Source organism: Triticum aestivum, chromosome 4A, assembly GCF_018294505.1.
Source record: "Triticum aestivum cultivar Chinese Spring chromosome 4A, IWGSC CS RefSeq v2.1, whole genome shotgun sequence".
NCBI classification, from domain to species: Eukaryota; Viridiplantae; Streptophyta; class Magnoliopsida; order Poales; family Poaceae; genus Triticum; species Triticum aestivum.
Genome location: NC_057803.1, coordinates 611,290,630 through 611,434,808, shown reverse-complemented (window position 1 = coordinate 611,434,808; position 144,179 = coordinate 611,290,630). Strand labels below are relative to the sequence as shown.

The 144,179-nt window shown below is 46.5% G+C and overlaps 3 protein-coding genes and 1 pseudogene across 5 annotated transcripts; 1 reads left to right on the top strand and 3 right to left on the bottom strand.

Moving 5' to 3' along the window:
* Positions 1-48,163: 48,163 nt before the first annotated feature.
* On the bottom strand, positions 48,164-50,288 carry LOC123082590 (MEIOTIC F-BOX protein MOF). 3 transcript variants are annotated; one of them, XM_044504889.1, is made up of 3 exons: positions 49,147-50,288; positions 48,868-49,056; positions 48,164-48,486 (listed from the first exon to the last, which is right to left on the bottom strand). In XM_044504889.1, the coding sequence occupies exons 1-3, from the start codon at positions 50,125-50,127 to the stop codon at positions 48,319-48,321; spliced, it is 1,338 nt and encodes a 445-aa protein (XP_044360824.1). In that variant the 5' UTR covers positions 50,128-50,288; the 3' UTR covers positions 48,164-48,318. The 3 variants fall into 3 exon arrangements, with proteins under 3 accessions (XP_044360824.1, XP_044360825.1, XP_044360826.1); XM_044504890.1 differs by having other exon boundaries at positions 48,889-49,056; XM_044504891.1 differs by lacking the exon at positions 48,868-49,056.
* Positions 50,289-64,527: 14,239 nt separating this feature from the next.
* Positions 64,528-124,622, bottom strand: LOC123084058 (uncharacterized; annotated as a pseudogene).
* Positions 67,014-71,343, top strand: LOC123087536 (zinc finger BED domain-containing protein RICESLEEPER 2). The gene is made up of 7 exons (XM_044509569.1): positions 67,014-67,302; positions 67,792-68,127; positions 68,293-69,349; positions 69,677-70,699; positions 70,786-70,880; positions 70,951-71,030; positions 71,110-71,343. Exons 2-4 carry the CDS (start codon positions 67,810-67,812, stop codon positions 70,474-70,476), a joined length of 2,175 nt encoding a protein of 724 aa, XP_044365504.1. The 5' UTR covers positions 67,014-67,302; positions 67,792-67,809; the 3' UTR covers positions 70,477-70,699; positions 70,786-70,880; positions 70,951-71,030; positions 71,110-71,343.
* Positions 124,623-136,478: 11,856 nt separating the features above from the next.
* On the bottom strand, positions 136,479-137,807 carry LOC123087537 (uncharacterized). Its single transcript, XM_044509571.1, has 3 exons — positions 137,416-137,807; positions 137,118-137,341; positions 136,479-136,963 (listed from the first exon to the last, which is right to left on the bottom strand). The coding sequence occupies exons 1-3, from the start codon at positions 137,738-137,740 to the stop codon at positions 136,655-136,657; spliced, it is 858 nt and encodes a 285-aa protein (XP_044365506.1). The 5' UTR covers positions 137,741-137,807; the 3' UTR covers positions 136,479-136,654.
* Positions 137,808-144,179: the final 6,372 nt, after the last annotated feature.

The window sequence follows — 144,179 nt, the reverse complement described above, 5'->3', positions numbered from 1 at the left end:
TTACCAAATTCCACCTACCAAAGGCGCTTCACTCCCCGGCAACGGCGCCAGAAAAGAGTCTTGATGACCCACAAGTATAAGGGATCTATCGTAGTCCTTTCGATAAGTAAGAGTGTCGAGCCCAACGAGGAGCAGAAGGAAATGATAAACGGTTTTCAGCAAGGTATTCTCCACAAGTACTGAAATAAGTCGTAACAGATAGTTTTGTGGTGAGATAATTTGTAACGAGCAACAAGTAACAAAAGTAAATAAAGTGCAGCAAGGTGGCCCAATCCTTTTTGTAGCAAAGGACAAGCCTGGACAAACTCTTATATAAGGAAAAGCGCTCCCGAGGACACATGGGAATATCGTCAAGCTAGTTTTCATCACGTTCATATGATTCACGTTCGGTACTTTGATAATTTGATATGTGGGTGGACCGGTGCTTGGGTGCTGTTCTTACTTGAACAAGCATCCCACTTATGATTAACCTCTATTGCAAGCATCCGCAACTACAACAAAAGTATTAAGGTAAACCTAACCATAGCATGAACATATGGATCCAAATCAGCCCCTTACGAAGCAACGCACAAACTAGGGTTTAAGCTTCTGTCACTCTAGCAACCCATCATCTACTTATTACTTCCCAATGCCTTCCTCTAGGCCCACATAATGGTGAAGTGTTATGTAGTCGACGTTCACATAACACCACTAGAGGCTAGACAACATACATCTCATCAAAATATCGAACGAATACCAAATTCACATGACTACTAATAGCAAGACTTCTCCCTTGTCCTCAGGAACAAATGCAACTACTCACAAAGCATATTCATGTTCATAATCAGAGGGGTAATAATACGCATAAAGGATATGAACATATGATCTTCCACCAATTAAACCAACTAGCATCAACTACAAGGAGTAATTAACACTACTAGCAACCTGCTAGCGCCATTCCCGGACTTGGAGACAAGAATTGGATACAAGAGATGAACTAGGGTTTTGAGATGAGATGGTGTTGATGAAGATGTTGATGGAGATTGCTCTCTCCCGATGAGAGGAGCGTTGGTGATGACAATGACGATGATTTCCCCCTCCGGGAGGGAAGTTTCGCCAACAGAACAGCTCTGCCGGAGCTCTAGATTGGATCTGCCAAGGTTTCGCCTCGTGGCGGCAGAGTTTCATCCCAAAAGGTTGCTTCCTATTTTTTTCTTGACGAAAGACTTCATATAGGAGAAGATGCTCATCAGAGAGTCACCAGGGGGCCCACGAGGTAGGGGCGCGCCCTAGGGGGGGCGCCCCCCACCCTCGTGAGCAGGGTGTGGGCCCCTGGTCTTCATCTTTGGCGAGGATTTTTCATTATTTACTATAAGGTGTTCCGTGGAGTTTCAGGACTTTTGGAGTTGTGCAGAATAGGTCTCTAATATTTGCTCCTTTTCCAGCCCAGAATTCCAGTTGCCGGCATTCTCCCTCCTTATGTAAACCTTGTAAAATAAGAGAGAATAGCCATAAGTATTATGACATAATGTGAAATAACAGCCCATAATGCAATAAATATCGATATAAAAGCATGATGCAAAATGGACGTATCATAGCTCTGCCGTTGATGATCTCAATTGCCACACACAACCATCCCAGGTGCTTGCTTTAACTTCGCGTTGTCAAATGTGGTTGCATGTTGCATATGGTGTCTAGCTTGTATTGCTTCCAATTTGGTTAAATTGCATCTGCTTACTTTACACATTATACCTTTGATAATGACATGTCTTCCTGTTTTTGATACATACTCCCTCCGTTCGGAACTACTCGTCCAAGAAATGAATGTATCTAGATGTATTTTAGTTGTAGATACATCCATTTTTGTGACAAGTAATTCCGAACGGAGGGAGTACAACATATGTCTATTAACCATGTTCCTACATCAAACTAATGCTCTTTTGTATCCCTCGTCAATCACTTATGATGAGACAGTCACCCGGGTGGGTTACTGTGAGACGCCATACTCGTTTAAAGAGTGCAGTGTCATCCTCCCCACATGATTCTCAAGAAACAGCAAGGCTAAATGAAGATAGTCAATGTAGCTCTCTAGTTTATGACTGCAATCCCTCCACACCACCATCACAGGTGCTTGCTCTAACTTCGCAGTGTGATATGTGGTTGCATGTTGCATACGGTGTCTAGCTTGTAATGCTTCTAATTAGGCTAAATTGCATCTGCTTAGCTTACACATTATACCTGTGAATATGACATGCCTTCCTATTTTTGGTGCACACTACATCTATGTGTTAACCTTGTTCTTACATGAAACTACCTCTCTTATGTATCCGGCATCAATCACTTACGATGAGTCACCTTTATTCGTTGCATATTACATATTATTTCTAGCATGTTGCCATGTATTGCTTCTAATTTGGTCAAATACATTTGTTAGGGCACCCTTTTAATTTGGCAGAGTGATATTTCTTTCATCTTTCATATGGTTTCTAGCTTGCATTGATTCTAACAAGTTCAAGCACCTTGTGCTTAGTTTACACTTTATACATCATACATGTCAATATGTCACGCCATCCTGTTTTTCATACATATTCCATCCTCCTATCATGCGGCTGCCTTACATGAAAGTAGTGTTCGTCAGTATCATGCATCAATGAGTTTTGAAGAGCAAATTTTATTCCTTTTTCTTGTGGGTTTGACTTGACAAGGCAAAATCAAGAAAGAGGAAGGAAAGAGTAAGGAAGGCAATGATGGTGGTCCACTGCAGCAACATAAACGGAGCATCTGTACCGATTCTCCTTGTACTGATAGTGCATTACAAGGTCCAAGTCTTCGCTCCCCTACTCCACCATCCAAGGTGCTTACTCTAACATGGCAGTGTGATATCTGGTTGCATGTTGCATATGGTGTCTAGCTTGTATTGCTCCTAATTAGTGTAAACTGCATCTGCTTATCTTACACATGATACGTGTGAATATGACACGCTTTCCTATTTTTGGTACATACTATATCTGTCTATCACACCATGTTCTTACATAAAACTACTCTTCTTGTGTATCCTGCATCAGTCACTTATGATGGAACACCTTTAAGTTGGCAGTGTGATATTGGTTTGTGTCTTGAATATGATTTCTAGCATGTATTGCTTCTAGTTTGATGAACGCCACCTATGACGAGACAGTTTTATCTTGGCAGAGTGATATTGATTGCACCTTTCATATGGTGTCTAGTTTGCAGTGCTTCTAATTTGTTGAAGTGCCTTCTGCTTAGTTACCACATCATAGGTGTGAATATGTTAAGCCATCCATTTTTTCATACATATTCCATCCTCGTATCATGACTTTGCCTTTCATCAGAGTAGTGTTCATCAGTATCATGCATGAATGAGTTCTGAAGAGCGAATTATATTCCTTTTTCTTGTCGGTTTGACCTCACAATGCAAAATCAATAAAGCTGAAGGAAATTGGCAAGGCATTGGATGATGGTGGTCCTTCCGACCAACTGAAATGGAGGTTTTCTACGGATTCTACTCCTCGATCCTCCCAACAAGATTCGCAAGGCAACACAAGGCTAGACAGCCAACGTAGCTGTGTAGATGATGAGCACATCTCCCCTACTCCACCATCACAGGTGCTTGCTCTAACTTGGAACGTGCAAGCATGAGTAAGATATAATCCACCATGAACATAAATATTGTGAAGGCTATGTTGATTTTGTTTCAACTACATGCGTGAACATGTGCCAAGTCAGGTCACTCGAATCATTCAAAGGAGGATACCACCCTACTATACCACATCACAACCATTTTAATAGCATGTTGGCACGCAAGATAGACCAATATAAACTCCTAGCTAATTAAGCATGGCATAAGCAACTATAATCTCTAGTTGTCATTGCAAACATGTTTATTCATAATAAGCTGAATCAGGAACGATGAACTAATCATATTTACAAAAACAAGAGAGGTCGAGTTCATACCAGCTTCTCTCATCTCAATCAGTCCATCATATATCGTCATTATTGCCTTTCACTTGCACGACCGAATGATGTGTACAATAATGATAGTGCACGTGCATTGGACTAAGCTGGAATCTACAAGCATTTAAGAAACAGGAGAATACAAGGTAATATGGGCTCTTGGTTAAATCAACAATAATGCATATAAGAGCCACTTCAACATTTTCATTATGGTCTTCTCCTATCAAACCCCAAAGAAAAGAAATAAAACTATGTACACAGGAAAGCTCCCAACAAGCAAAAGAAGAATAGGAAATAATTTTGGGTTTTCTTTTTAATTATTACTACTACGGCAAGAAAAGTAAACTAGCTAAAAGCTACAACTAATTTTTTTGGTTTTTCTTAAGGTTTTTCAAACACACAAGAAGAAAACATAAAGAGGAAAATAAACTAGCATGGATATTACAGTGAAAAAGTATGAGCACCGACAACTAGCAATGAGTGTGTGAACGTAAATGTAATGTCGGTGAGAAATACGTACTCCCACAAGCTTAGGCTTTTGGCCTAAGTTGGTGTATTGCCACGGCTGGCCTGGCGGATATCCGAAGTTGTAACTAGGGTCGTACTGAGATGCAGCGGCTATTGCATTGTGGGTTGCAGCTTGGAGGCGAGCTGCCATCATCCTCCTCTCGTACTCATTTTCCTCCTCCCTGGTTATAACATAAATCCCCTTTGCCTGAAAGTCAAAGAGAGTAGGACCAGGGAGGACAATATTGACGGTGTGACCCGTGTCAAAGATTAGTCGGTACTGGAGAGGCGGTTGATTCCTCTCAACAAACTGATGGTGAACCATGGCATTAAAATCTACATAAGAAGGAGGCAATTCCATATCATAATCACGAATAGGTATCCCAAGAAAATTAGCTAGACGGGTTGCATAAATTCCACCAAAGAAATCTCCATTAATTCTATTATTATACAACCTACGTGCAACAATGGCTCCCAAATTATAATGTTTGTCTCCTAACACAGCACTCCTGAGAACACTGAGGTCGGGGACACACATGTGACATGCTTCATCCTTACCATTTATGCACCTACCTACGAAGAGAGCAAAATAATGTATAGCAGGAAAATGAATGCTCCCCATGGTAGCTTGTGTTATATCTCTAGACTCCCCCACAGTTATAGTAGCAAGAAAATCTCTAAACACAGACTTGCGAGGCTCACTAGTGCTACCCCATTGTGGAAGTTTGCAAGCAGTATTAAAATCCTCTAAATCCGTAGTATAAGAATTTTCATAAAGATCAAACAGGACAGTTTGAGAATTGCATGAACATGAAAATTGAAACCATCTCAAAAAGGAATCAGTGAGATAGTGGTACTGGCGACACTTATCTGCCTCGAAGCTCACAAGATTAGCATTATGCACATATGTGTTAAATTCTTCCTTAATTCCTGCTCAATCAATGAAGTCCTCTGAAGGCCATTCACAAGCCCGCACTTGAGCTTCCCTTGGTGGTTCATCATCCGCATCGCGTATTGCAGGCCTGGGCCCTTGCTTCCTTGAAGGACCACCTTGGTACATTTTCCTAAACATATTTCTTCCTCTGAAAAATTTCTGATATTTTTTGTAACTCAAAATAGAAGTGAACCAAACTCAACAAAATTGATAGCAACTACTCCTACAAGTGCCTAGAGACTATATCATGAACTACTTGGGACCATATAAATTTGACATGCAAGCTCAAGAACATGGTCACCTAGGCAGCAAAAATTTGCAATGAATAAAGCACTAGAACAAAAACTAATTGGACCATTGGAGGAGACACATACCAAGGAACAATCACCCAAAGCAGTTTTGTGAGTGGAGCTTTGATCTAGGAGATCAAAAATCGCAGCAAAATGAGCTAGAACTCGTGCTTGAGCTTGTTGGTGATTTTTTGGGAGGAAGAAGGAGTGTGTGATGGCTGGAATAAGTGGAGGGGAGCCACCATGGGCCCATGAGGCAGCAGAGCGCGCCCTGTAGGGGTGGGCGTGCCCTGGACCCTCGTGACCAGGTGCTTGCTCCCCCTTCTGTGTTCTCAGTGCCAGATATTCTCAAATATTTTAGAAAAAATCATATTTCAATTTCAGAGCATTTGGAGAACTTTTATTTTTGGGGTATTTTTTATTGCACGGATAAATCAGAAAACAGACAGAAAATACTAATTTTACTCTAATTCAACTAAATAATAGAAACTAAAAGGAGGGTACAGAAGGTTGTGCTTTCTAACTTCACCCATCTCATGCTCATCAAAAGGAATCCACTAAAAAGGTTGATCAAGTCTTGTTGACAAACTCATTTCGAATCACGTGAAACCGGAGAATTTTCGAATAGCACTAGGTTACCTCAATGGGTGTATGCACATCCCCAATAATAAGAATATCATATTTCTTCTTGATAGTAGGAAGAGGAAATTCAAAACCTCCAAAAATAATCGATGGAACTTTTCCAATAGAGTTTATACTATGAACTTGAGGTTGTTTCCTCGGAAAATGGACCGTATGCTCATTGCCATTAACATGAAAAGTGACATTGCCCTTGTTGCAATCAATAACAGCCCCTGCAGTATTCAAAAAGGGTCTTCCAAGAATAATAGACATACTATCGTCCTCGGGAATATCAAGAATAACAAAGTCCGTTAAAATAGTAACGTTTGCAACCACAACAGGCACATCCTCACAAATACCGACAGGTATAGCAGTTGATTTATCAGCCATTTGCAAAGATATTTCAGTAGGTGTCAACTTATTCAAATCAAGTCTACGATATAAAGAGAGAGGCATAACACTAACACCGGCTCCGAGATCACATAAAGCAATTCTAACATAATTTCTTTTAATGGATCATGGTATAGTGGGTAGTCCTAGATCTCCAAGTTTCTTTGGTATTCCACCCTTGAAAGTATAATTAGCAAGCATGGTGGAAATTTCAGCTTCCGATATCTTTCTTTTATTTGTAACAATTTCTTTCATATACTTAGCATAAGGATACATTTTGAGCATATCAGTGAAACGCATACGCAAAAAGATAGGTCTAATCATTTCAGCAAAGCGCTCAAAATCCTCATCATCCTTTCTCTTGGATGGCTTAGGAGGGAAAGGCATGGGGTTCTGAACCCATGGCTCTCTTTCTTTACCGTGCTTCCTAGCAACAAAGTCTCTCTTATCATAACGTTGATTCTTTGATTGTGGGTTATCAAGATCAACAGCAGGTTCAATTTCTACATCATTATTATTGCTAGGTTGAGCATCTACATGAACATCATCATTAACATTATCACTAGGTTCATGTTCATTACCAGATTGTGTTTCAGCATCAGAAATAAAAATATCATTGGGATTCTTAGGTGTGTCAACAACAGGTTCACTAGAAGCATGCAAAGTCCTATCATTTTTCTTTTTCTTCCTCTTAGAAGGACTAGGTGCATCTAAATTATTTCTCTGAGAATCTTGTTCAATTCTCTTAGGGTGGCCGTCAGGATACAAAGGTTCCTGAGTCACTTTACCTCCTCTAGTTGCAACTCTAACTGCAAAGTCATTATTCGTACTATTCAACTCATTGAGCAAATCATTCTGAGCTTTAAGTACTTGTTCTACTTGAGTGGTAACCATAAAAGTATGTTTACTAATGAGTTGAAGTTCACCTTTAACTCTAGATATATAATCACTCAAGTGTTCAATCATATAAGCATTGCGTTTCAGTTGTCTACCAAAATAAGCATTAAAGTCTTCTTGCTTAGCCATAAAATTATCAAACTCATCTAAGCATTGGTTGCAAACTTAGTAGGAGGGATTTCAGCTTGATCATATCGATAGAGAGAATTTACCTTTACTACCTGTGTCGGGTTACCAAGACCATGTGTTTCTTCAACAGGCGGTAAATTAAGACCATGTATTTCTTCAACAGGAGGTAAATTCTTAACATCTTCAGCTTTAATACCTTTTTCCTTCATAGATTTCTTTGCCTCTTTCATATCTTCAGGACTTAGAAATAGAATACCCCTTTTCTTCAGAGTTGGCTTAGGAGTTGGTTCAGGAAGTGTCCAATTATTTTCATTAGTCAACATATTATTCAATAGAATTTCAGCTTGATCGACAGTTCTTTCCCTGAAAACACAACCAGCACAACTATCCACGTGGTCTCTGGAAGCATCAGTTAGTCCATTATAAAAGATATCAAGTATTTCATTTTTCTTGAGAGGATGATCAGGCAAAGCATTAAGTAATTGGAGAAGCCTCCCCCAAGCTTGTGGGAGACTCTCTTCTTCAATTTGCACAAAATTATATAATTCCCTTAAAGCAGCTTGTTTCTTATGAGCGGGGAAATATTTAGCAGAGAAGTAATAAATCATATCCTGGGGACTATGCACACAACCATGATCAAGAGAATTAAACCATATCTTAGCATCACCCTTTAATGAGAACGGAAATAACTTAAGGATATAATAGTAGCGAGTTTTCTCATCATTAGTGAACGGGGTGGCTATATCATTTAATTTAGTAAGATGTGCCACAACAGTTTCGGATTCATAGCCATAAAAAGGATCAGATTCAACCAAAGTAATTATATCAGGATCAACAAAGAATTCATAATCCTTATCAGTAACAAAGATAGGTGAAGTAGCATAAGCACGATCATATTTCATTCTAGCATTCAGAGATTTTTCTTCCAGCTTAACTAATAATTTCTTAAGATCACTTCTATCATTGCAAGCAATAAAGTCTCTAGCAGTTTCTTCATCCATAACATAACCCTCAGGCACAACAGGCAATTCATATCTAGGGGGAGAATCTTCATCGTCACTTTCATCAATATTACCAGTTTCAATAATCTCATTCTCTCTAGCCCTAGCAACTTGTTCATCAAGAAATTCACCAAGTGGCATAGTAGTATCAAGCATAGAAGTAGTTTCATCATAAGTATCATGCATAGCAGAAGTGCCATCATCAATAACATGCAACATATTAGAATTAATAGTAGAAGCAGGTTTAGGTGTCGCAAGCTTACTCAAAACAGAAGGTGAATCAAGTGCAGAGCTAGATGGCAGTTCCTTACCTCCCCTCGTAGTTGAGGGATAAATTTTAGTTTTCTCATCTTTCAAGTTCTTCATAATGACCAGCAGATATAAATCCCAAGTGACTCAAAGAATAGAGATATGCTCCTCGGCAATGGCGCCAGAAAATGGTCTTGATAACCCACAAGTATAGGGGATCGCAACAGTTTTCGAGGGTAGAGTATTCAACCCAAATTTATTGATTTGTCACCAAGGGGAGCCAAAGAATATTCTCAAGTATTAGCAGTTGAGTTGTCAATTCAACCACACCAGGATAACTTAATATCTGCAGCAAAGTATTTAGTAGCAAAGTAGTATGATAGTAGCGGTAACGGTAGCAAAAGTAATATTTTTGGGTTTTATAGTGATTGTAACAGTAGCAACGGAAAAGTAAATAAGCGAAGAATAATATGTAAAAAGCTCATAGGCATTGGATTAGTGATGGAGAATTATGCCGGATGCGGTTCATCATGTAACAGTCATAACATAGGGTGACACAGAACTAGCTCCAATTCATCAATGTAATGTAGGCATGTATTCCGAATATAGTCATACGTGCTTATGGAAAAGAACTTGCATGACATCTTTTGTCCTACCCTACCATGGCAGCGGGGTCCTAATGGAAACTAAGGGATATTAATGCCTCCTTTTAATAGAGTACCGGACCAAAGCATTAACACATAGTGAATACATGAAATCCTGAAACTACGGTCATCACAGGGAGTGGTCCCGATTATTGTCACTTCGGGGTTGCCGGATCATAACACATAGTAGGTGACTATAGACTTGCAAGATAGGATCAAGAACTCACATATATTCATGATAACATAATAGGTTCAGATCTGAAATCATGGCACTCGGGCCCTAGTGACAAGCATTAAGCATAGCAAAGTCATAGAAACATCAATCTCAGAACATAGTGGATACTAGGTATCAAACCCTAACAAAACTAACTCGATTACATGATAAATCTCATCCAATCCATCACCATCCAGCAAGCCTACGATGGAATTACTCACGCACGGCGGTGAGCATCATGAAATTGGTGATGGAGGATGGTTGATGATGACGATGGCGACGGATTCCCCTTTCCGGAGCCCCGAACGGACTCCAGATCAGCCCTCCCGAGAGAGATTAGTGCTTGGCGGCAGCACTGTATTGTAAAACGCGACGAATCCTTCTCTCTGGTTTTTTTTCTCCCTGAACATGAATATATAGAGTTGGAGTTGAGGTCCGTGGAGCTCCAGGGGGCCCACGAGGCAGGGGGCGCGCCCAGGGGGCAAGCGCGCCTCCCACCCTCGTGGACAGGGTGTGGACCTCCTGGCCTTGATTCTTTCGCCAGTATTTTTTATTATTTCCAAAAATAATCTCCATGAAGTTTCAGGTTATTCTGAGAACTTTTGTTTCTGCACAAAAATAACACCATGGCAATTCTACTAAAAACAGCGTCAGTCCGGGTTAGTTCCATTCAAATCATGCAAGTTAGAGTCCAAAACAAGGGCAAAAGTGTTTGGAAAAGTAGATACGACGGAGACGTATCAGCAAGTGACAGTAAATTTCAGCACACTATATAAATTTTTCCTTACCAAATTCCACTTACCAAAGGCGCTTCACTCCCCGGCAGCGGCGCTAGAAAAGAGTCTTGATGACCCACAAGTATAGGGGATCTGTCGTAGTCCTTTCGATAAGTAAGAGTGTCGAACCCAACGAGGAGCAGAAGGAAATGACAAGTAGTTTTCAGCAAGGTATTCTCTGCAAGCATTGAAATTATAGGTAATAGATAGTTTTGTGATAAGGTAATTTGTAACAGGTAGCAAATAACAAATGTAAATAAAGTGCAGCAAGATGGCCCAATCCTTTTTGTAGCAAAGGACAAGCCTGGACAAACTCTTATATAGAGAAAAGCGCTCCCGAGGACACATGGGAATTATTGTCAAGCTAGTTTTCATCACGCTCATATGATTCGCGTTCGGTACTTTGATAATTTGATATGTGGGTGGACCGGTGCTTGGGTGTTGTCCTTACTTGGACAAGCATCCCACTTATGATTAACTCCTATTGCAAGCATCCGCAACTACAAAAGAAGTATTAAGGTAAACCTAACCATAGCATGAAACATATGGATCCAAATCAGCCCCTTACGAAGCAACGCATAAATTAGGGTTTAAGCTTCTGTCACTCTAGCAACCCATCATCTACTTATTACTTCCCAATGCCTTCCTCTAGGCCCAAACAATGGAGAAGTGTCATGTAGTCGACGTTCACATAACACCACTAGAGGAGAGACGACATACATCTCATCAAAATATCAAACAAATACCAAATTCACATGACTACTTATAGCAAGACTTCTCCCATGTCCTCAGGAACAAACGTAACTACTCACAAAGCATATCATGTTCATAATCAGAGGGGTATTAATATGCATAAAGGATCTGAACATATGTTCTTCCACCAAATAAACCAACTAGCATCAACTACAAGGAGTGATCAATACTACTATCAACCCACAGGTACCAATATGAGGCTTTGGGACAAATATTGGATACAAGAGATGAACTAGGGTTTTAGAGGAGATGGTGCTGGTGAAGATGTTGATGAAGATTGGCCCCCTCCCGATGAGAGGATCGTTGGTGATGACGATGGCGATGATTTCCCCCTCTTGGAGGGAAGTTTCCCCGGCAGAACAGCTCCGCCGGAGCCCTAGATTGGTTCCGCCAAGGTTCCGCCTCATGGCGGCGGAGTTTCTTCCCAAAAGCTTGCTTCTGATTTGTTCTCGGGCGAAAGATTTCATATAGCAGAAGATGGGCATCGGAGGCCTGCCAGGGGGCCCACGAGGCAGGGGCGCGCCCAGGAGGGTAGGGCGCGCCTCGCACCCTCGTGGCCAGGGTGTGGCCCTCCTCTGGTAGTTTCTTCACTCAGTATTTTTTATTAATTAAAAAAATGACTTCCGTGAAGTTTCAGGACTTTTGGAGCTGTGCAGAATAGGTCTCTAATATTTGCTCATGTTCCATCCCAGAATCCCAGCTGCCGGCATTCTCCCTCTTCATGTATACCTTGTAAAATAAGAGAGAATAGGAATAAGTATTGTGACATAACATGTAATAATAGCCCATAATGCAATAAATATCAATGTAAAAGCATGATGCAAAATGGACGTATCACTGTCCGCTGCATAGGCGGATGACTTCTTGTAGTCCCCAGTTATGGTTAGGATTCCCTTGGTGCTTGGCATCTTCATCTTGAGGTAAGAATAGTGGCGGACCGCCATGAACTTGGCCAGAGCAGGCCAACCAAGTAGTGCATGAAAAGGGCTCTCAAGGTCCACCACCTCGAACCAGACTGGCTCTCGGCGAAAGTGATCTTTGTCTCCGAAGAGGACGTCAATCTGTGTCTTGCCGATTGGTGAGCAGGAAAGGCCAGGAACTATGCCATGGAATACAGTCCGACTGGGCTGAAGCTGCCTTTGCTTGATTCCCAACTTCTCCATAGTGTCTTGGTATAGGATGTTGATGCTGCTTCCGCCATCTATCAGAACTCGGGAGAAGCAAGCAGCCCGCCTCTCTATTGCAAAGGTAACATCCAAGACCAGGGCGTAAGAACCAGGAGAGGGCATCACCTCCGGGAGGTCAGCCCTGCGCCAGCTGATAGGCCTCTCAGACCAATGCATGAACTCGGGGGTCTCTGATGCTACTGCATGTACTTCTTGCTGCCGCTGTCGTCTGCTGTGCTTATCGTCGTCCACGCTGGTGAACACGACATAAGCTCCATGCTCTTCAGGATATTCATCTTGTATTGCGCCGACTGGACAAACAACCGGCTGCTGGGGAGGAGGAGGCGGCGGTCCGGCAGGCGGAGGAGGCAGGAGTTCGTCGCCCTTCGCGATCCTGGTGAGCCAGTGGCATTTCCGAGTGGTGTGGTTGGACGGCTTCGCGCCACTATGAAACTTGCAGGGTGCATCGAGAGTTTGCTTGTATGAGAAGGCGGGCAACCAGTTGGGCTTGCCGCCATTCTGACGCTTGGGAGGAGGCTGCCCTTCCGGCTGCTGATGTTCGATTGTCGCCACCTGCCGGCTGGTGGAAGCCGGCTGCATGGCCTTGCGCTTGTTGTCATTTTGCTGCTGCCGCCGAATGATGTCACCAGCCGGGGTCCGAGGAGCTTGTGAAGCCACTTTTCCGGATGCGTCAACTTGAATCTCCGCCTTCATGGAGGAGTCGGTTGTGGCGTACTTGTCTGCTATGATCAGCAGCTCGTCGAGGGTCGCTGGCTTGTCACAGAGAAGTCAGTGCTTAAGGAGGGTGCACTCTCGGCACCTGGCAGTGAAGTACTCGATGGTCTGCACCTCATGCACGCCCTCGCAAAAGTTGCACAGCTCGGCCCAGCGCGTGAGGTAGTCGCGAGTCGACTCGTTGAGGCCTTGGACGCATAAGGAGAGCTGGCAAGGCTTGGCAGGCAACTTGTACGTGCTGGTGAAGTTGCGGATGAAGGTTTCAGTGAAATCAACCCAGCTGTTGATGCTGCGGGGCTTCAGGCTGTTCAGCCATGTTTGGGTCGTGCCCTGGAGCATGAGCGGAACATACTTCATAGCAACACGCTTGTTGCCTTTTGCTATGCTGACGGCCGTGGAGTAGTCGACCAGCCAGTCCTCCGACTTCACGGAGCCGACGTATTTGGGTGTATCTCTTGGGAGCGTGAACCCTTTGGGAAAGGGCTCATCGTGGATGCGGGGGCCAAAGCAAGGCGGGCCCAACGCGTCTTCTTCTTCTAGCGCCAGGGATCGGTTGAGGCGATCGATCCGGTGGCGGGCAATTCTCTCCGATTCCTTCTCAGGGGCCAAGCCGGCCTCCAAGACTCGGATGATCAACAGGCGGTGGGGACACGTGCCTTTCTCTGCGATTGGGAGGCTGGTAGTCGCCTGGTCGTTCCACCGCTCGTGGGCGGCCATCTTGGTCACGCTCGATGGTGATGTGCGCCCGACTGCGGCTTGCAGCCGGCTCCTTATCTCGTCACCCCCGGTTGCTGCATGTCGGTGTCCGGGAGGTCGCGCCATGCTTTCGGCGAGGCGGCTGATTCTCAGCTTGCAGGCCGGGCTCCATCATGGAGCGACGCCCGTCGCCCTCCAAGTGCCCAGCTCTTCTGTCGCCGCCTGGGCGGCTTGTATGTTCTCCTAGGGCGTGGCGTAAGTCGTGCGGTCGGCCCCCAGCATGCTGGCGATGGCGGCTCCGCGCTGCCGGACGATACCCATGCGGCTGGGTTCGCCACCAGTCCGCGTGTCACCGATGGCATGATCAACTTCACGATGGTATGCCTCAGAAAGGCATCTCATCGCAGCCAGCTTCTGCGCGCTGTCGTAGAGCACCTTGCGATGCTCCTCCGGCCCCTCGCCGTCAGCGTCTTCGGGAATGGGCGCGGCTAGGTTTTGCAATGCCGCCTGCAGCGGATCCTGGCCACCTCCGCCAGAATGCTCGCCATGGCTGATGACGAGCACCTCCGTGACGGTGTTGCCGCCGCTGTCTGCGCGAGGAAGCGGTTCGTCGTAGACCACCACGTTGGCGGGGAATGCGTCGAGCGGCGCCGTGTCGGAGTCGACAAGCATCGGGTCGTTGGATCCAACCACAGGCTCGCTGACGACGTGGAGCTGGTCGAGGAGGCTGACGAGGCGGCTCTCGGGGCCATCTGTGCCCGCGTCGGATACGGGCTCGTCGGAGAGGCAAATCTCACCAACAAGATCGGCGAGGCAGCTTGCCGCGCAGACGACCTCCGCATCATGCAGCGCGTCGGCGCAGACGCCATCTGGCGTGCCGGGCTGGCTGCGCTCGCCGGGAAGGAATAGGGTTCCCGTACAGAACATGTCTCCAGAAGACGGTGGACCTCGCCCCACGGTGGGCGCCAAATGTCGGGGGTTGGGTGCGACATATGCCAAAGGATGGCTTATCATGGTGGGAGTGAGTAGAACGTCACTGGTGCCTGGAAGCGGGATGAGGCGTAGACACAAACGCCAGCGCAATTTACCCAGGTTCGGGGCTCTCCTAGGAGATAACACCCCAAGTCCTGCTCTGCGGGGTCTCCGCATGATCACTAAGGCACTAGTGAGTACAAAGGTGCTCCTCGAGCTGTATGCTAGAGGTAGAAGAAAGCAGGGCTAGCTCTCTCCTCTCTCTATGTATGAGTCTAGGGCTAACAGGTTGGGAACCCTTTGCATGGGTGCCCTGGGGGGTTTATATAGGCCTACCCCCCAGGGGTACAATGGTAATCAGGCCGGGTTGTAGGACCCGGCTGTCAGTGTCTCTGGTCACCGACTTCTCCACCGGCTGCTAGGGCCCGCCGCCTGGCAGGCCCCGCCGACTGGTCTGGTACGGAGCCGACAGGCCGCCTCCGCCGTTTGCGGGTCCGGCCGGCTGCTTGTTACTGTAGCTGCAATGCTAATGACGCGTGCTTGGTCGGGGGGCGTGGCTACAGTCCCGCCGTCTGGTGGGAGATCACTGTAGCCACACCGGTCTTATCTGGTTAATGGCGCGCGGACTCCGAGGGAAGAGGTAGGCCGTCCGCTAGAGGCCGGCCTTCCTCGAGTCCGACTGGCCAGGCTCTGCCGCCCTCCAGGATCTCGCTGCCTAGTAGGGCCCGCCGCCTGCAGGCCTTACTGATAGGTCGTCGTGGGAACAGGGTTCCACCTGACAAGGATAACGTCGAGGGTGGAGTGGCAACAATGCCACGCCGTGTGGAGATCTCCGCCTGTACGGGGCACTATGGCCGCGCCTTGCCCTGGATATGGGGGTGATGGGCTACACTGTAGCCACATCCTGTCTTGTCTTCTTAATGGAGGCGCGGGCTTTGAGGGTGTTGTGGGCCGCTTTCTAGGAGCCGGCCTCTCTAAAGGCCGCCCGCTAGGAGTCGGCCCGTCTTGGGGCCGTTTTCCGGTGCTTGGCCGTCTTCTGGCAGCCGGCCGCTTGAGCCAGCCGGTCTCCAGAAGGCGGCGCTTCATCCTTGATACCTAAGAGGCGCAGCCGGCCCAATGTCTTGAAATGCTCAGGAACTTGGGTTAGGCTAGCCGTAGCCCATTACTCCGACATATATTTTCTAGACGATCCTAGCTGCATTCAAAATTGTGAAAAAGGTATGTGTTCAAGATTTTGAAAGAAGCTGGACGAAGGCCCCATTCTTATGATTCGGGAGAATCGGTCAAAAAACAGGGCCGAGATGTAGGAACAAAGCCCAAGTCATAATCAAGCATGAGTCTATCCTAATGGAAACCCAAAGGCCGAAAAACCAGGCCAAAATATGTTTCAATCTACTGTTGAGGGCCATGCTAGGCCTAGTGTTTTTGGGCGGAGACGGGCAGCCCATGCCCAGTTTTAGTTTTATTAAATCGCGTTTAGTTCGAGGCGCATTTCCAGGTACAAACTATCAACCGAGGTGCATTTCTCGCCGAACCATCTGATGAGTAAGTGAAGGCACCGAAACCACCACGGGCCATTATGGTGAAGCAAAGAAGACGAAGGAAACACCATATTTCAGACGTAGGATAACTTCTTTTCATTTTTTTACTAAATCTCTTGCTCCATTGTACTCATCAGGGCGGAGATAAGACCTGGGCACACCGAGCCGTGGCCCGGGTCATGACAACGGAATCCTTTAGACTTGGTGTGTTCGATAACGAGGTAACGTCATGACCGTCATGCTCCATTGCGTCCATGCATCGGAGCCCCAAGTTAGCACATATACGTCTGACTATACAGAAACAATAATCACATCTTCATAAGACGCGCTTGCAACTCTTTGTACTTCACATGGCAAGAAATAAAAACTTAAATTTATGATGAAATGTAACTTGAAAATGTACATGTCTGGACAAAGTTGTCAATTCAAGCAAATTTCCTAATAGCAGTAACTAAAGTATGAGAATAGGAGGATGTTGAAGTGAAGATAATTGTCAAACAGGTTTGAGTTATAATAACAGTGAATGGTTTTCCACTACACGAGGATAACCTCAAGGCCCCTGATCGTCGTGAAGCTATGAAGAGGTACTTGATGGACTTCATGGTTGCCAACAAGGAGAATGAGTGCCTTCTGGTGCCCTACTATCCCACCCATGTAAGTCATTCGCTGGGCATATTATGCTTTCGTACAATTCCATTATGCATGCTTGCACATTCCGTCGTTAATTTGATGATAGTTGGTCTTTTGAACTGTTTGCGTAGAGATCATTGTGTCCTCATCGTTATTAACCCCGAAGTCTGCAATACTTATTTTTTGAATTCAACGAGGAAAGTGAAGAAAGACTATAGATGCATAAATAAGATTCTGGATGAAGCATTGTTTGAGTATACAATTAAGGGAGGAATTATCAAAGAGGGATGTGTGAAGTTTAACAAATTTAAAATGGTATGCTTCAGCCAAAAATGGTATGCTTCAGGGCCCGTTATCAACGAAGATACAGAAAACATAGGAATACGTACAATTAGAGGAATATGAAAGGAAGATAGCTGCAAAACTTTGGATCAAGAAACCTCAGGAAAGTCGCATGAAGAGGTGTTCGGTTGTATGTAGGAAACCACAGCAAGACTATTGAGTACAACCGCTGCTAGAATATTTATCTGATTTTTTATAAGGTGCACATGATTACTCTGGTCTTTCACCTCACGTACCCCACATGAATAGGTTTTTTTTTGCGGGGAATAAATAGATTTGTTTATTCGGTCTACGCACGGCAGAACCTGTGCTCCTCGGGCGTCCGGCCAAAAATTGAACCTGCGCTAATGAAAGTTCTCCTGTGTAATACTGTTCATATTTCCTACGTTCCGAAGGCCTACAATGGAAAGTTTCCCACATGAATAGCATTACTACAAAATTCCCGTAGAATTCCCGTGAAGCGAACAAACCCTTTGTATTTGGATTAGTGTTGGTGTGGGTTGTGCAACACCATCATTATATTTTATCAGTGGCGTCATATTGGTCGAATGGGGTCGACACGTCATCAAGGTTGTTTTTGCCACGTCACCACTAGTGTTTTCTGCACTAGTGAATACATGCGTTGGTCCTAGAAGCATGACTAGGGATCATATTTCCACATGCAATTGAGTTTTTTTTGAATCTCATATTCAGTAATCAATGCAATTTTAGCATAAAATTAATAACAAACATAAAAAGATAATAATATATTTATTGTTCTCTCTAGGACATATTTTATACATTTATTAATGTATCTAGGGCATACTTCTAGTATCAGGAATAAGAGACTTTGGCATACAACCTTTTAGGCAGTCTTTGATCATGCCACACACAACAGACTTTTTTTGTGTTGAGATTTGAGGGCACTTAATTGTAAATTATGGCCCTACAACTGATCGATATTCATAATTTTACGTGTTAAGCAAAAGCTACCTGATGGCGATCTGAACTCACACACACCGATATGTTGGATTGTGGTAGAATCTTTAATCTTGTGCTGATATCATATCATTTATAGAAGTCCTCTTGACTTAGGCTGGTCACAGTGAGAGTATCATATCATTTATAGAAGTTCTCCTGTGTACTTCACTGGTAGAAAAAGGGCATGTTGTCCCGGTTCGTAAGGACATTTTGTCCCGGTTCTGGAACCGAGACTAAAGGGTCGGTACTAATACCCTGTCCCTTTAGTCCCGGTTCAATCCAGAACCGGGACAGATGGGCCTGCACGTGGCCTGTGCGCGGAGCCCAGGCAGGAGACCCTTTGGTCCCGGTTGGTGGCACCAACCGGGACCAATAGGCATCCACGCGTCAGCATTTCTGTGACTGGGGTTTTTGTTTTTTTTAAAGAGGGGGGGGGGGTTGGTGGTTTTGGGGGGTTAATTTAGGTGTTTCATATATTGTGTTAGCTAGCTATAATTAATAGAGAGAAGTGTCCTCTCTTATGTCCGTGCTTGGTCGACGCTACGTACTATACATACGTATAGAGAGGACTAGACACACTAGCTAGCTAGTAAGAAAACGAAGGAAACAGAAGATCGTCATGAACATATATGCATACAGAGAGAAGTGATATCGACCACCTCTCCTTCTCCGAGAGATTGGTCGAACAACAAGTTCTCGTATATCTATCCGACACTACCGGCTACATATATACAATAATTATCTCTTACAAATATAATTATTCGGACTCAGGGTCCACATAGAATTCTTCGTCTTCAGGGATCACGTGGTCAAGAAAGAATGCCGCCAATTCCTCTTGAATTGCTCGCATGCGAGCTGGTGCTAGGAGTTCATCCCGCTTCCAAAACATCTAATTTAAAGAAGGGGGTCAATACATATATATATGAATGAATGAAACTCAACACAAATGATGGTAATAAAATAAAATTGTGAATGTTGTTATTTACGTACTTCATATTGTTCGTCAGTGTAGCCCCGCTCACAGGTCGTGTGGCGGATGGACTTGCAAACATAGTATCCACAGAAATCATTCCCTTGTTCCTGCCACAACCACTTTACAAGAAATAGAGGTCAATCAAACTGATAAGCAAGAATGCCAAATGGTATTGCTGAAACTAGCGCTTGAATGACTAGTAGATGCGCAGAACATGCTACTATAGTACTTACTTTCGGGTGTCTAAATTGCAGCTCCTTCGGCAGTCCCGGAGCTTTTCTGGTGAATGTTCTCCAAACCCTGCCGGACAAAGAAAACAATTACTTGATATATCAGGAAATGACCAAAGTTGCTGATATGGTGGATAATGATCGATTTAACTTACTTCTCGAGTATTTGAGTCATGTCTGCATAGTCCTGGGGTTCTTTTCGTCTTGAGTCTAAGACGGTTAATAGTCCCTGCTCAAGCTTAATCTCTAGGAGAATATAGTGGAAACTGCACACGCATGCATAACTCATCAATTACATTACTATAACCTTGACTAATATATAAGGGAAACCGAATACGCCACAAGACAGTAACACTCACTTGAAGTTGTAAGGAAAGAGTATTATATCTTTGTTTTCATTTATTACGAACGTTTGTAGCAAGTTGGCCTCGGTAGCTGTGGCATGAAATTTAACCTGAGTTGCATCTATGAGATATGTGTTAATGAACCCAATATCACCGACTTGTCTTTTCTTCAACTCGGCGATCTTCAATCTGCATAATATAGTGAGGATGATTATAAATACATGCAATGAAAGAGCTGAGCTATATAGAGAGACTTAATGACAGAAGTAGTACTACTTACAGATAGTAGCAGGCGACCGTTGTTTTATCGAGGGCCAATTGATTGAAAAACTGATAGAACTCCTCAAATGGAACAGGCAACAGTTCAATTCCAACGAGGTCATGCTCCTTTTTAACTTTCACATACAAAGTACTCCTCCCCAGAGTCTGTAGATTTTCAAGTACCAATCATGCAATCTTCGCATCATCGTTGATAGAGATCTTTCATCTTTGACGAGAGGCTTCCCGTACTCGTATCTTTATATCGGCACGTCCATGGGTTCATAATGTACATCGTCGGGCAGGTAATCTGCAAGATTGCTATAACCGGCCACCATCCTCGGATCATTAGCGACATTGTGGCTAGGCACCTTGAGCGGGGGGCATGATTGCTTCGCTTGTTCGCCGAGCTGGGCAATTTGTTTCCCAGCTCGTCGTTCTTTCAGCCTTTGATCACTGACAGTACTTCCCGACCGCTCCGCTTCGGCAAATTCCTTTCCAATAATGCGCTCATAGTTTCCTTTCGGCGGAGACTCCGGTGGTTTTGTCAGGGCAGCCAGAGTGTGCTTCGCTTTCGCCGGATCTACCTTCTCCTCCGAAAGTGGATGTCTCTTTGCTTTCAACCCTTGAAACCAGTCATCCACTTCGGTTCGTGCGATCTCGGCATTCTCCTCTGGGGTCCTCTCGTATGGTAACTTCTCTGGAGTCTTCAGAGAAGGACCGAATCTGTATGTCCTCCCGCCTCTGGTTGTACTGCTAGACGCCGACCGAGCAGATGGAGCGGTTGTCTTCTTTACTTGCTTACGAGGCGGAGGAGAAGGACTACGATGCACCAGAGCAGCCGGAGCGGCGGCAGGTCTCTTCCGCCCTTGCTGACGAGGCGGAGAAGGAGGAGGCTGGCTGCTCGGGCGCGTCGGCACAGGCGAAGAAGGAGGCGGAGTGCCGCCACGCGCTGGAGAAGGAGCTGGTCGAGTGCCCTGATCGTCACTCGCCGGAGGAGGAGGCGGTGGAGGAGGCGGAGTGCCCTGACTCGCTGGAGGAGGAGGCGGTGGAGGAGGCGGAGTGCCCTGACTTGCCAGAGGAGGGGAGGAGGCGGAGGCGTCCAGTTCAGAAGGTTGATGAGCTCCTTCCGCCATAGGCATGGAGTCTTCAGAGCAGACCCCAGCCTAGTCTCCCCTTCACCGGTAGGGTAGTCAAGCTGGAGGTCCTCAAATCCCTCCGTTATTTCATCCACCATCACCCTAGCATATCCTTCTAGAATCGGCTGGCAGTGAAAAGTTGCGCCAGGTTCAGTAGGATAAACAGAGCCAACAGCCGCCTTGACCTTCAAATTCATCCATTGCGTCATAAGGTGGCAATTTTGAGACTCCGTGATAGCATCCACGAGATAGCTGGCAGGAGCCGTCAAGGCATGCTCCGGCTGAAGCAGCTCGGTCGAAGCCACGCTGCTTCTGCGCTGAGATGGCGGGGTAGCTTCGGGGGAAGCTTCGGCAGTACGTTTGCTGCGATTTGCTTCTCGTTCCTCTATCGTGTCTACCCTTGCTTGCAGTGCCTGCATTTGGGTCTTGCACCGGCATTAGGTCACCATAGCCAGCTTCTTCACCCTCTCCTTCCAGACCATCGGTGTCGTTGAGAAACAACGAGACGGCATCACTTCCTTCTGCGATTATCACTACTAGGAAAAGGCATGCTAGTGGCGCACCGAATTTGCCTTCTAATGGCGCACTACCAGTGCGCCACTGGCATCACGCCATTAGAATTAAATTCTAATGGCGCACCACCGGTGCGCCATTAGTTCTGGTGTTCTAATGGCGCACCAGGTAGTGCGCCATTAGTATAGCCTGCAGTGCGCCATTAGAATGCCTCCCAGGGGGCCATATGTACCTATGTGCTTTGGCATTCTAATGGCGCACCAGCAGTTAATGCGCCATTAGTGTGATGATCACAGTGCGCCATTAGTGTCTTGTGTGGTGCGCCATTAGTATGAATATTAGGTTTTATTTTATTTTTGCTTTTCTAATTTTTGCACAGGTTACAAAATATATTATTGGACAGAATATAGACAGCAGCACACAGCAACATCAGATTCATCGAATACAATAGAAGATTAGTCTCCGAATACAATTCATCATATTAGTCTCCGAATTCAAAAGACCGAACAAAGATAAAACATTACAAGTCTCAAGATCGCGAGTATCGAGTTTGCCTTCACATTACAAGTCGATATCGATCATCTAAACTACCATCACATAGAAGAGAGCTGTGGTCATCACGATGAGCATCATCGCGATCAAACTGGTCTTCATCCGGTTCCTCCAACGCTCCCTCCTCTCTCCCTCTAGATAGCGGGCGTATCTACATTCGGCCTCCGCCCTAGTGGTGTACCCTTTGTAACTGTTACCGCTGAAACGATGAACCTGTCTCCGACACTCCTCCCAGTCGTCGTAGACTCCGGGAACCTTACCCTTGTACACGACATACGACGGCATCTCTATGCACAAGCCAAACAACAGACAATACATAAGCAATATGTAAGTATGCAACAAAAGGATTGGAAGAGAAAAGCAAGACATTAATAGCACGATTCATGGTCCTACTAATAAATAGCATCGATTACATCTAAGTTGAACGACTGTCCAAACCAAAGAGACATAGGAATTCATTAAAGTATAATTAAAACATGAGCCAATCAATGTTTCAGAACTACACATCACTACTTTCGACTCGACTCATCGGACAGGAACGTGGATGAAGCCGCCGTCTGTCGTGATGGTCATGAAATCGCGGTCGTTGTCACCCTGCATTTGTAGCATTTCATCTATCTCACTGTTGGACGGTTGATATCTGAGGAAGAACTGCCCCGAGGTATGAAGGACATCTTGATGGATGATGTCCGCAAACTCCGACTGGATGCGAAAGAATTCTTGTCTGAGGTCCGCGTCCTGGACTGCCGACAAGCTCGCGGCCCAATCTTTGAGATTATCTGGTAGCAGAAGTTGATGATGGTCCCTTACGATCGCCCGCATGTGATGGAGGGCGTAGTAGGCATCCTTCTGACCGCCAGGCGGCTGCTTGACGCAGCAGAACTTCGTATTGTGTGAGAACATGTGCTTGCCGTACTTACGAACTGCCCTGGTGAAGGTGCCTCCAGATTTGGCGTAGGCGGGGAGAACATCATCAAGAACTTTCTTGACATTTGTGTAGTCTATCTTGGAGTTACGGTTCGGGTCTAAATACGTGGCCATGGAATATTTCGGGCTTAAGAGGATGAGTGTGCAATGTGTGTCACTGCACAGAACACGGAATGTTAGAAAAAAAAGAACGATCGAAATCTAAGAAATCATATGTTACGGGGCGGTTAAGGGATGACTTACTCGGGAAAGTAAGCCACAAGGAAGTTATCCTTATCTGAGTTTGCCAGAATGACACCTTTGAGGTGTGAACTCGCAACTTGGCGGTCCCCAGAGCTGCTCAAGTGCTTGGCACGCATGTAGAAGGGGTCGACTATCACGATGTCCGGGGTCTTGTCTCTAATGATCCGCATCTCCATACTCAGCGAAAACAGCCGAACGAAGGTGTAGTGCAGCGGATGAAGGTTAAACATAGCAAAGATGTCATCAAACCGCATGACGATCGTACCCTCGATGTTGCCATCCACAAAGCCCTCGCCCTCTGGCACCTTGGCCATGAAAACCGGGTATGCCACATCCTTCTCTCTGAGAGCCGCTTCTCCAAAGAAAGAACACTGTCGTGCAGACTCCGCATAGCACCGGTTGCAGCATTCAGCATATTTGGCGGTAGCATCGCCCTACCCGCCACATGCACCCTCCTCGAGATATCCTTAGGTGAAGGTGGCCCGTCCTGAGCACGGATCGAACTCGGTGCCGGCTGGCTCGCACCGGCGCCCTTGTTAGTCTTTCGTTTCCGTCCCTTCTTCTTGATCTCCTGTAATGGGACCGAGTTCTGCTCACAGACCGCCTTCTTGAGCGTGTTGGGGCTGATAATATTTCACACCTCAGCTATCTGAGGCTCGGTGAAGGCGGGAGCTGGAGGCGTGTCCTGAGAACTGAACGCCAGACGACGCCTGTTGCAATTGGATTTCTCCGCCGTACCAGCTAGATCGCGGTCGTCTTGGTTGGGTTCTTGAGAAAGAGGCCCGCAGAACTCGTCAGCGTACCCATGTTCGGCAAAGTACTTATCAACTTTGGTAAATGTACCGTCGTCGTTGTCGTCGCTGTCCGGATCCTGTGCCATAGGGCTGTCCGGATCCTGTGCCATAGGGATGTCCGGCAGGTCCAGTAACATTGCGGCGTTCTTGCCATGGCTTGGCGCCGACACGACTGGCGGTCTTGTCTGTGGGGTGGTGTCCCCCACCCCCAAACGAATCTGGCTCTTCGGCCAAAGCAGGGGACAGTTTACGGAGGTGCTCAGGGTCATCTCATCTTCTTCGTCGGCCCCAGCGGGTCGAATCGGAGGTAACAGCTCATCGCAGCCTGGCAGCACCCGAACCACTTCAACCCTATACATTGTGGGTGGCATCGGATTACCGTGGAACATGGGGTTGCCCGGTTGAACGATTCTACCCTTGGCGACATCGACCAACTCGACGCCCACGAAGTGCAGAAGAGTGCAAGGAACGTCGGCGGTGCCCTGCGAAAACATGTACAGGGCGTCAGGGATGCCCAGTCAAAGGCAAGGAGATGAAGTCATCGCCCGAGAGGCTTAGTTACCGTGATGCCGTCGAGCTCGGCTAATGTCGAGGCACCGCCAACGGCGGGCGTGCAACTGACGGAGGGGGCGCTTGCTGGCAAGGTGCCGGCCGGCGTACACCCAGGTGCATTAAGCTCCAATGCCCGTGCCGGCGCCGGAGACACCAATGGCGCTGCCGCCGGAGACACCAATGGAGCCGCATGCACGCTGTGCGAGTTGCTGGCCGTGAAGCTGGGAACCGGGGGATGCCCCTGTTGGCCGCCCGCAATCCACGTCGTCAGCCCATGAATCAACGTAGGCACCATGGTGTTGAGCGTCGTTCCAAGTTGTTGTTGCACTTGCTCTTGGACAAGCTCCGGAATTCGCGCCACTTGTGCCTTGAGTTCTTCAACCTCGCGCGTCTGGCTTTCCGAGCTGGTCTTTTTCTCCTTCCGCACATTAGCGGTATAGTATGACCCCCATTTTGTGGACAAGCCTTTGTCGGCCACACGACCAGCTGACATCGGCTTAGTGAGCTTATCCTTGTTTTTCATTACGTTCAACGCCCTATTTAAAGGGGTGTCGAAAGGGGAGCTCTTAGACGACCCGGCGCTACTGCTTTCAGTGTCCTGCGAAAGGAACATGAACCATTTAGAAATATTGGGGATTAATTAGAGTGCAACCATATGGAGCTAATTACGCGGGGGTGTATTCCTTACCAGAAGAAGCTCAAGCGCCCTGGTCTTTGGATCCGTGGTAAGCTCCTTTGTTATCGGGTTCTCCTTGTACCGGGCCCTGACATAGTTCCTGGTCTGCTTGTCACCGCTGTATTTCTCGAAGCGGGGCGGTAGGCCTTGCTCGGCACGCTCCGCGTCCTCCTTGTCCCATATAGGCTCCGCCACTCTGTAACCGCCGGGACCGAGTTTGTGTTCCCCTAAGTTCAACTCCCGCATTTCTTTCCCCCACTGACTTGATTCGGAGGTTGCACTGCTCTCGCACTTGATCTTGAACTCCTTGTACTCATCTTCGCTCATCAAAGGATATTTCGCCTTGATCTTCTCATAACTATCACCTTTATCAATCATTCTCTTCACTGCGCTTTTCCAAGTAGACAGGGTCGTGCTCATCTTCGTGAGGGCGGCACTGTTCACTTTATTCCCTGAGAGGCGTGTGTTTTCAAATTCGGCGGGAACTTGTATCGTTCGTGCAGCTTCGTGAAGAGGAGGTTGCGCAAATTCCCTCAGTCCTTATGCCTAAGGTTCTCGGTGTTGATCGAGACGGTGCTCCGGAGAATGCACCCGAGCTGAACCGAGTACCCCTTGACTATATGTTTGGGCTCCGTTGGATTCCCGTCGGAGTCCACTTGAGTGAATTCCTCCTTGACGGTGCGGAGCGCATTCGGGCGCCGGTCCTTCCTTTGCTTCTTCGGTTGGCTGCCATCTGTGTGTGCGCCGCCATCATCAGTGGTGGCATCCTCGGTGGCACCATCAGTGGTGTCATCCCCGACGCCACTAGGGGTTGTGTAATCAGGATCGGTGTCTTCCGCGGCGTCCTCATAGCGGTGAGGTTGTTCCTCCATCTCCTGGGACAGCTCCCAGAATTGCTTGCCGCCCGAACCACCGGCCTCATCGTTGTGGGCCATGTTTCGCTCTAAATAGGAAAAAAGTTTGGTCAAAAAGTTGGTTATTGTCAAGGAACAAGATCATGGTCTCATCATTTAGGGTTTGTCGACACCGAGGCACCCTAAAAGCCTAAGCTTTCATCATTTAGGGTTTGTCGACGCCGAGGCACCCTAAAAGCCTAAGCGTACATCATTTAGGTTCTCATCGACACCGAGGCATCCGGGGCAGCCAAGTTAAGTTTTCATCATTTAGGGTTTATCGATGCCGAGGCACCCTAGGTTGGGCCTAATCACTTGGCACTAATCACTTGGCTCTATTGCCACCTATGGTTTAATACAGCAAGAATAAAGGGGCAGTTGATCCTACTTAATTAAGTACTAAGATACCCCGGCCCATGCATTAGTAGCAAGTACCTCATATGTCCGATTTTTAGCAAAGTCATGCTAAAATTCACGGAAAATTTCAGCATGACCTTTGCTGAAAATAGGACATATGGAGTACCCGAATTTGCCGGAACGGAAGTTAATCGACATTCCGGCAAACTCAAGGGCCTCTCGGGGTACCTGCAAAATCATCACGACACGAAGGGCCTCTCAAGGGCCTCAAGCAGCAGCGGCCCTTCACGAGCGAACTCAATGAGTGTGAACCAACAGAGTGTGGGTCACCACAGATTCTGTAGTCAAAAACCTTCAGGACAGAGTGAAAATAGTTACAATATGCTTGCAAGTAATTTTTCTGTAACTAAGGCACAATATGCTTGCAAGTAAATCACAATATGCTTGCAAGTAATTTTTCTGTAACAGTCTTGCCCCTATTTGAAGGACAAGCAAATAGATACAATGGGTAGCTTTGGCACAATCCTAAGGCACAATCCTCTGACTAATTCATCACTGTAGGCCGGCATGAAACACACTCCTCCAAAAAAGCCTAAAATTCCACTATTATTGCATGTAAAAAAGCCTAAAATCCACTAGTATTGCCTCTAAGAAAGCCTTAAAAGTCCACTATTATTGACAATCAAAATATGATCTGAACTGTAAGGAGTTAACTGAAAAATGAGTGTTAACTGAAGTTTTCCAGTACAGATCATAACTGAAGTTATTCATAGAATATAGTGACATCAAATGCAGTTAATTAGTCTTAATTGAATCTTAGTAAGGTTCATTCTGAAGTCAAAAGTCCCCAAACAGTGAAAGGGAACAAACAAAAAAATGTTCGGGAAATTCCAAAAGAGTCTAAAGGTATGGGTTGGTTTTTGGTTCCAATTTGAAAACCCAAAATTTCATCAACACATTAATTATAATTTGTTTGTGCAAATACTTCTCTCAGGCAGCCACACACATCTTTCTTCATCCAATTTTTTCCTACAGCATCATTGAACATCTGAAACTTACCAGCTCAACTTGAGAAAAAATGGATAGGCAGGGACATTTGTGCTTTTTGCCATCTAATCTAATCTACCTCTGCTTGATTAACTATTGTTTTGGTTTTCACTTTGTGCCAGCCCATTAGATTAGTTGGTAAAGTACATGCTTCATCTTACATTCCCTACCTGTGTGTACATGCATTTGCAGGCTTTCAGGCCCTGACTAATTAACTACATTGCTGATCAGAGACCCTGCTGTTTACTGGGAGGTGGCAGTACTACTGTGCTAGTGTGCTAGTACTGGTTTTTATTCTTTGGAACCTTCTACTTATGAAGCTCTCTCAAGTAAAGATTTTCAACTAGTAGTACATTTTTGTATGGTGCAAAAGTCCAGCAGCACTAGAACTGAACTGATTGATCTATACATGTTGTAGGAGGAGCTATATCATTTTCTCCATGGGGAATTTTGTGTAGGTACTTAGACAGCCACACACATCACCAAATTTCAACAGGAGGCGGATATAGACTTACTAACCAGAATTTAGCTAGCAGTGCAGTAACTTGCAAGTGTTAATAGTTATAAACACTGAAATATGCATTTCTATCCACAAGCTGTCAAATATCATCAGAAGATAACAGACACGGTCGAGGGGAGGGAGGGATGGAATGGGGAGGAAGGGTGGAGAGGGAGGAAGGAGGAAGGAGCAGAGGTACCTGGGCGGGCGCGGCTGGTCGCCGGAGGGGTTGGGGTCAGGGTTGTGGTTGTGGTTGGCGGTGGCGGCGTCGAAGGGATGGCACGATTGGTTGTCGGGGAGGCCTCCTGGGCGCCTCGGTTGGTCGTGGGGAGGCCGGCGGCCGCGGTCATCGTCCTGCACCCCGTGCCCGGACTGAGGTAGAGGCGGCGCAGGGCAGGGGCCGACGCGGGGAGGCTATCGGCGACGGCGAGGTCGCGGAGGCGTCGGCTATGGCGGAGCTGCAGTGGTGGGGGCGCGGGGGCGGCGGCGCACGTAGGGGCGGCGGCGACGTGGGGGGGCAGCGCGCGGGGGGGGGGGGACTAGATCTGGCGACAGGGAGGGACGAAGGGGTCGGGCTAGGTAGAGCTAGGGGGGAAGATTACTAATGGCGCACCCCCGAGCGGTGCGCCATTAGAATGTTTTTTCTAGATAGCAATGGCGCATCCCAGAGCGGTGCGCCATTAGAATGTTTTTTATATAGCAATGGCGCACTACCAGAGTGGTGCGCCATTAGAATGTTTTTTTAGATAGCAATGGCGCACTACACGAGCGGTGCGCCATTAGTATGTTTATTATTATTATTTTTTGTTGCTATTTTTAATATATTTTTTATAAAAACAGTAATAATTTTTTTGTGAATATGAAAAAATATCATCAAATGGGGGTGCTCGGCGGCGGTGGAGCGGGCCGGGGAGGGTGCGGTGGGTCGGCGGCGGCGGTGGAGCGGGGGAGGGTGAGGTGGGTCGTCGGCGGCGGTGGAGCTAGCGAGGGAGGGTGCGGGGGAGGGGGATCGAGATCGAGATGAAGGGGTATAGCGATCGAGATTTAAAAATATTCATCAAATTTAAAAAAATATTCATGAATTCGAAAAGTGCCCATGGAATTTAAAAAAGTAAAAAAAATAAATATATATACTAATGGCGCACCGGGTAATAGTGCGCCATTACTAGTTTAAACTAGTAATGACGCACTGTGAAACGATGCGCCATTAGTAGTTTTGCAAAAAAAAAGAATAAAAAAAATTACAGTAATGGCGCACTGTCTGCTTGGTGCGCCATTACTACTTAGAACTAGTAATGGCGCACTTTGACCTGATGCGCCATTAGTATGTATGGAAAATGGAAAAAAATAATTTAATACTAATGGTGCACCCTGTTTCTAGTGCACCATTATTGTCTTCCACACTAATGGCGCATCACCAACCGGTGCGCCATTAGTATATACTAGTGGCGCACTGCTTCCATGGTGTGCCATTAGTATCAATCCTATCTATAGCCCTTTTCCTAGTATGTCCCTCAACAACGCTTCTTTTGCTTCGTCTCGGGCGGTGTCCATAGTTTCTACAAATATTTACAACATGGCAATTATTATTCAAACATGACAGATGGATATATTAGTGGCAAACGTAGAACTAGCTACCTAATCATAGTAAGGAATCATATATATTAATTAGTGGCCTCGACGCTGCTTCTCTAGGGTTTGGGGTGGTTTCGACAACGCTTCAAGGGTTTGGGGTGGCCTCGACAACGCTTCAAGAAGGGGGTAATATTGACCCCCCCCAGGTGTTGAAGCTATCGGGAGGGGGTATATATCGACAACGACGACACTACATCTATGTCCCTCGATGACCCTCGTTCCCGATAAAAAAAGAGGAAGAAGAAGAAAAAAAGGGGAGAAGAAAGAATAGAGGAGAACTCCTCTATTCTTTCTTCTTCTCTTTTTTTTCTTCTTCTTCCTCTTCTTTTTTTATCCTCTTCTTCCTCTCATGTTCGAGAGGATCGCCGAGGGGTCGGGAGGTTGCCTAGTGTCAAAGGATTCAACAAAACCATGTCTTCATCATTAGGCGAAAGTAACAGGTGCATGATGGTACGAAGCTCTCCAAAGTTATTTTGGAATGGAGTCCTAGATAGGATAATTCGCTTTTTGGTACAAAGTTCAGCAAGAACCTTCCAAATATCGTTATTTGAAAGGCCTTTGCTGAAATTCATACAAAAAGGCAAATTATCCTATCCGGGACACCATTCCAAAATAACTTTGGAGGACTTCGTCATGCCCTGGTTACTTCTGGCTAATGATGAAGCCATGGATTTCTTCAATACTTTGACACTAGGAAACCTCTCTCTCGACCCCTCGGCGATCCTCAACCCCTCGAACCCTCGACGACCCTGGAACCCTCGACCCCTCGGCGATCCTCTTCTTCCTCTCATGTTCGAGAGTATCCCCGTGGGGTCGGGAGGTTGCCTAGTGTCAAAGGATTCAAAAAAACCATGTCTTCATCATTAGGCGAAAGTAACAGGTGCATGATGGTACGAAGCTCTCCAAAGTTATTTTCGAATGGAGTCCTAGATAGGATAATTCGCTTTTTGGTACAAAGTTCAGCAAGAACCTTCCAAATATCGTTATTTGGAAGGCCTTTGCTAAAATTCATACAAAAAGGCAAATTATCCTATCCGGGACACCATTCCAAAATAACTTTGGAGGACTTCGTCATGCCCAGGTTACTTCCGGCTAATGATGAAGCCATGGATTTCTTCAATACTTTGACACTAGGAAACCTCTCTCTCGACCCCTCGGCGATCCTGGACCCCTGGAACCCTCGACGATCCTGGAACCCTCGACCCCTCGGCGATCCTCTTCTTCCTCTCATGTTCGAGAGGATCGCTGAGGGGTCGGGAGGTTGCCTAGTGTCAAAGGATTCAACAAAACTATGTCTTCATCATTAGGCGAAAGTAACAGGTGCATGATGGTACGAAGCTCTCCAAAGTTATTTTGGAACGGAGTCCTAGATAGGATAATTCGCTTTTTGGTACAAAGTTCAGCAAGAACCTTCCAAATATCGTTATTTGGAAGGCCTTTGCTGAAATTCATACAAAAATGCAAATTATCCTATCCGGGACACCATTCCAAAATAACTTTGGAGGACTTCGTCATGCCCTGGTTACTTCCGGCTAATGATGAAGCCATGGATTTCTTCAATACTTTGACACTAGGAAACCTCTCATATATATCCATCTATAGCCACATACATATATAAATGGAAAAAATGCTATGAACAAAAATACATATATATCAATGCATACATCCATGGATCATCATTGCTCATATATCCATAGTCATATATAAAAACTTTCTGCCTATGAACAAAAAGCTTTCTATGAACAAAAAACTTTGTATGAACAAAAAACATTTTTGACATATTTAGCACATTCTAAATTTTCCTAACTCTTTTACAACCACAAAAAGTACTCCAACTTCATGACAGTACCCACACTCCATTTCACCACAAACCTTCTGATCCATAGTTTAAATATTTTAAATTTCATTCAAATGAAATTTGAACCAGATTCAAATTCCTTGCTGAAAACCTGTTCTAAACCAATCAAAAAATTCTGAAATTTTGCCATATACACAGAGAACATACATACATATATATACATTTTTATAAAAATGCAAACAACAAAAAATCTAAAAAAGGACATATACACGCTCCTTCTGTTCCTTCTTCTTCCTTCTTCTTCTTTTCTTCTCCAACACAACACTTTTTTTCTTAAATGTTACATATGAACATATAAAGAGCATTATACAGCATATACAGAGCATTATATATACAGTGAACATACATACATACATACATCTTAACAAAAAAATGAAAAATAGGCCGCGGTGGTCGGCGATGGCGACGATGGTTGGCGGTGGAGCTTACGGATGGCATGCGGGGACGGCAATGAGAAGGAAAGGGGAGGAGGCAGGGGCTCACAGCGCGGGGAGAGGTCGAGGTCGCCGGCCGGAATCGGTGTGGCGGCGGACGAACGGGTCGCAGGAGCCGGCGTGGTGCTTCCCCGGAGCGACGGCGACAACGGGCACGGGGAGGGGTCGGGGCCGGCCTGAGGCAGAGGCGGTGGCGCGTGGGGCAGGGACGGCGTCGGGGCGACGCGGGGCAGCGGTGGCGTCGAGGCGGCGAGGTCGGGGCAGCGGTAGAGCGGGGCGACGACGGCGTTGGGGCGGCGCGGTGAGGCGGACGGCGACGGTGCGGGGTGGCGCACGGTGGCAGGGGCGGCGACGATGGGTGCGGGCGACGACGGCGGCGGCGATGGGCACGGGCGACGGGGCAGAGGGCGGCGGGGCAGCGGGAGAATGAGGAACTGAATGAAAATTTTACAAATGTTTTCTTATATGCTGAGACCATTGGTCCCGGTTCGTGGAACCAACCGTGACCAATGGTCCCCTTTAGTCCCGGTTGGTGGCACCAACCGGGACCAAAGGTCTCTTTTTAGCAGCCCAAAGGGCGGGAAGCGGAGGCCTTTGGTCCCGGTTGGTGGCACCAACCGGGACTAAAGGGGGGCATTGGTCACAGTTGGTGCCACGAACCGTGACCAATGCCCCCTTTAGTCCCGGTTGGTGCCACTAACCGGGACCAATGGCCTTGTGCTGCCCCGTGTCAAAAGTTTAGTACCACCTCGCTAGCTGAGAGAGCTCGAGAGTGGTTTATAAGCGTTGTTGCGCCCACCCTCCCAAGCTCCTCTCAACTGCAGGCTTTCGGGCCTAATCTGTCACTGCAATGCCTGTGGGCCAACTGGGCCTGCTGCGGGCTTGAATCCTGGCCCATGGTAGGGTTTCTAGTCGTATTCAGGCCGTGGTGGCCCAGTAGGTGGCATTTTTTTGTTGCTTTATTTATTTTCTTTTGCTTTTTGCTTTATTTTTTAATTCTTTATGCTTTTATTTTTAGAAAAATTATAAACTTTTTGTTAATGCCATTAGTTTTCAAATTTGAAAACACTTTTTTAGTTTTTTATTTTCTTTGTTGATTTATTTATTTTATTTTATGATTAACTTTACTATAAAAATAGTTTTTTTCCTATTTTTTTGATTTGTTTTTTGCATTATTTATTTTCTTTTGTTTTTTGCTTTAATTTTTAATTCTGTTTGCTTTTAGGTTAGCAAAATTATAAACTTTCTGTTAGTGTCATTAGTTTTAGAAAAATTATAAACTTTCTGTTAGTGCCATTAGTTTTCAAATTTGAAAACACTTTTTTAGTTTTTTTTGTTTTCTTTGTTGCTTTATTTATTTTATTTTGTAATTAACTTTACTATAAAAATAGTTTTTCCTGTTTTTTGATTTGTTTTTTGCGTTATTTATTTTCTTTTGTTTTTTGCTTTAATTTTTAATTCTGTTTGCTTTTAGGTTAGCAAAATTATAAACTTTCTGTTAGTGCCATTAGTTTTAGAAAAATTATAAACTTTCTGTTAGTGCCATTAGTTTTCAAATTTGAATAGTTAAAATTTGAATTCTTTGAAAATTGTTTGAATCACAAGTTTGTGATTAACTTACTAAAAAAATGAGAATAGATGTGCTTATAGAGAAAATTCAACCTAAATTCCTAGTAAATTTCTATGAATTTCAGAGAAATTCACTATGAATTTAGGTTAAACTTTTCTCTATTAGGGCATCTATTTTCACTTCGAGGGGAGCTCAACAAGGCAGAGAGGGAAGGGCTTATAAACCGGTGTGAGCCCCCTTCGGTTGGCGAGGTGGGATATACTTTGCCCGCAACAAGGACCAACCCTTTAGTCCCGGTTTGTGGCACAAACCGGGACTAATGGTCATGGGCCAGGGGCGAGGAGCAAAATTATAAACTTTTTGTTAGTGCCATTAGTTTTATAAAGTTGAAAGTTGAAAGTTGGCATGGGCCAGGGACTAATGGTCATGGTATTACGAGGGCCGAACCATAAGACATGAAAGCATTTCAAATGAATTCTGAAAAAGTTGAAAGTTGGGATGGTATCATAATTTCACCCACATAGCATGTGCATGTACGAAACGGACAATGGTAGCATGTTCGTGTGTTACAAAGTTGGCATGGTATCATCATAATAGTTGCGGGAGAAAGTCTTCACTTTTTCTTCGCTTGTGTCATTTGCTTATTGCACCGTAACCATGGATTATCTTCATTGTTTATCAGGATGCTTGGGTCAGCCTTGTCATTGAAGGGAGGAATTTCATGAAACTTTTCATAATCTTCAGACATGTCTGTCTTGCCGTCCACTCCCAGGATGTCCCTTTTTCCTGAAAGAACTATGTGGCGCTTTGGCTCATCGTATGATGTATTTGCTTCCTTATCTTTTCTTTTTCTCGGTTTGGTAGACATGTCCTTCACATAGATAACCTGTGCCTCATCATTGGCTAGGACGAACGGTTCGTCAGTGTACCCAAGATTTTTCAGATCCACTGTTGTCATTCCGTACTGTGGGTCTACCTGTACCCCGCCGCCTAACAGATCGACCCATTTGCACTTAAACAAAGGGACCTTAAAATCAGGTCTGTAGTCAAGTTCCCATATGTCCACTATGTAACCATAATATGTGTCCTTTCCGCTCTCGGTTGCTGCATCAAAGCGGACACCGCTATTTTGGTTGGTGCTCTTTTGATCTTGGGCGATCGTGTAAAATGTATTCCCATTTATCTCGTATCCATTGTAAGTCAATACAGTCAAAGATGGTCCCCTGGACAACAAGTACAACTCATCACAAACAGTGTTGTCATCTCTGAGACGTGTTTCCAACCAACTGCTGAAAGTCCTGATGTGTTCACATGTAATCCAGTCGTCGCACTGCTCCGGGTGTTTGGAGCGCAGACTGTTCTTGTGTTCATCTACATACGGGGTCACCAAGGTAGAGTTCTGTAGAACTGTGTACTGTGCTTGAGACCAAGAATATCCGTCCCTGCATATTATTGAGTCACTTCCAAGAGTGCCTTTTCCAGTCAGTCTCCCCTCATACCGCGATTTAGGGAGACCAATCTTCTTAAGGCCAGGAATGAAGTCAACACAAAACCCGATAACATCCTCTGTTTGATGGCCCATGGAGATGCTACCTTCTTGTTGGAAATATGCCCTAGAGGAAATAATAAAAGCATTATTATTATATTTCCTTGTTCATGATAATTGTCTTTATTCATGCTATAATTGTGTTATCTGGAAATCGTAATACATGTGTGAATAACAGACACCAACATGTCCCTAGTGAGCCTCTAGTTGACTAGCTCGTTGATCAACAGATAGTCATGGTTTCCTGACTATGGACACTGGATGTCATTGATAACGAGATCACATCATTGGGAGAATGATGTGATGGACAAGACCCAATCCTAAACATAGCACAAGATCGTATAGTTCGTTTGCTAGAGTTTTCCAATGTCAAAGTATCTTTTCCTTAGACCATGAGATCGTGTAACTCCCGGATACCGTAGGAGTGCTTTGGGTATGCCAAACGTCACAACGTAACTGGGTGACTATAAAGGTAGACTACGGGTATCTCCGAAAGTGTCTGTTGGGTGACATGGATCAAGACTGGGATTTGTCACTCCGTATGACGGAGAGGTATCACTGGGCCCACTCGGTAATGCATCATCATAATGAGCTCAGAGTGACCAAGTGTCTGGTCACGGGATCATGCATTACGGTACGAGTAAAGTGACTTGCCGGTAACGAGATTGAACGAGGTATTGGGATACCGACGATCGAATCTCGGGCAAGTAACATATCAATAGACAAAGGGAATAGCGTACGTGATTGATTAAATCCTCGACATCGTGGTTCATCCGATGAGATCATCGTGGAGCATGTGGGAGCCAACATGGGTATCCAGATCCCGCTGTTGGTTATTGACCGGAGAGTCGTCTTGGTCATGTCTGCTTGTCTCCCGAACCCGTTGGGTCTACACACTTAAGGTTCGGTGACGCTAGGGTTATGAAGATATGTATATGCAGAAACCCGAATGTTGTTCGGAGTCCCGGATGAGATCCCGGACGTCACGAGGAGTTCCGGAATGGTCTGGAGGTAAAGAATTATATATAGGAAGTGCTATTTCGGGCATCGGGACAAGTTTCGGGGTTATCGGTATTGTACCGGGACCACCGGAAGGGTCCCGGGGGTCCACCGGGTGGGGCCACCTGTCCCGGGGGGCCACATGGGCTGTAGGGGGTGCGCCTTGGCCTAGAAGGGCCAAGGGCACCAGCCCCTATAGGCCCATGCGCCTAGGGTTTCCACCATGGAAGAGTCCATGTGGTGGAAGGCACCCCTAGGTGCCTTGGGGGGGATGGAAACCTCCCCTTGGCCGCCCCCCCCCTAGTAGATCTCATCTACTAGGGCCGGCGCCCCCCCTTGGCACCCCTATATATAGTGGGGGAGAGAGGAGGGATTTCACACCAGCCCCTGGCGCCTCCATCTCCCCCCGTTACGTCTCTCCCTCGTAGTCTCGGCGAAGCCCTGCTGCTGTGACGCCCTGCATCCACCACCACGCCGTCGTGCTGCTGGATCTTCATCAACCTCTCCTTCCCCTTGCTGGATCAAGAAGGAGGAGACGTCTCCCGTCCCGTACGTGTGTTGAACGCGGAGGTGCCGTCCGTTCGGCGCTGGTCATCGGTGATTTGAATCACGTCGAGTACGACTACATCATCACCGTTCTTTTGAACGCTTCCGTGCGCGATCTACAAAGGTATGTAGATGCATCTAATCACTCGTTGCTAGATGAACTCCTAGATGATCTTGGTGAAACGAGTAGGAAATTTTTTGTTTTCTGCAACGTTCCCCAACAGTGGCATCATGAGCTAGGTCTATGCGTAGTTCTTCTTGCGCGAGTAGAACACAATTTGTTGTGGGCGTAGATTTGTCAACTTTCTTTCCGTTACTAGTCCTTTCTTGCTTCAGCGGTATTGTGGGATGAAGCGGCCCGGACCAACCTTACACGTACGCTTACGTGAGACCGGTTCCACCGACTAACATGCACTAGTTGCATAAGGTGGCTGGCGGGTGTCTGTCTCTCCTACTTTAGTTGGAGCGGAATCGATGAACAGGGTCCTTATGAAGGGTAAATAGAAGTTGACAAATCACGTTGTGGCTTTAACGTAGGTAAGAAAACGTTCTTGCTAGAACCCTAATTCAGCCACGTAAAAGTTGCAACAACAATTAGAGGATGTCTAACTTGTTTTTGCAGCAAGTGGTTTGTGATATGATATGGCCAAAGTTGTGATGAATGATGAATGATCTATATGTGATGTATGAGATGTTCATGCTATTGTAATAGGATTCACGACATGCATGTCGATGAGTATGACAACCGGCAGGAGCCATAGGAGTTGTCTTTATTCTTTTTATGACCTGCGTGTCATCGAGAAACGCCATGTAAATTACTTTACTTTATTGCTAAACGCGTTAGCCATAGTAGTAGAAGTAATAGTTGGCGAGCAATTTCATGGAGACACGATGATGGAGATCATGATGATGGAGATCATGGTGTCAAGCCGGTGACAAGATGATCATGGAGCCCCAAGATGGAGATCAAAGGAGCTATGTGATATTGGCCATATCATGTCACGTTTATTATTTGATTGCATGTGATGTTTATCATGTTTTGCATCTTGTTTACTTAGAACGACGGTAGTAAATAAGGTGATCCCTCATACTAATTTCAAGAAGTGTTCCCCCTAACTGTGCACCGTTGCGACAGTTCGCTATTTCAAAACACCACGTGATGATCGGGTGTTTTATTCAGACGTTCACATACAACGGGTGTAAGACAGATTTACACATGCAAACACTTAGGTTGACTTGACGAGCCTAGCATGTACAGACATGGCCTCGGAACACAGAAGACCGAAAGGTCGAGCATGAGTCGTATAGAAGATACGATCAACATGAAGATGTTCACCGATGTTGACTAGTCCGTCTCACGTGATGATCGGACACGGTCTAGTTTAACTCGGATCATGTAATACTTAGATGACTAGAGGGATGTCTAATCTAAGTGGGAGTTCACTAATAATTTGATTGGTTGAACTTAATTATCATGAACTTAGTCTAAATATTTTACAATATGTCTTGTAGATTAAATGGCCAACGTAGTCCTCAACTTCAACGCGTTCCTAGAGAAAACCAAGCTGAAAGACGATGGCAGCAACTATACGGACTGGGTCCGGAACCTGAGGATCATCCTCATAGCTGCCAAGAAAGATTATGTCCTACAAGCACCGCTTGGTGACGCACCCGTTCTCCCTGCAGAACAAGATGTTATGAACGCTTGGCAGGCACGTTCCGATGACTACTCCCTCGTTCAGTGCGGCATGCTTTACAGCCTAGAGCCGGGGCTCCAAAAGCGTTTTGAGAGACATGGAGCATATGAGATGTTCGAAGAGCTGAAAATGGTTTTCCAAGCTCATGCCCGGGTCAAGAGATATGAAGTCTCCGACAAATTCTTCAGCTGTAAGATGGAGGAAAACAGTTCTGTCAGTGAGCACATACTCACTATGTCTGGGTTGCATAACCGCTTGACTCAGCTGGGAGTTAATCTCCGGGATGATGCGGTCATTGACAGAATCCTCCAGTCGCTTCCACCAAGCTACAAGAGCTTTGTGATGAACTTCAATATGCAGGGGATGGAAAAGACCATTCCTGAAGTATTTGCTATGCTGAAATCAGCAGAGGTAGAAGTCAGGAAGGAACATCAAGTGTTGATGGTCAATAAAACCACTAAGTTCAAGAAAGGCAAGGGTAAAAAGAACTTCAAGAAGGACGGCAAGGAGGTTGCTGCGCCCGGCAAGCAAGCTGCCGGGAAGAAGCCAAAGAATGGACCCAAGCCCGAGACTGAGTGCTTTTATTGCAAGGGAAGCGGTCACTGGAAGCAGAACTGCCCTAAGTACTTAGCGGATAAGAAGGCTGGCAAAACAAAAGGTATATGTGATATACATGTAATTGATGTGTACCTTACTAGTGCCCGTAGTAGCTCCTGGGTATTTGATACCGGTGCAGTTGCTCACATTTGTAACTCAAAGCAGGGGCTGCGGAATAAGCGGAAACTGGCAAAGGACGAGGTGACGATGCGCGTCGGGAATGGTTCCAAGGTCAATGTGGTCGCCGTCGGCACGCTACCTCTGCATCTCCCTTCGGGATTAGTTTTAAACCTTAATAATTGTTATTTAGTGCCAGCATTGAGCATGAACATTGTATCGGGATCTCGTTTAATTCGAGATGGCTACTCTTTTAAATCTGAGAATAATGGTTGTTCCATTTTTATGAGAGATATGTTTTATGGTCATGCTCCTATGGTGAATGGTTTATTCTTTATGAATCTCGAACATGATGCTACACATGTTCATAATGTGAGTACCAAAAGAAGTAAGGTTGATAATGATAGTCCCACATACCTGTGGCACTGCCGCCTCGGTCACATAGGTGTCAAACGCATGAAGAAGCTCCATGCTGATGGACTTTTAGAGTCTCTTGATTATGAATCATTTGACACATGCGAACCATGCCTTATGGGTAAAATGACCAAGACTCCGTTCTCAGGAACAATGGAGCGAGAAACCGACTTATTGGAAATCATACATACTGATGTGTGCGGTCCAATGAGTGTTGAGGCTCGCGGTGGCTATCGTTATGTTCTCACCCTCAGTGATGATTTAAGTAGGTATGGGTATATCTACTTAATGAAACACAAGTCTGAAACCTTTGAAAAGTTCAAGGAATTTCAGAGTGAGGTTGAAAATCAACGTAACAGGAAAATCAAGTTTCTACGATCAGATCGTGGAGGAGAATACTTGAGTCATGAATTTGGCACGCACTTAAGAAAATGTGGAATAGTTTCACAACTCACGCCGCCTGGAACACCTCAGCGTAATGGTGTGTCCGAACGTCGTAATCGCACTCTATTAGATATGGTGCGATCTATGATGTCTCTTACCGATTTACCACTATCCTTTTGGGGCTATGCTTTAGAGACTGCCGCGTTCACTTTAAATAGGGCTCCGTTGAAATCCGTTGAGACGACACCGTATGAATTATGGTTTGGGAAGAAACCTAAGCTGTCGTTTCTAAAAGTTTGGGGATGCGATGCTTATGTCAAGAAACTTCAACCTGAAAAGCTCGAACCCAAGTCGGAAAAATGCGTCTTCATAGGATACCCAAAAGAAACTATTGGGTACACCTTCTACCTCAGATCCGAAGGCAAGATCTTTGTTGCCAAGAATGGGTCCTTTCTGGAGAAAGAGTTTCTCTCGAAAGAAGTAAGTGGGAGGAAAGTAGAGCTTGATGAAGTATTACCTCTTGAACCGGAAAATGGCGCAACTCAAGAAAATGTTCCTGAGGTGCCTGCACCGACTAGAGAGGAAGTTAATGACAATGATCAAGATACTTCTGATCAAGCCCCTACTGAAATTGGAAGGTCCACAAGGACACGTTCCGCACCAGAGTGGTACGGCAACCCTGTCTTGGAAATCATGCTGTTAGACAACGGTGAACCTTCGAACTATGAAGAAGCGATGGCGGGCCCAGATTCCGACAAATGGCTAGAAGCCATGAAATCCGAGATAGGATCCATGTATGAAAACAAAGTATGGACTTTGACTGACTTGCCCGTTGAGCGGCGAGCCATAGAAAATAAATGGATCTTTAAGAGGAAGACAGACGTGGATGGTAATGTGACCATCTATAAAGCTCGACTTGTCGCTAAGGGTTATCGACAAGTTCAAGGGGTTGACTACGATGAGACTTTCTCACCGGTAGCGAAGCTGAAGTCCGTCCGAATCATGTTAGCAATTGCCGCATTCTATGATTACGAAATATGGCAAATGGACGTCAAAACAGCATTCCTTAATGGTTTCCTTAAGGAAGAATTGTATATGATGCAGCCGGAAGGTTTTGTCGATCCTAAGAATGCTGACAAAGTGTGCAAGCTCCAACGCTCGATTTATGGGCTGGTGCAAGCATCTCGGAGTTGGAACATTCGCTTTGATGAGATGATCAAAGCGTTTGGGTTTACACAGACTTATGGAGAAGCCTGCGTTTACAAGAAAGTGAGTGGGAGCTCTGTAGCATTTCTCATATTATATGTAGATGACATACTTTTGATGGGAAATGATATAGAACTCTTGGACAGCATCAAGGCCTACTTGAATAAATGTTTTTCAATGAAGGACCTTGGAGAAGCTGCTTATATATTAGGCATCAAAATCTATAGAGATAGATCGAGACGCCTCATAGGTCTTTCACAAAGCACATACCTTGATAAGATATTGAAGAAGTTCAATATGGATCAATCCAAGAAGGGGTTCTTGCCTGTGTTACAAGGTATGAAATTGAGTTCAGCTCAATGTCCGACTACGGCAGAAGATATAGAAGAGATGAGCGTCATCCCCTATGCCTCAGCCATAGGTTCTATTGTGTATGCCATGCTGTGTACCAGACCTGATGTTAACCTTGCCGTCAGTTTGGTAGGAAGGTACCAAAGTAATCCCGGCAAGGAACACTGGACAGCGGTCAAGAATATCCTGAAGTACCTGAAAAGGACTAAGGAAATGTTTCTCGTTTATGGAGGTGACGAAGAGCTCGTCGTAAAGGGTTACGTCGACGCTAGCTTCGACACAGATCTGGATGACTCTATGTCACAAACCGGATATGTGTATATTTTGAATGGTGGGGCAGTAAGCTGGTGCAGTTGCAAGCAAAGCGTCGTGGCGGGATCTACATGTGAAGCGGAGTACATGGCAGCCTCGGAGGCAGCACATGAAGCAATATGGGTGAAGGAGTTCATCACCGACCTAGGAGTCATACCCAATGTGTCGGGGCCGATCAAGCTCTTCTGTGACAACACTGGAGCTATTGCACTTGCCAAGGAGCCCAGGTTTCACAAGAAGACAAGGCGCATCAAGCGTCGCTTCAACTCCATTCGTGAAAATGTTTAAGATGGAGACATAGAGATTTGTAAAGTACATACGGACCTGAATGTAGCAGATCCGTTGACTAAACCTCTCCCTAGAGCAAAACATGATCAACACCAGAATTCCATGGGTGTTCGATTCATCACAATGTAACTAGATTATTGACTCTAGTGCAAGTGGGAGACTGTTGGAAATATGCCCTAGAGGCAATAATAAAAGCATTATTATTATATTTCCTTGTTCATGATAATTGTCTTTATTCATGCTATAATTGTGTTATCCGGAAATCGTAATACATGTGTGAATAACAGACACCAACATGTCCCTAGTGAGCCTCTAGTTGACTAGCTCGTTGATCAACAGATAGTCATGGTTTCCTGACTATGGACACTGGATGTCATTGATAACGAGATCACATCATTGGGAGAATGATGTGATGGACAAGACCCAATCCTAAACATAGCACAAGATCGTATAGTTCGTTTGCTAGAGTTTTCCAATGTCAAAGTATCTTTTCCTTAGACCATGAGATCGTGTAACTCCCGGATACCGTAGGAGTGCTTTGGGTATGCCAAATGTCACAACGTAACTGAGTGACTATAAAGGTAGACTACGGGTATCTCCGAAAGTGTCTGTTGGGTGACATGGATCAAGACTGGGATTTGTCACTCCGTATGACGGAGAGGTATCACTGGGCCCACTCGGTAATGCATCATCATAATGAGCTCAGAGTGACCAAGTGTCTGGTCACGGGATCATGCATTACGGTACGAGTAAAGTGACTTGCCGGTAACGAGATTGAACGAGGTATTGGGATACCGACGATCGAATCTCGGGCAAGTAACATATCAATAGACAAAGGGAATAGCGTACGGGATTGATTAAATCCTCGACATCGTGGTTCATCCGATGAGATCATCGTGGAGCATGTGGGAGCCAACATGGGTATCCAGATCCCGCTGTTGGTTATTGACCGGAGAGTCGTCTCGGTCATGTCTGCTTGTCTCCCGAACCCGTAGGGTCTACACACTTAAGGTTCGGTGACGCTAGGGTTATGAAGATATGTATATGCAGAAACCCGAATGTTGTTCGGAGTCCCGGATGAGATCCCGGACGTCACGAGGAGTTCCGGAATGGTCCGGAGGTAAATAATTATATATAGGAAGTGCTATTTCGGGCATCGGGACAAGTTTCGAGGTTATCAGTATTGTACCGGGACCACCGGAAGGGTCCCGGGGGTCCACCGGGTGGGGCCACCTGTCCCGGGGGGCCACATGGGCTGTAGGGGGTGCGCCTTGGCCTAGATGGGCCAAGGGCACCAGCCCCTATAAGCCCATGCGCCTAGGGTTTCCACCATGGAAGAGTCCATGTGGTGGAAGGCACCCCTAGGTGCCTTGGAGGGAGGGAAACCTCCCCTTGGCCGCCGCCCCCCCTAGTAGATCTCATCTACTAGGGCCGGCGCCCCCCTTGGCACCCCTATATATAGTGGGGGAGAGAGGAGGGATTTCCACCAGCCCCTGGCGCCTCCATCTCCCCCCGTTACGTCTCTCCCTCGTAGTCTCGGCGAAGCCCTGCTGCTGTGACGCCCTGCATCCACCACCACGCCGTCGTGCTACTGGATCTTCATCAACCTCTCCTTCCCCTTGCTGGATCAAGAAGGAGGAGACGTCTCCCGTCCCGTACGTGTGTTGAACGCGGAGGTGCCGTCCGTTCGGCGCTGGTCATCGGTGATTTGAATCACGTCGAGTACGACTACATCATCACCGTTCTTTTGAACGCTTCCGTGCGCGATCTACAAAGGTATGTAGATGCATCTAATCACTCATTGCTAGATGAACTCCTAGATGATCTTGGTGAAACGAGTAGGAAAATTTTTGTTTTCTGCAACGTTCCCCAACACTTCTGGCCTAGCGCGGTTACAAACATATTTCTTTAGGACTCCCATGAACCTCTCAAAGGGGAACATATTGTGTAGAAATACATGACAATCTCGTCGACTAGATGAACTAGGACGTGCATCATGATATTGAAGAAGGATGGTGGGAACACCAGCTCGAAACTGACAAGACATTGCGCCACATCACTCCTTAGCCTTGGTACGATTTCTGGATCGATCACCTTCTGAGAGATTGCATTGAGGAATGCACATAGCTTCAAAGTGGCTAATCGGACATTTTCCGGTAGAAGCCCCTCAATGCAACCGGAAGCAGTTGCGTCATAATCACGTGGCAGTCATGAGACTTTAGGTTCTGAAACTTTTTCTCTGGCATATTTATTATTCCCTTTATATTCGACGAGAAGCCAGTCATGACCTTCATACTAAGCAGGCATTCAAAGAAGATTTCTTTCTCTTCTTTCGTAAGAGCGTAGCTGGCAGGACCTTTATACTGCTTCGGAGGCATGCCGTCTTTTTCGTGCAAACGTTGCAGGTCCTCCCGTGCCTCAGGTGTATCTTTTGTCTTCCCATACACACCGAAAAAGCCTAGCAGGTTCATGCAAAGGTTCTTCGTCACGTGCATCACGTCTATTGAGGAGCGGACCTCTAGGTCTTTCCAGTAGGGTAGGTCCCAAAATATAGATTTCTTCTTCCACATGGGTGCGTGTCCCTCAGCGTCATTCGGAACAGCTAGTCCACCGGGACCCTTTCCAAAGATTACTGAAAGTGCGTTACTCCAAAACCAACTAGAGGTGGCACTAGATGCACTTATAATTACGTAGTGTAAATCATTGACCATAGCAAGCACGTGATCACCGGTGCGCATGGCGGGCTTCTTCCGGTGATCTGACTCGCCTTTGAAATGCTTGCCTTTCTTTCGACATTGATGGTTGGTCGGAAGAAATTGACGATGGCCCAGGTACACATTCTTCCTACATTTGTCCAGGTATATACTTTCAGTGCCATCTAAACAGTGCGTGCATGCGTGGTATCCTTTATTTGTTTGTCCTGAAAGGTTACTGAGAGCGGGCCAATCGTTGATGGTCACGAACAGCAACGCCTTAAGGTTAAATTCCTCCTGTCTGTGCTCATCCCACGTACGTACACCGTTTCCATGCCACAGCTATAAAAGTTCTTCAACTAATGGCCTTAGGTACACATCAATTTCGTTGTCGGGTTGCTTAGGGCCTTGGATGAGAACTGGCATCATAATGAACTTCCGCTTCATGCACATCCAAGGAGGAAGGTTATACATACATAGAGTCACGGGCTAGGTGCTGTGATTGCTGCTCTGCTTCCCGAAAGGATTAATGCCATCCGCGCTTAAAGCAAACCATACATTCATTGGGTCCTTTGCAAACTCATCCCAGTACTTTCTTGCGATTTTTCTCCACTGCGACCCGTCGGCGGGTGCTCTCAACTTCCCATCTTTCTTTTGGTTCTCACTGTGCCATCGCATCAACTTGGCATGCTCTTCGTTTCTGAACAGACATTTCAACCGTGGTATTATAGGAGCATACCACATCACCTTCGCAGGAACCCTCTTCCTGAGGGGCTCACCGTCAACATCACCAGGGTCATCTCGTCTAATCTTATACCGCAATGCACCGCATACCGGACATGTGTTCAGATCCTTGTATGCACCGCGGTAGAGGATGCAGTCATTAGGGCATGCATGTATCTTCTCCACCTCCAATCCTAAAGGGCATACGACCTTCTTTGCTGCATATGTACTGTCGGGCAATTCGTTATCCTTTGGAAACTTCTTCTTCAATATTTTCAGTAGCTTCTCAAATCCTTTGTCAGCCACAGCATTCTCTGCCTTCCACTGCAGCAATTCCAGTATGGTACCGAGCTTTGTGTTGCCATCTTCGCAATTGGGGTATAACCCTTTTTTGTGATCCTCTAACATGCGATCGAACTTCAGCTTCTCCTTTTGACTTTTGCATTGCGTCCTTGCATCGACAATGACCCGGCGAAGATCATCATGATCGGGCACATCGTCTGGTTCCTCTTGATCTTCAGCAGCTTCACCCGTTGCAGCATCATTGGGCACATCGTCTGGTTCCTCTTGATCTTCACCAGCTCCCCCCGTTGCAGCATCACCGTATTTAGGGGGCACATAGTTGTCATCGTACTCTTCTTCTTCGCCGTCTTCCATCATAACCCCTATTTCTCCGTGCCTCGTCCAAACATTATAGTGTGGTATGAAACCCTTGTAAAGCAGGTGGGAGTGAAGGATTTTCCGGTTAGAGTAAGACCTCGTATTCCCACATTGAGTGCATGGACAACACATAAAACCATTCTGCTTGTTTGCCTCAGCCGCATCGAGAAACTCATGCACGCCCTTAATGTACTCGCGGGTGTGGCTGTCACCGTACATCCATTGCCAGTTCATCTGCGTGCATTATATATAATTAAGTGTCCAAATTAATAGAAGTTCATCATCGTATTAAAACCAAAGTGCATACATAGTTCTCATCTAACAACATATAGCTCTCCAGACCATCTAATTAATTAAACTATACATTGAAACTATGTAAAACATTTCAATGCGAAAACAAATGCGATCATAATCGCAACCAAGGTAACAATTGATCCAACGGCATAATGATACCAAGCCTCGGTGTGAATGGCATATTTTATAATCTTTCTAATCTTCAAGCGCATTGCACCCATCTTGATCTTGTGATCATCAACGACATCCGCAACATGCAACTCCAATATCATCTTCTGCTCCTCAATTTTTTTTATTTTTTCCTTCAACAAATTGTTTTCTTCTTCAACTAAATTTAACCTCTCGACAATAGGGTCGGTTGGCATTTCGATTCACATACATTCTACATAAATAAAATCTATGTCACGTTGGTCGGCATAATTTTCATAAACAATAAATGAACCAATAGTTATAAAGATAATATATATACCACATCCGAATCATAGACAAGACGAGGGCCGACGGGGGCGGAACCAAAACCATCGCACTATATAAGATGCAATAATAAAAGTAAGAAAATAATACAAGTATCTATGTAAACATACAAGTAAGAATATTTTTCCTTTCAGAAAGAAGATAAGAACAAGAGGCTCACCACGGTGGTGCCGGTGATGAGCTCGGCGCGGGTGATCGACGGCGGTGAAGACGGGGACGGGGCGTGACGGACCGCTAAACCTAGACAAATATTATGGAAAATGGAGCTTGGAGGTCGAGTTTGGAGAGGAGAAAGCTTAAGTAGTGTGGCTCGGACATTCCATCGAACACCTTGTGTGCATAGGAGGTGAGCTAGAGCACCACCAAGCCCTCTCCCCCTCGGCCAGAGAAAAACAGAGCACTTGGGTGCTCTGCTCGCGAGCGAGGGGTATATATAGGCACCTCATTGGTCCCGGTTGGTGACATGAGCCGGGACTAAAGGGGAGCCTTTGGTCCCGGTTCAAGCCACCAACCGGGACCAATGGTGGTGGGCCAGGAGCGAGGCCCATTGGTCCCGGTTCATCCCACCAACCGGGACCAAAAGTTCCAGATGAACCGGGACCAATGGCCCACGTGGCCCGGCCGGCCCCCTGGGCTCACGAACCAGGACCAATGCCCACATTGGTCCCGGTTCTGGACTGAACCGGGACTAATGGGCTGACCCGGCCTGGACCAAAGCCCTGTTTTCCACTAGTGCTTGTTTATAAAGTTGGCTCGACACATTATTTTGCATACCTATCAAATACCGTGTGTAAACGACCAACTGACTTAGGGTGAAACTTTATTTTCACGTATTGATACCACGTACAACCTGCTAACTCACGTATAAACCACTGACCATTAATCACGATGTAAACTTTCATTTAGCTTAACAATCTGGTACTATGTGCAGACAAAAAAATTGATCATGTCATAGTGTTCTTGCAAATACCATAACAATACATGCCAATTTGTGTTGAAAATCAAAATACCACAACAATACGTACATGCCAATATGGGTCAAAAACCAAAGATGTTTCACACACAATAACTCCTGTGCTAGCTACTAGTAAAAGGCAAACATGATACAAAAACATGGCGTTGCTATTCGACTCTAATGAGTTCAATCTTGTTGTTCGGCAGGCTCCTTGAAATGCTCAGCAAAAAAGCGACCAATAGGGGGGCAGCATCATCATCATGCTGGTATATAATTTGAGTAAGCATAAGGTTCTCGCACATGAAATCCACCAGGTCGTCTCCGAAATACCAGTTCTGTTGACAGCATGGAGGATTAATATTGCAGACAAAATTGAGTTGTGGAAAAAATAGATGAAAGAAGTAGCGCATGTTTGTTGGTATACTAAAGTTGCCAGACTTCTCCACACCACAAATTTTAACGGGTTTGTCACTTGTCTGGTTTACAGCCACACTGCTGGTAGCAACATTGTTTTCTCACGTGTCATAGGCTTAGAAAAGTGTGGTATGATTCTCCCAAATGTGGCAAAGTGTGGAATCTATTTTGATAGCTTAACCTCTCTTTTTTGCGGGGTTGATAACTTAACCTTTAAACATGTACATGTATGCCAAACAAAGTGTGGTAAATAATGACTTTTTTGTTCCAAAATATATAATGACTAAGGTTAGTATACCAACCAAAGAGTACCCTGGTTGCACCTTGCTACAGCGCAAAATGAGCTTCTCCAGGTTAGGTGACTTCTGCAGGTAAGGCTTCAGCCCCACGAAGTCCTCGCCAACAATGTAACACTCGTCCAGGAACAAGGTTCTTAGGTTCTGGAATACAAGAAGCTGAAGTTCCACAGAATCCTCAGGTTGGAACAGCAACTGAAAACCAGACATCCAGTTCCCGGTCTTTAAATAGCTCTAGATAAAGGAGATGCAAACGGAATAAAAAGGATGCCAAGAAGAACATACCCTGCAATGCGACAGGGTCAAAGTTGTCACATTAAGCAGCACGCCAAGAACCGATTGGTGCGCAGTGGCATCGTTTTCTTCAACGTTGTTGAGCTCCTCGTCAGTCATCACGGGCAGATGAACCGACGCATCGACAAGAGACGGCATGGTATGTGGTTCATTGATATCAACAATGTGATCAAGCTCTCCGGCCAAGCGGAGAGAAACAAGAGCAGGAGCCCTTATAATCAACTTGAAAATCTCATCCTCATCATCATCACTTTCGTCATCTTGCACCATGTATAAACCATCCACAACCAATTTCTTGAGTGAGAAGGAGGTGATCTCATACCGGGCCGTCAAGTAACTGCAGTTTTCCAGTCGCACGTCCTCCAGCGAGGGGCACCTGTCGTCACTGATGTGGCTCGCAAAATCCATGTCCAGGTGCACGTTGCAAAGGTGCAACCTTTTGAGCTGGTGAGGCGGTGTATCATCTTGGTTGATGACGCGACGGACCCAATCGCTGGCCGGTAGGCGGAGATCTTGAGAGCTTAGCAGCAGCCGGAACGCATCCAGGAGCACAAGGTTGTTATGGTGGTCCAGGAGGAAGTCGGTGAAGCTCTGCAGCTCGTGGTCGCTACCGAACTCCCGCCGGTCGATGTGGATGGACGGCACGGAGCGCCAGAGGTGCCTCCAACTCCTGGACAGCACGCACATCCGCACCGTCTGCCGGGACGACTCGAGGCGCGACAGGATGGCGCGGAGGACGTCGTCCCCCAAGGTGCTCAGCGTCGGCGGCGGGTCGTCGGCGGCATGGCCAACGCCGCCGCCCCCACCCGCATCACCGCCGTCCCCACCCGCATCGCCGTGGCTGTCGTCGTCACCCGCATCACTGCCGCCGGCCCCACCTGCACCACCATTGCGGCCGCCTGCAACTGCAAGGCACGGACGCTTCGGCTCTTGCTCGTCGGAGGCATCTGTGGAGCGCCTTGCTCCATCCATTTTCGGTGTTCTGGATGGATTGCTGCAGTAGTGGTCGTGTAGACGAGACGGTTATTGTTAGCCCAAACTAGCACCACGGATGCCTAGGAACAGACGAGGAGGACATATGAACTGGAGTACTAGTACTACATGAGACTGATCCATTCTTTCCTTGTACTGAAGCTAGCTGAATGCTTGAGGTTACAACGATGGGCATCGCCCTTAAATAGGAAGCTAAACCGACTATAGTACGCATAGGCTGACGTCAATTACTTGCTTACATCAGTGCTGCCATCATGCTCTGAATTTTTTTCTAACTAAACCGACTTGCCGACCTGCAGCTGCTATCTTCTTCGCTTAGGCTTCTTCAATGCTGACTCTCAAACCAGACACTGTATTCATCCGTGGGCCGATGGAGATCAGTCCGTAGGCACTAGTGTGGAAGCTGGGCCTCCAACCATATCCGCATACATTTCAAAACGGATTCCAACAATCCGGACGAATTTCATCAAACATGATGGAATTCAGCAAAGTTTAAACATATAATTTACATAAAACGGACGATGTTTCGTTCCTTTAACTAAACCATGCCTGAAACACTCAATACAACAATAGTCTAAATTCAAGGAGATAGCCCTGTGTTCAACAAGTTTTTAAAATCATCTATTCTAAATTCAATGATACTAAAGCCAGAACCAACACATATCATCCCACACAAACGGCCCCTTAAACTCCATCCAACAATGTATGTGCGTGAATGGCCTGCCCTCGGTTCTGTAGTATATCATGGCAGCACGTGTAGGCTATAAAACATGTACAAGAACATTGAGTGAATGAATAAAATTAACCAACATGTAGAGTAACAGAAAGCAACACTTACGATCTCCATGGTTGACAAGCCTAATGGCCACCTTGTCTTCACTTGGTGAATCGCACCCTAAAACTTCACGACGAAGTTGTAGATGGTGTACCACCAATGTGTTAGCTACTTCATATTGTGTGCATGGATAACGTGCATGTCGTAGGGCACGAAGTCCTTTTGTTCATGAAATGAAGCAAGGAAGCTTTGTCAAAAGGCCAAGCCCTTGTTCATGCCTACAAAGTCCTCAAAAATGGCCAACCACGCATCACACATCAAGTCATCCTCAAACACTGAGTATCCCGCTGCCGTGCTTCTGTAGAAAGCAATAAGTTAAAAAAACTCAATGGCATTTAAACGAACACCTGCCAGTCGCGTTCTCCGCCACGTCAGCAGGAGTGCGGAGGGTACCTAGCTGTGGAGGGATTCCTGTGTGAACAACGGCGTAGTCCAAGGCCGCAATCATGTGGGTGGGGTCTTTGGATGTCTAAGGATGCCTGGGCGGTGGCCGAAGAGGTACAACGGCGGCGGCGGCGGACGCTGAGGGTGCGGATGAAAAGAAGGGGGGCAAGGGTGGAGTAGAAGAAAAGGGGACCAAGAGCGGGATTTCAATGGGGCGGGCCGTTGGAGTCGAACATGGCTGGTGTCCGGAGCGTGCAAAGCTTCACGGTATACCATGTTGGGTGACAAAACATGTCCGGACAATTCGGTCCGGACAAATGCGGATGGTTTGAGGGCATTGGAGATGCCCTAAGCAACCACTTTTGATGTTCTTGTATGCCATCAGAGACAGGGGTGGAGCCCACATTTATTTGCAAGGAGACGACAGAAATTGGGGAGGAGGATTCTTTTTTGATGAACCGGGAGGAGAAAGGGTTTGTGTTATTTAGTACCGGCCTGTTGTTTCTGGTTGGGAGTTACCTCGTTTTTTAGCCCAAATATCACATTGTATTAATTAAAGAAAACGATTACGCCAGAAGCATCCAAAGTCCAAACATGAAAACACTACTAGGAAAAGGCATGCTAGTAACGCACCGTATTTGTCTTCTAATGGCGCACTACCGGTGCGCCACTGGCATCACGCCATCACGCCATTAGTATCTGGTGTTCTAATGGCGCACCACGTAGTGCGCCATTAGTATAGCCTACAGTGCGCCATTAGAATGCCTCCCAGAGGGCCATATGTACCCATGTGGTTTGGCATTCTAATCGCGCACCAGCAGTTAATGCGCCATTAGTGTGATGATCACAGTGCGCCATTAGTGTCTTGTGTGGTGCGCCATTAGTATGAATATTAAGTTTTTTTTTGCTTTTCTGATTTTTGCGTAGGTTACAAAATATATTATTGGACAGAATATAGACAGCAGCACATAGCAACATCAGATTCATCGAATACAATAGAAGATTAGTCTCTGAATACAATTCATCATATTAGTCTCCGAATTCAAAAGACCGAACAAAGATAAAACATTACAAGTCTCAAGACCGCGAGTATCGAGTTTGCCTTCACATTACAAGTCGATATCGATCATCTAACCTACCATCACATAGAAGAGAGTTGTGGTCATCACGATGAGCATCATCGCGATCAAACTGGTCCTCATCCGGTTCCTCCAACGCTCCCTCCTCTCTCCCTCTAGATAGCGGGCGTATCTACATTCGGGCTCCACCCTAGTGGTGTACCCTTTGTAACTGTTACCGATGAAACGGTGAACCTGTCTCCGACACTCCTCCCAGTCGTTGTAGACTCCAGGAACCTTACCCTTGTACACGACATACGACGGCATCTCTATGCACAAGCCAAACAACAGACAATACATAAGCAATATGTAAGTATGCAACAAAAGGATTGGAAGAGAAAAACAAGACATTAATAGCATGATTCATGGTCCTACTAATAAATAGCATCGATTACATCTAAGTTGAACGACTGTCCAAACCAAAGAGACATACGAATTCATTAAAGTATAATTACAACATGAGCCAATCAATGTTTCAGAACTACACATCACTACTTTCGACTCGACTCATCGGACAGGAACATGGATGAAGCCGCCGTCTGTCGTGATGGTCATGAAATCGCGGTCGTTGTCACCCTGCATTTGTAGCATTTCATCTATCTCACTGGTGGACGGTTGATATCTGAGGAAGAGGAGCTTGTATCGTTCATGCAGCTTCGTGAAGAGGAGGTTGTGCAAATTCCCTCGGTCCTTATGCCTAAGATTCTCGGTGTTGATCGAGATGGTGCTCCGGAGAATGCACCCGAGCTGAACCGAGTATCCCTTGACTATATGTTTGGGCTCCGTTGGATTCCCGTCGGAGTCCACTTGAGTGAATTCCTCCTTGACGGTGCGGAGCGCATTCGGGTGCCGGTCCTTCCTTTGCTTCTTCTGTTGGCTGCCATCTGTGTATGCGCCGCCATCATCAGTGGTGGCATCCTCGGCGGCACCATCAGTGGTGTCATCCCCGACGCCACTAGGGTTTGTGTAATCAGGATCGGTGTCTTCCGCGGCGTCCTCATAGCGGTGAGGTTGTTCCTCCATCTCCTGGGACAGCTCCCAGAATTGCTTGCCGCCTGAACCACCGGCCTCATCGTTGTGGGCCATGTTTCGCTCTAAATAGGAAAAAAGTTTGGTCAAAAAGTTGGTTATTGTCAAGGAACAAGATCATGGTCTCATCATTTAGGGTTTGTCGACACCGAGGTAGTCTAGGAAAAAATAAATCCGCAAGTCAATATATCAGGACCCATCACATATTCATAGACTCGATGGGGCCTCAAATGCCCTTCCTCATCTACAACTAGTTGTCCACCTCAATCGATGGGTTTTCTCACATTTTTCTGATTCAAACTAGATTTTGATGGCTGTTAGGTTATTCGGAAGCAGTAGCAACTTGTAGAGGGGTGCAAACTAGCCAGCATTGGGAAGTTCCAGTCTACTAATAGAGGGAAAAACATGAGGAGCAGCTTGTAGGTTTGCTTGCTCCGGTGGGATGGGATGGAGGATATAGCTGTAGCACCCCTATATCGTACATAGATTTATTTTTTGCCCTGTTGCTCTTACTAGTTTTAGCTTATCAAAGTGGATGTATGTATCACATGTTTCTGAAACTAGATTTGTATTGCTGGTAGGTTATTTTGTGTATGTGATCTAAAATAAATACAAAAATTATTTTTTGCCCTGCTTCTCTTACTAGTTTTAGTTTATCAAAGTGGATGTATGTATCATATTCTTCTGGTGCATGAGAGAGTGAGGGGTAAACCACAAGCTAGACAAGTGAAGGTGGTGGAGTGGTGCTGCATCCCCATCCATCCATCTATCCATCCATCTGCATCATCTCTTTTGACTTGACCACATTGGCTCATAGCTAATCTAGCGAAGCTACCTAGATCCACCTGCTTGCTTATTGCACATTGTGTGGAGGGAACAGATCTCGCCACTACTTAAGTGTAAAGCTAGATAGTGTGTGTGTGAGAGTCCACTTAGCTGAAAATGTTGGGAGACAAGATTTATCTGTTCAGTCACCATCACACACACTCATATTAACAGAACTAGAGTTAACAAATTAGGCATCTTCTAGGTCAAACTATAAATGTTGATTAATTTTTGTTTCGGTTGAGAATCAGGCACCTTCTAGGTCAAGAAAATTGGGCATGACCTTTGCTAATTTTCTTGACCTAGGAGTGCCCCATTCTCAACCGAAACGGAAATTAATCAACATTTCAGGAGAAAGGGGTCATTTCAGAAGATCACAAGTAGCAGCAGCATCACAAGTTGACAAAATCACAAGTAGCAGCAGCATCACAAGTAGTGCAGCAGCAGCAGCAGCATCACAAGTAGTACATCAGCATCAGTGAATAAAATTTAGCCAAGTAGCAGCAGCATCACAAGTAGTGCAGCAACAGCAGCATCACAAGTAGTACATCAGCAGCAGTGAATAAAATTTTTATATGAAGTTTATGAAATTTATGGAAGTTTCTAGTACACTAAAGGAGAGAAAGGAGAGGAAGTACCCTAGCAATCTATGAAAGTGTCCAGTACACTAAACTCCAACTCCGGTACCCGAGGAAATGGGCAGTAGATGGGCAGCACTAGACCACCTACAACAGATGCAACAAATTACTCCAGTTAAGTTAAATTACTCCAACTCCTATTTGCAAGATCACAAGTACAACAAGCAGTACTCTACTTCTATTTGCAACATCACCAATTATACTAGCAGATTACTCAATCACACAATTATACTAGCAGATTACTCAATCACAAAGCAAGCTTTCGATGACAGTTATTTCTCATAGCATAAAGATGGAGTAGAAGCAGTAGAAGCAGTAAGTTCACGGTGCAACATCATCTACAGTGCACAAATCTGAACCTAGGAACCTAGGAACCTAGGAACACAAGAGAGGGAGGAAGGAGGAAAGAGGAGAGGAACCTGGGCGGGAGGACAGCGGCAGCGGCGGCAGCGGCTGGAGGACAGCGTCGTCGACGAACTCGAGGGCGGGGGCACTGGATGCTCCTCTCGTTGATGGGTGAGGGGAGGGGCTGGAGGCAAACCCTAGCCGCCAAGCGCACGAGTGCTGCAGCTAGGTGGAGTAACCTCTGCTAGAGACGACGGAGCAGGTGGCCAGAGTCGTGGTTGGTGAGGAGCAGGTGGCCGGTGTCGTGGTTGGTGAGGAGAGCACGAGGAAGAGCGCCTCGTGCGCGATGAGGAGGCACGGCGTCGGCGTCGTGGGTCGGGAGGCGGCGCACGTAGGGGGAGGCGGCGCTCGAGGGGGAGGAAGGGGAGAGGGAGACGGCGGGGGCGCGTGGGCGGCTGCGGCACCGTGGGTCGGGGCAGCAGCGACGGCGCGGTGGAGGGAGGGACGAGGGAGGGAGCAGCGCGGTGGAGGGATAGGAAGGACGAAGTGTCTGGCGAGGGTAGTAGTGGAGTGGGGGGAGGGTTCTAATGGTGCACCTCCCCTCGATGCGCCATGAGTACGACTATTCTAATGGCGCACCTCCCCTCGGTGCGCCATTAGAATTTTGTTTTAATCTAGCCCACTAACCATATCTACAGCCTAACCCTATCTACAATAGAACCCACCCACTAGCCCGACTGGTCAGCACGCAGCACACACACCAGGGGGTCTTGGGTTCGATTCCTTGGCTCCCCAATATTTTTTTATGCATTTTAAATGCTGTTTTTGATATTTATTTGTGTTTAAATATGTTCAAACTTGTTTAAATCATAACAGTAATATTTTTTTTATAAAAACAGTAATAATTTTTTAAAAAATATGTTCAAATTTGTTACTTGAAAATATCATCGGCGGCGGCGGTGGAGCGGGGGAGGGTGCGGGGGGCCGGGTGCTCGTCGGTGGCGGTGGAGCAGGGGAGGGTTGCGGTGGGTCGTCAGCGGTGGTGGAGCTAGCGGGGGAGGGTGCGGGTGGAATCGAGATGGAGGGGGATCGAGATCGAGATGGAGGGGGAATCGAGATCGAGATGGAGGGGGATCGAGATCAAGTGTCCTCATGAATTCAAAAAGTGCCCATGAAATTTAAAAATATTCATGATATCAAAAAGTGCCCATGAAATACAATCGAGAAATGAAGACTACGATTTAAATACAATCGATCTTAGCTAGCTATCTGTTCACAATCTTCTTGCCCTTCTTTTTCGCAAATGGAGTTCTTCTGTGGAACAGACGTCCTTTGGGTAGGGTGGTCCTGCTTCTTCTTGTGGTGTGTGCTGCTACTTCATCGTCGTCGTCATGTTCGATCTTCGGGTTGCCGTACTTGTCGAAGTCTTGCTCATTGGCTACTCCATCCATTCCGATGATCTTCCTTTTGCCTCTCCTCATGACAACACGACTGGGCTTTGACGGGTCGATAATGAAGAAGCATTGGTCCACTTGGGAAGCCAGTACCCATGGCTCATTTTTCATGGTGACGTTTGCGCCCGCGGTCTTGGATTTGGCTTCGGGTATAACCATGGTGGTGAAATACTGGTCTTCTTTTAGGACGCTCTTGGCCCATCTGACACGGAACATCGGGACCTTCTCTCCAGCGTAGCTCAGCTCCCAGATCTTCTCGATCCTTCCGTAGTATCTGTCCTTGTCGTTACCGGTGTAGAATTCCATCGTTACCCCAGAGTTCTGATAACCATCGCTCTTCATGTCCTTGTTCTTGGTGTAGAATGTGTAGCCGTTGATATCGTACGCCTCATAGGTCATCAGGTTGTGCTCGGCGCCCTGTGACAAGGCGAATATGAGTTGTTCTTCTGCGGAAGAATCCTCATGTAAAGGGTACAACAGAAGCTTCTGCTTGAACCAATGCGTGAAACATGAGTTGTGCTCTTTGAGTATATCTCCGTCCGTCCTCTGTTGGCCTCGGTCATTGTACGTCTTCTCAATAAAGGTTTTGTGCTCTACCACCCAAGGATCGATCATGTCTATGTGTTGTAGCGCGACTAGGTTTGCTCTTTCAAAGTCGGCGAGTCGACCCTCAAAGTCGACATGCATTTCGCGGCGACCCTCATGGTGACCCCATCCAGCGAGCCTGCCGAGGTGCCTGTTGACGGGCAGACCAACGGGGTTCTCGATGCCTAGATAATTCGTGCAGTAGGAGATGCACTCTTCGGTCAGAAAGCCCCTGGCTATACTTCCCTCTGGACGTGACATGTTGCGAACGTATCCTTTGATGACACCATTCATCCTTTCGAACGGCATCATGCTGTGCAGGAACGTCGGCCCGAGTTGGATGATATCCTCCACGATATGGACTAGCAGATGCACCATAACGTCGAAGAATGCGGGCGGGAAGTACATCTCAAGCTCGCATAGTATCACCACGATCTCTTCCTGTAGCCTTCTGAGTTGCCTCACGCCAATCGACTTCCGACAGATGACGTCGAAAAAGTTGCATAGGCCAAATAGCATTTCACGGACGTGCGCGTCCATGATCCCACGGATTGCAACTGGAAGTATCTGCGTCATCAGCACATGACAGTCGTGAGACTTCATCCCGCTGAACTTCTGCTTCGCTGGGTCTAGGTATCTGCTTATCTTCCCTGCGTAACCGTAAGGAAGTTTTACTCCTAGGAGGCAGTTGAAAAACTGCTCGATCTCCTCCTGACTTAGAGTGAAGCACGCGGGAGGGTAGTCATTTCCGGTCTTCTTGGCCTTTTTGCCTTTGCGACGACTTTCTGTGTCCTACTTCGCCTCATCATCATCATCATCATCATCATCATCATCATCATTAGCGTGAAGCTCCTGCCTGATGCCCATTGATTTCAAGTCTGCCCTTGCTTTCGGCCCATCTTTGGTCCTCTCTGGCATGTTGAGTAGGGTACCAAGCAGACTCTCGCACACGTTCTTCGTGATATGCATGACATCAAGGCTGTGAGGCACACGGTGGATCTTCCAGTACGGCAAGTCCCAGAAAAACAGACCTTGTTTTCCATACCTTCAGCAGCGGCTCTGGCGCCTTTCGCTTCTTTCCCAGCTCTGGCGCCTTTTGCTTCTTTCCCGGCAGTGGGCAGTCTTTCCATTTTTTCAACAGCTCGTCTATTTCCTCGCCGCTCCTCGTACACGGGCGTTTTCGGGGTTCGGTTTCACCATCGAACAGATCCTTGCATTTCCTCCACGGGTCATCATCGCGAAGCCACCTTCGATGTCCCATGAACACGGTTTTCGAAGACCCGGGATCTCTATCTAGCTGGCGATACGTTGTGTCATCCATGCACCTTACGCATCCAGAAAATCCGTGGACTACCTGCCCCGCGAGATATCCGTAACCGAGATAGTCGTGCACCGTCGTGAGCAGTGCGACTCTCATAGGGAAATATTCTTTCTCTGCGGCGTCCCACGTATTGGCTGGCGTTTTCCACAGCATGTCTAGCTCCTCCTTCAGCAGCCCCAGATACAGATTGATGTTGTTCCCTGGTTGTTTCGGTCCTTCAATTAGCGTACTCATGTGAATGTACTTCCTCTACATGCACAACCAGGGGGAAAGATTGTACATCCACACAAACACAGGCCAGGTGCTATGTGTGCTTCTCTGGCTGCCAAACGGATTGACTCCATCGGTGCTCGCGCCCAGCACGATGTTCCTTGGATCCTTCCCAAATTCTGGGTATTCGAAGTTCAACGCTTTCCACTGGCTCGCATCCTTAGGGTGACTCAGCATCTTGTCTTTTTTATTTATCTCCGGATCATTTCCGTCATCTTCCCGCTTCTTCTCCTCCCTATCCGCGTGCCAATGCAGGAGCTTTGCTACCTTAGGGTCCGCGAAATACTGCTGCAGACTAGGAGTGATCGGAAAGTACCACACCGATTTTCGAGGAGCTTTCTTTGTCTTCTTGTATCGAGTGACGCCGCACACCGGACATATGGTAGACTCCGCGTGCTCGTCCCGATAAATGATACAATTGTTCATGCACACATGGTATTTCACGTGTGGTAAATCCAGAGGACACACGATTTTCTTCGCCTCCTCGAAACTGGTCAGGCACTTGTTCCCCTTGGGAAGACGTTCGTGCCAGAATGACATGTTCTCGTCGAAGCATGCGTCGGTCATTTTGTGTTTTACCTTCATCTCCAGAGCCATGAGCGTTACTTTTAGGCGGGTATCCTCGGGCCTGCATCCTTCATACAATGGAGTAACCGTGTCTATCTCCAGTTGATCTAGCTTGGCTTTCTCTCGGGCGGCAGCTCTTGCGTTATCCGTCTGCTTGAGAAGAAGCTCTTGAATATGAGGGTCCTGCACCCAGCCTCCATCGTCGTCTGCTCCGGCACCTTCATCTTCATGATCATGCCCTTCGTCTTGATCTTCCTCATCATCATGTATGACATCTTCTACATGATGACTGTGTACAGCATCACCATCGTGATCATGTCCTGGAGATTCTTCGTCTTCTCGCCCGCCCTCGCCGCGGTGGTACTTCTCTTGTCGTCCTTCCTCATTTCTTTCCCCGCCCCCATGGACGACTTCATAGTCATCTTCATCACCTTGCCACCGATAGCCATCCATGAAACCACGCAAGAGCAGGTGGTCCCGCACCTGCCCGGAATCCGGGTCCGCACTAAGGCTCTTCAGCTTGCATCTTCGACACGGACATCTTATCTCCGTCTCGTTCTTTTGAAGCATCTCGGCCTTCGCGGAGCTTAAAAACCTATTCACGATGCCTTCAGTCATCGTGCGGACCATGGTCGCCTGCGGGGTAGAGCAAAACGATATTTTAGAACCAAGAAAAAATTTGGCATGACCTTCCCTAAAAATAGGACCAAAAAGAATGCATCGTGCCAAAATTCTCGCCGAAACGGAAATGAATCAAAACATTCCACCAAAATATTGACAACTATCGCATTTCAAGTACCGGTACCTTCAAACACAAACATATATGCAACACCACAAACACATGCAACACCACAAACATACATAGATCTAGCTAGGCCACAAAAGGTGCATGTGCACGTTGTTGGAGCGAGCTAGGGAGAAAAAAAGTAGATCTACATCATCAAGATAGCTTTCCCCTTGCTTACCTATCAAAAAAAGGTAATTTCACCACTTAATTTTGATGAATCTATGGTGGAAATGAGGTGAGGAGGAGGAGATGGCCGAAAGCTTGGAGAAGGAGGTGGAGGGAATGAAGTGGGGAAAGTGAGTGGGTAGGTGTGGGGCTGTCCAAAATATCTTGTTGGGGTCCCAGGTTACTAATGGCGCACCACCAGCTAATGGTTACTAATGGCGCACCTGCAAGTGGTGCGTCATTAGTAGTTTTGCAAAAAAGTAAAAAAAAGTATATATACTAATGGCGCACCGGGTAATAGTGCGCCATTGCTAGTTTAAACTAGTAATGGCGCACTGTGAAACGATGCGCCATTAGTAGTTTTGCAAAAAAAAAAGAATAATTTTTTTACAGTAATGGCGCACTGTCTGCTTGGTGCGCCATTACTACATAGAACTAGTAATGGCGCACTTCGGCCTGATGCGACATTAGTATGTATGGAAAAATGGAAAAAAAATTAATACTAGTGGCGCACCCTTTTTCTGGTGCGCCATTAGTGTCTTCCACACTAATGGCGCATCACCAACCGGTGTGCCATTAGTATATAGTAGTGGCGCACTGCTTTCATGGTGCGCCATTAGTATCAATCCTATCTATAGCCCTTTTCCTAGTAGTGAAACGATGTCCCAATTCTACAGAAACCTTTTCAAACGATGCCGGTGCACGATCAAAGTGGATCTGCTTAATGCTCTGAACCAGCTGTCTGCTCTTGGTAGAAAAAATGGAACATTCTTAACTCTGCTTTTATTGTCGATCCCAAGAGAATGCACCCTGCTAACTAGTATCGCCCAATCAGCCTCTCACATAGCATTGCTAAGATTTTAGGGAGCTTTTACCCAACAGATTGGTGCTGGCCATGCAGCACCTAATTTCTCTGAGCAAAAGTGTTTTTCTCAAAGGGAAATTGATTCAAAGACAATTTTCTCTATCTGGAGAACCTCATTCAGAGTCTGCACAAGGCCAAGAAAAGTGCAATCTTCCTGAAGTTGGACATTGTCAAGGCTTTTGACTCTAGATGGGATTACCTATTCGAGGTACTTTGCCACACGGGTTTTAGCCAGAGATATTGTGACTTAATTGCAATATCGCTTTCCTCCACTTCCTCCATGGTCATTCTGAATGGCGCACCCAGACTGCCGTTCTACCTCCGACGAGGCTTGCGCCAAGGCGATCCCCTCTATCCGTTCATGTTCCTGCTTGCCATTGAGCCTCTGCAGTGCATCTTCACGCGAGCCACTCAGAGCAGGTGTCCTCAAGCCTATCACACACAAATTGGCCTATACACCGATGATGATGCTCTTTTCTTAAACCCTTGCAAACTAGAGATGAAGGCCATTCAATCAATTCTCTTGGCGTTTGGGGAGATCTTTGGGCTTTTCACACCCTATCCCATTGCACATCAATGAACATCATGTACCTTTTCTCATTCACCTCCTTAGCATAAAAAATGCCCATCCAAGTGGCGGGCATTTTGCTTGCCGCACCTTCACGCGCCACCCTCTTCGTCTGCCAGTAATTCCCCATCGCTTGCTGGTTTCTCTTCGACATGGTTGCGTGTAAGTCCGACCCATCATATTCTTCTTCTTCTTCCTCATTCAATCCAATTTATTGAGTTGAGCTATACCAATAGTTTTTCTTCATCTTCTTCGTGTGCCTTTTTAAAGCTCTTGGAGGACGGTTTGCCAAAGGGGTTTCCCGTTCAACTTCAACCAACAATGTGAAAAAGTAGATGACTTCTTCTCCTCTTGATGATACAAAGCCGCTGCCAAAGTTGCATGGGTTTGAATTCTGATGCCGCTTTGGTTCTGTCCTACAACTTGTTTGAGATAAGCAACAAATTTGCCAACGACCTCTTGGATGAGTGACCATCTACGTTGAAGAGAGCACAGGACATGATTGGTCCTCTCCACCTTGCAAGGATCCGCCGCCAAGCCGGGGAGCTCGACTGATTCCGGAGAGGCATAATCTATGGCCATGGTGGCGGACAGGATTGTGAGGGACGACCTCAGCGATGGAGGACGATCACGGTGAGCAAGGGAGGGTGCGGGCGGCTGCGCGGAAGCGGGGAAATGCAGGAGGAAGGCAGGAGGAGTTCAGTCTATGTGGAGGACTAGTCAAAGGGCGTCCCCATATCCGCCTCAGATATGAATCGGATATGCGGAGTGTCAGTCAATCCGGACATTTGGGTCAGATTTGTGCAGTCTGTGGGTGATAATTTTCCGTCCGGGCATTTGGAGCGGACTTGATGGCTCCACTTGTAGATGCTCAGAGTCCTCATATTAAGGACAAGTATTACTCCTACAGGGACGTCGTTTACTTGCGCGACATTGGTATCACACCATTCACGGGTAAGTCTAAAACACCAGCAAATGGTTGGATCTGTCGTCATGCCAGTGTGGTTCACCGTTGTGTCGTGTGTGAGGTGCTTCCGGGTGAACAATAATTCACCGGCAGCACAACTACTAGCAACATCTCTCTAGATCATTCAATTCAATGAAGAAATTAATAGACTGGTGATGGTGCACCAAACCTACGTACTGCTACAGTACCATCATTTGTTCGGACGAGTTGAATGGGACAACTACCACCCGAGATCAATCGATCTATTTATTACCGAGATGATGTTTGGCAGAATCCCCGACATGCCCACCAAAAACTTTACTAGTAGGTGGACATCATAATTATCATCATCATCTTGTTGTTGGTATATGATTTCGGTAAGCCTAAGGTTGTCGCAACTGAAACCCGTTGGGTCCTCTCCTATACTGAATTCAAGACCTGTTGACAGCATAACAAAAAGGAATACAGACTGAACTGGGTTATGATAATAGTTGTTGAAAGAATAAGTTGTATCGGATCGAGTCAGGAGTGAGAAGGATGCTTCCATATGTGAACAGCTTAAATAACTACTACTCTCTCCGTCCCATAACATAAGTGTATTTTTGACACTAATGTAGCATCAAAAACGCTTTTATATTATGAAATGGAGGGAGTAGTTTTTTAGTTGGCTTGATTAATTATATTAGTTGGGCAAACGATAACTCATGTGTTGAAGATCTAGCAACATGTCTTTTCCATCATTGAATGACGAAATTTATTGGTTGATGACACTGCACCAACGGTACGTACGAACCTTTGCTGGGGACGTGCTGAATGGCTACAGCTAGCACGCCAGACCTATCAATCAATCAATTTATTTAACTCCATCGATCGACAGTATAATGAGATAACCATGATGGATTGGTACACACACACGCATAGAGACACATGCTAACACAAGATTTAAATCCACGACTAATCAAAGATCATGACCGGCGATCTGAACAAACCCACAACGATCTCCTAGATTGTGGTAAGATGAAACTTTAATCTTGTGCAGATATAATATTATATAACATACTGACTCAGTACAACAACCGATCCTCAGGCTCATGATTTGAACTTCCATTTATAATGTACAAAACAATCGACAAATTTACAATATGAACACTACATTTACGTACTGTTCTAAACCATGCCCAAGCAGTGGCTGCGGGCGGCCATGATCACAACAACGGTGGTGATCTATCGTTCGTCTAGCTCCTTTTTTCTCTCTTTATTTATGGAATTAGCTCCTCTGACCAAAGACTACTTTTTTACACGAACACACAAGAAATACTGCATTGACCGGTTCCTTTCTTGCATATTCTTTTCGTGATTTTGGTCGCAACATACATAGAAAATAAAAGAGCAGAGGCAGAGCTGCTGAAAGTGACAAAAGCCTCCTAAGTGCTAACGCTGCTGCTTCTTTCCTCATCCGGGTTCAAGGAGTAGTTAACTGATAAAACAACAAGGCCGACTCAGAGATGCGGCATAGCTCCACTCCACAAGAAGCAAAAGAAACCGCATCCTCCGTGCTGTGCTGTTCAAACGGCCTATGTTGCGCCACAAGATGTCTTCAATGTATTCATAGCTTCCCTGCAACGTTCCCAACACCGATTATATATCAAAACCATTACAGTTTTGGCAAAATTAGGCTTAGAATTTCAATGCTTGACTGAATTGTTCAACAAATGTGTGTATGCAATGTATAAATCTCCTTTGAATATGTATGCAGATCACGATCAGAATCGGCTCTAGATTCAGATATGACAAGTTATGGGTGGGTGGGGTGGGTTCTTTGAAAAGGGGGGGCTTCGTCGTCAGCTGTAACGTACCGCAACGCAGACTCGATTTGAGGACTCCCTGGGTCCAACTTGGCTGCATTCAGAAAAGCATCGCATGCAGCCCCGTAGTCCTGATGATGATACAGTACAGGAGACAGGATTTTTGACTCCTGGGTGCACGGACACCCCATTATCCACGCTGTTCGCGTCACTTTCACTTCTTTCGGGATCTGGACCACACCCTGTCTAGTCCTTGCGTTTTGCAGAGAACACGAACAGTAATCCCAGTGGCTGCATAGGGCATTGTTTATTTGAGATTCCTGACACCGCCGCGTACATAAAGAAAATGAACTCACGTGGGCACTGCTCTCTCTCTCTCTCCTCATTTTTTTTCATTTCTCTCACATTCGCATGGAAGACACAGACCAGTAATGATACGGGCTCTCTCTTTTCTCTCCTTTCTCATCTTTCTCTCTTCACGTATGACTAGTTACTGTGACCTGCCTGTCACTTATGTCAGGATTAGCTCCCAGACCCAGCACCTATTGCATGCCTGGATGCGCCACATGCTTCGGCCATGTCTTGTCTTTTCAATAAGTAATCAGCCAGTCAGACCAACATGCAAGAGGGCCTAGCATCTTTTGCCTACTCTGCCTACCCCTACACCCTACTTGTCCCTAGGAGCGGCCCCCATTAGCTTGGTCAAATGGACTAGATAAATAGGCAACTGCTGCTAATGCTTTGCTGTTCGGCAGACAAGGGCACAAATCTCATTAAGGGTGAACGGCTAGATAAAAGGGGGTCGGGACACCCGGGTGTTACCATACTTTTCCGTACAGTATAAGGTTAAAAACGATGAACGGCATGTGGCGACAGTCAATAACAAACTAGCCAACCAGATAGTTATCTTTGATCACACCTTCAATAACATGAGCGCTGCGCCCTGCCGGTAGCAGGCCTTTGGCCAGCCAGGCCTCATTTCTCTGCATGCAAGAGCATCCTGCAAAGCCTCGTGTCCATCGCCCATGCGGAGCCAGCAAAAGCTCCTGTCCGACAACAAGGTGGCATCATGACGGTCATACTCCATTGCCTACATACACCCAACAGGTTGAACCCAAACTTAGGACATGTCTGATCTGATTATATAAAAACAATAATCACATCATGCTTGTAAATATTTGCACTTCAAAAGGCAAGAAAGGAAACCTTGAATTTATGATGATTTAGAACTTCAAAATGCACTAGTCTTGACAATATAGTCAATTCAAGTGCTTCTAAGCAAAGGATGTGTGGCAACAATCCCAGTTTTCAATCAGTTTCAGTTTGTGTAGGCACGCGAAGGAAAAGATGGGAGCAGCAACGGCTCGCTCCCCCGACCCCGACCTTGCGCCCCTCCACCAGCCCTCACCGGCGGCGGCCACCCCGGCCCCGCCGGCCACCCTCTCAGCGCCTCGCGTACTCCCTCGCCCACGGCCGCGGCCCCCTGCCTGTAGGATTCGAGCGGAGAATGGAGGTCAGAGGGAGGTCCAGATCAACCGCTCGCGCTGCTCCAAGGCTGCGTCGACGACCACTCCGGCTCCGCCGCCCGCCGCCCCCGCCTCCATTGTCGGCTCCGTCTCCACTGAGCCGCCGGAGCCTCGGGCGTCCCCCAAAGTTGGGCTCCCCCAGCTCGATCCAGATCAGGCGGATCTAGATTCCGTCTCCCTGTCGCCTTCGGCTGACCGGAGCCCTGCTCCTGCAGATGTGACGGAGGTTCTGCTTGGGGCCAAGAGTGGCTGCATAGCCGTTGTTGGTGAGAAGGAGGTGGAGTTGGCTCTGCTGTTGCATCCGGCGGCCACACATGGCGTCGTCCCCTGTGTGCAGATCCTGCCTTGCCCCGATGTTGGGGATGGGGCCGAAGTTGTTGCCTTGGTTACGCAGTCGCCGCCGGGTGAAGATGCTGAGTTCGTGCCGTGCACGCCGCTGACCGTCGCCGAAGGCTGCACTTCCGGCGCTGCAATGATGGGGGAGCTGGCACCGCTGGCGACGAATGCTGCTGTGGGTTGTGTGTCATCGGCTTCTTGCTTTTCCGTGCCGTCTTCTTGTGATACAGCGCAGGCCGTGGATGCTCAGCCTGGGGAAGGTCCTTGGATTTTCGTAGGATGAAAGGGTCATCCCCGTGGCGATGTGCGTTGTGACTAGGACTGGACGTACGAGCGAGCTTTCCGGCTCGGCCCGAAACTCGCTACAGCTCGGCCCATTACAGCTCGGCTCGACAGGTTAAATGAGCGGGCCCAATTCTGAAAACATGCCCGATTCGCGAGCGAGCCGAGCCGAGTTTTGGCCGGTCCAGCTCGGTGACTCGTTTGCGGCCCAGCCCAATCCATCGTCAATCTCCATCGCTCGCAGCCTCGCACTCCCTCGTTAGGGCACAAGAGACGCAGAGACAGCGCCGCCTCGCCGCTTTCTCTGCTCTGCCTCCCCCTCGCCCCTTTCTCTCCCCTGTGCCGCAAAGCTGGATCGGCGGCGACGAGGGACGCCCCGTTTCCTCACCACTCCGACAGCAACGGGCTCGACGGCAACGGGCGGCGCCACCTCTCCTCACCACAGCAGACGCAGACGGACGCGCCTCCCCTGGTTTCTCGCCGAACGTGACGAGCACGAGCAGGTACCTCCTTCCTTTCCTATCTATAGCCGCAGCTCTCTGAACTAGTACATGTGTGATGGATCAATGGATGGATGGATCGATGGATGTGCTCATGTAGCTGTTCCTTCCCAAACCCTAGCCGTGTCTAAACTAGCATGCATGACGCATCTGATTTATTGATGGATGCATGGATGGATCGATGGATGTAGTCATGTAGATGTAGGGCTAGATGGATGGATCATGGATGGATGTATTATAGTCTGTAGGGCTAGATGTAGCAGATCCGGATGGATGGATCATGGATGGATGGAGTTGTAGGGTAGATTGGATGGATAGATCAAAATTTTCATTGATTCCATGTGTAATTAGTTTTCTGCTGTTGATGATCTACTTGATGTAGCATAGCAGCTTGAAAAAAAATCTACTTGCTTGGAAAATTACATTGACTCCATATGTAATTAGTTTACTGTTGTTGATGATTGACTGTTTGTTGTTTGCTGATGTGTGCAGACGCCTATCGTCGCAACAATGGACAAGGAAAATGGGAAGGCGAATGGGAAGGAGAAGGAGAAAGAGAGGACCTTGGACTCCATTATGAAGAGCAAGGTGCCGGTCTCGGGGATGCAGAAGGGGAATGGGAAGGGCAATGCAGCAGCTACTACGCGGCTGCCAAGGAAGCTCGCAAATGATTGCAGCAATGCCCCAATCGCTGAGTTGTTGTATAGGGTAAAAAAGAAACCTCCGCCTCGACGTCTCCCTGACCCCGCCGGCGCTGGTGTGTGTGCTGCAATCACCGCTGCCTCCGGCTCCGCAAACTACTATGAGAAGGAGGCTACATCTTCCCAGGTATGTATGTGCCAAATATATATTTGTGCAAGCTCATGTATGTGCTGTTTTTGCTTTTTGAAAGTCAAATTTATGTGTGCCCATGCTCATATGTGCTGTTTTTGGTACCCAAATGTCAAATATATGTGTGTCCAAGCTCATGTGTGTGTTGTTTTTGTGTGCTAGGCAATGGAGCATGATAAGCAAGCAGAGGAGGATCATGAAGAGGTGGAAGAGGACGAGGAGGAGGACGGGGAAGAGCAAGATACTTTGTTTGAGGTGCCGCCCGGGGCTGGTGACAAATCAGATTCAGATGGGTTTGTGGATAGTGAAGAAGAAGCCTTCGAAGGTGATGACATGTCCGAGGATGGTCTAGGCCTTGGTCCTACGCCTCAAGAGCAAGAAACCGTACTTCTTAGTTCGAGTGAGGATGAAGCAAGAAAAGCGCAACGAAAGAGTGCCAAGAAGCGAAGAGGTCAAGCTCCTTCGAGGTTGAGGTCGGCTGTTTGGACCTTCTTTCATAAGGTAGAGGTGCCATCGAAAGAAGGTTTGATGGAGTTGAAGGCACAATGTAATTATTGTGACAATCAATATGCATATGTCCAAGGTGGAAGCACCTCATCCATGGGAAGACATATGGACACATGTAAGAATTATAAGGACAAGGTTAATAGGGATCTCATCCAAGCTACTCTGTTTTTTAGAAAAACCAATGCAACAACAAGTGGTCCAGCTATCCAATGCATTGAGTATGATAAGGACCTCATCAAGGAGGTCATGGCAAAGATGATTTGCGTCCATGAGTACTCATTTAGAATGGTTGAACATAAATGGTTCAACATTCTCATGAAGTGCTTGAATCCAAACTATCAACCTATTGGAAGGAAGGCAATAAGAGCTGAATGCATGAGGGTTTTCAAGAAAGAAAGGGAGTTGCTTCAAGTTGCCCTAAAGGATGTGGACTTCATTAGTCTGACAACCGACTTGTGGACTAGCAACCAGACCATATCATATATGTGTGTGGTTGCACACTTTATAGATAAGGATTGGAAGATGCAAACACGTGTTCTTTCTTTCATAGATTTGGATCCTCCTCACTCCGGGCATGTGATTTCAGATGCTATCTATGAGTGTGTGACTGAATGGAAGATAGAGAAGAAAATTATATCCATCACACTAGACAATGCTTCAAACAATGATGTTGCGGTCAGAGGTTTGAAGGCAAAGTTTGCTGTTCGGAGAGGTATATACTTGCTGTTTTTGTTGTACATATGTTCATATACTTGCTGTTTTGGTTGAATATATGGTCATATTCTTGCTGTTTTTGTAGTACATATGCTTTGTTTGTCCATCACACTAGACAATGCTTCAAATATATGGTTATATGCTTGCTGTTTTTGTTCTACATATGTTCATATACTTGCTATTTTGGTTCAATATATGGTCATATTCTTGCTGTTTTTGTAGTACATATGCTTTGTTTGTCCAAATAATGATATTTTGGTTTAACATGCTCATATGTGTGCTGTTTTGGTTGAATATATTGTCATATGCTTGCTATTTTTTGTAGGTACGGGCTTTGAAGCCAAATATTTCCATGTCCGTTGTTGTGCACACATTATCAACTTGGTGGTGCAAGATGGGACAACCATCATGGCCCCTTTGATAGAGAATTTGAGAGAGACGGTTAAGTATTTCAAGAAGTCACCGAGTCGCCTCCACAAGTTTGTTGAGACTTGCAAAATATTGGGTGTTGAGGTTGGCAACCATTTGCATCTTGATTGTGTCACGCGGTGGAGTTCAACGTACCAGATGCTTGATACAGCCTGCCCGTATAGGGAAGCCTTGTCCTCTTATGCAGCTTCAAATGCCAACTATCAATGGGAACCGGAAAAAGAAGAATGGGACAAGTTTGAAGTTATTAAGCCATTGCTCCTCTCTTTATCTCGTGTGACAACTGCGTTTTCAGGGCAATTATATCCCACCTCCAACATATTCTACCCTCACATTGTCAGCATCAAGATTGCTTTGAGAAAAGCCATGGCTCATGATGATGAATGCTACAAGAAAATGGGTGATGCAATGATGGATAAATTTGACAAGTATTGGGATGAGCCGAACAATGTCATGGTGCTTGCTACCATCTTGGACCCAAGGTACAAGATGAGGTATGTTGAGTGGTGCTATCACCAAATGTATGCTGTGGGGAAAGCAAATACTGAGAAGAATATTGTGCGCGGAGAGTTGGACACATTGTATGAGAAGTTTGTTGCGAAAAATAAGCAAGCTGGAGAAAGAGCTAGTGGATCATCAGCCAAGAACAATTGCAACACAAGTACCTCGATGCCACTTATGGATTGTGAGTTTTAGTCCTTCTTATCAGCAACTTCATCAACACCATCAAAAAGTGAGCTTAGAAACTATCTAGATGACTTGAATGAGGCAATGGATCCTATGTTCAATCTTCTTGATTGGTGGAGGGTGAATGCACCTAGATACCCCGTATTGGCAATGATGGCAAAGAGGTTCTTGACTGTCCCGGCTACCTCCGTGTCTTCGGAATCAACTTTTAGCACGGGTGGAAGAGTTTTAGGTATGTCTACTTGTTACATTGGATGTTAACTTGTTAACTTGTCATCCTATCTTTGAACTTAGATATGTCTACTTGTGTGGTTTTAGATGACTACAGGAGTTCTTTGAAACCAGAAATGGTGGAAGCCTTGGTGTGCGGTGCTAGTTATATCAAAGGTTCTCACAAGGACTTCAATGTGGTGGTATGACTCCTCTCTTTTCTTCTATGCTTTCTGTCTATTTCTTGTATGTGGCTAACTTCCAAATAATTAGGAGAGAGATGAAGATGAGGAGGACGATGTTGAGAATATCAAGTTGCCCAAGATTGTTGATGTGGGGGATAACAACAATTGGTAACTATTCTTTTGACATGTTTCAGTTTTCATATCTTTACATGATCCCAATATGTTTCCAAATCTGTGTTACATGTAGATAATCGTCATGTTGGTGTTGCTCTTGCTACTTTGAAGATGGATGTCTACATGATCTTGTCATGTGGATTGTTGAGGTCAACGTGATCGTCTCGAGCCATTTCTTTTGTTGTCATGAACTTCGAATTATGTGTTTGTTGTGATGAACTTTGGATTATGTGTTTGTTGTGATGAACTACGGTCCTTGAATGATGTTGTGATGAACTACGGTCCTATTGTTTCGCTGTCAACATTTTCTCAGTTTTTATGTCAATACTTGATGCTTTGCTGTGGAAGCTTTGTGCTATGCAAAAAATTTGGTGTGGCTGTCAATATTTGATGCTTTGCTGTGTAAAGTTCAAAGGAAGTGCTGTCCAAAATTCAATAGATGAAAGCTTATTTTTCATTTCTATGACCTTTTGTTAAAACAATAGATTGCTGAATGTTCCACTTTTAGCAATATAAACTTTTTGTTTTTCAAAATATGGGTTTAATTGCTGCAAAAAAATCAAAACTGGACTATATACAGAGGTTCTATACTTTGGGGGGCAAATGGCTTGCGAGCCGGCTCGGTCTGAGCCGAGCCATAGCTGAAGCGAGCCGAGCCGCCTGAGGTCGGCTCGTTGGCTGAGCGAGCCGAGCCGAGCCGAGCCGCTCCAGAGCGAGCCAAAGCCAGGCTCGGATCAAGCTCGGCTCGGCTCGGCTCGTGTCCAGTCCTAGTTGTGACCATGCTTCTCAATCTGCAAAGCTTGTGCAAGCTGCGGCCTTCAGACGGAGAACCTATGGTCGATGTTTCCGCTGCTTGGCTCCGAACCACAAGGCCGCCTTCTGCCGCGACCCGATTCGATGCCTCACATGTCTCCGCTCTAGGCACCATGAGAGGGATTGTTGCCTTCGCCTCTCCTCCGTCAGAGCTCCTCGCCGCTGTGCGCGTGCCTTTCCAGCTCCGCCATGTCCGTCCTCTGATAGCCGCTCTTGGGCTTCCGTTGTTGCTCCTGTAGTGCATGCTGAAGTTCTCGAGTCTGTGAGGTTTTCTGAAGCTTCTAGTGGAGGTAGTTCTGATCATGAGGTTGTGGCAAAATCTTCTGAATCCTTGCTTGCCTCGAGTGGTTCTGATCCTCAGGTCATGATGGAGCTGGCGCTCCGTCCATTGCATAAGCTTGAGGACTCTTTGTGCTTGTGGTTGGCACGTGCAACCAGCCTACAGGAGCGGGCGGAGGCATCAGTTGGTCTGCAGGGGTCGTTGCCGACGACGCAGGCGGCGCTGGTGGCAAACCACAGGGACCAAGGTACTGAGGACATTGGCAACACCATGCAGCCGCTGACCTTGGGGTTAGTTGCTCCGGTGGTGGCCACTGAGATCAGCCTAGCTAGTTCTATCTCCGATGAAGTACAGGCTGTTGCAAAAGGCTGCGCTTTCGCGATTGATGAAGGTGACACTTTGCATGACTTAACCGAGCTGATCAAATGCCTCATTGCCATGCCTACGATCACCCAGGGATTGATTCGCCTTGTCAAAGCGGAGCAGACCAAACATGCCAACCAGGTGGTATGTGCCGCCGTGAGGGTCAACTCTGCAACATGTTAGTCGCCGCTTTGTTTCCTCTTCTATGGTGTTTTTTATTTTGGGAGTAGTTCGCATGAGGTTTCGCGGGTTGGCTTGTTGCGAGGCGTCATCCGCGGTGTTGGGCGTTAGGTGTTTGAGTTCTAGTGTGGGCTTGGCCCTTGATGTATCGGTTTTCGCTCAGTTTTCGGCAATTAACTGGGCAGCTATCTTCTTCTTAATTAATAAAAAAGGCAAAGCTTTTGCCTCTGTTTTAAAAAAAAATCCCAGCTTTCCAACCTCGTAATTTACTCCATTATGTTTTTCTCGCCCATGATTCGCAAGTGGTGGAGAATCCCGAAAAAAGGGAATCATGGTCAGGCAGCCATTGCTGCCTATGTTGTTAAGCATCTCCAGAAAGAGAGAAGCCGAAGGATCCTAGCGCAAGAAGTGATGACAGCGGCTGTGATAGCCAGTTTCATCCAGGAGGATGTTTCGATCCTCGAGTCTGCTCATCCTAGGGTGCTGTGGTGCCTAGTTTAGCTTCCCTGTGTGAGTCTTTCACGTTTTTCTCTGTAATACAGTCGTGCTGCATTTATTTCCCTCTTCTATAATGCAAAAGCAGAGCTCCAGTCGTTTACCATCAAAAAAGGAAACCAACAACGGTTCTACTGCTGTTTAAGGACACAGAAGTCCTTGTCAGGTCCCCGTGATCAAACTTACATATGGCATTGGCAATAAAATTATCATCAATAAATTAAACAAAGATGTCTCTCAAAGCAAAGCGTGAGGCCAACTGTACTTATTGGTCACAAAGATGATCACTCTCTCTAAAGGGAGCATGTATGACAAGAATAATGTGAAACCAGATCATGATCACCTAACATCTATTCAAGCAACTTCAGCTGATGAGATACAGTTCAAGATTACACATTGAGAAATAGGGTGTAGTTGCATACCGCACTGTACAGTGTTGCCGCAGTAAAATAATCATTTCTCTTGAGAGACTCAACCCCAAGTAACTTAAATTGTTCTATTGTTCTTACATTGGAATGTGCACCCTACATGACTAAGAAAAACAAATGAATCGAGACTTAGGAATGCAAGTATAAAGCAGTACATATACTATCACTACTAGGAAAAGGGCTATAGATAGGATTGACACTAATGGCGCACCAGGGAAGTAGTGCGCCACTACTATATACTAATGGCGCACCAGTTGGTGATGCGCCATTACTGTGGAAGACACTAATGGCGCACCCGAAAATAGTTGCGCCACTAGTGATAATTTTTATTTTTATTTTTACATACATACTAATGGCGCATTCTACTGAAGTGCGCCATTACTAGTTCTAACTAGTAATGGCGCACCAGACTGAATTTTTTTATTCTTTTTTTTGCAAAACTATTAGTGGCGCATCGCCTCACAGTTTGCCATTACTAGTTTAAACTACTAATGGCGCACCCTGTAGAAGTGCGCCATTAGTATATATTTTGATATCATGAATATTTTTAAATTTCATGGGCACTTTTTGATATCATGAATATTTTTAAATTTCATGGGCACTTTTTGAATTCATGAATATTTTTTCAAATTTGATGATATTTTTTCATATTCAATATGATAAAATATTGAATATTCATGAGGACACTCGATCTCGATCCCCCTCCATCTCGATCTCGATTCCCCTTCCATCTCGATCTCGATCCCACCCGTGCCTCCTCTCCCCTCTTCATTTTTAAAAAAATAATAATAAAAAAGTTCACCGCTCCACCGCCGCCGCCGACCCACCGCACCCTCCCCGCTCCACCACCGCCGACGACCCACCGCACCCTCCCCCGCTCCACAGCCGCCGATGGTCCACCGCACCCTCCCCCGCTCCACCGCCGCCGCCGACACCCCGCACCTTCCCCCGGCCCGCTCCACCGCCGCCGCCGACACCCGCACCCTCCCCCACTTTTTGAAGATATTTTTAAATAACAAATTTGATGATATTTTCAAATAAGAAATTTGATGATATCTTCAAATCACAAATTTGAAGATATTTCAATTAAAAATAAAAAAACAAATTTGATGATATTTTCAAAAGAAATGATGATATTTGATGATATCTTCTGTTCTAGTCCTCATTGCTGTCAGAAAAAAAAAGTTACTAATGGCGCACCAGAGGAGGGTGCGCCATTGCTATCAGAAAAAAAAACTACTAATGGCGCACGAGAGGGTGGTGCGCCATTGCTATAGTGTCTAGCTGGATACCCCTTCGCCCGATTCCCCCTTCCCTCTCCCTCGCCAGATCCCCCTTCCCTCCCCCGCCGCGCCCGCTCTGACGACCCCCGGCCCGCTCCAACGACCCCCGCGCTCGCTCTACACCCGCTCCGGCTCCCCCGCCTGCCGCCACGACTGCCAGCCCGACGCCGAGGCGCACCCAGCCGTTCGAAGCCTCCGCTGCCCCGCAGCCGGCACAGGAGCCCAGCAGCGCCTCCCTCCGCCGCCCCTACTGCGCCAACGCCCGTCCTCCTCCGCCCGTAAGCCCCCCTCCTCCTCCGCCCGTCCTCCACCGCCCGTAAGCCCCCCTCCTCCTCCGCCCGTCCTCCTCCGCCCGTAAGCCCCCTCCACTCCAAACACCTGACCCCTTCTTGTCTCGTCTCTAAAGGTAGACCGCGCCGGCAAGCGACCAGGACGACGCCCGGAGAGGAGAGGAGGGCCTTCTCCTCACTGTGTAGCCACCGACCTTGTCCTACTTGAGGAGGAGTAGCAGGAGGGGCGCACCCAGCCACCACAGTCGCCGCAATCAAGGGCTTCTTCCACCTAGACCTCTAAATCCACGGCGCCGTCGTTCAGCCACCCAAGGTGAAGGTGCCCCCAACTCCCCTCCTTGTTTCATTCGATCTAGCAGCCATGGATTTGGGTTCCTCAAGGCTGCCTAATTATTCTACCATGTGTTCCTACTACTAGCTCTAGCCATGGATTAGGGGCTAGTGTAGATGCAAAATAAGGTCAAATCCCTCTCGAATTTAGGTCAAATTAGGTTCAAATCCCTCTGAAATTAGTATGTAAAGCTCACTTTTTCTGAAGTTCTGATCAGTTCAGTACCTTAGTAAGCAATAACACAAGCTTGCTGCTAGTTCAGTACCTTTTGCTGCTAGTTCCTCAAGGAGTTCTGCTCAAAATTAGCTCAACAAGTTGCATCTGGCTTTTAGAAAGTTGTTTTGGCTTAAGAGGATAAGTTGTTGTATATACTGTCATAAAGTTCAACAAGAACAGGGCATCAACAGTGCTACTCTAGTATCTAATCGGGGAGGGACAAAATGGACAGGGCATCACTGTAGCTGTACTGCACAACAAACTATTAGTCTTAGGATTAACACTCCTCATATGAGATGAGAGGATTTTTTTTAAATGGCTTTTCCCTCTAGCTAGCTTTAAATGGCATCACTGTAGCTGCCAATTCAGATAAATCTGAATTGACTTTTCCAGTGTTGTATTTGTCCCCTCGGATTATTGTAAATTATATGTAGTGAAGCATGCAAATTGGATTTGCTATAGTCAACCTATTAATATTTGTCAGTTTTGAAAATTCAGTTTATTCGGTTACTGAAAATTCAGTTAATTCAGTTAGGCACACAAATTTCAGAACTTTTGTGTGCCCTAGTACTTGGTGTTTGTAGAAAATTCAGTTAATCCATCGAGGTGAGCACTGATGCTACAAAAAGAGAAGACATGTATGAGTTTGGAGAAAGTGCCAATTTGATTTTCAGTTGCTAGCTAGCTGTGATTTATTGTTTCAATTTGGATTCGCCGAAATGTTACTGTGTGTTACTATGAAAGCTTAGGCTTTTAGGGTGCCTCGACGTCGACAAACCCTAAATGATAAAACCTTGGCTTTTAGGGTGCCTCGGTATCGATAAGAACCTAAATGATGAAAGCTTAGGCTTTTAGGGTGCCTCAGCGTCGACAAACCCTAAATGATAAAAGCTTAGCTTTTAGGATGCCTCGGTATCGACAAACCCTAAATGATGTAGTTCTGAATTATGAACGTAGGATATGTCGTCATCATCATCGGACGACAAAAGTCTCCCGGCGGAGTGCGACTGGTGCCACGACGATCGAGGTCTGTGCGACATGCCTCACCTGGACGATGATCGGCGCTTCAGCATTAAGCTCGAGGAGACCTTCGAAGTTTAAACGGTACACAACGATGACAAGTGTTATTTCCATAATTAAGCATGACTTCAACTATTTCAACGTGTAATTTTCATCTTTTACAATTCGAGTATAGCTTATCCCATGTAATGCAAGACGCTATGTCTTGGAGAGGATGGATTTTGAAGACCATGAAATTTCTGAAACAAAGAAAATTCACCTAAGGACTCATCACGATGTGGACTTTGAAGTAAATCTATATAATTCTGAGAGCGTAACCCATTTTGGTTGCAAAAATTGGGAAGCATTTTGCAAGATGTATGGTTTTGATGAGGGTATGCTTATCACCATGGATCTTGGTAATCCTGACATCAACCAAGAAAATATGGACATTTGGGTCCTTGTTGATACGCCTCCAGTTCTACCACTATGTGAGTTTCTCAAACATAGTTATTAGCTAATTTATATTGTTTATTTAAAAATAGTTGACAGCTTATTTCCATTGACAGCTTATTTTTATTGTTCAAAGAATGTGCGGGAGATGGTAGACAAAACCCACTACACCGATGGCTCCGAATTAACAACTTACAAGGAGAAAAATCATCTGGTCGGATTTTGTACTCACATTGAGAATTACATTATCCACAAACAAACTCCTCAACATTATGGTAAATACGTGTCACTAGTGCATGTGTTCAACTACGGTAACTACCATGGAGATACCCTGGTAAGATTTTTACTATTACGACATCCGTGCATCTTTTGCATACTTCTAAAACTAGTACATCATTGCTAACTATGAAGTTATTACTATGTTTTTCAACAGATAATCTCAGAGAATTGTGTGCCTCATATGATATATCAGAAAGGTAGTGTTAATGTTTTGAACATATAGCCAGGTCGTCCTACGAGTCTCAACTGTCCATACGAGATTTCTAAAAGAAGTGGAGACATGAAAACCAAAGGATGGAAAAAATGTATGGACAGTCGTAAGGAGCTTCTTGGAAGCAAAACGAAGCGAAGCGCAAGAATTGGAGACAGGATGTTCTCCATATTCCATAATGAAGAGTCAGGGTCTATATTGTTTTATGCTATTTTAGCTTAAATAGGGTATTTAGGTCCTGCCTAATACTGATGATCATGTGCTAAGAACAATTAAGTAGGGTTGGTTCGATGACTATCAAGATGATGATCGTATGACTTGTTATGAATAACGAGTAGAAGTTGTATGATGATGATTAGTATGACTTGTTAGGATTGGTATTACTTCCGACAAACTCGATACTCGCGGTCTCGAGACTTGTAATGTTTCATCTTTGTTCGGTCTTTTGAATTCAGAGACTAATATGATGAATTGTATTCGAAGACTAATCTTCTATTGTATTCGATGAATCAGCTATTGATGTGTGCTACTGTCAAATAATATATTTTGTAACATGTGCAAAAATCAAAAAAAAACCTAATATTCATACTATTGGCGCATCACTACAGAGTGCGCCATTAGTATGCCAAGTATACTAATGGCGCATCTATCCGTAGTGCGCCATTAGTATGCCAAAGCACATGGTTAAATATGGCCCCTGGGAGGCACACTAATGGCGCATGGTGTTATATACTAATGGCGCACTGGATGGTGCGCCATTAGTATACCAGATACTAATGGCGCACCAGTGGTGCGCCATTAGTAAAAATTACTAGTGGCGTGCTACTAATGGCGCACCAGTGATGCGCCATTAGTAGGCAAAACTCGTGCGCCATTAGTAGGCCTTCTCCTAGTAGTGTATTAAAGTTTTTAAAACCAATAGGTACTAGTTGGGTGGAAGGATGGTGCGTACTGCTTGGCTGGTGCAGCCACTTTTTGAAACAGTTTAATATTGTGCCACAAAAAAATTAGCAGACTAGTCATATATCATTTCAGAAACATCTTGATCCTCATCTTGCTCCTGATAGTACAAGGAACTATTTATTTCCAGAACTCATGACATCTCATACCATCTGACCAGTAGCAGTTAAAATCAGCTTCAGCACATAAACAATTGTGTGTACCCCCCCCCCCCCCCCCCCCGTCACCCAGTAGGCCGCTATGGACATAGCGGCTGTTATGTTTCTTGTATAACACAAACTACTTAATCCGTGTCTGACAATCATCTAGCTTGATCTGCACTGTGTTGACCATCCACCTTTTTTTCCTTAATACATGGCATGCGGTTCTCCTGTGTATTCGAGAAAATAAAACTACCAATATAGCACTTTGTACATACAAATAACCTCACAAGCCCATCAAACCCCCCAACCAAAGAATTTTTTAAAAGATTATCAATAGCATGTAAAATATTCATGTTCATCGAATCAAAAGAGGTAAAAAGAAAAATGGCTAATTTTGTGCATGGTAATTCAAACCAGGAAACTATGGAGCAGTTGATGCCAAAGCTTAACTACAAAATATATTAAATAAGCAGGATCTGATGCATATCAGTTTCATAGACACTTTTGCATGGTGTATTATTCCGTCGACACTCCAATCATGCACAGTTGGAATACAATAAGATCTCAACACCTTCCCTTGTACCATTCAGTGCATCGAGTTCTATTGGAAACCTACCAGACTGTTATAAACAAAGTTCAACTTCAGAAAAGCACTTCCAGAAAGGCCAGGGGAATGGAAACAAAGAAAGCAAAAGTGTACTCCACTAGATCATTTGTAAGATAAAAAAAAGGTTCCAGTAATTAAGAAAAGAGAGAACTAATTGAGAAAATGACTGTAAAAGAACAGTGTTTGTCCATTTACACTTCAAACAGTTCCTTCGCATCCCCCTTGTTCAGACTGCAATCTAACAAACCTGACGGAACTCGAAACACGATTCCAAGTTGCCTTGTTTACAAATCTTTCTTCAGCAATGACATTGAGTCTTGAAACATAAAGTAGCATTGGTACAATTAATCTTGTACAAGTCCAGCCAACTCATACAACATATATGCAGGATTTAATTTTTTTTTGGTAAAGCAGTGTCAACTTAGCGATATATACGACATTATTGAAGAGCTACATGATGAAAGAAGTCAAAGAATTACATGATTAAGAATAGAGATATACTAGAGATTTATTTTTATTATTTTCCAATCATTCTATCTGGATTATTTGCGCCACAAGATCAGGTGGCACTCTCAAAATGCCACCGGCCCTTCACCGATCAAAGAGATCAAACTATATGACATGCAAAGCCAATAGTGCACTAGCTCAAACTAAGATGATGGTGCCATCAAGTTAGTTACGTGCCACTGCATTAGTGACAGACATAGGATAGAATGAGTGCACGGAGTTCAAGACTTTACAAATTCCATAGCTATTCTCCAATGTATACGTATTTTATTTCCTTAGTTTATGATTTCTTATCATGAATTGGGAGTGAAGATTGTTTTAAACCCTGAATTTATACAGCGCGTCGATAAGGAACACTAACCTCTCAATCCCTGAAATCGACACCTTGTACTCACTAATCCCGGTCTTATCTCAACCTTGGATCAGTTTATACATGTTTGACGTGTCAGGAAAGTAACAATCCTGGCCGGGATCACTCTCTACCCTCACTGATTACATGGGTCCACCTGTCATATTCATCTTCTCTCCTCCAACCACTATTTCGCATGTCTTGTCGCACTACAGCCGTGCCATACATCGTCTGTCGCGACCTCGCTCTACAGCCATGCTCTGTGGCCGCGTTGTGAGGAGTCTCGTCATGCTGAGTTCTGGCTTCGCCGTCGTAGCGCCCGTCCGCCACGGCATCAACAGATGGCACAGCCGCGCGTTTCGATCGGCTGCATCAACAACATGGTCTGAGGAGAGAAGATGGCAAGCAAGTGTTGGTTCTACCTAAAATGCAAGATTAATTCACCGGTAGTAGATAGACGTACGTTCTATTCAAAGCGAGCTCGGGAGCAGGTAAGCAGCTCGATTGATTTCTCTAGCAGCAGTACGTGCGCGTCTAGTGCGTAGACGTACATACGTGAACCTCGCTATGTCCTCTGGTAGAGACTTTGTGTATCTGCTAGAGACTTTGTGTATCTGTCTCTTCAAAGATACCATCCTTGCCTTATATGAGACGACGAGGATGTAGACTGCAATGGCTGTTATGAGCCATGATGATGGTCGTTACTAATGGAATTACCCCCAACACCATAGTGTCATGAAAGCACCGTTGGTAATGTCTACAATAATTGACCACACCTGGTTCAGTCGGATGGACGCCAGGACATTTATTAGATGGATGGACTTTAAGATGCAGCCCGGCCGAGTGACTCTTGATGCGTTCTCGGGCTGTTCAAACCTGCTGCTGGGCCGAATCTTTGTCATGGACCAACCCTGGGGGTCCCGGCATCAATAGCCCCTGGGTCCTTCAAGGTCTCAGGGATGGCGATGATTCCTTGACTGACTAAAATTGCCATCGGGCCATGAGGAGAGGCCTTGATGGACTCGAAAAAATATCAGAAAAGGTCAGTAATAAGACTATTTGTAGTAAAGAGTCGGTGATGTTAAACAACATCTTGTCACGTTGCCTTGGCTAAGCCGCACCATCTCATTGAGCCGCATCAGGAGTCCAAGAATATTGGTAGAGATAGTTAGGTAGTTGGTTCATGTTTATCTCTTGTAACCTATTCTATCTCTTCCTCTCCAAGTCTTCTTTAAAGATCCCAATTGTATGCGCCTCAGGGTTATTGCGCCCCTGCCTATAACATGCAGCACGTCCCCTCGCACCGAGGTTAAGATGTCTCCGCACATCGCACATGGTAATCAGAGCGATCCTCTCCAAAGCCATCTAGCGATCCAATCTCCAGCCATGTCTTCCTCCGGCGCTTACCAGACCAACCTCAGCGGCCAAGTCACGGAGAAGCTGACCCGCACCAACTATGTCCTCTGGCGCGCGCAGGTGACGCCGCAGCTCAGGGGCGCGGGAGTCTTCGGCTACGCCGACGGCACAACAGCAGAGCCGGCCAAGTTCCTAACCACCAAAGATAAGGATGGGAAGGAAACCTCTGAGCCCAACCCTCTCCACCTTCTTTGGGTCCGGGAGAACCAGCAAGTGCTGGGCTATCTCCTCAGCGCCCTCACCAAGGAGGTCCTGCAGCAGGTGACCATGATCACCACGGCGAGCTTGCTCTGGACGACGCTCGCAGGTATGTTTTCCTCGCAGTCTCTGAGCCGTGTCAATAATATTCGCACGGCCTTGCTCAGCGCGCAGAAGGGCACCCAATTGGTCGCCACCTTCTTCACCCATATGCGTGGCCTCGCCGATGAGCTGGCGGCCACCGGCAAGCCTCTGCAGGACAACGAGCTCATCAGCTACATCCTTCATGGACTCGACATGGAGTAGCAGCCCTTGGTCTCTGCCCTCAACGTCCGCACCACCCCGGTCTCCCTCGATGAACTCTTCTCTTTGTTGAGCAACTTCGACCAGCGGGTGGCAATGTACCAAGGGTCGGGCGGCTTCAAATCTTCTGCCAACGCTGCGACCCGTGGCCGTGGCGGCTACTCCTCTCGCCACTGTGGTCCTCCTCACACCAAGGGCAGGCCTGGTGGCGGTGGCAGCAACACCAACGGCTCCAACTCCCGTAGCTGGTGCCCCTCCTCCAACAACACTAGGGGTCGCCGCGGTGGGAACAGCAAGTCTCGCCTGGATGTCGTGCTTTGCCAGATTTGTGGTAAACTCGGGCACTCGGCCAAAGACTGCTGGTACCGCTTTGAAGAAGATGAGGCTTCGTCCGAAGATGAGGAAAAGGTTGTTGCCGCTGCTGATGGTTCCTACGGCGTCGACACGAACTGGTACCTTGACAGCCATGCAACCAACCATCTCACGGGTGAACTTGAGAAAGTAACCCTCCGTGAGAAGTACCCCGACAAGGAACAAATCCACACCGCAAGTAGGGCAGGTATGAGGATCCGTCATATTGGTCATTCAGTTATTCATAGCCCCCATCGTAAAATCCACCTTAGGAAAATCTTGAATGTTCCTAGTGCCAACAAAAATCTCCTTTCTGTCCATCGAATTGCTCTTGACAATCATGTCTTCATTGAGTTTCATCCTTTTTTCTTCTTGATTAAGGATCAGGCCACGAGGAAAATCCTATATCGAGGTAGATGTGTTCGAGGGCTCTACTCATTGCTTTCGGAGCTCCGAAGATTCAATAAACAAGCCCATAGTGTTGTCAAGCTTTCCTTCACACGATGGCACGATCGTCTAGGACATGCTTCTTTTTTCCTTAGTAGAACGTTTGCTTAGGAAGAATAAGCTCCCGTTTGTTGGTGAGCATCATGTTGAAACCATTTGTGATTCCTGCCAAAGAGCAAAAAAGTCATCAATTACCCTATCCTATTTCTACTAGTGTTTCTACTCAACCTTTACAATTAATATTTTCGGATGTTTGGGGTCCTACCCCTAGTTCGGTTGGTAGACACACATATTACGTAAGCTTCATTGATGACTATAGCAAATTCTCGTGGATATGTCTTCTCAAGAAATGATCCGAGGTTTTTCAAGTGTTTCAGAACTTTCAAGCACTCGTTGAAAGAAAGTTTAACAGCAAGATCATTGCTGTCCAATCCGATTGAGGAGGGGAATACGAAAAATTCAATTCCTTTTTCCAAACTTTGGGCATCTCTCATCATGTGTCTTGTCCACATGCTCACCAACAAAACGGATCTGCTGAACGTAAGCATAGACACATCATTGAAGTTGGTTTAGCTCTCCTTGCTGGTGCTTCTATGCCTCTTAAGTTTAGGGATGAAGTGTTTCTTACCGCTGTCCACATCATCAACATGCTTCCTAGTCGCGTCATCAATAATGAAACTCTCATTGAAAGACTTCTTCACACCAAACCAGACTATAAGTATCTTCGTGTCTTTGGTTGCGCCTGTTGGCCCAATCTTCGCCCCTACAACAATCGCAAGCTTATGTTCCGCTCCAAACAGTGCGTCTTTCTTGGGTATAGCGCTCAACAAAAGGGTGTCAAGTGTCTCGATGTATCCACCGGTCGTGTTTATATTTCTCGTGAAGTTGTGTTCGACGAGACAAAATTTCCTTTCTCCAACCTTCACCCTAATGCTGGTGCACTCCTTCGCAAGGAAATTCTCCTTCCCTCTCATCTCACTAGTTTTGATCACGGGGGCAATAACTGCAATGGTCAAACATTGACTGACCCTATTGATGCCCTGTGTGAGCCTTGTGATGATGCAGGAGATTATACAGAAAAAACGGAAGCAAAAATGACGAAGAAACGCACCCTACAGAGCCATATTTCATGTGCTCCACGCAGGGAACAAATCCTCTCGGGATCCGCGCGGTCAGATGTACCAACCGCATCTCCTTCGGGATCCGGGCGGCTAGCAGCGCTAGATCCGCCAAGCGAATCCGTCTCCGACTCTGTGCCAACAGCCTCGCCAGGCGCGGTCTGGCGCGATCCACCGTGCGTCGTCTCCACGCCAGCCACGCGCCGCGATGCTACTGGAGAGCGCGCTCCCCCTGCTTCGCGCCAATCAGGCGCCGACACTTGGTGGGCAGCTGTCGGCGGGCCCTCAACTCATTTTCCGGTCCAGCCGGTCTGCTACAAGAGACGAGACCTGCGCCACCCGACCGCTGCTGGTCTGTCAGGCGCGGGATCCCATGTTGATGGCCGGCCCGCTCCATCATGTACTAATGATGAGGCCCATGGGACGGGATCTTCTGTGCCCGCTGCAACATCCACTGCTTCACAAACCGCCACAGAAGATCTGGCGCACGCCGATGCTGCTGCTGCTGGTGGTGGTCCAGATTCTGCTGCGGGATCTTTTGTGTCACAAACAGACGCTGCATCATCTCCATGTCGTACACGACTACAAAAAGGGGTAATACAGCCTATTGATTATAAACATGTAACTAAGTATGGAACGGTGTGCTCTTCAGCTGAACCAGGTGAACCATATATGCTTGAAGAAGCACTCAGTGATGAAAAATGGAAAACGGCCATGAATGAGGATTTCAAGGCACTACAGAAAAATAAAACCTGGCATTTGGTTCCTCCACAGCCATAGCAAGGTAAAAATCTTATTGATTGCAAGTGGGTATTCAGGATTAAAAGAAAGTCTGATGGAACCATTGATCGTTACAAGGCCAGACTAGTTGCCAAAGGTTTTAAACAACGGTATGGCATAGACTATGAGGACACATTTAGTCCTGTTGTAAAGGCTGCCACTATCCGTCTTGTTTTATCTATTGTTGTATCCAGGGGCTGGAGTCTCAGACATCTAGATGTTAAGAACGCGCTTCTCCATGGTGTTCTGGAAGAGGATGTGTACATGAAGGAACCTCATGGGTTTGTGAGTAAACATGCACCTTCTTATGTGTGCAAACTTGACAAGTCATTATATGGGTTGAAGCAAGCTCTAAGGGCGTGGTACTCACGTCTCAGTCAAAAAATGCAAATGTTTGGTTTTGTTCCTTCTAAGTCTGACACCCAGTGAAGAACCGGGTGTTGTCTTTATATTGTGCTGTGTGAGTAGAATCGAAATCCTGTTGGATCCACCGACCACGAGCAATGCCATCTGAGTTGGTCAAGCTTCAGTAAAAGCAACCCGTATGACACACAATGTGTCGTGGCAGTCAAACAGATCCGTTGTAATATCTCATCGACCGCGCACATTTAATGTGTGCAATTGAGTGGATGCCACCCGAGGCACTGCCCCAAGAAGAGGGTTCCTCAATTCCCACGCAAGGCATGCATGGGGTCGTTGCAATCGTGGAAGCCGGCTAGGCGGGATACGTCAGGTGGGTGAGGGGTGACTAGGCGCCGTTTACGATGGAGAAAGGGCGGTTGGAGTGATTTGCCTCCATCGGGATGATCCCACCGAAGGATCTGACCCACAGGAGGGTACCCAGCGAAGAGGAAGTGTCAAACCCGTAGGAGAGCAAGCATGTACTTCACATTCCATTTATTGAACAAGGTTTGTCCCTGACCCTACATGATTTCATACGGGTGCTCCTCTTCTTTCACCTCATTTAGCTCCATCTGAATTTGAATGGAGTCTTACACATTGTTGTTTCATCATGCTGCGTGAGTGCTTCATGGGCACCCATCCGCATTGGGGTGACTAAAAGTGGATCTTCGTCGTGAGCCGCATATGATGGAGAAAGGTGGGTGGATGTCGTTTTGCGAGGGAGTCGGTGTTCAACTTGTGCCGCGAGATGTTTACTTCTCGCTTATGTTCTCCGACACTCACAAGCTCTGGCAAGCTGACTGGTTCTACATCCAGGATGAGCGCACGCCAGCCGGCCACAACTGGCTTCGCATGTATGCTACAAGACCTGGGCGAGCTTGATTGGCTGGAAACCTCAGTTGAAAGAGGAGACGACACATGAAGACAAGCTCTTGATGGGGAGGATTCAGGAGCACAAGAATCACGGACTAACTAGGGTCGACCTAATCTCGACTTGGGTGAATCAGCGCATCCAACCCCTGCAGGAGAGAGATCACCCGATGTGAGAGTATTGGGCGCGGATGACTCAACTCGGGCGTCCCCAAGGAGCGATAGAGTCTCCACTAATTCGTGGGCCTGTTCGCTTGGATGGAGAGCATGCCAGGGAGTGTGAGAAGCACGCTCCAACGAGTGGCGCCAATGTCTGCCTTCAGCGCCGACAACCAGCCTCCTGATGTAAGTTGGTTGAAACTCCCAAGTGAATTTTTTTATCTGTTCTCACACTGAGTACACATCTTCACTTCACAGGATTTCTTATTCTTCCCCTCCATGCAGCCCCTTCCCGAGGGCAGTCAGGCTGCTCCGATGCCTCAAGAGGCTGTATTTGATGACAAAGGCTATGTGGTGCGCGAAGAGATGGTGGAAGGTCTGGATTCTTTGCCGAGCCTCTTAGATGATGATGAGGATGATGATGTGAGGGAGGTCCCTCCCCCAACCACAACCATTCCAAAAAGGAAGCGTGGGTACAGGGCTTCTGGATCGGGAACATCTCTGCCACAACCCGACTCGACACAAGGGGAGCCAAAGCCAAACACTCCTTTCAACAAACCTAGGATGCAAGCTCATGTGCCCTCCCTAACAGTCTCGGGGCTGCACCAGTCGACACGTCATGTGAAGATGCCCGAACGAGGGCTGAAGAAGGTTATGACCGTTGACAGGTACATCATCGCCTATGCTTTTTAGTACTTGTGTTGATGTAGATGTTTGCTGAAGTTGTGGCCGACTGAAATTGCAGTGTCCAGTCACCCATGTGCATCAAGGGGGTTGGTCAGCCCGAGAGGGTCGCAAGGCCAACCACAGGGCAGACATGAAGTTAGCAACAAAAACTCCCTGCGCTCTAGTGGCTCTGCTCATGACCAGGGTCCAAGTATCGACTATGGTGGTTTAGCTATCGACAATAGCCTCACCCTTGACAACAAACAGACATAAGCATGACCTTTTTTGCGGGTGAGACATAACCATGACTGAGGCACCGGCAAGTACGACCATGTCCTTGATGCTTATGTTTTTTGAAAAAAGGGACCCTGACTATCATCGTAGGGGTTCGACCCATTTTTCCTCTTTTGTGGTGTTAATACCCAAGAGGGGGGAGGTAGTTCTGCCATCACCAGCAATCAATGTACAAGTGAGAGTGTCCACCATGCACCCACTTGAGAGATGAGCGTTGTTAAAGGTGTCCAGACTGTTGTCATAGATGGTTTATCTGCATCCTCCTCTTGTGTGATCACGCCATCACCCCAGGAGGGGAAGGTTGGCTAAACCATCACCGACGGTCGAATGAAGAGTCGCCGAAGAAAACCGATTATCGTTGTAGATGGTCCACCCACTTCTCTTCCTATTGAGTGCTTGGGCCGAGAGAGAGAGAGAGAGAGAGAGAGAGAGAGAGAGAGGTTGGCATGTCACCGACAACCGAGTAGTTGTTGAAGAGCTCAATCTAATGATAGTTCCGACGGTAATGAGTTATGCCTTCACCCGGTCATGTTTCCTGATGTCGATGTTATTGATGTAGGTGTCATCACAACCGCTACACCGATTGTGTATAGCAGTCCAACTGCGGGCATCGCGGCTGTTGTGGCTTTAACGCAGTCGGTTAGGACGATTGTGATGGTCGTGTCAACTCTGGCTGCCATCACTCTGTCGAAGACAACGGCTCCAGCCCCGACAAGGGCAAGACCGGCCCCTATGCCAACTGGCTCTTCACTCTTTGTGTTACCTCGAGGGACTGCCGAGAGGGCGCCGACGTTCAAGGAGGCCACGATGCTCGTCCTCGGCTCCAATCTAAAGGAGTTTGTGGCAGCAGTTGTGACGATGATGGAGTTGTCCCAGACGATGATACACTTGGCGGCTAGTCTGGATGATGTCAGGCAAGTACAATTCAACGGTCGAATATCTTTGCACCTTTCGGTTTTCTACACTGGGCACATTAAGTGCACCCGGTGGGTGTAGCCCCTGAGTTTCTAGTTGACTAGAACAATCGACTAGAGACTTATCTCATCTACTTAGGCCCTGGCTTGTTTTCAGTTGCTCAATCAAGTCGATGGAGACCCCAACTCTTTGGTTGTAAAGAAAGTTGCCCTCGAGGAGGAGCTGGCCACGAAGGTAGCTAAGACTCGGGAGTTAGACAAGGGGAGACCTGGGCCACCAAGAGCAAGTGTCCCACTTCCCAAACTAGCATTTGATTTCAATTTCTACAGATCCTGTTTATCTGAATCGGTGTTCTTTTAGCCACAACCTCCCTCTCAGACATGAAGGTGAAATTGACAACTCAACTCCATATTGAGATAACCGTGAGAAAATTTGATGAATAGCATGTTGAATTCCAGTAGGATGCCGCAAGGGGAAGGAGGCCCTGAAGAAGACTCAACAGGCATTGGCGCAATTCTAGAAGCAGACTGACCAACAGGGTGACCTGTAGAGGCAGCTTTACCTCATTAGTGGCACGTTGAATGAGCGCAACGAGCGGCGTAAGGTAACCGTCACCAAGCTCAAGACATCCGGGTGATGGAAGAGTCAGAAAATTCATAGATGGAGCGACTAAAGTCGACCAACCAGAAGATGCTCGATAAGACTTTGCGCTCTTGCCCGATCCCTACAATCTTTGACTTTTACTTGTAAACTTCTTTAGGATGATTCATGTTAAGAGGTTTGCCCAAAACTGGACGACCATGCCAGGTACGCTTGTCTCTGTTAACACACTGGTCCAGTCAACCGAGCAAGCGCTCGAGGCCTCCTGGTGACCTGAGTCGATGGTGCACTGCGTCGTGGCAGCGGAGGGCCGGCTGTTGCAAGTAGTCGGGCTGATGCAGGACTTCAACGAGGTGGCGCAGGAGTTGTTCGCCCTCCTGTGGCTGACAAGGATGTGCCTTCAAGCGTGTTCGCCTTCCGCGATCGCTTGAAGTACAGCTCAAATGTCTTGTCCGACTTGATGAAGCCGGACGCTAGTGCCGAAGATGGAGTAACGCTGACCTTCCTCCTCACGCATCACCCAGATGTCGACCTCCACAAAATCACCCCCTGAAGCCCGAAGGATGCGTCGGCAACTTGCTAGATCATTTGCAGTCGTTGCTTGGTGAGGTGCGTTGCATGCGAGCCGATGAGGAAGTATGTCAACCTATGGGACCTGGTCGATGTTGCTCCGCAGGAAGACAGCAGCGAGGAAGAGCAATGCAAACAATCATTAAAATTTGCCCCGGTATGCCAGGTGAAGATGTATAAAACTTTATGCATTGGTATTGTCTACTTAAGTACTACTGTAGTTGAATTTGCTTTTGATTCTTCCAAGTTAATTCCTGCTGGTAGTAGTTTTCTTGCGCAGACAACCGCCAGCTTTTGCTCTTGCCAACCAGATAGTCGTGTTGCGACTGTAGTTGGGGACGAAGAGTGGGCGATTGGTTACCGTACGAATCTACTTAACATTTGTGCAAAGATAAAGTTAGGAGATCTGATAGTGCACCAACTGGTGGCACACCCTGTGGGCAAATGATGCAGCCCCCGGGTGTGGCTCGGAGGAATCAAGTTACTCGATTGTTGCAATGTAGCTCCTGGGGGATGCCCAAGGGAGTTGGACAAAAAATTAGTTAGACCATTAAGGGAATTTAAGTAACTCGCAACTAAGAGTGAATGATGCAGGCCCCGAGTGATGCTCGCGAGGATCCACTTTTATGCCAATGGTCCTAACTAAAGGTATTGAAAGATGCAAAGTTAAGTGAAAAAAGGCGCAGTTGGGCGACGTTTCATATCCTCTTGGTTTCTTCTCCGTCTTCGATCAACCAGTACGCGTCGTTGTGGAGCACTTGGCTGGTGAAGGGTACCTACCATGGAAGGGAGAGTTTGTGCATGCCCTCTTTGTTCTAGGTCAGCCTAAGAACTAGATCATCGGGAACACCCGACCACGCACTCGGCGGCTATGATAGCGACGCAAGTTTTGCTGGTACGCAACCGAGTGAGAGAGCTATTCTCAAGCTCGTCTTGGCAGGCGGACTTGGACCCCGCCTCCACATATGTTGCGGCTCGGGGTGAGTCATGAATAATGTCACTCGACATGAAGGCTTATGCTCTATAGACCATGAAGAAAGGCATGTAGCCAGTCGATCTATTAGGAGTGCTCTGTAAGCTCCTGAGGACGGACGGGAGCTTGTCAAGTGAGCAGCCTAGAGTCCTCAGTATTTACGACTTGACGACCATGCCAAGTACGCTTGTCTCTGTTAGCGCACTGGTCCAGTCAACCGAGCAGTCGCTCGAGGCCTCCTGGTCACCTGAGTCCATGGTGCACTGCGTCGTGGCAGCGAAGGGTCGGCTGTTGCAAGTAGTCGGGCTAATGCAGGACTTCAACAAGGCGGCGCAGGAGTTGTTCGCCCTCCTGTGTATGACAAGGATGTGCCTTCAAGCGTGTTCGCCTTTCGGGATCGCTTGAAGTACAGCTCGCATGTCATGTACGACTTGATGAAGCCGGACGCTAGTGCCGAAGATGGAGTAACGCTGACCTTCCTCCTCGCGCATCACCCGGATGTCAACCTCCACAAAATCACCCCCTGAAGCCCGAAGGACACGTCGGCAACTTGGTAGATCATTTGCAGTCGTTGCTTGGTGAGGTGCGTCTGCATTCCAGCCGGATGAGGAAGTATGTCAACCTGTGGGTCCGGGTCGATGTTGCTCCTCAAGAAGGTAGCAGCGGGGAAGAGCAATGCAAACAATCATTAAAATTCGCCCCGGTATGCTGGATGAAGATGTATAAAACTTTATGCATTGGTATTGTCTACTTAAGTACTACTGTAGTTGAATTTTTTTTGATTCTTCCAAGTTAATTTCTGCTGGTAGTAGTTTTCTTAGCGCAGGCAACCGCCAGCTTTTGCTCTTGCCAACCAGATAGTCGTGTTGCGACTGTAGTTGGGGATGAAGAGTGGGCGATTGGTTACCATCACTAGTAGAGCCTTTAGTCCCGGTTCATAAGGGCCTTTAGTCCCGGTTCTTGAACCGGGACTAAAGGGTCGTTACTAATGCCCTGACCCTTTAGTCCCGGTTCAAACCAGAACCGGGACTAAAGGCCCTCCACGTGGCTGGTCCACCTTTAGTCCCGGTTGGTAACACCAACCGGTACTAAAGGAAATTTTCTGATTTTTTTTGAAAATTTTTTTATTTTCAAATTTCGGAATTATTTTAACCTCTAATCTCTAATCACCCCTCATCACTGCTCAATTTAGTCTCTAATCACCCCTTATCATTCCAAATCATCTAACTTCCCGGACGGTCACCCATCCTTCCACTCCCCCAGCCTAAGCACGCTTAACTTCCGGGTTCTATTCTCCCTCATTTCCAAGTCTGCACTCGTTGTTTTCCTGACAATAGTAAGATATCAATCCTATTAACCCTCAGGAGTTTAGCTTGAGCATGAAGTCACACATTTCACTGTTTGAGTTTGAAACAATTGTTTAAAAAATAATAATTTTTTAGTAACACTAATATTTCTTGAATAAGTAGTTTGACCATTGTTTGACCACAGTTTGACCATAGTTTGACCAGATTTGACCAAAATTCAAAAAACTGAAATAATTATTTAATAACACTAATATTCTTGAATAATTATTTAGTAACACTAATACTTCTTGAATAAGTAGTTTGACCATAGTTTGACCAGATTTAATGAAAATTTAAAAAAACTAAAATTTGAGCATAACTTTTTTTCCTTTTGGAATTTGAGGATTCTACAAATTTGCAAACAGGCCGTAGGCGGTCTCCATCGGGTGTAACTTTTTGAGTAGATGATTTTTCATATAAAAAACTTTTTAATCCGAGTTCGTATGCAAAAGTTATGCCCATTTTACAAATTCCAGAGAGATTTTGTAAATAAAGTCGAAATTCATATTTGTAAATTTTCCCAACAACTAGACCACATATCACATGGGAAACTTATTTTATTTTATTTTTTTGACATTTCCATCATTTTCTTTTGTTTTTTCTAAAACTGAAAAGGCGGTCCACAGGGGGGGAGTTTGAAAATGGGACCTTTAGTACCGGTTCGCCCCTGTGGACGGGACTAATGGGCATCGCGCCCTTTAGTCCCGGTTCGTGGCACGAACCGGGACTAAAGGGCCTAGGTGAACTGGGACTAATGCCTTAGCCGCACGAACCGGGATAAATGCACCCATTGGTCCCGGTTCTAGACTGAACCGGGACTAATGGGCTTACCCGGCCTGGACCAAAGCCCCCTTTTCTACTAGTGCATACGAATCTACTTAACATTTGTGTAGAGATAAAGTTAGGAGATCCTGTAGTGCACCGACTGGTGGCACACCCTATGGGAGGATGATGCAGCACCCGGGTGTGGCTCGGAGGAATCAAGTCACTCAATTGTTGCAATGTAGCTCCTAGGGGATGCCCAAGGGAGTTGGACAAAAAATTAGTTAGACCATTAAGGGAATTTAAGTAACTCGCAACTAAGAGTGAATGATGCAGGCCCCGAGTGATGCTCGGGAGGATCCACTTTTATACCAATGGTCATAACTAAAGGTATTGAAAAATGCAAAGTTAAGTGAAAAAAGGCGCAGTTGGGCGACATTTCATATCCTCTTGGTTTCTTCTCCGTCTTCGATCAACCAGTACGCGTCGTTGTGGAGCACTTGGCTGGTGAAGGGTGCCTCCCATGGCAGGGAGAGTTTGTGCATGCCCTCTTTGTTCTAGATCAGCCTAAGAACTAGATCGTCGGGAACACCCGACCACGCACTCGACGGCTATGATAGCGACCCGAGTGAGAGAGCTATTCTCAAGCTCGTCTTGGCAGGCGGACTTGGAACCCGCCTCCACATATGTTGCAGCTCAGGTTGAGTCGTGAATAATGCCACTCGACATGAAGGCTTACGCTCCATAGACCATGAAGAAAGGCACGTAGTCAGTCGATCTATTAGGAGTGCTCCGTAAGCTCCTGAGGACAGACGGGAGCTTGTCAAGTCAGCAGCTTAGAGTCCTTGGTATTTACGACTTGACACCCTAGAGTATGAGATCGTTTGAGCGGTCCACTTGTCTATTCGATTGTGGGTGCACCACTGAGGCATTAATCCAGTCAGATGTCGTGCTTGCCATAGAATCTATGGAACACGTCTGACGTGAAGTTCATGTCACTGTCGATGATGATGCCTCCACATATGCTGAATCGATGACGCCCTTGGCTAAGTTAACAATAATTGGGCCATCTTGCTTAATGATGGGCTTCACTTCGATCCACCTGGTGAACTTGTCCACCACAACAAGCAGATGAGTGAATCCGCCTTTAGCCGTTTTAAGCAGTCCCACCATATCAAGCCCCCACATAGCAAATGGAGATGTAACGGGAACGATCTTGAGTGATTTAACCAGCATGTGTGGCTCACGGGTGAATCTTTTGCAACCGTCATAGTTGCAAACAAGGTCTTCTGCGTCGGCAAGGGCGGTGAACCAGAAAAATCGATTCCGAAATGGCTTGGCTATGGGAGTAGGTGACGATGTTGGGCCTTCTTCTGGAGAGACACAATGCTAGAACACTCAAGTGACACAGCGAATGTGTAGCTCTCCATTGATGATGGTGTGCACTGAAGCTCGAAGAGTAATTTGGCGTGCTTTAGTTTTATTAGTGCTTCCTTCGCATACGATAATCCAGGTAAGGTTATGTCCAGACTGGTATGACCGCTAGGACAGCTTCATGAGCCGGCTAAGAATGATGCTCCTCCTCGGGCTTGGCCTTCTTTTGATTGGTAGCGCACGAAGATGTTCCAGGAAGATGAAGAGCGGGATTGGCTCACCAGTGGAGCCAATCTTGGCGAGGGTGTCAACTTCCTTGTGCTCCCGACGAACATGATGAAGTTCCAAGCCCTCAAAATTATTCTCAAGCTTGCGGACTACCTCACAATATGTGATCACAATTGTGTCTGTAGCATCATGGTTCTTCATGATCTGTTGCACCACCTGATTTAAGTCTCTGCAACACAGTATCAGCGGATGACGAGTGACACGGTGATCCGCAGGCCATGCAGCAGGTCTTCGTACACGGCGACTTTGTTGGATGGTTGTTAAGAATTTGAAGTACATAGTTAAGCTTGTCACCTTTGGGGGAGATGAGGAGGACTCCAGCCCCAAGCCTATGAGTATCTTGGATCCGTCGAAGTACCTGATCCAATACTCAAATTGTACCTGGGCGGACAGGGTTTGGGTTTCAATCCACTCAACAAAAAATCCTCCATAGTTGGACTTGATAGCTTTGTGTAGCTCGTAGTGTTATGGGCCATTAGCTTGATGGCCCATTTTGCCACTCGTCCAGTGGCATCCATGTTGATGATGTCCGACAGGGGTGCGCTACCAAACACAGTGACCAAGTGGGCTTGGAAGTAGTGGAGAAGCTTCCTAGGCGCCATAAACGAGCTTCTGATAGTGAGGATACCATTTTTTGGAGTCGGTGAGGACGTCGTTTACGTAGTAAACAGGTCATTGGACCTTCTACCCTCGGCCTTCCTTCGCGCCTTCCACCACCAGGACAATGCTGACCACTCGGTTGGTGGCGGTGATGTACACCAGCAGGGGATCCCCTTTAGTCGAAGCGGCTAGACTGGTGGTGTAGAGAGCATGCGCTTGAGATCGTCGAAGGTCGACTGGGACACGTTAGTCCACTCAAAGGAGTCAAACTTCTTGAGGAGTACACCCTTCAAATTCTTGGGTGTGGCTATCCTCGAGATTGCGCCAATCTTCTCCTGGTCCGCATCAATTCTTAGTCTGAATACAACAAAACCAAGGAGTTTCCCAAAGGTACACCCAAGACGCACTTCTTTGGGTTGACCTTCATCTTGATCCGCCTAAGATTGGCAAATGTTTCCGCCAAATCAGTCGGGAGATCAATCACATGCTTGGACTTCACCACGATGTCGTCAACATAGGGTGGACGTTCCTGCGAATCTGGTCATGTAAACATTTATGAATACAACGCTGGTAAGTAGCATGTAACGCCCCGAGACCGATGCGCCAGGTGTCTTCCAGTTATTCGCTGTCGTTGCCATGTCATTTGCTTGGTGTCGCATCTTGTCATGTCATCATGTGCATTGCATCATCATGTTTTCGAAACTTGCATATGTCCCGGCCTCCCCGTTCCTTCCGTTGTCCGTTATGAGTCCAGACACACTTGCACGCGTCCGCGGCACGCCCGAAATATTATTTTATAAGTGGCCGGATAATGTTCTCGGAATGGGTTGAAAGTTGGCGTACGGTCTTATTATAGTGTAGATAGACCGCCTGTCAAGTTTCATCGCGGTCGGAGTCCATTTGACGCCCCAACGGATAACTATAGCGGCAATATAGCCGGTCTAACGTCGGACGTTTTCGGTCTTCGAAAACTGTTGCCGGGCTTTCCCTCTCTTTCCTCTCTAGACCGTCTACACAGCCCACTACCTACCGTCAGGTCCAACCTAACCTCTCTCGTCAGCCCGCAGCCCCCCTCGCGCGCGTCCGAAAGTTGTCCCGAACCCGACCCGGACTGTCGCCACCTTTGTGTCTGGATCATCCCCAAACGTCTACAAAACGTCTCTGTTTTATTTTTTGGGCTCCCTAGCCTATTTGTCCCGACCGTACGATTACGATCGGAGGGACGGATTAGCCCCTACCCAATTACTATCTGCTATTTATAGCAGATGAAACCCTACCTAAACTAGCCAACCCTAAAATCTAGTACTTCTGTCTCGTCATCCGCCGCCGTTTTCCAAATCCTCCTCGGGATCCATCCCGATCCACCCAATCCCCTCCCGATCCAAACCACCAATCGAAGCCGTCGTTTTCCTCCTCGTTTTCCAGTTCACACCAACCATTCATCGCCTGCCTGATCCACCACTGCAGTCAGCCCGAGCGCTCGTGGATCGAGCGCTACCTCCAGCCCTAGCCGCGTGGAGCTCCTTCATACCCGAGCTGCACCAGGCCCCGAGCCGCCTTGAGCTCCCCTCGCCTCCACCTCGTCACTGCCTCGCCTCGCCGGAGCTGCCTCCCCCGCCGGCGAGCACCTTCACCAGGCCGCCTCCGGCCAGGTCGCGCCGCCCCTGCCTCGCCTCCTTCCTTTCCCTGCTCTCTCCCGGTCTCTCAATCTTCTCGTTCTTCTCTGTCCCGCAGTTAGCCATGGCTCCAACTGTACCCTGCTGATCTGCTTCGCCGTCACCGAGAGTGGAGCCTCCGCAGCGGGATCTGCCCAGATACGTTCCTCTCCGGTCCTCCTCGCCGCCCTCGCCTGCCGGAGTCGCTGTCGCCCTGTTGTTGACTTCGAGCGCCGCCGTGCCGGTCTCATGCCCCTGCGCCTGTGCCTGACACGAGGAGGACGAGTGCCTCGACACCCTGCATCGCTAGCATGGTGGACCGGCCTACGAGGTCCAACACTCTGCAAGGCCCAGCGCGCCAACACCCTTTGCGGCCTGCCTTGGCCTCTCCAGCGAACCGGGCCGAAGCCCAAGGGGTGAGCTGCTCCCCAGCGCCTCTCTATTGGCCCAAGAACAGATTCGGCCCATTATATTTTTTTTCTGCTATGAACGAATTTTTCTATTTACAGAAAAACTGCACATTACAGATTACCCCTTGCTGTTCATGCATTTAATAACTATTTAACCGTGCATCGGATTAAAACAAACTTTATATGAAATATGCTAAGTTTTTCATCTAGTCATGGACTCGTTCTTCATGGACTCGTTCTTCTTGCTGTTCATGCATTTAATAACTATTTAACAATGCATCGGATTAAAACAAACTTTATATGAAATATGCTAAGTCTTCTTCATGGACTCATTCTTCTTCCTTGCGGGATCTCAGGCAAGATGACCATACCCTCGAAATCACTTCTATCTTTGCTTGCTAGTTGCTCGCTCTTTTGCTATGCCTATGCTGCGATACCTACCACTTGCTTATCATGCCTCCCATATTGTTGAACCAAGCCTCTAACCCACCTTGTCCTAGCAAACCGTTGTTTGGCTATGTTACCGCTTTGCTCAGCCCCTCTTATAGTGTTGATAGTTGCAGGTGAAGATTGAAGTTTGTTCCTTGTTGGAACATGGAGATGTTGTTCCTTGTTGGGACATGTTTACTTGTTGGGATATCACAATATCTCTTATTTAATTAATGCATCTATATACTTGGTAAAGGGTGGAAGGCTCGGCCTTATGCCTGGTGTTTTGCTCCACTCTTGCCGCCCTAGTTTCCGTCATATCGGTGTTATGTTCCTGGATTTTGTGTTCCTTACGCGGTTGGGCTATTATGGGAACCCCTTGACAGTTCGCCTTGAATAAAACTCCTCCAGCAATGCCCAACATTGGTTTTACAATTCGCCACCTAGCCTCTTTTTTCCCTTGGGTTTCGCGGACTCAAGGGTCATCTTTATTTTAACCCCCCCCCCCCCCCCCCCGGGGCCAGTGCTCCTCTGAGTGTTGGTCCGAACTGAGCTGCCCACAGGGCCACCTTGGCAAAACTTGAGGTTTGGTTTTACTCGTAGCTAGTCTCATCTAAGTGTGCCCTAAGAACGAGATATGTGCAGCTCCTATCGGGATTTGTCGGCACATTCGGGCGGTGTTGCTGGACTTGTTTTATCTTTGTCGAAGTTGTCTTGTAGAACCGGGATGCCGAGCCTGATCAGAATGTCTCGGGAGAAGGTTTATCCTTCGTTGACCGTGACAGCTTGTGATGGGTTAAGTTGGGACACCCCTGCAGGGATTTGAACTTTCGAAAGTTGTGCCCGCGGTTATGGGCAGATGAGAATTTGTTAATGTCCGGTTGTAGAAAACCTGAAGTTGACCTTTATTAAAATACATCAACCGTGTGTGTAACCGTGATGGTCTCTTTCCGGCGGAGTCCGGGAAGGGAACACGATGTTGGAGTTATGCTTGACGTAGGTTGTTTTAGGATCACTTCTTGATCATAGATTTCTCGACCATGCTTTGCCTTCTCTTCTCGCTCTCATTTGCGTATGTTAGCCACCATATATGCTAGTCGCTTGCTAAAGCTCCACCTCATACCTTTTTCCTTACCCTGAAGCTTAAATAGTCTTGATCGCGAGGGTGTGAGATTGCTGAGTCCCCGTGGCTCACAGATACTTCCAAAACCAGCTTGCAGGTGTCGATGAGTCCGTGCAAATGACGCAACCAAGCTCAAGGAGGAGCTCGTTGAAGATCTTGTCCTTTGTGTTGTTCCGTTTTAGTTGATTAGTAGTGGAGCCCAGTTGGGGTCGATCGGGGGACCTTGTCGCTTTTGGGGTTCTTCTTTTATTTTGGTTCCGTAGTCGGACCTTAATTGTATTTGGATGTTGTAATGCTTAATTCATGTAATTGTGTGAAGTGGCGATTGTGAGCCAACTACGTATCTCTTTCCCTTATGTATTACATGGGTTGTGCGAAGATTACCTCACTTGCGACATTGCTTTCAATGCGGTTATGCCTCTAAGTCGTGCTTCGACACATGGGAGATATAGCCGCATCGAGGGCGTTACAAGTTGGTAATCAGAGCCTTCCCCGACCTTAGGAGCCCCCTGCTTGATCGAATAGATGGCGTTGTTGAGTCTAGAAAAATGTTTTGAGTCATTTAGGATTTATGTATATCGGAGATTTAGGACTTCGTTTTACTCCTCAGTCCCTTCGTCGCTCTGGTGAGGCATCCTGACATAGAGTTTTGACTCTTCTCTTCTCAAATTTCACTAAAAAAAATTAGGATCACGCGGTATCTTGGAATCGTTCCGATGGTTTTGTGATGAGAACATTGTTCTTGGTGCCACCTGACATTTAGGGGTTGTGGCAGTGTCCCGGGGAGTTGAGCTCCGAGGTGTTGTCGTCAAAATTTTATCGTTGCAGTTCTGGAATACCTGAGTTTAGTTTCGCCGACATCGAAAATCTCTTTTATGCAGTTGTTGGTGAGATAACCTCGACGCCACCCAGAACTGGGGCGGGAGTTCGGGAGTATCGCCATAACTCGTATAACGGATGCTTTTCGAAGGTTGAGGTAGATGATTTCCGAAGGTTTCTTGGTTATGTGTTGAAGGATGGATACAGCTGGATGTAGGATTTGCTAGTTTTGGGTGAGATATTATGCTTCCCTGTATCCCCAACACCTGATTGCATAACCGGAAAGTTTCGGGAGTTTATAAGTGGGAATTCAAGTAGCTCGTAGGATATCTTTCCGACAGATGTATGATATGAAATTGAGGTTCGACGTCAAGTTGTCCGCCTATCCACGGTTGGTTTTACAGTGGTCTCGTTGTGTCTTAAAGAGTCCTTGGCTATGCCGACTCGGGGACGCTTCGTATGTCATGTGCACAGCCTTGTACATGATGGTGCTGTACGATCGAGCCCGTGTAGGCCCCACCACGAAAACTTCGGACGGGATCTCTATCATATGTTTGTTCCAGCTTATTCTGCAAGGCAATCCTTTGTTTTTGTTTTCAGTTGTGGTATTCGAGTTGCTTCAATGACAAGTGTTGATTCCATACCTTCCCCAAATGGTGTTTTCGTACTCCGATGTGGATGCTAATCCTTCTTGATAATCGAGATTGCCATGTAATTCTTTTTTCAACCGGTGTTTTTTTTCTCTTCAAGCGGATCCGTTCATTTTCAACATCCGCAAGATTCAATCTCAGCTTTCTCAATGTTGTTCGTTTCATCCATCCCAAGTTGTCTTTGTTTTTCCCACCCACCCGCCCTTTTTCTTTAAGGACTCAGATTTCTTAATCAACTATCCTTTTATTCATGTGAAGTCTCTCCATTCTTTTCCTTCATGTTCTTACCCGGTGATTCTCATAAACATGCTAACGGAGCTTCAAGTTATCATTATTCGTTCTTTTTTCTTCTCCGGTGGTTTCAATTCAAGCTTTGTTGAGTATATCTTTTCCTCATTTCAATGCTTTTTCCTTACCGGTGCACCTCATAATCTTTCACTTCTCGCCATCCATTTGTTCTGGAGTGTTGAATATATCTCAGAAGATTCACGTTTTCATTCCCGATTCGTTCAAGTTATTTCGAGGTTCTTATCTTATTCAAGCCATTTAATTCAACTGGCGCAATCTATCTTTTAAATCGTTCTACGGTGTTTCTTTTCAGTGGGCCTTAACCCACAGGGTTTTCTTCCACGATCTTACCTGACTCTTCTAATTTTACCGGAGTTATTCTCAAATTCATTTCAAAATTGACGTAAGAAGGATTTGTCATCAGTCAATTGCCTTTCTCCAAGATCTTTCAAATTCTTTTCATAGTTGGTCCAACCTTTCCATTTTTCATCCCGCAGTATCTCAACAATTTGATGGCGTTTCTCATCGTCATTCTCAACATTTGAAGAACGAAGAAGAGTTTTTCCTCCATATATTATTCGTTCTCTCATAGATGCGTGATTCTATCTTGTTGCCATCCTCTCATAATTGTTTCAATTGTGACAATTCTTTTCACCCATCCGGAGTAATTCAGAGTATTTTCAATTTGATTCTTCGGAGCCCATCATCTCAGAATTATATTCCAGCTTTCAGCTTCGTTATCCAAATCTTACCGATGCATCGTTCAAGTGATCTCTAATCAGTTCGTGATCCCTTCGTTCTCATGTATCTAGATTGTCTCAAGTAACTTCGTTCATTTCACAATTCGTACCCGGTGATTCACCCCTACTTCGTTCATTTTTAATTCTTACGGTGGTTTATTCAAGAGTTCTCGTCATTCGTTATCATATCAATTTATTTGTTATTTCTATCCTACCGGTGGTTCATTCAATATTTTCCCAAGTTTGCGCTATATCCCGCTTAATCCTTTCCTCGAGAATAAGTAGTATGCCAAATCCGTTGCTTGTCATCAATTTAAATTGGTGAAGGATAAGCATAATGTAATTCTTATTCTTGTTTCATCGAGTGAACTCAATCCCCTATTCCGGAGGCTCATCAAATTCCTGATTTCAATTGTTCATCTTCTCTTCTCCCTGGAGTTCCAACCTTTTTCAATTAGTTCACCACGGAGATTCATCTAAATCGGTACAAGGATTCACCTTGTGTTTTCAATTTCTCTTTCCTTCGTGTGATTATTCTTTTGTTACCGGAGTTTCATCATGGAGGTTATACATGATGGTTCATCAAGGATTTATTTCCTTCTCGAAGCATTCATCAAGATTCTTTTCTAAGGAGCTTAAGTTTCTTCATCTTGCAATCCGGAGTGCAATTCTTTCTTCCATATCATTGGAGGTGGTATTATGTCATTCTTGATAATTTGAGTTCATGCTTCATGATTCACATGTTGTTAAGAATGAGATATTTTAAATCCATCAACCTCTTCGTTGGAGTTATCTAGGGTTACATTTTCACCTAAAGTTTTTCCCTAAGGATTGTTGCTATTTATGGTGCTTATAAATGACCCAAGTTCTTCTTTTATCCTTCTGGTGAATAAGTTTATCGTCTCCTTCTTGATATCAAGTCAATCTATTGTTCCGTTAGTGGCAGAATTTCACCTCATAGTTTTGAGAAGTTTTTCATAAGCCCACTACTAGCTTACTCTTTTCGTTGTTGGTTTTCCAACAATTTCGTTCAACCCTTCTCCTAAAAGATGCCTTGTCAAGCTCTTTGTGACAGAACTTGGCATTTTCTTCTCCATTCTTTTCTCTCAATTACCTATCTTCTATTCTTTCATTCCGGAGGCATTGTCATGTTGCTCTCTTCAACCCATCTTCTGAATTTTGAGTGCCCGCTGCTCAAGTTCTTTCATGTTATCAAGCCTTGCATATCTTTCAACCGGAGTGCTGTTCGAATTTGTTCTTCCTTGTTCCTTTTTCCTAACGGAGTGCTTTCAACTTCGTTCACCTCTGTTGCTTTCTTTCTTTCCTTTTTCTCAACCTTGCAAGGTTCGTGGTTTCACTCGTTTGTCAAAGAAACAACTTAGTTTTTACTGCTTATCTTCCTTTTCCGTTGTCCCTCCGGTGCCATTCTAGATCTCGGGACGAGATCCTCTCGTAGTGGTGGAGTGTTGTAACGCCCCGAGACCGATGCGCCAGGTGTCTTCCAGTTATTCCCTGTCGTTGCCATGTCATTTGCTTGCGTGGCGCATCTTGTCATGTCATCATGTGCATTGCATCATCATGTTTTCAAAACTTGCATATGTCCCGGCCTCCCCGTTTCTTCCGTTGTCCGGTATGAGTCCAGACACACTTGCACGCGTCCGCGGCACGCCCGAAATATTATTTTATAAGTGGCCGGATAATGTTCTCGGAATGGGTTGAAAGTTGGCATGCGGTCTTATTATAGTGTAGATAGACCGCCTGTCAAGTTTCATCGCGGTCGGAGTCCATTTGACGCCCCAACGAATAACTATAGCGGCGGTATAGCCGGTCTAACGTCGGACATTTTCGGTCTCCGAAAACTGTTGCCGGGCTTTCCCTCTCTTTCCTCTCTAGACCATCTACACAGCCCACTACCTACCGTCAGGTCCAACCTAACCTCTCTCGTCAGCCCGCATCCCCCCTCGCGCGTGTCCGAAAGTTGTCCCGAACCCGACCCGGACTGTCGCCACCTTTGTGTCCGGATCATCCCCAAGCGTCTACAAAACGTCTCCGTTTTCTTTTTTGGGCTCCCTAGCCTATTTTTCCCGACCGTACGATTATGATCGGAGGGACGGATTAGCCCCTACCCAATTCCTACCTGCTATTTATAGCAGATGAAACCCTACCTAAACTAGCCAACCCTAAAATCTAGTACTTCTGTCTCGTCGTCCGTCGCCGTTTTCCAAATCCTCCTCGGGATCCATCCCGATCCACCCAATCCCCTCCCGATCCAAACCACCAACCGAAGCCGTCGTTTTCCTCCTCCTTTTCCAGATCGCACCAACCACTCATCGCCTGCCCGATCCACCACTGCAGTCAGCCCGAGCACTCGTGGATCGAGTGCTACCTCCAGCCCCAACCGCGTGGAGCTCGTTCGTACCTGAGCTGCACCAGGCCCCGAGCCGCCTCGAGCTCCCCTCGCCTCCACCTCGTCACTGCCTCGCCTCGTCGGAGCTGCCTCCCCCGCCAGCGAGCACCTTCACCAGGCCGCCTCCGGCCAGGTCGCGCCGCCCCTGCCTCGCCTCCTTCCTTTCCCTGCTCTCTCCCGGTCTCTCAATCTTCTCGTTCTTCTCTGTCCCGCAGGTAGCCATGGCTCCAACTATACCCTACCGATCTGCTTCGCCGTCGCCGGGAATGGAGCCTCCGCAGCGGGATCGGCCCGGATCCGTTCCTCTCCGGTCCTCCTCGCCGCCCTCGCCTGCCGGAGTCACTGCCGCCCTGTCGTTGACTTCGGGCGCCGCCGTCCCTGTCTCATGCCCCTGCGCCTGTGCCTGACACGAGGAGGACGAGTGCCTCAACACCCTGCATTGCTAGCATGGTGGACCGGCCTGCGAGGTCCAACACTACGCAAGGCCCAGCGCGCCAGCACCCTCTACGGCCTGCCTCGGCCTCTCCTGCGAACTGGGCCGAAGCCCAAGGGGTGAGCTGCTCCCCAGCGCCTCTCTGTTGGCCCAAGAACAGATTCGGCCCGTTATATATTTTGTCTGCTATGAACGAATTTTGCTATTTACAGAAAAACTGGACATTTATAGATTACCCCTTGCTGTTCATGCAATTAATAACTATTTAACCGTGCATCGGATTAAAACAAACTTTATATGAAATATGCTTAGTTTTTCATCTAGTTTCATAATATGTCACTTTCATCTATGTTTAAAATGCTTAAAATGAAGTTTGATTAAATTTGCTCATATGGCATGCTAAAATGATTTAATTCATAACTAAATAACCGTAGCTCGGATTTAAAAAATCTTTATATGTAAATGGGGTAGAAAAATGCCTAGTTTAACATGGTAGCATCACTTTGCATGTTTAACAACTATAAAATATGGTTTAGGGCAGAACAGTACCAAACCTAATATATGCATATGAGGATTTTCCGGAATTGTTGTTCGTTGTCCCCGGCCTTATTTAAACTTGCCTAGATAGGTAGTTTTACTTTGCTTCACCCTCTTGCCGTGTTTAACAACATTTAATATTGTTGGGTACATAAACAAGATTAAACTAAATAAGTCACGTGGTGTTTCGACAATATGCAACGGAGTTGCATATTGAGCTCCATTTAAATTGTAGGGTTATTTGTGCACTTTGCCATGCCATGTATCTTTAAACCGGACATGCATCATACTTGGTTGTGCATCATGCCATGTCCATGTGCTGTTTGTTTACTATGTTGTGTGCTTCTTTCCGGTGTTGCTTCTTCGGGATGGTTCCGGTAACGTCGCGTTTGTGAGGACCCGTTCGACTACGTCCATTTGTCTTCTTCATGGACTCGTTCTTCTTCCTTGCGGGATCTCAGGCAAGATGACCATACACTTGAAATCACTTCTATCTTTGCTTGCTAGTTGCTCGCTCTTTTCTATGCATATGTTGTGATACCTACCACTTGCTTATCATGCCTCCCATATTTTTGAACCAAACCTCTAACGCACCTTGTCCTAGCAAACCGTTGTTTGGCTATGTTACCGCTTTGCTCAGCCCCTCTTATAGCATTGTTAGTTGCAGGTGAAGATTGAAGTTTGTTCCTTGTTGGAACATGGAGATGTTGTTCCTTGTTGGAACATGTTTACTTGTTGGGATATCACAATATCTTTTATTTAATCAATGCATCTATATACTTGGTAAAGGGTGGAAGGCTCGGCTTTATGCCTGGTGTTTTGTTCCACTCTTGCCGCCCAGTTTCCATTATATCGGTGTTGTGTTCCTAAATTTTGTGTTCCTTACGCGGTTGGGCTGTTATGGGAACCCCTTGACAGTTCGCTTTGAATAAAACTCCTCCAGCAATGCCCAACATTGGTTTTACCATTCGCCACCTAGCCTCTTTTTTCCCTTGGGTTTCGCGGACTCAAGGGTCATCTTTATTTTAACCCCCCCCCCCTCCCCCGGGGCCAGTGCTCCTCTGAGTGTTGGTACGAAATGAGCTGCCCGCGGGGCCACCTTGGGGAAACTTGAGGTTTTGTTTTACTCGTAGCTAGTCTCATCTGAGTGTGCCCTGAGAACGAGATATGTGCATCTCCTATCGGGATTTGTCGGCACATTCGGGCGGTGTTGCTAGAATTGTTTTATCTTTGTCGAAGTTGTCTTGTAGAACCGGGATGCCCAGCCTGATCGGAATGTCTCGGGAGAAGGTTTATCCTTCGTTGACCGTGACAGCTTGTGATGGGTTAAGTTGGGACACCCCTGCAGGGATTTGAACTTTCGAAAGCCGTGCCCGCGGTTATGGGCAAATGGGAATTGTTAATGTCCGGTTGTAGAAAACCTGAAGTTGACCTTAATTAAAATACATCAACCGCGTGTGTAACCATGATGGTCTCTTTCTGGCGGAGTCCGGAAAGTGAACACGGTGTTGGAGTTATGCTTGATGTAGGTTGTTTTAGGATCACTTCTTGATCATAGATTTCTCGACCGTGCTTTGCCTTCTCTTCTCACTCTCATTTGCGTATGTTAGCCACCATATATGCTAGTCGCTTGCTAAAGCTCCACCTCATACCTTTTACCTTACCCTTAAGCTTAAATAGTCTTGATAGCGAGGGTGTGAGATTGCTGAGTCCCCGTGGCTCACAGATACTTCCAAAACCAGCTTGCAGGTGCCGATGAGTCCGTGCAGGTGACGCAACCAAGCTCAAGGATGAGCTCGTTGAAGATCTTGTCCTTTGTGTTGTTCCGTTCTAGTTGATTAGTAGTGGAGCCCAGTTGGGGTCGATCGGGGGACCTTGTCGCTTTTGGGGTTGTTCTTTTATTTTGGTTCCGTAGTCGGACCTTAATTGTATTTGGATATTGTAATGCTTTATTCATGTAATTGTGTGAAGTGGCGATTGTAAGCCAACTATGTATCTCTTTCCCTTATGTATTACATGGGTTGTGCGAAGATTACCTCACTTGCGACATTGTTTTCAATGCGGTTATGCCTCTAAGTCATGCTTCGACACGTGGGAGATATAGCCGCATCGAGGGCGTTACATAGCACTTGCATTTTTCAGATAAAAAGGGCTTCAAGACGTAACAATAAGCCTCGTACGGGGTGACACAAGAAGTCTTGATTTCGTCTGAATATTTCATCTTGATCTGGTGGTAGCCTGAATAGGCATCCAGAAAGCACAGATGCTCGCAGCCGGCCGTGGAATCGATAACTTGGTCGATAAGGGGTGGAGCAAATGGATCTTTGGGGCATGCCTTGTTAAAACGGTTGGTAATCAACACACATGTGCCAAGCCTTTAACCTTGAAGATTATTCGAGACATGACTCAGCTATCGTGCTTGAAGGCAAAGAGATGGAACTAGACTTTGCTCAGTACGAAATCATAGCATGTTTACGTGAAGCAAATGAAGTAGCTGATTCTATAGCCAAATTCTCTATTTCTAGTAGATCTTCGGAGGTTTGGGAGAGTTCAATCCCGGACTTTATTTCTCAACTTGTTGTAAACGATCTCGCTATCATTTGAGTAATAATGTTTTATACGTAAAAAAAAACACATGCGCCAAGCTTGGTTCTTGGGAACCATGACTGGGTTTGCCAGCCAATCCGGGTGAAAGACTTCACGGATGAAGCCGAATTTGAGCAGTCGGGCAATCTCTTCATCGATGGCTCTGCGCCTCTCTTCTACGAAGTGACGAAGGGTTTGCTTGACCAGCTTCGACTTGACAAAGTCCCCTAGGACGCCCAGCGCAAAAATGTCCTAATTCTTACGAAGTTCCTCCATGAGCATGCTTTCCTACTAGGCAAGAAGATCGGTGGTAATCTACATTATCTTGAATGAGCCCTTGGAATGGACTCGGACCTTCTTGGTGTCCTTGGCTGACTGGAAGGAGGAAACAATGGTCCGCTTCTTGCTAGATGGCAAATGCTCAGCATCAGCCTCCTTCTATATCTTGACCAGTTCCCAGTCGCAATCAGGGTCTCAGCGATAACCGCATTGGCATCATCGCACTCATTAGACCGCTTAGGATTGCCCGAGATCATGATCGCCCTGTTGGGGCCTGACATCTTGAGCTTCAGGTGGACGTAGGAGGGCCTAGCCATTAACTTGGCATAAGCCGAACAGCCCAAGATGACGTGGTAGCCACTCTGGAAGTTGACAATAGAGAGAGAGAAATTTCAGCCCCAACCGCTTTTCTCGCAGCCGGCGCCATGGCTTCTCGAGCTCAATTCCTGCCAGATCTCACGGCCGCCCCCGCACGTGAGCTGCCGCGCGCCGCCGTCGCCGCACGTGAGCTGCCGCCACACGCCATCACCGTCCCCCGCGAGCTAGCTAGCTAGCCGTCGCCGCGGAGCGAGCGAGCTAGCTAGCCGCCGCCAGTAACTGCTACCTACTCGTCGCGTCCGTCCCCATGGTCCTGGGATTTCATGGCAATACTCATGATTGGGGATTTTGTGAAGGAGAGGCGCACCTAGATGACCTAGGTACAGGATTTCACACAAGAGGTTTTACCCAGGTTCGGGCCCCCTTTTCTAGGGGTAACACCCTACTCCTATTGTATGTTTTTGCTTGTATAAATAGTATGGTTACAAAGGGGGGTCCGATGAACGTGGATGGTGTGTCTGGTAGAGATTTAGTTTATCTGTCTTCACCTCTCTAAGATCTCGCGCCATCGTCACCTTAAAGACAAAGATATAGCGTACAATGGTTTTTTATAGTCATGATGAAGATCGCTACTAATGGAATTACCCTCAACGCCACAATGTTGTCGTGAAGGCGCCATTGGTGATATCTCCATTTATTGAACATGCCTTGTTCAGTCGGATGGACACCACGGCATTTATTAGCTGGGTGGACTTCAATATGCTAGCCCGGCCAAGTTATTCTCCCCATGCGGACTCGGCTGGTTCGAACCAGCTGGGCGGATCCTTGTCATGGGCACCTAGGGGGATCCCGCTAAGTGTGCATGCATTTTTTCGGATGTATTGTTAGAATAAATCTGAGGCATACTGTTTGATCATCCGAGGACCAAGCAATCACACAAGCACGACACCGAGATTTGTTAATGAGGTTCACCGATATGGCTACATCACGGCCTGGACAGCTTCCTCGCACGGGACGCACCTGCAGCGGCACACCTGGGCCTGGCCCGCCAGCCAGCCTGCACCGCCCAGCCAGCACACAACTGCTCACAGCCCACAACTTGGGCCTACAGCTTACTTGGGCTTGCACTTCTCCTGCTAGACCTGCCCACCCCACACGCAGATCGATCGACTCCGGTCAAACCGATCGTGTCACAAACTCGCCTGCTACACGTGCCGCCGCCGTTGCTTCATGTACGCGTTGTTGAGCTGTACGCTCGCCCAACCGATCCATTAATCGATCGCCATACGTCTGCCGCCATGCTTTGGCCTCATATCCGCATCTCGTTCAGATTACTGCTCGAAGATCACAGCATGACCAATCCTGCCTCGATGGTAACTCGCCGATGATATTCATCCCGTATTACGATCGCTTCCCACAGATTTATGTTGATGCATCTTCTTCCTCTAGATCAACTTTCCACGATCTTCAAAACAACCTAGCTCATGATACCACTTGTCCGCGCGATTGTAGTCGGATATGTTCGGCTGGGTCGGACTGGACAGTCTGACGGATCGACATGAGTCGGTTGGTTCAGAAGACGGTGGTGGGATCGGCGACGACGACATGGGAGTGTGATGCTGATGGTGACCGACTTCTTGGCGTGGAAACACGTGGCGCAGGCCCGAGGGCTTGTGTGGCTTCGACAAGACTATGGCGCGGGGTTGATTCAAGACGGTGCACATGGAGCTTGGAATCGACGGGGCGCGGAGGTGGACTGATCATCTACCATGGAGTCATGTTGAAGATGGAGCTGGAGTTTGGAAGACTTCACTCGGTGTTGATTAAGGGGTTACGTCGTAAGTGCACAGAGAGTCAGAGCCTATTCAGCGGGAAAAGCGAGGGACACGTAGTTTGGACTGGAGCCCAGTGGTCTGATGGAAGCGTGAAATTCATCATCGGTCGGCGATGATCGGTGGTACTCTGCAATGGGGGTTGAATGATGTGGTTTCACGACCCTTGAGACTCAACCGGGACAGTGGAGGCTCGACGCGGTAACAGCGGCGAGGCGTGCGGTATGCACGGGACATGGAGATGGGCCAGGGCTCTGGTGGTCATATATGTGGTGAGACAACTGCGAATTTGACTCGGGATGACTACAAGCAATGGTTAAATTCCTTCAAGTTTCAGACAAGCGGACAAGAAAGGAGCGATGATGTTGAGTTCAGGTAACTCTTATGTGTGACACCCAATATGTGAGTTGTTCATTTTCACGCAGGTCAACGATCAATGTGTGATTTCGTTGGACGGATACTCTGGAAGTTGGGAGCACACACTGGAGTAACAAGAAACTTAATTTTGCTCGAGTGTTGACTGTGTTCAAGAAAAGAAGGGACTACAAGTTGCAGGTGGAGTCGTATGGAGTCTTTGGAGTAGCAGCGGTGCTCATGGGATAAACTCAAGTCCAATGTATATGGAAGTTTGACGCATGGACGAATTCAAGGTGGTGGAGAATATTCGCCAAGGTGGAGTTTGTTAGAGTTGTGTCGAATATTGTGTACAAGGTAAGTTACAGTTAGACTAGGTGTTGTATTGTGTTTACATAGGATGTGGAGTTGTGTCCTAATAGGACACTTGTATCCTAGGTCTCTCATATATAGCGGGGGTAGATACACGATGTAACCTATGCCAACATAATAGCACAGGCGCGAAAGGGGGAGCCGGCGGCGTGTGCCGGCGCCCGGGTGGCCGGTGTGCGGTATTGTGACGGTGTCACGGGGAGGAGCGCCCGTAGTCAAGCCCCGGGATGTAGCCATATCGGTGAACCTCGTTAACAAATTTCGGTGTCGTGCTTGTGTGATTCACTACTAGGAAAAGGCCTACTAATGGTGCACCAGTTGATACTAATGGCGCACGAGTAGTGCGCCATTAGTATGCCTAGAGGTGCGCCATTACTAGCTGACTTAGTAATGGCGCACCACATAAAAGTGTGCCATTAGTAATAATTGTTTTTCAAAAAAATTAAATTCTTTTAAATTTTTTAGAAGAAAAATCAAATTTTTTTTATTTTTTTCTTAATCTCGGGTCACCATGCTCGCATATATAGCGGGGGTAGACACACGATGTAACCTATGCCAACATAATAGCACAGGCGCGCAAGGGGGAGCCGGCGGCGTGTGCCGGCGCCCGGGTGGCCGGTGTGCGGTATTGTGACGGTGTCACAGGGAGGAGCGCTCGTAGTCAAGCCCCGGGATGTAGCCATATCGGTGAACCTCGTTAACAAATTTCGGTGTCGTGCTTGTGTGATTCACTACTAGGAAAAGGCCTACTAATGGCGCACGAGTAGTGCACCATTAGTATGCCTAGAGGTGCGCCATTACTAGCTGACTTAGTAATGGCGCACCACATAAAAGTGCGTCATTGGTAATAATTGTTTTTCAAAAAAAATAAATTTTTTTAAATTTTATAAAAGAAAAATCAATTTTTTTTATTTTTTTCTTAATCTCGGGTCACCATGGCTTAATCTCAAGTCAATATGCTTAATCTAAGGTCAAATCGCACTCTATGGTCAAACTTCCCAAAAGTTCACCCATCCTCACACTACTCCAACACAAGCACACTTAACTTCATAATTCTATCCAAGCCCAGCACCACCTCACTTCACAAGCACTTGTTGATATATCTGTCATATCAATCCTATTAAACCTTGCTGATGTCTAGGACTTTGTTCATGTTCATGAGTAAGGGCAACCTGGTGCATGTAGCTCCCGCTTGCGCAGGGTCCAGGGTATGATAAAATTTTGAAAAAATATTTCAAACTTCCCGGTCATATTACGTATCATATTTTGAAAAATAATTCAAGTTTTTTTTTCAAAACCAATTTCTTTTTTCTGTTACTAGTGGTGCACCTAGCATACGGTGCGCCACTAGTAAGTTTGAAATTTTTTGAATTTTTTTCCCTCTGGATCTTAAAAGCCCCGTAACTTTTTTTCTATTAGGTTTTTGGGGATTTTGAAAATGTTTAACGGAGGTTATACATGATGGTTCATCAAGGATTTATTTCTTTCTCGAAGCATTCATCAAGATTCTTTTCTAAGAAGCTTAAGTTTCTTCATCTTGCAATCCGGAGTGCAATTCTTTCTTTCATATCACTGGAGGTGGTATTATGTCATTCTTGATAATTTGAGTTCATGCTTCATGATTCACATGTTGTTAAGAATGAGATATTTTAAATCCATCAACCTCTTCGTTGGAGTTATTTGGGGTTATATTTTCACCTAATGTTTTTTCCTAAGGATTGTTGCTATTTATGGTGCTTATAAATGACCCAAGTTCTTCTTTTATCCTTCCGGTGAATAAGTTTATCGTCTCCTTCTTGATATCAAGTCAATCTATTGTTCCGTTAGTGGCAGAATTTCACCTCATAGTTTTGAGAAGTTTTTCATAAACCCACTACTAGCTTACTCTTTTTGTTGTTGGTTTTCCAACAATTTCGTTCGACCCTTCTCCTAAAAGATGCCTTGTCAAGCTCTTTGTGACAGAACTTGGCATTTTCTTCTCCATTCTTTTCTCACAATTACCTATCTTCTATTCTTTCGTTCCGGAGGCATTGTCATGTTGCTCTCTTCAACCCATCTTCTGAATTTTGAGTGCCCGCTGCTCAAGTTCTTTCATGTTATCAAGCCTTGAATATCTTTCAACTGGAGTGTTGTTTGAATTTATTCTTCCTTGTTCCTTTTTCCTAACGGAGTGCTTTCAACTTTGTTCACCTCCGTTGATTTCTTTCTTTCCTTTTTCTCAACCTTGCAAGGTTCGTGGTTTCACTCGTTTGTCAAAGAAACAACTTAGTTTTTACCGCTTATCTTCCTTTTCCGTTGTCCCTCCGGTGCCATTCTAGATCTCGGGACGAGATCCTCTCGTAGTGGTGGAGTGTTGTAATGCCCCGAGACCGATGCGCCAGGTGTCTTCTAGTTATTCGCTGTCGTTGCCATGTCATTTGCTTGTGTGTCGCATCTTGTCATGTCATACTGTGCATTGCATCATCATGTTTTCGAAACTTGCATATGTCCAGGCCTCCCCGTTCCTTCCGTTGTCCGTTATGAGTCCAGACACACTTGCACGCGTCCGCGGCACGCCCAAAATAATATTTTATAAGTGGCCGGATACTGTTCTCGGAATGGGTTGAAAGTTGGCATGCGGTCTTATTATAGTGTAGATAGACCGCCTGTCAAGTTTCATCGCGTTCGGAGTCCGTTTGACGCCCCAACGGATAACTATAGCGGCAATATAGCCGGTCTAACGTCGGACGTTTTCGGTCTCCGAAAACTGTTGCCGGGCTTTCCCTCTCATTCCTCTCTAGACCGTCTACACAGCCCACTACCTACCGTCAGGTCCAACCTAACCTCTCTCGTCAGCCCGCAGCCCCCCTCGCCCGCGTCCGAAAGTTGTCCCGAACCCGACCCGGACTATCGCCACCTTTGTGTCCGGATCATCCCCAAACGTCTACGAAACATCTCCATTTTCTTTTTTGGGCTCCCTAGCCTATTTTTCCCGACCGTCCGATTATGATCGGAGGGACGGATTAGCCCCTACCCAATTCCTACCTGCTATTTATAGCAGATGAAACCCTACCTAAACTAGCCAACCCTAAAATCTAGTACTTCTGTCTCGTCGTCCGTCGCCGTTTTCCAAATCCTCCTCGGGATCCATCCCGATCCACCCAATCCCCTCCAGATCCAAACCACCAACCGAAGCCAACGTTTTCCTCCTCCTTTTCCAGATCGCACCAACCACTCATTGCCTGCCCGATCCACCACTGCAGTCAGCTCGAGCGATCGTGGATCGAGTGCTACCTCCAGCCCCAGCCGCGTGGAGCTCGTTCGTACCCGAGCTGCACCAGGCCTCGAGCCGCCTCGAGCTCCCCTCGCCTCCACCTCATCACTGCCTCGCCTCGCCGGAGCTACCTCCCCCGCCGGCGAGCACCTTCACCAGGCTGCCTCCGGCCAGGTCGCGCCGCCCCTGCCTCACCTCCTTCCTTTCCCCGCTCTCTCCCGGTCTCTCAATCTTCTCGTTCTTCTCTGTCCCGCAGGTAGCCATGGCTCCAACTATACCCTGCCGATCTGCTTCGCCGTCACCGGGAATGGAGCCTCCACAGCGGGATCGGCCCGGATCCGTTCCTCTCCGGTCCTCCTCGCCGCCCTCGCCTGTCGGACTCGCTGCCGCCCTGTCATTGACTTCGGGCGCCGCCGTCCCTGTCTAATGCCCCTGCGCCTGTGCCTGACACGAGGAGGACGAGTGCCTCAACACCCTGCATTGCTAGCATGGTGGACCGGCCTGCAAGGTCCAACACTGCGCAAGGCCCAGCGCGCCAGCACCCTCTGCGGCCTGCCTTGGCCTCTCCAGTGAACCGGCCCGAAGCCCAAGGGGTGAGCTGCTCCCCAGCGCCTCTCTGTTGGCCCAAGAACAGATTCGGCCCGTTATATTTTTTTCTGCTACGAACGAATTTTGCTATTTACAGAAAAACTGCACATTTATAGATTACGCCTTGCTGTTCATGCATTTAATAACTATTTAACCGTGCATCGGATTAAAACAAACTTTATATGAAATATGCTTAGTTTTTCATCTAGTTTCATAATATGTCACTTTCATCTATGTTTAAAATGCTTAAAATGAAGTTTGATTAAATTTGCTCATATGGCATGCTAAAATGATTTAATTCATAACAAAATAACCATAGCTCGGATTTAAATAATCTTTACATGTAAATGGGGTAGAAAAATGCCTAGTTTAACATGATGGCATCACTTTGCATGTTTAAAAACTATAAAATATGGTTTAGGGCAGAACAGTGCCAAACCTAATATATGCATATGAGGATTTTCCGGAATTGTTGTTCGTTGTCTCCAGCCTCATTTAAACTTGCCTAGATAGGTAACAACATTTAATATTGTTGGGTACATAAACAAGATCGAACTAAATAAGTCACGTGGTGTTTCGTCAATATGCAACGGAGTTGCATATTGAGCTCCACTTAAATTGTAGGGTTGTTTGTGCACTTTGCCATGCCATGTATCTTTAAACTGGACATGCATCATACATGGTTGTGCATCATGCCATGTCCATGTGTTGTTTGTTTACTATGTTGTGTGCTTCTTTCCGGTGTTGCTTCTTCGGGTTGGTTCCGGTAACGTCGCGTTTGTGAGGACCCGTTCGACTACGTCCATTTGTCTTCTTCATGGACTCGTTCTTCTTCCTTGAGGGATCTCAGGCAAGATGACCATACCCTCGAAATCACTTCTATCTTTGCTTGCTAGTTGCTCGCTCTTTTGCCATGCATATGCTGCGATACCTACCACTTGCTTATCATGCCTCCCATATTGTTGAACCAAGCCTCTAACCCATCTTGTCCTAGCAAACCGTTGTTTGGCTATGTTACCGCTTTGCTCAGCCCCTCTTATAGCGTTGTTAGTTGCAGGTGAAGATTGAAGTTTGTTCCTTGTTGGAACATGGAGATGTTGTTCCTTGTTGGAACATGTTTACTTGTTGGGATATCACAATATCTCTTATTTAATTAATGCATCTATATACTTGGTAAAGGGTGGAAGGCTCGGCCTTATGCCTGGTGTTTTGTTCCACTCTTGCCGCCCTAGTTTCCGTCATATCAGTGTTATGTTCCCGGATTTTGTGTTCCTTACACGGTTGGGCTATTATGGGAACCCCTTGATAGTTCGCCATGAATAAAACTCCTCCAGCAATGCCCAACATTGGTTTTACCATTCGCCACCTAGCCTCTTTTTTCCCTTGGGTTTCGCGGACTCAAGGGTCATCTTTTTTTAACCCCCCCCCCCCGGCCAGTGCTCCTCTGAGTGTTGGTCTGAACTAAGCTGCCTGCGGGGCCACCTTGGGGAAACTTGAGGTTTGGTTTTACTCGTAGCTAGTCTCATCTGAGTGTGCCCTGAGAACGAGATATGTGCAGCTCCTATCGGGATTTGTCGACACATTCGGGCGGTGTTGCTGGACTTGTTTTATCTTTGTCGAAGTTGTCTTGTAGAACCGGGATGCCGAGCCTGATCGGAATGTCTCAGGAGAAGGTTTATCCTTCGTTGACCGTGACAGCTTGTGATGGGTTAAGTTGGGACACCCCTGCAGGGATTTGAACTTTCGAAAGCCGTGCCCGCGGTTATGGGCAGATGGGAATTTGTTAATGTCCGGTTGTAGAAAACCTGAAGTTGACCTTAATTAAAATACATCAACCGCGTGTGTAACCGTGATGGTCTCTTTCCGGCGGAGTCCGGGAAGTGAACACGGTGTTGGAGTTATGCTTGACGTAGGTTGTTTTAGGATCACTTCTTGATTATAGATTTCTCGGCCGTGCTTTGCCTTCTCTTCTCGCTCTCATTTGCGTATGTTAGCCACCATATATGCTAGTCGCTTGCTGCAGCTCCACCTCATACCTTTTACCTTACCCTTAAGCTTAAATAGTCTTGATCGCGAGGGTGTGAGATTGCTAAGTCCCCGTGGCTCACAGATACTTCCAAAACCAGCTTGCAGGTGCCGATGAGTCCGTGCAGATGACGCAACCAAGCTCAAGGAGGAGCTCGTTGAAGATCTTGTCCTTTGTGTTGTTCCGTTCTAGTTGATTAGTAGTGGAGCCCAGTTGGGGTCGATCGGGGGACCTTGTCGCTTTTGGGGTTCTTTTTTTATTTTGGTTCCGTAGTCGGACCTTAATTGTATTTGGATATTGTAATGCTTTATTCATGTAATTGTGTGAAGTGGCGATTGTAAGCCAACTATGTATCTCTTTCCCTTATGTATTACATGGGTTGTGCGAAGATTACCTCACTTGCGACATTGTTTTCAATGCGGTTATGCCTCTAAGTCATGCTTCGACATGTGGGAGATATAGCCGCATCGAGGGCGTTACATAGCACTTGCATTTTCCAGATAAAAAGGGCTTCAAGACGTAACAATAAGCCTCGTACGGGGTGACACAAGAAGTCTTGATTTCGTCTGAATATTTCATCTTGATCTGGTGGTAGCCTGAATAGGCATCCAGAAAGCACAGATGCTCGCAGCTGGCCGTGGAATCGATAACTTGGTCGATAAGGGGTGGAGCAAATGGATCTTTGGGGCATGCCTTGTTAAAACGGTTGGTAATCAACACACATGTGCCAAGCCTTTAACCTTGAAGATTATTCGAGACATGACTCAGCTATCGTGCTTGAAGGCAAAGAGATGGAACTAGACTTTGCTCAGTACAAAATCATAGCATGTTTACGTGAAGCAAATGAAGTAGCTGATTCTATAGCCAAATTCTCTCTTTCTAGTAGATCTTCGTAGGTTTGGGAGAGTTCAATCCCGGACTTTATTTCTCAACTTGTTGTAAACGATCTCGCTATCATTTGAGTAATAAAGTTTTATATGTAAAAAACCACACATGCGCCAAGCTTGGTTCTTGGAAACCATGACTGGGTTTGCCAGCCAATCCGGGTGAAAGACTTCACGGATGAAGTCGAATTTGAGCAGTCGGGCAATCTCTTCATCGATGGCTCTGCGCCTCTCTTCTACGAAGTGACGAAGGGTTTGCTTGACCAGCTTCGACTTGACAAAGTCCCCTAGGACGCCCAGCGCAAAAATGTCCTAATTCTTACGAAGTTCCTCCATGAGCATGCTTTCCTACTGGGCAAGAAGATCGGTGGCAATCTACATTATCTTGAATGAGCCCTTGGAATGGACTCGGACCTTCTTGGTGTCCTTGGCTAACTGGAAGGAGGAAACAATGGTCCGCTTCTTGCTAGATGGCAAATGCTCAGCATCAGCCTCCTTCTATATCTTGACCAGTTCCCAGTCGCAATCAGGGTCTCGGCGATAACCGCATTGGCATCATCGCACTCATTAGAGCGCTTAGGATTGCCCGAGATCATGATCACCCTGTTGGGGCCTGACATCTTGAGCTTCAGGTGGACGTAGGAGGGCCTAGCCATTAACTTGGCATAAGCCGAACAGCCCAAGATGGCGTGGTAGCCACTCTGGAAGTTGACAATAGGGAGAGAGAAATTTCAGCCCCAACCGCTTTTCTCGCAGCCGGCGCCATGGCTTCCTGAGCTCAATTCCTGCCAAATCTCACTGCCGCCCCCGGACGTGAGCTGCCGCGCGCCGCCGTCGCCGCACGTGAGCTGCCGCCACACGCCATCACCGTCCCCCGCGAGCTAGCTAGCTAGCCGTCGCCGCGGAGCGAGCGAGCTAGCTAGCCGCCGCCGCTAGCTGCTACCTACTCATCGCATCCGTCCCCGTGGTCCTGGGATTTCATGGCAATACTCATGATTGGGGATTTTGTGAAGGAGAGGCGCACCTAGATGACCTAGGTACAGGATTTCACACAAGAGGTTTTACCCAGGTTCCGGCCCCCTATTCTAGGGGTAACACCCTACTCCTATTGTATGTTTTTGCTTGTATAAATAGTATGGTTACAAAGGGGGGTCCGATGAACGTGGATGGTGTGTCTGGTAGAGATTTAGTTTATCTGTCTTCACCTCTCTAAGATCTCGCGCCATCCTCACCTTAAAGACAAAGATATAGCGTACAATGGTTTTTTATAGTCATGATGAAGATCGCTACTAATGGAATTACCCTCAACGCCACAATGTTGTCGTGAAGGCGCCATTGGTGATATCTCCATTTATTGAACATGCCTTGTTTAGTCGGATGGACACCACGGCATTTATTAGCTGGGTGGACTTCAATATGCTAGCCCGGCCAAGTTATTCTCCCCATGCGGACTCGGGTGGTTCGAACCAGCTGGGCCGGATCCTTGTCATGGGCACCTAGGGGGATCCCGCTAAGTGTGCATGCATTTTTTCGGATGTATTGTTAGAATAAATCTGAGGCATATCGTTTGATCATCCGAAGACCAAGCAATTACACAAGCACAACACCGAGATTTGTTAACGAGGTTCACTGATATGGCTACATCACGGCCTGGACAGCTTCCTCGCACGGGACGCACCTGCAGCTGCAAACCTGGGCCTGGCCCGCCAGCCAGCCTGCACCGCCCAGCCAGCACACAACTGCTCACAGCCCACAACTTGGGCCTACAGCTTACTTGGGCTTGCACTTCGCCTGCTAGACCTGCCCACCCCACGCGCAGATCGATCGACTCTGGTCAAATGGATCGTGTCACAAACTCGCCTGCTACACGTGTCGCCGCCGTCGCTTCATGTACGCGATGTTGAGCTGTACGCTCGCCCGACCGATCCATTAATCGATTGCCGTACGTCTGCCGCCATGCTTTCGCCTCATATCCGCATGTCGTTCAGATTACTGCTCGAAGATCACAGCACGACCAATCCTACCTCGATGGTAACTCGCCGATGATATTCATCCCGTATTACGGTCGCTTCCCACAGATTTATGTCGATGCATCTTCTTCCTCTAGATCAACTTTCCATGATCTTCAAAACAACCTAGCTCATGATACCACTTGTCCGCGCGATTGTAGTCGGTTATGTTCGGCTGGGTCGGACTGGACAGTCTGACGGATCGACGTGAGTCGGTTGGTTCAGAAGACGGTGGTGGGATCGGCGACGACGACATGGGAGTGTGATGCTGATGGTGACCGACTTCTGGGCGTGGAAACACGTGGCGCAGGCCCGAGGGCTTGTGTGGCTTCGACAAGACTATGGCGCGGGGTTGATTCAAGACGGTGCACACGGAGCTTGGAATCGACGGGGCGCGGAGGTGGACTGATCATCTACCATGGAGTCATGTTGAAGATGGAGCTGGAGTTTGGAAGACTTCACTCGGTGCTGATTAAGGGGTTACGTCGTAAGTGCACAGAGAGTCGGAGCCTATTCAGCGGGAAAAGCGAGGGACACGTAGTTTGGACTGGAGCCCAGTGGTCTGATGGAAGCGTGAAATTCGTCATCGGTCAGCGATGATCGGTGGTACTCTGCAATGTGGGTTGAATGATGTGGTTTCACGACCCTTGAGACTCAACCGGGACAGCGGAGGCTCGACGCGGTAACAGCGGCGAGGCGTGCGGTATGCACGGGACATGGAGACGGGCCAGGTTCTGGTGGTCATACATGTGGTGAGACAACTGCGAATTTGACTCGGGATGACTACAAGCAATGGTGACATTCCTTCAAGTTTCAGACAAGCGGACAAGAAAGGAGCGGTGATGTTGAGTTCAGGTAACTCTTATGTGTGACACCCAATATGTGAGTTGTTCATTTTCACGCAGGTCAGTGATCAGTGTGTGATTGCGTTGGACGGATACTTTGGAAGTTGGGAGCACAAACTGGAGTAACACGAAACTTAATTTTGCTCGAGTGTTGACTGTGTTCAAGAAAAGAAGGGACTACAAGTTGCAGGTGGAGTCGTATGGAGTCTTTGAAGTAGCAGCGGTGCTCATGAGATAAGCTCAAGTCCAATGTACATGGAAGTTTGACGCATGAACGAATTCAAGGTGGTGGAGAATATTCGCCAAGGTGGAGTTTGTTAGAGTTGTGTCGAATATTGTGTACAAGGTAGGTTACAGTTGGACTAGGTGTTGTATTATGTTTACATAGGATGTGGAGTTGTGTCCTAATAGGACACTTGTATCCTAGGCCTCTCATATATAGCGGGGATAGACACACGATGTAACCCATGCCAACATAATAGCACAGGCGCGCAAGGGGGAGCCGGCGGCGTGTGCCGGCGCCCGGGTGGCCGGTGTGCGGTATTGTGACGGTGTCATGGGGAGGAGCGCCCGTAGTCAAGCCCCGGGATGTAGCCATATCGGTGAACCTCGTTAACAAATCTCGGTGCCGTGCTTATGTGTTGCTTGGTCCTCGGATGATCAACGGTATACCTCAGTTTTATTCTAACATGTATTACGATAATGAAAATATTTCTAATACAATGGTAAGTGCACCTAAGTCTAACTAATGAAGGAAGCCAAAAGTCTCAATGGCAGCTTTAATTAAGTCTAATTTCATAAGGAAACACATGACCCCTAGAATTCTATTTGCACAAGGCGTGTTACATAATACATTAGTGGTTGGGGCCCATGATTGTGTCTCACCTGAGATTGTGTGCGCTCGTTTCTACGTCTCAAAGAAAAAAAACTGACCTCCATCTCACAAAAAAAACCGTTCTCACCTCAGCCAACCAGCAAATGACACATGGCCCTCACATCCATCTCGAAAAGAAAAGAAAATCCTCACTTCCAACTAAAAAACACTTCTCAGGAAAAAAATTATGTCCCCGCCGCAGCCAACCAGCAGGTGCCACTTGGCATAGCTGCGTGCTTGCCCTTTCTTTCCCCCTTAATGGGTTTAATTCTAAATATAGTATTCTAGGATCTTGGATTGAGTGGACCAATTTGATCCAAGCAAGAATCAAAGGGCTAGTTTGGGAGAGCTCCAAATCTTTGATTCCTGTAGGATATCAAGTACATAGGCTAAAATAAGATGATTTAAGCTTAACAAACAAAATGCACACCCAAACACCCCCAATTCCAGCTCCTTGAATTCTTAGAACTATGGATACCCAGCTCCACTAATTCATGGGCCTGTTTGCGAGAGCACCAGCTCTAAATAAACTGTTAACATCAGTTGGATGTTCAAGCAATTGGCATGCCATGGCATAGAGGTACAGAAATCTTAAACAGGGTCAGCACCAACTTCCAGTAACAGTTTCAAGCATGCAGTTAAACCTTTCATCTCAGGAGCAACAACCAAAGGGGCTGCAAGACCACCATTGACATCTGCACCAGCCTGCCAAAAAATACTATTACAAATCGGTTTGTAGAGGAACTCTCTATGGGCTGTTAGGTTCATTGCCGACTAGACATGGCGTTTTCTTGTGTTAAACCTTAGTGTAGAGCGGCCACAAAAATGTCTCAAAGGTAGCTCAAACAATAAACACCATCAAAGAAGGCCAAACCTACTTTAGTGTCGAAAAATGTAGCATTGAGCAAAAATTTGCTTAAGTAATTCTAACTTTCTAAGGCCTAACACAACAAAAATGAATACTGCAGGCACGATACCTCCACAGGGAGCTTGACACATTTCAGTGAGGGAGGAGTTATAGCAACGAGAAGAGGGGTGTCAACACCACCGGGTAGTTTCTTGTTACACTGGCAAAAACAGATTACACACGATTTACTATACTGAAGTAAGATGTAGGAAAGAGCAAACAAATAGAAGGAAGAATGCATTTGTTGTCCTGTGGCCTTCTGTAAAAGAGAAAGGGAAAAAATCAATAGCATTGCAAAAGCAAACTTGTATCAACAAGTGTTTCTGGAATAATATATTGGGCATTAATGCTTTAGTGGCCATTTTGAGCAATTGGACCTTTCTTTTTAATTCAGTCCCATGTATCTCTTAAAAGGAGTAGACGTACAACAATAATAGCACACCGGTTTAATCTTTTATTCCCAAGCAAGCTGGGTAGGCTAGAGCCAAGAGATGAACCCACCAAGAGGCACCAAAAGGAATAAAAGTATATGAAAGAAAAACATCTTTCGTCATGAATTTCTAGAGGGAATACAAATTCAGAAAGTTGCAGTGGAGCCTATATTGAAGAAGCAAGTAGAGTGGAGCTGCAAGAAGATATGGTGTATAGAGTATGCATGGAGCTAGATTTTTGTTGTGAAGTCAAGAAATCATAGATGGCCAGAGCTCTTCGAGAATGCACCCTTACTAGAACTGAAAGAAGGGTTAACAGAGGGCGCTTAGTCACTGCTACAAAGGCCTGATTTTGAATAGTTGCTAAAAAATGTGCAAATTTAGCTGATTGCGCTCAGACATCACAACTTTTGAAGAAAGGCAGTAAAGCGGATTCAACACAACAGCCAAGTAAGTGAAACATGAAACAATGCAGCTAGCCAAAATTAGTAGGAAATAGTATGTTGTTAAAACCTACATCCGCGTTGTTCTCCAACAAAATTTGCATAATTTCATCATGCCCTTCCAAGGCAGCGGCATAAAGTGGTGTCCCTTCAGAAGATACTGGGTCAACAGAAACTCCTTTTGCAAGCAAGAGTTCCACCATTTTACGGTCTCCTAAGTAAAGCAAGAAGATGAAAAGAGAATCCAATAGGTAATGACTACAAAGTAGAACTGATTGTGTGATGGGGAAAATTCAATATGATCAAGATACACACCAACTAAAACTGCATGCCCTGGAATAGTTACAAACAGACAAGAGGGCAGAATATGGGAAAATGGGCAACTTTTAAATCCTAAGGAAATCATCTAAGTCTCTAAGACAATGTAAATGGCACTAATGTTCTTCTACTCACATACAATTAAAATAATGAAAAAATTGACAAACAACTTCTTCTTCTACATCTTTCCAACACTCATAGGCATCATAATGGAACAGTATTGTAAGGCACTGGAAGAAAAATGACATGTGGTGTGCTGGCAGAGAAGTACCTGCTCTAGCAGCATGGTGAAGTGGGGCAAACCCTTTGTCGTCAGCTTTGCCTGGATCTGCCCCATGATCAAGAAGATAACTAGCGGTATCCATGCTTCCATGAAGCAATGCCACAAGCAGAGGTCTTCGACCTATCAAAATGAGGACGTTTCCTCTCAGAGCATGTCAGAATTTACAAAGTTAATACATAAATACGTATGGCATAACATAACACTTTGTTTTCTACTCCCTCAGCTCAAAAATATAAGATGTTTTGGATATTTCAGTATGACCTACATACGGACTGAAATAAGTGAACAAACACACTAAACTGTGTATATATACATCTGATTCATTCACAAAATAGCTTGACAGTTGTAAATTGCTGATCAATATACAGTTTCCTATAGCCCGATTCTGAACGCAAGCCATATAGGAGTAGAGTTGAGACACATTTACAGTTTAGAGGCAAATTAAATGCACCTCCATCGTCGACGGCGTCCACATCGACCCCTAGCTCCTGGACCAGGTACCTGCACACCCGTGGCCTTCCCTTCCCGGCAGCGAAGTGCAGCGCCACAAGACCTTGGTCCTTGGCGGTCTCCACCACCTCCCTGGGACAGCCCCTGGCCTTATCCAGATCTCTCACCAGCCCTGCGACACGACGCGATGAACGAGGAAGTCAGTGCCTCCCAGATCCAAACAAAACCCGCCCGGAATCGCCCACGTACTCCTGAAGAGGCGGAGGTCGCCGCGGCTCGCCGCATGGAGGAGCGGAAGCGATCCGTCGGCAGCCGGAAGGGGCGTGTGACACCCCGAGACCGTTGTGCCAGGTGTCTTCGAGTTATTCGTTGTTGTTGCCATGTCTTTTGCTTGCGTGTTGCATGTTGTCATGTCATCATGTGCATTGCATCATCATGTTTTCAAAACCTGCATTCGTCCGGGTTCTCCCAGTTCCTTCCGTTGTCCGTTCTGAGCCCAGACACACTCGCACGCGCCGCGGCACGTCCGAAATATTATTTTATAAGTGGCCAGAAAATGTTCTCGGAATGGGATAAAAGTTGGCGTGTGGTCTTATTATAGTGTAGATAGACCGCCTGTCAAGTTTAACCGCATTCGGAGTTCGTTTGATAGCCCAACCGTTAACTATAGCGACAATATAGTCGGTCAAAACGTCGGACGTTTTTCGGTCTCCGGAAACAGTCGCCGGGTCTCTCTCTTCTCTTCTCTCAGCCCAAGGCTTCCTGCACGGCCCACTACCTAACCGCCAGGCCCTACCTAACCTCTCTCGTCAGCCCGCGGCCATCCTCGCGTGCGTCCGAAAGTTGTCCCGAACCCGACCCGGGCAGTCATCACCCTTGGGTCCGGATCATCCCCAAACATCTACCAAACGTCTCCGTTTTGTTAATTAGACTTCCTAACATATTTTTCTCGACCGTCCGATTAAGATCGGAGGGATCAAATGCCCCTAAACTTAGCCCTTTTTTGCTATATATAGATCAACCAATAGCCTATTTTGGGCAAACCCTAGAAATTAGGAGGCTTGTCCCATCAGTCCAATTCAGCCGCCGCCACATTCCAAATCCCCCTTGAAACCTCCCCCTACCCGATCCAACCAACCAGTGCTCCTCCTTGGATCCTGCAGCGCACCCACCAACCAGAGCTTCTCCCGATCCTCTCTGTCCCATCCACCCCATCGATCGACTTGTCCTTCTCCTCGCCTCTCCCTCAACCGGACGTCGCTGCCGGCGACCAGCACCCCCAGGCCGGCCTTGTCTCCCTTCTCCTCGGTCGTCTCTTTCCGTTTCTCCTTCCCCGTGCTCACCCGCTCTTCCGTCGTCGTCTGCCTGCAGGGAATGAGGAGGACGTTGTCCGACGCCATGGACGGCCTCGAGCTCGTCCCCATCGCCGGCCTCCTCTGCTGGAATCTCCAGCCTCATCCCGCCTCCATCTCCCCTGGTTATGCGAGAGCTCGAGGACGAGGATGAGCCCCTTGCCTCGTCTCGATCCTGTGGATCCGAATGCCCAACGCCGCTCATCGTCGTCTGCCAGGATTCTGCGCCCCGCCGAGTTCCCTGCCGCGCCTCTGGAGCTCCATTCCCGTGCCCAGATCCGCCGGATCCCGCCGTCCCAGTCCCTTCGGGCCGGTCCTCGCCGGAGCCCTCGCCGGTCTTCGCGCCATCGCCGGCCTCCCCTGCATCCTGCATCGAGCAGGAGAGGAACGCACGCAGCCAGCGCCTCCGCTCGCCTGCGTTGACCGGAGCGCTGCGATGGCCTGCCTCTTTGCCTCGATCCGGCCCAACTCCCCCCAAGCCCGCCAGCGCCAGATCGAACCAATGCCCAGTTGCGCCCCAGCGTGCCTCCTCTTCACCGATTTGCGCCAGGCCCAGGGTGAGCAGCCCCCAAGCGCCCCCTCCTCTTGTTTTTTTTCACCTGTTGGGCCAGCCATTTAGGTCTGCGTACGTTTTTTCAGGGCCTGTGAATTTATCTTTTATTCCAGAGAACCCTGTTTTGCAGAGAACCCCCTAGACATCATGCATTTTATAACTCTCCAACCGTGCATCGGATTAAAACAAACTTAATATGAAACTTGCTTAGATTTTCATTTAGTTTAATAATATGCAACTTTCATCTATGCTTAAAATGTTGTTTGTTTAAATTTGCTTAATAACTTGCTAAAATGATTTATTTCATAACTAACTAACCGTAACTCGCAATTTAATAAACTTTATATGTAAATGGGGTAGAAAATGCCTGGTTTAACATGATGGCTTTACTTTGCATGTTTAATAACTCTAAAATTGTGTTTAGGGCAGATCAGTACCACAACCAAAATATGCACATGAGGATTTTTCCGGACTTGTTGTTTTGTGGTTCCGGCCTCATTTAAACTTGCCTAGTTAGATAGTTTCATTGTGCTTCACCTCTTGCCATGTTAATCAACATTTAATATTGTTGAGTACATAAACGAGAGAGAACTAAATAAGTCATGTGGTGTTTTCTTCAATATGTAACTTCGTTGCATAATGAGCTCCACTTAATTTGTAGTATTGTTTGTGCACTTTGCCATGCCATGCTTCATTAAACTGGACATGCATCATACTCGATTGTGCATCATGCCATGTTGATGTGTTGGTTGTTTACTATATTGTTTGCTTCTTTCCGGTGTTGCTTCTTCGGGTTGGTTCCGATAACGTCATGTGTGTGAGGATCCGTTCGACTACATCCATTTATCTTCTTCATGGACTCGTTCTTCTTCCTTGCGGGATCTCAGGCAAGATGACCATACCCTCGAAATCACTTCTATCTTTGCCCTCTAGATGCTCGCTCTTTTGCTATGCCTATGCCGCAATACCTACCACTTGCTTACCATGCCTCTCATATTGTTGAACCAAGCCTCTAACCCACCTTGTCCTAGCAAACCGTTGTTTGGCTATGTTACCGCTTTGCTCAGCCCCTCTTATAGCGTTGTTAGTTGCAGGTGAAGATTGAAGTTTGTTCCTTGTTGGAACATGGAGATGTTGTTCCTTGTTGGAACATGTTTACTTGTTGGGATATCACAATATATATCTCATTTAATTAATGCATCTATATACTTGGTAAAGGGTGGAAGGCTCGGCCTTATGCCTGGTGTTTTGTTCCACTCTTGCCGCCCTAGTTTCCGTCATATCGGTGTTATGTTCCTGGATTTTGCGTTCCTTACGCGGTTGGGTTATAATGAGAACCCCTTGACAGTTCGCCTTGAATAAAACTCCTCTAGCAATGCCCAACATTGGTTTTACCATTCGCCACCTAGCCTTTTCTTTCCCTTGGGTTCTGCAGACTCAAGGGTCATCATTATTTTAACCCTCCCGGGCCAGTGCTCCTCTGAGTGTTGGTCCAAACAGAGCCACTTGCAGCGCCACCTCGGGGAAACTCGAGGGCTGGTTTTAGTTGTACGTAGTGCTCATCTGAGTGTGCCCTGAGAACGAGATATGTGCAGCTCCTATCGGGATTTGTCGGCACATTCGGGCGGTGTTGCTGGATTTGTTTTACCATTGTCGAGGATGTCTTGTAACCGGGATTCCGAGTCTGATCGGGTCTTCCCGCTAGAAAGGAATATCCTTCGTTGACCGTGAGAGCTTGTGATGGGCTAAGTTGGGACACCCCTGGAGGGTTTTGAACTTTCGAAAGCCGTGCCCACGGTTATGGGCAGATGGGAATGTGTTAATGTCCGGTTGTAGAAAACCTGAAGTTGACCTTAACTAAAATGCATCAACCGCGTGTGTAACCGTGATGGTCTCTTCTCGGCGGGGTCCGGGAAGTGAACACGGTGTTGGAGTTATGCTTGACGTAGGTTGTTTTAGGATCACTTCTTGATCATAGTTTCATCGACCATGCTTTGCCTTCTCTTCTCTCTCTCATTTGCGTATGTTAGCCACCATATATGCTAGTCGCTTGCTACAGCTCCACCTCATACCTTTTACCCTTCCTATAAGCTTAAATAGTCTTGATCGCGAGGGTGTGAGATTGCTGAGTCCCCGTGACTCACAGATACTTCCAAAACCAGCTTGCAGGTGCCGAGGTTACCGTGCAGATGACGCAACCAAGCTCAAGGAGGAGCTCGATGAAGATCTTGTCCTTTGTGTTGTTTCGTTCTAGTTGATCAGTAGTGGAGCCCAGTTGGGGTCGATCGGGGACCGTGTCGCATTTGGGGTAGTCTTCTTTTATTTTGGTTCCGTAGTCGGACCTTGATTGTATTTGGTTTATGTAATGCTTTATTCATGTAATTGTTTGAAGTGGCGATTGTAAGCCAACTATGTATCTCTTTCCCTTATGTATTACATGAGTTATGTGAAGATTACCTCACTTGCGACATTGCTTTCAATGCGGTTATGCCTCTAAGTCGTGCTTCGACACGTGAAAGATATAGCCGCATCGAGGGTGTTACAAGTTGGTAATCAGAGCCTTCCCCGACCTTAGGAGCCCCATTGCTTGATCGAATTAGCGGACGAGTTGAGTCTAGAAAAATGTTTTGAGTCATTTAGGATTATATATATCGGAGAGTTTAGGAATTCTTTTTACTTCCCAATCCCTTCATCGCTCTGGTAAGACATCCTGACGTAGAGTTTTGTCTCTTCTCTTCTCAAATTTCACTAAAAAAAATTTAGGATCACGCGGGTATCTTGGAATCGTTCTGATCGATTTGTGACGAGAACATTGTTCTTGGTGCCTCCTGTCATTTAGGGGTTGTGGCAGTGTCCCGGGGAGTTGAGCTCCGAGGTGTTGTCGTCACAATTTTATCGTTGCAGTTCTGGAATACCTGAGATTAGTTTCGCCGACATCGAAAATCTCTTTTATACAGTTGTTGGTGAGATAACCTCGACGCCACCCAGTACTGGGGAGGGAGTTCGGGAGTATTGCCATAACTCGTATAACGGATGATTTTCGAAGGTTGAGGTAGACGATTTCCGAAGGTTTCTTGGTTATGTGTTGAAGGATGGATATAGCTGGATGTAGGATTTGCTAGTTTGGGTGAGATATTATGCTTTCCCTGTATCCCCAACACCTGATTGCATAACCGGAAAGTTTTGGGAGTTTATAAGTGGGAATTCAAGTAGCTCCTAGGATATCTTTCCTACAGATGTATGATATGAAATTGGGGTTCGACATCTAGTGGTCCGCCTATCCACGGTTGGTTTTACAGTGGTCTCATTGTGTCTTAAAGAGTCCTTGGCTTTGCCGACTCGGGGACGCTTCGTATGTCATGTGCACTGCCTTGTACATGATGGTGTTGTACGATCGAGCCCGTGTAGGCCCCACCACGAAAACTTCGGACGAAATCTCTATCATATGTTTGTTCCGGCTTATTCTGCAAGCCAACCCTTTGTTTTTGTTTCGAGTAGTGGTATTCGAGTTGCTTCGAAGTCAAATGTTGATTCCATACCTTTCTTAAACGGTGTTCTCATACTCCTATGTGAATACTAATCCCTCCTGATAATCGAGATTGTCATGTAAATCCTTTTTCACCGGCGTGTTTCTTTTCAAGTGGATCCGATCGTTTTCATCATCCGCTTGATCAAGTATCAGTTCTTCTCAAGGTGTTTGTTTCATCCATCTCCAAGTTGCCTTTGTTTTTCCCGCCCTCCCTCCCTTGTTTTTCTTTAAGGACTCAGATTTCTTAATCGAGTATCCATCTTATTGATGTGAAGCCTCTCCATTATTTTCCTTCAATGTTCTTATCCGGTGATTCTCGTGAAGATACTAACGGAGCTTCTAGTTCATCATTCTTTGTTTCTTTTATCTTCTCCGGTGGTTTCAAGTCAAGCTTTGTTGATCTTACCCCTTTCCTCATTTCAATGCCTCCTCATACCGGTGCACCTCATAATAATTCACTTCTGACTATTCATTTGTTCCGGCGTGCTCAAGCTTTCTCAAAAGGCTCGTCTTGTCATTCAAGATCCGTTCAACCTATTCCGAGGTTGTTATCTCATTCAAGCCATTTAATTCAACTGGTGCAACCTCTCTTTTAAATCATTCTACGGTGTTTCTTTTGAGTGAGCCCTAACCCACAGGTCTTTTCCCAGGATCTTACTTGACTCTTCTTATTTTCCCGGAGCTATCCTAAATTCTTGTCAAAGTTTGACGTAAGTATGATTTATCATCAGTCAAATGTGTTTTTCTCCAAAAATCACTCAAATTCTTTTCATTGTTGGTTCAACCTTCCTAATTTTCATCCCGTAGTATCTCAACAATGTGGCGGTTTCTCGTTGTCATTCTCAGATTTTGAAGACCGAAGAAGAGTTTTACCTCCATATCTTATCCGTTCTCTCAGAGATTCGTGATTCTAGTTCGAGCCCATCCTCTCATAATTGTTTTTGATTGTCAGAATTCTTTTCACCTATCCGGAGCAATTCAAGAGTCTTCTCAGTTTGATTATCCGGAGTCCATCATTTCAGGTTTTTTCATTCTCAGCTTTCAGCTCTCTTTCTCTAAATTTTATCGGTGCATCATTCAATATTCTCTAATCAGTTTGTGATCCCTTCGTTCACTTGTATCTAAATTCTCTCAAGTATCCTCGTTCATTTCATAATTCTTCCCGGTGTTCCTTTATCTTTCCTTCGGTCATTTTAATTCTTATGGTGGTTCGTGCAAGACTTCTCGTCATTCGTTATCATATCAATTCATTCGTTGTTCCAATCCTACCGGTGGTTCGTTGAAGACGTTCTCAAGTTTTGATATATCTCTTTTAATTCTTTCTACGAGAATAAGTAGTATGCCAAATCCATTGATTATCATCAATTTAATTGGTGAAGGACAAGCATAACATAATTCTTATTCTTGTTCATCCCAGTGATTAATTCCTTATTCCGGAGGTTCATTGAAAAATTCTCGGTTTCATTGTTTCATCTTCTCTTTTTTCCCGGAGTTCCAACCTTCTTCAATTATTTCACCACGGAGATTCATCTAAATCGGTACAAGGATTCACCTTGTGTTTTCAACTTCTCTTTCCTTCCGTTTATTCATTCTTTCGTTAACCGGAGTTCTTCATGGAGGTTCTACATGATGGTTCATAAAGGATTTAATTCCTTTTCGAAGGATTGTGGCTATTTATGGTGCTTATAATGACCCAAGTTCTTCTTTTATCCTCCCGGTGAAATACTTTCTCGTCTCCTTGTTGATATCAATCCAATCTTTGGTTTTGTTAGTGGCAGGTTGTCACCTCATGATTTGGGATGTATTCCATAAGACCATATCAAGCTTATTCTTCTCATTGTTGGTTTTCCAACAATTCCGCTCGACCCGTCTCCTAAGGATGCCTTCTCAAGCTCTTTTGTGGCAGAAGTTGCCTTTTTCTTCTCAATTATCCTATGGCAATTATCTATCTCCTATTCTTCCGTTCCGGAGACGTTGTGATGTTATTATCTTCAACCCATCTTTTTGTTTTGTCAAAGATCATGTTCTTTTCATGTTTATCCATTTAACCGGAGTGTTGTGTCCTCGGCTCAAGTTCTTTCCATCTTATCAAGTTTCATATCACTTTTCAACCGGAGTGTTGTCCGAATTTGTTATTCCTTGTTCCTTTTTTCTAATGGAGTGTTTTCAACTTCATTTATCTCCGTTGTATTCTTTTCTCGAGTTGGCTTAACCTTTCCAAGGTTCTTTGGTTTCACTCATTGGTCAAAGAAGCAACTTAGATTTACCTCTCCTCTTTTCTCTTCTGTTGTTCCTCCGGTGCCATTCTAGATCTCGGGATGAGACCCTCTCGTAGTGGTGGAGTGTTGTGACGCCCCGAGACCGTTGTGCCAGGTGTCTTCGAGTTATTCGTTGCTGTTGCCATGTATTTTGCTTGCGTGTTGCATGTTGTCATGTCATCATGCGCCTTGCATCATCATGTTTTCAAAACATGCATTCGTCCGGGTTCTCCCAGTTCCTTCCGTTGTCCGTTCTGAGCCCAGACACACTCGCACGCGCCGCGGCACGTCCGAAATATTATTTTATAAGTGGCCGGAAAATGTTCTCAGAATGGGATGAAAGTTGGTGTGTGGTCTTATTATAGTGTAGATAGACCGCCTGTCAAGTTTAATCGCATTCGGAGTTCGTTTGATATCCCAACCGTTAACTATAGCGACAATATAGTCGGTCAAAACGTCGGACGTTTTTCGGTCTCCGGAAACAGTCGTTGGGTCTCTCTCTTCTGTTCTCTCAGCCCAAGGCTTCCTGCACGGCCCACTACCTAACCGCTAGGCCCTACCTAACCTCTCTCGTCAGCCTGCGGCCATCCTCGCGTGTGTCCGAAAGTTGTCCCGAACCCGACCCGGGCAGTCATCACCCTTGGGTCCGGATTATCCCCAAACGTCTACAAAACGTCTCCGTTTTGTTAATTGGACTTCCTAACATATTTTTCTCGACCGTCCGATTAAGATCGGAGGGATCAAATGCCCCTAAACTTAGCCCTTTTTTTTTGCTATATATAGATCAACCAATAGCCTATTTTGGGCAAACCCTAGAAATTAAGAGGCTTGTCCCATCAGTCCAATTCAGCCGCCGCCACATTCCAAATCCCCCTCGAAACCTCCCCCTGCCTGATCCAACCAACCAGTGCTCCTCCTTGGATCCCGCAGCGCACCCACCAACCAGAGCTTCTCCCGATCCTCTCTGTCCCATCCACCCTATCGATCGACTTGTCCTTCTCCTCGCCTCTCCCTCAACCGGACATCGCCGCCGGCGACCAGCACCCCCAGGCCGGCCTTGTCTCCCTTCTCCTCGGTCGTCTCTTTCTGTTTCTCCTTCCCCGTGCTCACCCGCTCTTCCGTCGTCATCTGCCTGCAGGGAACGAGGAGGACGTCGTCCTACGCCATGGACAGCCTCAAGCTCGTCCCCATCGCCGGCCTCCTTTGCTGGAATCTCCAGCCTCATCCCGCCTCTGTCTCCCCTGGTTATGCGAGAGCTCGAGGACGAGGATGAGCCCCTTGCCTCGTATCGATCATGTGGATCCGAATGCCCAAAGCCGCTCGTCGTCGTCCGCCAGGATTCTGCGCCCCGCCGAGTTCCCTGTCGCGCCGCTGGAGCTCCATTCCCATGCCCAGATCCGCCGGATCCCGCCGTCCCAGTCCCTTCGGGCCGGTCCTCGCTGGAGCCCTCGCCGGTCTTCGCGCCATCGCCGGCCTCCCCTGCATCTTGCATCGAGCAGGAGAGGAACGCACGCAGCCAGCGCCTCCGCTCGCCTGCGTTGACCGAAGCGCTGCGATGGCCTGCCTCTTTGCCTCGATCCGGCCCAACTCCCCCCAAGCCTGCCAGCGCCAGATCGAACCAACGCCCAGCTGCGCCCCAGCATGCCTCCTCTTCACCGATTTACGCCAGGCCCAGGGTGAGCAGCCCCCAAGCGCCCCCTCCTCTTGTTTTTTTTCACCTGTTGGGCCAGCCATTTCGGCCCGCGTATGTTTTTTTCAGGGTCTGTGAATTTATCTTTTATTCCAAAGAACCCAGTTTTGCAGAGAACCCCCTAGACATCACGCATTTTATAACTCTCCAACCGTGCATCGGATTAAAACAAACTTAATATGAAACTTGCTTAGATTTTCATCTAGTTTAATAATATGCAACTTTCATCTATGTTTAAAATGTTTAAAATGTTGTTTGCTTAAATTTTCTTAATAACTTGCTAAAATGATTTATTTCATAACTAAATAACCGTAACTCGGAATTTAATAAACTTTATATGTAAATGGGGTAGAAAATGCCTAGTTTAACATGATGGCTTTACTTTGCATGTTTAATAACTCTAAAATTGTGTTTAGGGCAGATCAGTACCACAACCAAAATATGCACATGAGGATTTTTCCGGACTTGTTGTTTTGTGGTTCCGGCCTCATTTAAACTTGCCTAGTTAGATAGTTTCATTATGCTTCACCTCTTGCCATGTTAATCAACATTTAATATTGTTGAGTACATAAACGAGAGAGAACTAAATAAGTCATGTGGTGTTTTCTTCAATATGTAACTCCGTTGCATAATGAGCTCCACTTAATTTGTAGTATTGTTTGTGCACTTTGCCATGCCATGCTTCATTAAACCGGACATGCATCATACTCGACTGTGCATGATGCCATGTTGATGTGTTGGTTGTTTACTATGTTGTTTGCTTCTTTCCGGTGTTGCTTCTTCGGGTTGGTTCTGATAACGTCATGTGTGTGAGGATCCGTTCGACTACGTCCGTTTATCTTCTTCATGGACTCGTTCTTCTTCCTTGCGGGATCTCAGGCAAGATGACCATACCCTCGAAATCACTTCTATCTTTGCTTGCTAGATGCTCGCTCTTTTGCTATGCCTATGCCGCAATACCTTCCACTTGCTTATCATGTCTCCCATATTGTTGAACCAAGCTTCTAACCCACCTTGTCCTAGCAAACCGTTGTTTGGCTATGTTACCGCTTTGCTCAGCCCCTCTTATAGTGTTGTTAGTTGCAGGTGAAGATTGAAGTTTATTCCTTGTTGGAACATGGAGATGTTGTTCCTTGTTGGAACATGTTTATTTGTTGGGATATCACAATATATATCTTATTTAATTAATGCATCTATATACTTGGTAAAGGGTGGAAGGCTCGGCCTTATGCCTGGTGTTTTGTTCCACTCTTGCCGCCCTAGTTTCCGTCATATCGGTATTATGTTCCTGGATTTTGCGTTCCTTACGCGGTTGGGTTATAATGGGAACCCCTTGACAGTTCGCCTTGAATAAAACTCCTTCAGCAATGCCCAACATTGGTTTTACCATTCGCCACCTAGCCTTTTCTTTCCCTTGGGTTCTGCAGACTCAAGGGTCATCATTATTTTAACCCTCCCGGGCCAGTGCTCCTCTAAGTGTTGGTCCAAATAGAGCCACTTGCAGCGCCACCTCGGGGAAACTCGAGGGATGGTTTTAGTTGTACGTAGTGCTCATCTGAGTGTGCCCTGAGAACGAGATATGTGCAGCACCTATCGGGATTTGTCGGCACATTCGGGCGGTGTTGCTGGATTTGTTTTACCATTGTCGAGGATGTCTTGTAACCGGGATTCCGAGTCTGATCAGGTCTTCCCGCTAGAAAGGAATATCCTTCGTTGACCGTGAGAGCTTGTGATGGGCTAAGTTGGGACACCCCTGCAGGGTTTTGAACTTTCGAAAGCCGTGCCCACGGTTATGGGCAGATGGGAATGTGTTAATGTCCGGTTGTAGAAAACCTGAAGTTGACCTTAACTAAAATGCATCAACCGCGTGTGTTACCGTGATGGTCTCTTCTCGGCGGGGTCCGGGAAGTGAACACGGTGTTGGAGTTATGCTTGACGTAGGTTGTTTTAGGATCACTTCTTGATCATAGTTCATCGACCATGCTTTGCCTTCTCTTCTCTCTCTCATTTGCGTATGTTAGCCACCATATATGCTAGTCGCTTGCTACAGCTCCACCTCATACCTTTTACCCTTCCTATAAGCTTAAATAGTTTTGATCGCGAGGGTGTGAGATTGCTGAGTCCCCGTGACTCACAGATACTTCCAAAACCAGCTTACAGGTGCCGAGGTTACCGTGCAGATGACGCAACCAAGCTCAAGGAGGAGCTCGATGAAGGTCTTGTCCTTTGTGTTGATTCGTTCTAGTTGATCAGTAGTGGAGCCCAGTTGGGGTCGATCGGGGACTGTGTCGCTTTTGGGGTAGTCTTCTTTTATTTTGGGTTCTGTAGTCGGACCTTGATTGTATCTGGTTTATATAATGCTTTATTCATGTAATTGTTTGAAGTGGCGATTTTAAGCCAACTACGTATCTCTTTCCCTTATGTATTACATGGGTTGTGTGAAGATTACCTCACTTGCGACATTGCTTTTAATGCGGTTATGCCTCTAAGTCGTGCTTCGACACGTGGGAGATATAGCCGCATCGAGGGCATTACAGGACGGCCTATTTGTGAAGTTATAGCGAAGTTACAGGATGGCCTATTTGAAAATAGGGGCGGCTCTCAAAATCAGCTATAGCGAAGTTATAGCGGGCTAAAGCGGACTATTTGTGAAGACGACCATTTAGCAGTACCCTGCTAAAAAGGCTATAGCCGCTATAGCCGGCTATTTAAAACTATGATTTGGTGGGGCGGCGTGGCGCCATGGCGGCCGGCGATGGCGAGGTGGTGGGATTTTGGAGGGGGAGAGAGAGAGAGAGAGAGGCAGCGTGTCAATCAGCGGTGGAAATGTCGCGCATACGCTACCAGTGTGAGGAGTGTGACTGAAGTGGCCAAACAATCTCAAATTTGTAATGATGCTTTAGTTAGTTTGATGAATAACTTTAGACTTGGTATGCTGCTTTAGTTAATTTGATTGATGAAGAATATTGGACTTTTTATGATGCTTGTGCATTGCCCATGATGTGGTACTATTTGGGGACAAAATTTTGCTGTGTATGTCTTTTGTTCCAGGGCAGATGCAGAAACAAATAAAGCAGAAAATGTGACATATCTTTGCCGAGTTTGCCACTCGGTAAAGGAGGATTGCCCAGAACACAACTCAGCGAAAAAGCCAAGTGTCCTTCTTTGAAAGCATGGTTCATTTCTTTGACAAGTGTAAAGTCAAGGGTCTTGGCAAACAGGTCGCCTAGTGGGCCACTCGGCAAACACAAACTTGGCAATTACATCGTTTGCCGAGATTTATTTCGGGAAACTAAATAATTGTGCCGACGTTTCTCGCTCATGGGCTTTCATCTTAGCCAAGTGCCTACGACACGTACTCAGCAAAATTTCAGCCATGTGGCAGCCACCGTCTCCGTCCGGCCCGTTTAGTCTTTTTTTTTGCCCAATCCCCATTTTAGTTCTCGGGAAAGACTTTGCCGAGTCCCCGTGTTTTGGTTCTCGGCAAACTCAACTTTGCCGGTATGAATCGGGCTGAGTACCCTTGGCCTGAGAACAATACTCGGCAAAGGCTTCGCCGAGTGGGCCACGCCCGCGCTGGGGCGTGATCCCCACGCCTCCTACCCAGCTGGGCGCCCGATCGGCCCGCTCTGCTCGTGTCCACCACATGCACGTACACGCTCTGCTCGTGTCCACCACCTGCAGCACTCTGGACGATCACCCCGTGAACCACTAATTACCTAGGCCTACTTACACGCGATTAGTGCCCGCACACCCCGCACCACACACACGCGCGCGCGCACGCACCACGGTCTCAACATGGCCATGGACCGGGACCCGACACGCCCAGCATGCGTGCGCACACACTACACATGCCTGCCGTGGCTTATTTGCTAACATAAACAACGTGTTTTCCTTCTTCGTTGGCCCTAACATAAGTAAGGCACACAACTATTGTCTGGTAAATATGACTTGTTAAAATGAACGGTCAAGGCTGCAGCGTTGCAGGAACAGCATAATCAAAGCTAGCCCTAAAGTCTCAAGGGACCACATAATGGAAGACTGTCTATAGCATCTCTATCTATCACCACAGCATCAAATTGTTTTGCACTGCTCTGCAGAACATCTTAAGTTTGGGGTATAAAATAGATCAATCGGCGCAGAGTATGACACCGATGGTTCTGGTTCTTTCCTCGTCATCCCCTTGTTTACAACCTTTGTAGCCAGCACGATGTTAGGCTCCTTGGTGTACATGATACAGTCGTCAAGAGTGTAGATCCTGAGAGCGAGCGAGGATACAGTTGAGGTCTTGATAGCTACTGTGAAGGAGGACCAGTACCACCAATCATTCTTCAAGAACTCGGATTTTATCACTCTCTCCAACATGCTGGTCGCCAGTACCATCTGGAAGAGGCATAGAATAGATACGATTAATCAGTACAGTGGCTAATAACAGCCCTCTCAAGCATTTATTTTGTATGGAAATGATGATGTTAGAGAGCTTTTAATATATTTTTTGTGGCACAAATTAAGGTGAATAAATAGATGATGAAGTCACCTCGGATATTGATTCTGCATGTTTGATGAAAGCACGCCATGAACGCCTTCTTATTTGTTGAGACTTTGAGGCTCTCAAAGCTTCCTCAGGCAACGCTGCGTCTATATCAAGCAAATTGATCTTTTGCTGCTTGAGGATACCAGAGTTTCTTCCTGTAACAGGCCTCAGTGATGACTCCGGAACCAAGCGACCGTTAACAGCTAGCAATCTTGTTTGCTTGACTGCTGTAGAAGATAAGTAGTATCAGTATCAGGGGCTGGCTAATTTGATTTTGACACAATTTCATCACCCATACTACCTGCATCACAATTTTGACCATCCAGTCCTGGGTCACCGCTACAGGAGGCCGCCGCACCCGCACACCAGGGCGGCTGGGCAGCGGTGGTGGCGGAGGCTGGCGCATAATCGGACCCAAGACGTGGACGCAGGATTCGGGGAACCCACGTTCGTAGGCGTCGCAAATAATGGTGACCCGCGACAGCGCAGGGAGGCCGCACGACGGGCATGGGTTCTTCCCCCACCCCATTACTCCAGGGTGGTGCACTGACGGGGACACCTCCACCAACGAACCAGGTTAGAGAGCGGCGAGGGCCACCATTATTTGCGACGGGAATTACGGGCATAGCAATGGGGAGGGAGGGAGGAGGAGGTTAGAGATCGAGAAAGGTAAATCGGAAGCTCATGAGCAAAGCGGGGCTGGGATAAGGGGAGGGATTCCTCCGGGGAGAAGCAAAGGGGAAGAAATAGACGGGGCGAACGGAACACGTGGATGAGAGGCCAGGGACGCTTAGGTGGAGATGGGCTGTCAGTGAGTGATGCGGTGACGCGAGCTCTTTCGCCCGTGGAGCGGCGCGCGGTGCTCTACCGTCGGTTGGTGTTGGCTGCATTTGCTGTCGGTTGTACACAAAGACAAAAATATGTTTAGTGTAGTACTGATAATGTATGCAAAAGCAGCTTTCAACGTGTGCTTTGCTGTGATATGAGATACACACCAAAATCATTCATTAATGTCTATATTAATTGGCATCCATCTTATAGTATATAGAGAAATATTGTATTAATTCTATGCTTTGTTTGAAAAACAACAAATATATTGAAATTGTTCATTAATGTCTACTTATTATACGAAATATATAGAAATCATTTCTTAACATATACGCATGTTGGAATATCTTGTATTAATTGTGTGCTTTGCTGGAACACAAGAAATATATTGAAAATCAGTCATTAATATCTGCTTGTCAGAAATATATATATAATTTATTAAAATCTATCTTAATAAAAAAATGTATTTTATTAATTTTGTGATTTGCTGGAACACAAGAAGTATACTGAAAATCATTCATTAATGTGTTCTTATAAGAAATATATGGAAATGATTTATTAATATCTATATTATATATAAAAATATTGTGTAAATAATCGTTTATTGATATTGATAATTTTGTAAGATATGTAAAAAACATTTATAAATATCTATTAAACTATAAGAAGATGCTATATCTATTTATTTCTATGTGAGAACTGTTATAAACGTGTTTGAGAGAGCTCCAACCCTTTGATTCTTGAAGGATATCAAGTACGTAGGCTAAAATAATATGATTAAAGCTTAACAAACAAAATGCACCACCGAAACACCCCCAATTCCAGCTCCATTAAGTCTTGGAACTACGGATACCCAGCTCCACTAATTTGTGGGCCTGTTTGCGAGAGCACCAGCTCCAAGAATACACTGTTCAGTTGTGGTGTTCAAGCAATTGGGATGGCATAAAGGTACAGCAATCTTACAGGGTCAGGAACATTAGGGTCGGCACCAGCTTCCAGTAACAACTTCAAGCATGCAGTTGAGCCTTTCATCTCCGCAGCAATAAGTAAAGGGGCTAGAATACCTTCATTGACATCTGCACCAGCCTGCAAAAAAAAAAATATTGCAAAACCAGTTCGTACAGGAACTCTCTATGTGCTGTTTGGTTCATTGCTGATTAGACACGACGTTTTCTTGTGTAAGACCTTAGTGTAGTGCGGCCACAAAAAAATCTCAAAGGTAGCTCAAATAATAAACACCATCGAAGAAGGCCAGACCTACATTAGTGTCAAAAAATGTAGCATTGAACCAAAATTGGCTGATGTAATTCTAACTTCCTAAGGCCTAACACAGCGAAAATGAAGACTGCAGGCACGATACCTCAACCCGGAGCTTGACACATTTCAATGAGGGAACAGTTATAGCAACAAGAAGAAGGGTGTCAATACCAGGTGCTTTCTTGTTACACTGGCAAACACACATATAACACACGATTTGAAGTAAAATGTAGGAAAGAGCAGACAAATAGAAGGATGCATGCATTTGTTGTCCTGTGGCCTTCTGTAAAAGAAGGGGGGAAAATCAACAGCATTGCAAAAGCAAACATGTACTGTATCAACAAGAGTTTCTGGAATAATATATTGAACATTAATGCCTTAGGGGCCATTTTGAGCAATTAGACCCCTTTTTTTTAGTTCTGTCCCATGTATCTATTAAAAGGAGTAGACGTACAACAATAACAGCCCACCCGTTTAATCTTTTATTCCCAAGCAAGCTGGGTAGGCTACAACCAAGAGATGAACCCACCAAGAGGCACCAAAAGAAGTAAACGTATATGAAAGAAAAACATCTTTCGTCATGAATTACTAGAGGGAATACAAATTCAGAAACTTGCAGTGGAGTCTATATTGAAGAAGCAAGTAGGATGGAGCTGCAAGAAGATATGGCGTATAGAGTATGCATGGAGCTAGATTTATTTTGTGAAGTCAAGAAACCATAGATGGCCAGAGCTCTTCGAGAATGCACCCTTACAAGAACTTAAAGAAAAGTTAACAGAGAGCACTTAGTCACTGCTACAAAGCATGATTTTAAATAATTGCTAAAGAAATGTATAATTTAGGTAATTGCGCTCAGACTTCACAACTGTTGAAGAAAAGCAGTAAAGCGGACTCAACACAACAGCCAAACCAATGAAACATGAAACAATGCCGCTAGGCACAATTAGTAGGAAATAGTATGTTGTTAAACCTACATCCGCGTTGTTCTCCAACAAAATTTGCATAATTTCATCATGCCCTTCCAAGGCAGCGGCATACAGTGGTGTCCCTTCAAAAGATACTGGGTCAACAGAAACTCCTTTTGCAAGCAAGAGTTCCACCATTTTACAGTCTCCTAAGTACAGGAAAAAGATGAAAAGAGAATACAATAGGTAATTACTACAAAGTAGAACTGATTGCGTGATGGGGAAAATTCAATATGATCAAGATCCACACCAACTAAAACTGCATGCACTGGAATAGTTACAAACAGACAAAGGGAACAGATCCAAACAAAACCTGCCTGGAATCGCCCATGTACTCTTGAAGAGGCGGAGGTCGCCGCGGCTCGCCGCGTGGAGGAGCGGAAGTGATCCGTCGGCGGCCGGAAGGGGCGGCACTGCGCTTGGCTGAGGTGGCCGCTGTTGGAAAACAGCTACCATGACTGCCACGACTCCTCCTGCACCAACCTGACCGAGTCATGCGGCGCCTCTGGATAGCTCTCCACGACGCACGCCTACCGTGCGTCTGTTACGCACGACGCCCTCCTGAGGCGCTCCTGCTGTTGTAATCTCTGTTGTATAAATTGTACTCCTGAATGATGATCAATATACGGTGAATTCCACCTTACATCTTGGTAATCAGAGCCTCTGCTCCTGACCCAATGGCCGACTCCTCCTCCTCCTCCGCCCCACCCGCCACCGTCGACCTCCCTAATGGCGTCCTCCCATCCGCACCTCCGCTCCCACCGTGGTCACCACGGCCTCCGACACCCTCCACCTCCCCACTCTGTCTGCACCTCCTCTCACGGCACCTGCCGTCCTCACCGTCGTTCCCCTTGCCGCCCCACCCACTACTCTGCCCGCCCACCCCACGCCCAGCATTCCCCCGATGGGCAGCCTCCAGATCACCCACTTCCTCCCCTTCAAGCTGGATTTTGGATCCGGCGACTGCGCCAAGTGGAAGGACATCATGCGATACGTTCTGTCCATGTACGACGCCGAGGACCACATCACCCACTTCACGCCGCCGCTGGAGCGTGGCGTCGTCTGGCGGAACGCCGACGTGACCATCCTCCTCTGGATCTATGGCACGGTCGCCGATGAGCTGTATGAGGTGATCCGGGGCGCCGACAACACCGCCTACACCGCCTGGAGCAAGCTGGACTCGTTCTTCCTCGACAACCAAGCTGGCCGCGCCGTTCATCTCGGCGCGAAGTTCCGCAACCTGCAGCAAGGCGACATGTGCATGGCGGAGTACTGCCGGCGCCTCAAAGCGCTAGCGGGCGCGCTCGCCGATGTCGACGAGGAGGTCACCGATCGCGCCCTGACTCTGCAGCTGCTTCGTGGGCTCTCCCGCAGGTATCAGATCATTGCCACCGTCCTGCCGATCCAAAACCCGTTCCCCACTTTCGTCCAGGCCTGGTCTCGGCTCCTTCTCGAGGAGATCTCCCTCGACGCCCGCGATCGCTCTGAGGGCACGACGGCCGTCGCCATCGGGATTGGCAACAGCTCGGGCAATGGGTCCGGTGGATCCAGCTCCGGACCAGAAATATATAGAAATCATTTCTTAACATATACGCATGTTGGAATATCTTGTATTAATTGTATGCTTTGCTGAAACACGAGAAATATATTGAAAATCAGTCATTAATATCTGCTTGTCAGAAATATATATATAATTTATTAAAATATATCTTAATAAAAAAATGTATTTTATTAATTTTGTGATTTGCTGGAACACAAGAAGTATACTGAAAATCATTCATTAATGTGTTCTTATAAGAAATATATGGAAATGATTTATTAATATCTATATTATATATAAAAATATTGTGTAAATAATCGTTTATTGATATTGATAATTTTGTAAGATATGTAAAAAACATTTATAAATATCTATTAAACTATAAGAAGATGCTATATCTATTTATTTCTATGTGAGAACTGTTATAAACGTGTTTGAGAGAGCTCCAACCCTTTGATTCTTGAAGGATATCAAGTACGTAGGCTAAAATAATATGATTAAAGCTTAACAAACAAAATGCACCACCGAAACACCCCCAATTCCAGCTCCATTAAGTCTTGGAACTACGGATACCCAGCTCCACTAATTTGTGGGCCTGTTTGCGAGAGCACCAGCTCCAAGAATACACTGTTCAGTTGTGGTGTTCAAGCAATTGGGATGGCATAAAGGTACAGCAATCTTACAGGGTCAGGAACATTAGGGTCGGCACCAGCTTCCAGTAACAACTTCAAGCATGCAGTTGAGCCTTTCATCTCCGCAGCAATAAGTAAAGGGGCTAGAATACCTTCATTGACATCTGCACCAGCCTGCAAAAAAAAAAATATTGCAAAACCAGTTCGTACAGGAACTCTCTATGTGCTGTTTGGTTCATTGCTGATTAGACACGACGTTTTCTTGTGTAAGACCTTAGTGTAGTGCGGCCACAAAAAAATCTCAAAGGTAGCTCAAATAATAAACACCATCGAAGAAGGCCAGACCTACATTAGTGTCAAAAAATGTAGCATTGAACCAAAATTGGCTGATGTAATTCTAACTTCCTAAGGCCTAACACAGCGAAAATGAAGACTGCAGGCACGATACCTCAACCCGGAGCTTGACACATTTCAATGAGGGAACAGTTATAGCAACAAGAAGAAGGGTGTCAATACCAGGTGCTTTCTTGTTACACTGGCAAACACACATATAACACACGATTTGAAGTAAAATGTAGGAAAGAGCAGACAAATAGAAGGATGCATGCATTTGTTGTCCTGTGGCCTTCTGTAAAAGAAGGGGGGAAAATCAACAGCATTGCAAAAGCAAACATGTACTGTATCAACAAGAGTTTCTGGAATAATATATTGAACATTAATGCCTTAGGGGCCATTTTGAGCAATTAGACCCCTTTTTTTTAGTTCTGTCCCATGTATCTATTAAAAGGAGTAGACGTACAACAATAACAGCCCACCCGTTTAATCTTTTATTCCCAAGCAAGCTGGGTAGGCTACAACCAAGAGATGAACCCACCAAGAGGCACCAAAAGAAGTAAACGTATATGAAAGAAAAACATCTTTCGTCATGAATTACTAGAGGGAATACAAATTCAGAAACTTGCAGTGGAGTCTATATTGAAGAAGCAAGTAGGATGGAGCTGCAAGAAGATATGGCGTATAGAGTATGCATGGAGCTAGATTTATTTTGTGAAGTCAAGAAACCATAGATGGCCAGAGCTCTTCGAGAATGCACCCTTACAAGAACTTAAAGAAAAGTTAACAGAGAGCACTTAGTCACTGCTACAAAGCATGATTTTAAATAATTGCTAAAGAAATGTATAATTTAGGTAATTGCGCTCAGACTTCACAACTGTTGAAGAAAAGCAGTAAAGCGGACTCAACACAACAGCCAAACCAATGAAACATGAAACAATGCCGCTAGGCACAATTAGTAGGAAATAGTATGTTGTTAAACCTACATCCGCGTTGTTCTCCAACAAAATTTGCATAATTTCATCATGCCCTTCCAAGGCAGCGGCATACAGTGGTGTCCCTTCAAAAGATACTGGGTCAACAGAAACTCCTTTTGCAAGCAAGAGTTCCACCATTTTACAGTCTCCTAAGTACAGGAAAAAGATGAAAAGAGAATACAATAGGTAATTACTACAAAGTAGAACTGATTGCGTGATGGGGAAAATTCAATATGATCAAGATCCACACCAACTAAAACTGCATGCACTGGAATAGTTACAAACAGACAAAGGGAACAGATCCAAACAAAACCTGCCTGGAATCGCCCATGTACTCTTGAAGAGGCGGAGGTCGCCGCGGCTCGCCGCGTGGAGGAGCGGAAGTGATCCGTCGGCGGCCGGAAGGGGCGGCACTGCGCTTGGCTGAGGTGGCCGCTGTTGGAAAACAGCTACCATGACTGCCACGACTCCTCCTGCACCAACCTGACCGAGTCATGCGGCGCCTCTGGATAGCTCTCCACGACGCACGCCTA

Excerpts from the sequence above, each read along its gene's own strand:
- LOC123087536 (XM_044509569.1), top strand. The coding sequence starts at position 67,810 with ATGGACAAGGAAAATGGGAAGGCGAATGGGAAGGAGAAGGAGAAAGAG. Across the intron at positions 68,128-68,292 it reads AGGAGGCTACATCTTCCCAG|GCAATGGAGCATGATAAGCA; the intron begins GTATGTATGTGC and ends TTTGTGTGCTAG. Across the intron at positions 69,350-69,676 it reads AAAGTTTGCTGTTCGGAGAG|GTACGGGCTTTGAAGCCAAA; the intron begins GTATATACTTGC and ends TATTTTTTGTAG.
- LOC123082590 (XM_044504889.1), bottom strand. The coding sequence starts at position 50,127 with ATGGATGGAGCAAGGCGCTCCACAGATGCCTCCGACGAGCAAGAGCCG. Across the intron at positions 49,057-49,146 it reads TGACCCTGTCGCATTGCAGG|TTGCTGTTCCAACCTGAGGA; the intron begins GTATGTTCTTCT and ends TCTGGTTTTCAG. Across the intron at positions 48,487-48,867 it reads TGCAACCAGGGTACTCTTTG|AACTGGTATTTCGGAGACGA; the intron begins GTTGGTATACTA and ends TGCTGTCAACAG.
- LOC123087537 (XM_044509571.1), bottom strand. The coding sequence starts at position 137,740 with ATGCCCGTAATTCCCGTCGCAAATAATGGTGGCCCTCGCCGCTCTCTA. Across the intron at positions 137,342-137,415 it reads TGGTCAAAATTGTGATGCAG|CAGTCAAGCAAACAAGATTG; the intron begins GTAGTATGGGTG and ends TATCTTCTACAG. Across the intron at positions 136,964-137,117 it reads ATGCAGAATCAATATCCGAG|ATGGTACTGGCGACCAGCAT; the intron begins GTGACTTCATCA and ends TGCCTCTTCCAG.